General features: G+C 40.6%; 3 protein-coding genes, 1 non-coding gene and 1 pseudogene across 6 annotated transcripts in view; 3 read left to right on the top strand and 2 right to left on the bottom strand.

Moving 5' to 3' along the window:
• The window catches only part of PLCG2 (phospholipase C gamma 2), a 137,016-nt gene extending 132,325 nt beyond the window's left edge, over positions 1-4,691 (top strand). The window contains exons 32-33 of the mRNA XM_039888809.1: positions 2,252-2,436; positions 3,150-4,691. Of these exons, the coding sequence (XP_039744743.1) occupies positions 2,252-2,436; positions 3,150-3,192 (228 nt within the window). The 3' untranslated portion in view covers positions 3,193-4,691. The remainder of the gene's footprint in view (positions 1-2,251; positions 2,437-3,149) is intronic.
• A 4,497-nt stretch (positions 4,692-9,188) lies between these two features.
• On the top strand, positions 9,189-9,307 carry LOC120623136 (uncharacterized; annotated as a pseudogene).
• Positions 9,308-31,119: 21,812 nt separating this feature from the next.
• Positions 31,120-39,971, bottom strand: SDR42E1 (short chain dehydrogenase/reductase family 42E, member 1). Its single transcript, XM_039888515.1, is given in 7 exon segments — positions 31,120-31,243; positions 31,245-31,491; positions 31,494-31,762; positions 31,764-32,115; positions 32,118-32,227; positions 32,799-32,862; positions 39,737-39,971. Coding segments are annotated over 7 exon segments (1,401 nt in total).
• LOC120581011 (5S ribosomal RNA) lies at positions 34,616-34,734 on the bottom strand. The gene has a single exon (XR_005647136.1). It is a non-coding gene; the product is annotated as a 5S ribosomal RNA (ribosomal RNA).
• Positions 39,972-68,878: 28,907 nt separating the features above from the next.
• HSD17B2 (hydroxysteroid 17-beta dehydrogenase 2) lies at positions 68,879-118,930 on the top strand. 3 transcript variants are annotated; one of them, XM_039888806.1, is made up of 5 exons: positions 68,896-69,242; positions 93,926-94,138; positions 100,268-100,453; positions 114,523-114,660; positions 118,487-118,930. In XM_039888806.1, exons 1-5 carry the CDS (start codon positions 68,975-68,977, stop codon positions 118,846-118,848), a joined length of 1,167 nt encoding a protein of 388 aa, XP_039744740.1. In that variant the 5' UTR covers positions 68,896-68,974; the 3' UTR covers positions 118,849-118,930. The 3 variants fall into 3 exon arrangements, with proteins under 3 accessions (XP_039744741.1, XP_039744742.1, XP_039744740.1); XM_039888807.1 differs by lacking the exon at positions 114,523-114,660 and having other exon boundaries at positions 68,879-69,242; XM_039888808.1 differs by lacking the exon at positions 93,926-94,138 and having other exon boundaries at positions 68,892-69,242.
• The last annotated feature ends 25,249 nt before the right edge of the window (positions 118,931-144,179 follow it).

Raw genomic sequence — 144,179 nt, 5'->3', positions numbered from 1 at the left:
CACACTCAATCAGACTGGGGCAATGCAGACACACTCATTCACCTCACCTGCACATCTCTGGGATGTGGGAGGAAACCAGAGTACCTGGAGAAAAGCCTTGCAGACATGGGGAGAATGTGAAAACTCCACAGAGTGGCCCTGGTTGGAATCAATTTTTTCTTTTCTTAACGTTATAATGAAACATTGAATAAAACATTATTCAGGGACCTGCTGTATATGTTTACATACTTTTCTGAATGTTATATGTATTTTTTAATATATGATGTTTTATATATGTATGAAATACTAAGGACTAAATTACATAACATAGCTATAAATGCTTTGGGATTCAGAAAAAGAGATAAAGAGTTTTAATTATAGAAGCATTAGTAGAAAAGGTAGAATTTGACCTTAACCCGAATAAGAAATAGTCATTACATATATGAAAGCAACAGAAGTTTTCTTCTAGGTGGAGAGAAGGTGAAGAGACCATTTGCAGTACAGAGTTAAGACTTAAATGGGGTTTTGATTTTGCTTTGCTTTATTCATAATGAGAAGGAAAGCTGGTCTCCTTGAGGAAGGGCATAAATTTAAGGAAAGTCATTATTGATTCTTCCCAGCATCTTCCTCAATATATTGAATTAGTCACCAAGAACTGTCCATTTTACCTCCACTCCTTGTGTGAAGACAATGATCCTTTTACTCCTCTGCGGCTTTCCCAGTGGCCGGAATAACCTTCACCATTGCTCTCCCTACTCTCCAAAGTCAGAGTTCTACCCTTGATCCTGGGGGATGTCCATGATTGTTAAGGTGGGAAAATAATTTGCAGAGCAAGGTATGATCTCAATCCATTTTCGTAAAAAATAAATGACAAAAGAAGTTCATTTGTGTATATCAATGCACATATTTATAGCACGGGTGTCTCTCACTCGAACTGCTCCATCAGTAGTAGCAGCCAATAGACACGCCTCCCAAGCAGCCATTCTTAACAGAATAGTCAGCAGCCTTTTAAAAACAGCAGTGAGGTGACACATCCCTCTCCTCCTCTTATGCTAAAACCCAAATTCTTTACCCTGATAAGTTTTTTTAAGCATAATGGAGGGAATATTTTGTCTCAGACAACTGCAAAGTTTAGGGGTAGGACTTGTTTTCATCATGGCTGGATCCAGGTGCTCATCCATTGGTTCTGTTTCCCTATTTTGGCTTCATTCCCAACTTTCTTTGCATGATAGCAAAGGGGCCACTAATATCTGGAAATATTCGTCACTCTCTCAGCTGATCTCCAAGAAAAGAAACTATTTTTTCTTTTACCAAGACTATCAACCAAAGTTCCATGGATGCTTCTGATTGGCCTGGTTGGGTTGTGGGCCAGAGATGGTGATGTGGGAGAGCAAGACATCATTACTGGTTAGAACTGAGTCACATGCCCATCTCTGGGGACATAACCTGCGTTGTGTTGGCTTTTTTTGGGGTGGGGGTGGGGTAGTGGTTACAGCTTTATTGATATATAATATATATGCTCTACAATTCACCCAGTTAAAGCGTACAATTCAGTGGTTTTTAGTATATTCACAGAGTTTTTCCACCATCACGATTAATTTTAGAACATTTTCATCACCCCAGAAAGAAACTCTTGCTCATTAGCTGTCCCCACGCACTCTATCTTCACCACAGGCAACCACTAATCTATTTTCTGTCTCTATGAATTTGCCTGTTCTTGACATTTCATATAAATGGAATCATGGTATGTGGTCTTTTAGAATGGGCTTCTTTCCCCTAGCGTAATGTTTTCAAGGTTCATCCATGTTGTAGTATGTTACCATACCTTTCAAGGTCCTTGTAAGATCTTAAATGATCTGCTGGCTCCTGTTTACCTTTCTGTCCTCACATTAGGCTGCTCTCTCCCTCGCCTACTGTGTTCCACTTCATGCTTAGACCCTTTGCATCAGGATAAGGGCCCAAAGGTGATGCAGACCAGTGAAAAACTGGATTTAAGAATAGAATCAATGGGTAAGGTATTTGATATTCCAGTGTTTTACAGTAAATCCACCCTTTATTGTCAACGAGAGATTTTTAAACTCCTTGCTTTAAATGGAATAAATAATTGCCAGTTTTATCTTTGGTTAAAATAGGCCCTGGATTTTCTGGGATAATCCCAGTTGCAAAGCTTCTGCCCTGTGCTCCCTTCAGTCACACCCCTAAGATGCCATGGCTCACATTCTGGTTTGGAAGGCACTGTCGCCACATGGTTGTTCCTTTCTCTACTCTCCAGGAGAGTGAAGAGGAGCTGTACTCCTCCTGTCGCCAGCTGCGGAGGCGGCAAGAAGAGCTGAACAACCAGCTCTTTCTGTATGACACACACCAGAACTTGCGCAATGCCAACCGGGACGCCCTGGTGAAAGAATTCAACGTCAACGAGAACCAGCTCCAGCTGTACCAGGAGAAGTGCAACCGCAGGTGGGTCAGTCCCTTCCCCACCAGCAGATCCTCAGGTCTTGCTCCTTCAAGCACAGTGACCCTGGACACCTGGGGCCAGGCTTCGAGAAGGGGCCACCGTCTTTGGAAATTCTTTGATACCTTGACCTCCAGTTCTTTCTCTATAAATTAACTTACAGTGCTTTCTGAAGCATCTCCACCTTCTCTAAGTCAAATGTTAGCATTGGAAGGGCACTTCAATTATAATAGTGAAAATAAAAAATGACCTCTACCTTTTAAAGAGCCCCCATCGAGTTCCCAAGACTGGGCTAGTCTAGTGGTTCTAAATCAGTGCAGAATCCCTCTTATAAGGGATGCTTCTGATTGTGCTACGGGCATGTAATGGGGGGTTGGGCAGCCCACTGTCCTGCAGTGTGCCAGGACAAAGAACTATTATCCTCCGCCAAAAGACCGTAGCAGCCTCCACTGGGAAACAGTGTGCAGACTCCTGACCCATGTTATTCTTATTTCATCTTCGCTTCAGCCTGTAGAGTAGCGATGACCCCAATGCAATGACCACTGAGGGAACTGAGACTCGGCAAGGTTAAATGCCTTGCTGGGGGCGGTCACCTTGCTGACTCTCAGCCCTGTATCATCTGCCTGTGACCTGCAGATGTGTGAACAGAGAAATGTTACAGAGCACAAGGGCCTGTGTCTTAGCCCAATAGATAATGGTGAAATCTGTTTTATTTCAGGTTAAGAGAGAAGAGAGTCAGCAACAGCAAGTTTTACTCATAGAAGCCGGGGTACATGTGTAAAGGTGTCATATGTCCGCGTGTGTGTTTGCATATAGGAGAATGTGCTATATTTAGACCCTGAGAACATGCTAGTCTGTGACGTCATCCTCTCTTCAATCCTGCTATCAAGATGACATTTCTGAAGAAGATTCATTAGGCATGTGTTAGGGTGATTTACTGCTAGTTTTTCATCTTGGACAATTTCTTAACTTATAATTCTCTATAGAGGATCCTAAAATCACACTCCTAATTTTTGGCCTCTCATGTTCCAAACCTCATTGAATAAAAACAGTGAAAATCTTGAACAATTAAACCTTCTGTACATGACCTGCACACTGAGCAGGATTCTTTTTCCAGCCTCTAAAGACCCAAGTAATTGACTTCCACAGAAGATGAGCCCACAATGTAAGGAACCAATAAATTAGCTTCTGAAAAGGATTTTAACTAAAAGGCAAAGGATTCCACAATTAAGGCCACTGGATTTCACCAGGGTCCAAAGAGGCGCCTTGCCCGGGACTGCCACATTGGCCCAGCTTTCCTGCCCCCAGGTCAGTGGGCTCAGCTCAGTGTACTTTGACTACCACTGGTTGGCTAGCTGGCTAGACAGACCTCCTGCACAGACCTGCTACAGTACATGAATCCACAGAATCGCTGTTAAGACAATTTCTAGTTAATGGTAGAGACTTGCTCTGTAACTGGAGTTACTGGGGGTGGGAGTTGGAAGTCTTGGAGCCTCTTCTACTTAAAAAGCCTATTAGAAACCAGAGGCCCACTGAAGACACTGCCAGCTTCTTACCCCTGCTCTGCCCACTCATGAGCTGGTTGCACAACTGCTGGGGAGATTCTGAGTCTGTAGCTCCCACAGACAAGAGGTCACTTATTGATGAAATGAAGTGATGCAAATTAGGCTCCAAGGAGACATTTCTCTGGATTACCCAGTTTTCCAGAGCAGCAAGCTAAGCCGTATGGCTTAAGCATTAGAAAGCTACAGAAAATCTCAGATGCAGTCATCCCCATAGGGGCAAACCCACCTAAGACAAGATAGCACTCCCCTGCATCTTGAGATACAATTTAATGACTTATACAGTGTGATGATTTAACGAGGTTTTTTAAAGATGAAGATAGTGGTACGGGGAGTGGCCAGTAGAATCACGACTTAGAGTGGATTCAGAACTGACTTAAGAGAAAAGAGGTGTAACTGAAAAAGACTAGTGGGGAGGAACAAACCAGCAGTGGGCTGCTGGCTTTGCTTGGATGGAACTGGGTCCTGGAAACCCATTCAGCCCTCCACTAGTTATCCCGGGCTTAGCATACACGCACCGCTGAAGAATACATTAAAACCAAGCAGGCTCTTTCTGATCAAAAGACTTTATCCCTTCACTCCACAAAAGTTTTTTGAGCACCACCATATGCCAACAACTGTGCTACGGTATGGGGGGCACAATGCTGAAAAAAATTTTTTTAAGGAAATAAAAAGCTATGGTTGCTGGTATTATGAAACATATCCATGTGCTTCTAAAAGAAATGCATTTTATCTTCTATAAAGCCAAGGGTATAAGTAATAGCAGTCTGTCCAAGTTGGGACTGTCATCTTGTGACATTATTTTAGTTATTCATTGAATTGGGAGTTGCTATTTTATTTGGCAGTCTGCAACTGAGGGAAGAATATTCCTGGTGGAGGTAAATGTTCAAAGCAACTTTCAGGAAAGGTTGGATAAAAAAGGCACAAGTTGAAGGCTACAGGGAAGAAATTTTCACTCTGTAGCTAGTATCCCATTAGCCATTGGCCACTGGAGCCTCATTATTGCACCCTCAATCCTGCCCCCATACCACTAACAGCTCCATTATTACCTCTACACCAGGGGTCCCCAAACCTTGGGACCACGGACAGGTACCAGGCCTGTTAGGAACCGGGCCTCACAGCAGGAGGTGAGCAACTGGTGAATGAGCGAAGCTTCATCTGTATTTGCAGCCACTCCCCAGCATCACCACCTCAGCTCCACTTCAGATCATCAGGCATTAGATTCTCATGGGACTACCCGTCCTTGGTGCTGAAAAGGTTGGTGAACGTTGCTTTACAGAGTAGAGCTCAGATGTGGCTATCATTACCTCGGATTTCAGCTCACAGGTCAGGAAAAGACATAAACCTTCCCACTTCATTTTAAAGCCAAAAAGCTAAGGCCTGGATTCCCTTTCTATTTAAAATAGGTTTTTTCCTACTGTATCAGAGACAATGAGAAATGGTGGCATAGAAGGCAGAAGGCTAAGCATCTTTCACCTGCTACTGTGTAAAATCCATACCCAGCCACACCCATGCAGAGAAAGCAGGCAGGAAGTGGTGGGTGAGGGTTGGTTATACTATAAATGGTGCTGAGAAGAACCCTCTCCCTAAAACTGTCTCTTCCTCCTAAGTGCTATAATAACTTGAATCCATCATTAGAGAGTCTTTGGTTTGGCTCCTACAGTCTCTTACTAGAGTAACACATGAATCTGATTCTTGGTGGTGGAAGGATTCACTCAGGAAAGACACAGAAGGGAGAAGGGAAGGGCACAGATGACATCATCGTTCTTTCTACAGTCTGCCCGGGTGCCACAAAATCTAAGTCCTATAAAATATCTAGCTGAGACTGTGGTTTAGCAGTCATATGGTAAGCACAGTTAATTCAGGTCAATCAGAATAGTGACAAGAACATCCTGAAAGGTGACAGCCACACTGATGGATCAAAACCATGACTGTATATGTGTTAAATTGTTTTTGTTCATCATTTCCCTAAGGATATTATTTAATATGTAATTATATGGAAATTTAGGTTATGCAAAGTTTGGGAAATTTAGATTATGCAAAGTTAAATAATTCCTCTGTGAAACTTGGATATTCGAATGTTCACAGTTAAGAGGGGTTTAGAATATCACATTTCCCAAATTGGATTTCAGAACCGTTTCGCTGAAGAGTATCTCATGAGACTAGTGTACATTGGAACACATTTGAGGGTCTGCTGCTCTATTAAGAAGACAGGCAACATCTAATAATTTACAGTTGATTCTTGAACAACATGGGGGTTAGGGGTGCTGACCCCCTGTGCAGTTGAAAATCCGCCTATAACTTTTGACTCCCCCCAAATTTAACTACTAATAGACTACCACTGACCAGAAGACTTAACAATAACATAAATAGTTGATTAACACATAGTTTATATGTTATATGTATTATATAGTGCATTCCTAAAATAGGGTAAGCTAGAGAAAAGAAAATATTAAGAAAATAAGAGGAAACATTTATGGAATTTATTTTTTAAAAATCCATATCTTGGTGGACCCATGTAGTTGAAACCTGTGTTAAGGGTCAACTGTACATGCTTTGTGATCTAAATAAAATCTAAACTTAAGCCACCAAAGCCAATGATCTTTAAACTGGGTCAGACTTACCCCTAAGCTGTCTACTAGAGCTTTCCAAGGAGTGCACAGGCTCAAATAGTTTTACGGGATCAATTTTCAGATCCTCACCTTCCTATTGTCTACTTTCTTAAGACTCATCTGCCTGAAAAAATGTTTTCTCTCTTACAAAAGAAAACATATCTTTCCCCATCTTCAGTCTTACTATATAGTATAACTCAAGGGGTAAAATTCAAAGTTTGGGTGTTTAGACAGTGAATGCTTTTTAACAACAGGGTACAAATCCTTATGCAAGTCTGGTGGTTCCCGATTCTTTGCTTTCAACGAAACTGAAGGAGCACCCAAGATTTCTGAATATTTTAGCATGTAACTCCAAAGGCGGAAGAATTCAGTGATCCTGCTATCACAAAATTCCTTCTGTTCACATCTACTTATCTATGTGAAAAGGGATTATCAACACTTTCATACAGAAAATTTAAAAGGAGACTAGAATTGATGCTGTACCATTCTAACAAAGATAATATTAATCTATGGATAGATGAAATAATTGGGGTCAGAGGGAAAGCCTTCCTCGTCTCATTAAGTGATACACTGCCAATAAAATTTTACTATGATTAATAATTTATTAAAATTTTTACTATATTTATTGATCAAGCTCAATTCAGAATAAAAATTGAGATACAGAGAGCCTTATGACTATAGGATATTATATAATTTTCTTACAGATCTACCATTAAACAATAAAAAGTCCAAAAATAATTAGGTTAAATTTTGAGAGGTTGGGGGCGGGAGGGGGGAGATTAAAAATACGAATTCAAGGAGTAAAAGAAAAAATGTGGCATTTCCTACTATTAAAAATTGCTTTCTTCAGGTAATTTTTGAAAGGATGATAGTGCCTATCAAATAAGTATTGGATTTAGAGCCTCTGGGCTGAATTTAAAGAGGCATGTAACAGTTTTATTTAAAGATGCAACATCTACAATATGCCAGCACTTATATCCTTTGCAACTATTTATGATGAAAATTTTTAGACAAAAAATTCATTTAAGAAGTATCAGAGCATAAAATTGCAAGTTGTTCATTGAGGGTCACTAAATGATTAGTTGTATTTGGAAGCAAGAAGGATGGCTAAAAGGGGCCTTAATACTTTTAACTCTTAAAAGGAATATAACAACACTCAACTTGTATGACATTTAACTTTTTGGAAGCAACCCTAAAAGCCATATTCTAGCCAACAAAAAGTTAATAATTAGATTAAGAAATATGGAGAATTACAAAATTGGCATTTGAAAAATACTCAATGATTTGTCTTGGGTTTTTAATTTTCAAAATATTTCATCTTTAAGAGCCAGATTCCACAGTGATCTCGTCTCTTAGAAATTTCCACATTTCTTATTTTTCCTTAGACTTTAAAAAGCTGCATTTGTAAACTTGTGTTTCATTATTAAAGCTTAATTTATTTTATATATAAATAGTATGTCTAGTGTACATAGAAAATTATGTGTATGAGTCACAAATATTGGCTATTGTTAATGTGAAAATTAAATGGCTATATCACATTTAAAAAAATAAAAATTTGGTCTGAATGAATGAATGCAACAATCTGTCTAGATTTTTTTTTCTTTTTAAAAGCTATTATTTATGTTGCTCCTACATAAAACAACAAAGAAATACAGTTACATTTTTTAAAATGTGTTTTCTATCCTATTACACTTTCTCTAGGTTACAGGTCTATCTTTCAGCAAAAACTCATTCTATGTAGAAATCCATGTCTATAAAATTAATACATGACTGCTCTTTAATGTTTAGTGCTAGAGGAACAATGAGATTATAAGCGCCTGTGTTTCTCAAGTAGTGATAGAGCATGCTAGAACTGTCAATCACTGTATTTTCTTGACAACAATCCCTAGTGGACAGGAAGCCATGTTGTGGTACTATGACGGTCCTACCCCCAACCCTCAGGCACTGATGATTGGGTTAGTCACGCTGGTCCAAAACTTAAGAACAGCCTATGATAAACCTCTCCATTAGTAGATGAGCAGTGAGTGGTAAAAAGCAAAGAAGGAATTAGAACTGCTAAAAGATCATTTTTTAAAACAAAATTGTAATTCTCATAAAGATACAATACAAACAAGTCAAAAAATTTATTTAACTCAAAAGTACTAGTAGAATGTTATAACTGATTCAAAGGCCAGTTCTAAGAACAATACATATATAGGCTATCAGCTCTTCATTATCTGATTCCACACCTCTCCTTGTTTGAGTAATTCAGATGATTCTTGTCCATAGACATGCAAATCATGTCTAGTGGAGATTCAGTTGATCACTATTACCCCAGGATACTGACCAGTTTTGTCTTTACCAAGCAAATTTATTTCAGTATCACCAATGGACATGAAATATGATGTTTATGTTACACCACATACAAAAATCAAGTCCAGTTGGATTACAGATCAAAATGTAAAAGATAAAACAATAACATTTCTAGAAGGTATTCACAACCTTGGAGTAGGGAAAACTTGCTTAAAAGAAACAGCAAAGGAAGACTACTAAATTAGATTCCACTAAAGTTCATAACTGGTGTTTATCAAAAGATAAAGTGAAGTCTACAGCTATGCCACCCTGAACACGCCTGATCCCGGCTGATCTTGGAAGCTAAGCAGGGTCAGGCCTGGTTAGTACTTGGATGGGAGACCACCTAGGAAGACCAGGTGCTGTAGGTGTTAAAGAAAAAAATAAATGAAAATAAAGATATCTATCAGTAAAGGGAAAGGTAAGAGAAAAAAATTTAAAAAAAAAAGATACAAGTGAAAAGGCTAGCCGCAGGGTGGAAGAAGCTATTTGCAATCATATATCTGACAAAGAACCTCAATCAAATATGACTCCATCCCTTCAAGTCAATAAGAAAACGACAATTAGAAAATAGGCAAATTTCATGAATAAGCTCCTCACAAGAGTACATCCAAATGGCTGTAAGTATATGAAAAAATGTCATTTGTTATTCATAAGAGAAAATGCAAAACCACAATGAGATACTACTACACACTTATTAAAATGGCAAAAACTAAAGAGCCTAATAACACTACCAACTGTTGGCAAGAATGTAAAGCAACTGGAGCCCTGGTTGTGTGAACTGGTACAAAACTACATTGTAAAGATGTGTGACATTCTACTGAAGTTAATGATATGCATACCTAATGACCCAGCCATTCCACTTCTAAATATATACCTAATACAAATGCATACATGTACACACCAAGACATGTACAAGAGTGTCCACAACACTGTTATTCATAATAGGCAAAAATGGGAAATAGTCCTACTGCCCATTTACTGTAGAATTGGTAAATTGTGTGTTTACATAATGGAGCATATACAGCAATGACAAATGACTCAGCTGTAACAGCATGTAACAACATGGATGGATCTCACAAGTACAAGTTGAGCGAAAGAAGCTAGACACATAAAGGTAGCAAAGGAAAAAATGGAACAATATAAATTAGTAAAAGGACATAGAAAAGTATAGGATATTTGTAAGATGGAATGGCGTAGGGAGGAGAAACAGTATGGAGCGCAGCACGTACATGCATGCGCGTGCGCACACACGCGCACACACACACATATATACACATATATACATATGTGTGTATATATACATATATATACACACACACACACACAACATGGGTGCATTTAAACAAACTGAGAAAAGCAAAATGTAGAATGCATACCTGGTGATGCCATTTACACACATTTAAAAAACTACATGCAAAACAATATTGTTTATAACATATAGTTAGGTAAAAGTATATAAATAGACTGAAAGGCACATTTTGGTAAAGGTGATGTGACGGAGACAGGGAAAGGTAGTTTTAGCTCTTTTATGTTTTACTTCTTTTTTTAAATATTAGAAGTGTCACTGTGTTTGGCACAAACATAAAAGCCGGCTTGCTCTAACGAAAAGGGATATAGGCACATTCAAGCTTTCTGATTCACAAGTGAATATCTAAACAGAAGAATAAATAACGAAAAACAAGAAAGTGGGAGAGAGAGGGATGGGGTAATGTAGGGAGGAGGCAAGAGAATTAAAATGTTAATCAAGTCACATTCAGAGACTGCAATATGCTGATCAGCCCTGCAGCCAGGCCAGGAGGACACCTGCAGAACAAAGGAAGATTTCTGCTGGGATCGCTAACAACCCTTTCCCCACACCTGTGAAGGGGAAAGAGCAACCGAGAGTCATTCCCAATGGCTAAAACCCTGGGGAACCTAAGGATTAAAGGCTGAGAACTACCAGCAGGTCTTTCACTCTACATATTCTTCCCCTTCCTCACTGTAGGTTCATATCAAAGGCATGGGGACTACAGAATGAGATGTAAACTGAATTCCCTAAACACTTAGGGTCCCACTCAGTGCCTTTATTGGGTCTCTCTCTCACTGCCCCTCTCACTCTCTGCCTCTGAAAGGAGATCACACTCCGTGTGTGGCAGCCATTTCCTGCTCCAACAAGTTCGTTACTGACTGCCCTACCCCCACCTCAAGAAGTTCGTTACTGACTGCCCTACCCCCACCTCAAGAACTCTTCGGCTAACGTCAGTTTTCTCATAGCTTGCCAACCAATTAATATTCTTCCTTATCTCTGTAGCTGTGTAGAAATAACAAGACTGTATAAAACTGCCTGTTATGTTACAGTTGGGGCTCAGCCTTTGGATAAGAATCCACTGAGCTAGTGCTGGCATCAATAAACACTGCTTCCTGGTTATAGCCTCAGTGCCCTGTCTTTCTGATCGAGAATCCCGGATGGGGGCTCATCCGGGATCCAGAGACAGCAATTTTTGCCTCCCTTGTCTTCAGGGCCCAGCCCCCAGGATGCGGGAAGACATGGACTCTGCTTGGCATGCCAATGGCCCCTTGCCCATAAGAAGAGAAATGTCTCTTCCAGTGACCTTAGGCAGCCGCCCCAGAAGCACAACGGAACCCAGAGAGGTGCAGGAACCAGCCCAGGAGCACTGTCCGACTGAGTGGTAAGGACCTGGGTCCCAGGAACAGCCTGTCCGCTAGAGGACAGGAGCGGAGTCTGATCAACTCTCGAGGTGGTGTGTGATTGCGTGTGATTGAGATTTCACCTACCTACGAAGTGAGAGATGAGCCCCTATCCATGGTTCCGTGGTGAACCTCATACGGCTTAGGGTGGTGTCACTGGATCTCTGTGAGGAGTCTACTCCAGTGATCTGGGTTGGGGGGTTATACCAACCCATCAGTTGCTAAGAGGTGCCCGAGAGGTGCCCAAAAGGTGCCCACAAGGGGAGTGGCCGGAGATGGGCCAAGCGAATCTCTAAGTGCATGTGCGTCACCTATCATGGGTGGAAGGATGGGTGGACAACAGAGTAAACGCCTTTAGGTTGTATGCTTAAGAATTTCAAAAAGGGTTATTCAGGAGATTATGGAGTTGAACTCACCCCACAGTAACTCCGCACCTTTTGTGAGATTGACTGGCCCTCTATTGGCATTGGATGGCCAGCAGAAGGAGCTCTTGATAAGGAAATCATTGCAAAGGTCCCTCAAGTCATTACCATTCATCCTGGCCACCCAGACCAATTCCTTTATGTTGATTCTTGAGAAGCAATAGTTAGCACCCGACTCCCTTGGTTGAGAGTCTGTCTAGAGGAGAACTGTAGGGTCTTCCTAAACGGAGCTTTGGCACCCTCCCAAAGTCAATTAAAAGAAAAGAAGCCTGGGTTGCCAGCACTAGGCCAGACTGAGCTCCATTCTGCTAGGCCCCCCAGGAGCCTATGGTCCAAACGATGGTTGGGGACCAACCTATTGACGTTACGGTTGACACTGGAGCTGAACACTAAGTTGTAACTCGGCCTGTGGACCCCCTTTCTCAAAGACAAGCTACCATTATGGGAGCACCTAAAGCCTCAGCAATACAACCTAGATGGACAAGAAGTCGTCCATGAATTCCTATATCTGCCTGACTGCCCTGTGGCGCTGATGTGACAAGACCTTTTAGGAAAACTACAGACTCAAATCACCTTTGACACATGTGGCCAAGCAGCCCTAAACTGGGGGAGGCCAGAAGCAAGGATCATGTTGCTCACGGTTCCCCAAGGAGAAGAGTGGCACCTCTATAGTCTCATAGAAGGGTCCCAACAGAGATCCGAGCTCCCTTTCAAGGTGCCCAGAGTGTAGGCTGAAGACAACCCTCCAGGACTGGACTGACACATTCCTCCAGTAGTGATAGTTAAAATCACGAGCTTAGCCAGCCCGCCAAAAGCAGTATTTCAGTCCTCATTAGGCACAAGTGGGGATCCAAAAACATTTACAGACTTCTGAAGTATGGAATTCTTGGTCTCTGCCAATCATCCTGCTTCTCCTGCCAGTTCAGAATACCAGCTGGTCCAAGATTTATGAGCAGTCAACCAGGTGACTGTCACCCTGCACCCAGTTGTCCCCAACCCATATACCCTCCTAGGCCTCATTCCTGCTGAGGCAGTTTATTTCACCTGTCTGGACCTCAAGGACACCTTCTTTTGAATTCGCCTGGCTCCTCAGAGTCAACCAATCTTTGCCTTCCAATGGGAAAGCCCTAAAAGCAGAGACAAAGGCCAGTTGACCTGGATGAAACTGCCTCAGGGGTTCAAGAACTCCCCGACCATCTCTGGGACACCTCTAGCCTCAGATTTAAAGGCCTGCCCGGCAGACCAACAGAGCTGTACATGTTACTCCAGTATGGAGATGACCTCCTCTTAGCAGGAAAAACCTACGAGGAATGCATGGAAGAAACGCATCTATTCCTCAATCTCCTCTGGGAAGTGAGTTACAGGGTCTCTAAGAGGAAGGCTAAAATCTGCCAAGAAAGAGTCAAATACCTTGGCTTCCACCTGTCACAGGGACAATGCCAACTTGGCCCAGAAAGGAAACAAATGGTCTGCTCAAGTCCTGTCCCTACCACCCAGCAACAAGTCCATGAATTCTACGGAGTGGCTGGCTTCTGCAGAATCTGGATACCTAATTTCTCCATCCTGGCCAAACCCCTCTATAAAGCCACAAAGGAGGGAGAATGGGAGCCCCTATTCTGGGAATCTACACAACAAAAGGCCTCTGAAGAAATCAAACAGGCATTCACTAACACCCCTGGACTAGGACTCCCAGATTTAACCAAATCTTCTTTCTGTACGTACATGAGTGCACGGGTGTCGCATTAGGGGTCTTAACCCAACTGCTAGGATCTTGGCACCATCCCGTGGCTTCTCTCTCCAAACGGCTTGACTCTGTCACCCAGGGCAGGCCACTGCTTGCGAGTACTCGCAGCCACGGCCCTCCTTGTGTCAGAGGCCAACAAACTATGGGGCAAGAACTGACAGTTCGAGTACCACATTCAATAATAACATTACTGGAGTAGAAGGGACAATATTGGCTAACTAATGCGTGATAATCAGATACCAAGGAATGCTGTGCGAAAATCCACACATCCACCTAGAGGTAGTACGAAGTTTGAACCCAGCCACCTTGCTACCCGTTGGGCCCAGCCAGCCAGATCACAATTGCATTGAAGTCATGGATGAAGTGTTTTCCAGTCGACCTGACTTGACAGACCAGCCCCTCAAGGGCTCTGATGTAGAATATTGCACGGATGGTAGCAGCTTTGTGAAGGGAGGAGAACGCCTTGCAGGATATGCTGTGGTGACCCTACATTCCACCACTGAGGCAAAACCTTTGCCTAAGGGAACCTCAGCACAAAAGGCAGAGTTCATCGCCTTAACCCACGCCCTTCAGCTGGCAGCAGGAGTGTGTGCTAACATACACACTGACTAAGTATGCCTTCGCCACCCTCCATGTACCTGGAGCCCTATACAAAGAGAAGGGTCTAATCAATTCTGGGGGAAAAGACATAAAATACGGAAAAGAAGTTCTACAACTCTTAGATGCTGTTTGGGTCCCCAAGAAAGTAGCAGTAATGCATTGCAGAGGACATCAAGAAGGGGACACCATAAGAGCCCAAGGCGACCACAGGGCAGACCATATTGCCAAACTGGCAGCAGCCAAGGAAATAGCCAGCCCTACAGTCCCTTAGCCGAATGGGACCCCAAATACTCACCTCAAGAAGAAGCCTGGTTTAAGACTGAAGAGGGGAGCCTCCTCCCCGGTGGATGGTAGAAGTTCAAGGACAGGTAAATTGCAGTCCCTGGGACCCTAGCCCCAGCTTTTGTCAAGCAGTTTCACCAAAGGACTCACCTTGGTCGCAATGCCCTAGAAACCACTCTGGGCCAGTACTTCTATGTCCCCTGGCTCTCTAGCATCTCCCAAGTGGTGTGTGAATGGTGCAAAGTCTGGGCTTGCAATAACCCCAGGCAAGGGCCATGTGCCCCACTGAGGGTCCAAAGTGTCGGTGGCACCCCCATGAGGAACTTGAAGTAGACTTCACTGAAATGCCTTAATCACGGGGCCTCAAGTATCTCTTGGTCTTTGTATGCAACTATTCCGGCTGGGTAGAGGCTTATGTGACCCTTACTGAGAAGGCCTGAGAAGTAGCCAGACTGCTCCTCTGAGATATTGTTCCACGATTTGGCCTACTAATTACCATTGGCTCAGATAATGGGCCAGCCTTTGTAGCAGAAATAGTACAGCCAAGAATTTAAATATTAAATGGAAATTGCATACTGCCTATTGACCACAAAATTCAGGACAGGTGGAATGGATGAACAGGACCCTTAAGACTCATTTAGGAAAACTATGTCAGGAGAGACATCTACATTGGGACAAAGTTCTCCCCATGGCACTAATAAGAATCAGGTTAGCCCCAATGAGATCCTGTATGGCGGCCACCACCACTCATTAAAGGACTATGAGGAGACCTCAAGGAAATAGGTGAACTGACTCTGAGACAACAGCTTCAAGCCCTAGGGACCACCTTTCAGACTCTCAACCAATAGGTTAGAGAAAGGCTCCCTGTCAGCTTAACCACTGAAGTTCATTCCTTTAAGCCAGGAGACTGGGTGAAAGAGTGGAACATTCAGCCCCTAAACCCCCCGTGGAGAGGCCCCTTTACTGTCATTGTATCTACCCCCACTGCAGTTAAGATTGCTGAAATAATGCCCTGGATACATCACGGCAGACTTAAACCTGCAGCTGCAGAGTGGGAATGTGTTCCAGACTCTTCTGAGCCCCTCAAGGCAACCCTCAGAAGAAAACACCAGCTGCGCCGACAGACCAAGGGTAAGACCTCGGTCCTGCTTTGGTTGCACTGGAAGCTGACCCATCTATGCACGGCAGAAGCCTGAGGACGATGTTGCACCAAGATGGCACCCCTAAAGACCCTTTTCCTTCTCCTCCTACTCTGCCACATGTGTGGAGCCAGTCTCCCCACCTCTTCTTCCCCTTATACCCACTGTATGCAAAGGTACAGGATAGGGTCCAACATTGCCACCGGCTTCACTTCTGTAACCGGCCTACCCAAAGGGTGTGCCCTAAATGCCATGCTCTGCACTCATCGGGGATTTCAATATTGGATGGGGTACATAAAGGTTAAATCTGAGAGTGGCCAATCCTGCCAAGAGCCTGAAAAATTAGGGGAAATTTGAGCGTGTTGGCGATGGACCTCAAGCGGGGGAAAGGTCCATAACCATGCAGAGGGCCCAACAGTCAGAGGAATTGTCCAGTGGTCGCATAATCCAATCTCATCTAAGCCTATACTATCTCCTAGGCCTCAAAGCCCACGAATGTATTTTGGCAGCCTTGAACCAAAACCTAGGTAAGAATCTCTTTGTTTTGTTGACCTAGCTGAGAGGATAGCCCATGAACTTGGCGTCACTAAATGCTGGGTTTGTAGAGGAGTACACATGAGTGAATATGCCTTAGAAGGGAACTAGCCTAGATGCCTTTTACCTCCTCCAGTGGAGCCACACGGTGGCTTGCTGTGAAGAGGTTCGACCCCAGGGCTGGGTCCTCTCCTCAGAAGTGGTAGGGGAAGAATGTCTTGGCTGGATAGGTCCAGGATACACTCAGTGGGTTGGAAAAAACCTCATGTAAAAGAATGTTATTTTTAAATCACACAGACCTAAGCTGGTGGCCCAAGGCTCCTTCCTGGTATTGGGCCAGTAATACTGCAGCTAACTCCTCCTTGTGCCACTCTCTCAACCCAAACCCGACTGTCACAAACTGTACTGTAGAAAATGGCATGGTCTCTAACCCCTTCCACGCCATCTCAGCTATCGGCACGTTCTGGGAAAACCTTAATTCCACCAACCCCAAAAGCTGGAAAGCACCCGATGGACTCTTCTAGATTTGTGGAAAGTGGGCTTATACTCAGTTTCCAACGAACTGGAAGGGAAGTTGCACCGTTGATAGCATTTAGCCTGGTTTCTTCCTTCTACCTGACCAAGGAGGAAATGAGCTAGGTGTTCCCCCTATGTCAAGATTTAAAGGCCAGAACTAAGAGATCACTTGAAATAGGGAGACAACAAACATTGGGGGAAGATAAGATTATCCAATACCACGGCCCTGCAACTTGAGCCCAAGATGGGAGCTGGGGTTACCAGACCCCTATATACATGCTTAACTGGATCATTAGATTACAAGCCGTTCTTGAGTTCATAACCAATGAGACTTAGAGCTTCTAGCCAGACAATAATCCCAGATGCGGTCAGCTACCTACCAAAACTGCCTAGCCTTAGATTATCTATTAGCAGGAGGAGGAGGAATGTGAGGAAAGTTTAACCAGACTCATTGTTGCCTCAAAACAGATGACAATAGCAAAGCTGTGACTGCCATAGCTACCAATATTGGGAAAAAAGCTCATGTGCCCGTCCAAAGTTGGAAAAGATGGGACACTAGTAACCTCTTTGGAGGCTGGTTCTCTACTGTCGGTGGCTTTAAGACCTTAGTTGGGATAGTACTCCTCCTCCTCAGGACCTGCCTCCTCCTCCAATGCCTGTTGCCTCTTGTTATCTGGTCAACCCCTCCCCTCCCACCCCATAGAGGGTGTAGTACAAAGAAAAACTGTAGCAAAAGTCCGCATGCTATGGAGGTACCCATCTCTAAACCAAAAGTTAGAAGGAGATGACGCTCTTTGGCCTAGTCCTGGGTCCAAGCATCGAATGGGGGGAATGTGGCGGCCTGACCTCGCCTGCCCATTTCCTGCTCGAGTTCTTTCCTGACTGCCCTCCCCCCACCTCAAGGACTCTCTGGCTGATGTCAGGTTTTTCATAGCTTGCCAACCAATTAATGTTCTTCTTCATATCTGTAGCCGTGTAGGAACGACAAGACTGTATAAACCTGCCTGTTATGTTACAGTTGGGGCTCAGCCTTTGGATGAGAATCCACTGAGCTGGTACCGGCATCAATAAACACTGCTTTCTGCTTATAGCTTCGGTGCCCCGTCTCTCCGTTCCAGAATCCCGCAACAAGTGGAGTGTTATCCTTTTTCTGATAAACCTTCCTCTTGACTCTAACTTAGGCGTGTGTGTTGAATTCTTTCCATACTCTCCACCAAAGGACTCTTTTCTCTCGGAGCGGGGCTTGGTCTCCCCCCAACTCGGGGAAATTTGCCCTGCCTGCATCAGGAGGCAGTGAATCAGAGGGAGAGAGATTGAGACTAAAAGAAATAGTGTACAATGTTAGCAGCTAGTAATTATGGGTAGTGAGAAAATGCTATTATATTCTTTTCATTTTCTTTTTCAATTTTATTTTCAAAAAGAAGGAAAGAAGGAAAAATAAAGTATAAAAAAGGCATACCAGGTAAATTCTAATAAAAAGATAATTGGTACAGCATTAGTATCAGATAAATTATAATGTAAGGTAGGTACCACTAAGAAAGGTAATGTTTTACATTGAAAACAAGAACACTGCACCAACAAACTAACAAACACAAACCTTTATACTTTTCACAGTATAGTTTGGAAAAACAAAGCAGATCAAGAAAGAAAATCAACAACTTCACAACTATAGTTAGGGACTAAGAGTCCTCTCAAGAAAACTATAGTTTGAAACAGAATCATAAAATAATCGTAAAGGAGCCACTTTAAAATGGAGTTAGAGCTGCCATCCCAGAGGAACTGCCTTGAACATCTATACCTCAAACCTTTGGAATGTTAAAGCAGGGCAAAATAACCCTTGGGCTAGGCCTAAAACAACATTATGTCCCAAACGACTGCTTGCAAAGATAACAAAAAGCAAATATTGTGACTACTGGACTGATGGCTACTGGACTGAAAATTAAAAACATTGTTTAGAATTAAGATCCCTATGTTAATTTATCTGCACCGATAGAAATGCCTTCCTTTTCCTGGTGTCATTGTTCCCCTCCCCTTTCTCATAAATACCCTTTGTCTTTGTCTCCTACTTGGAACACTATTTGGGTTTCTGCCTGAATCAGTGCTTCCCTAATAGCTTTTCTTTTCTTCTTCTTTTTTTTAATCTCAAATAAATGCTTGTTGCCTGTTACTTTGGCCTTTTACTTTTAGGTTAACATATCCTAAAGACATAGATTCAGAATAATACAAGTTACAAATTCAGTCAAATGCACACATATGTTCCTGCTAACACTCACTGAACTTTGCAACCAGAGAATACATTTGGTTCAGGCACAGCACATTTACGAATATTGATTATACCAAGCCACGGAGATGGGGGTGGGGAGAAAAACTATTTTAATTGCTCTTATACAAGTCCAAATTCACTGCCACATGGAAGTCACAAAGATATCCCCGCAAAGTGCTTATACTTGAAAATTTTAAAACCTATTTCTAAATTATTGTTTAGGTTAAAAAGGGACAAAATTTCTGCTCAGAAAATTAAAGCTTTAAGTGAATTTATTCCAAAACAAGAAAAAGTTCAAATAAATGATCTGAACTTTTAACCTAGAGGCTAGGAAAAAAACCCTCAAACATAAAACAGGAAATTAACATAAAATAAATTCATGAAGCAGATAACTAAAATCTAATAAAATTCGATAAAACAGTTCTTTTAAAAAAAGACCGATAAAATAGATAAATTAAGAAAAAAAGAAAGCACAAAGGAACAGCACCAGGAGTTTTTTTAAATGAGCATTTATTACTATAGAGGAGATTGAAAAAGGAAAAGACTAAACTCTCCATTAAGACATTTGGGAGCACAGACAAATAGGCGATATTATATCAAAATTAAAATGACTAAATGTCCAGCAATTGCTAGAAATCTGACTAATCTAATTACAAAGAAACAGAAATAGCAGCCAAAGATTGTCCCCTAGGTGGCATCAACTCCAGATGACCTTATGGGCAACTTTTACCAAACATTCAAGAAAAAGAGAACAATGTGCACCAAACTAGAAAACTGAATAACAGAGAAATTTTTTTTAAAAAGTTTAACAGGAAAAAAACAAAGAGAACTTTTTTTTGTATTAAAAAAACACAAGATCTACCCTCTTAAATTTTTAAGTGTATAGTCCAGTATTGTTAACCATAAGTGGTGTTATATAGATTCCTAGAAATTTTTCATCATGCATGACTAAAACTTTATACCCACTGAACGACTCTCCATCTCCCCCTCCCCCAGCCCCCAGCAATCGCCACCCTACTTTCTGCTTCAGTGAGTATCATGCTCCCAGTGGTCCCATGTTACAAAGACCTAGACTGGGAGCCACCAAGCTCACATACTGAGGCTCCTTCCTTGCAGCCAGCCTGGCAGGTGTCCCCGTGGTGGGGAGCAGAAAGGCAGTCCAGGAGTTAGACCTCCCAGCTCACAGATCTCACCCTTGGAGGCAGCTGAGTCATGCTGGTGACTCTGGGAGATTGGCGGTGGGAGAGGTAGACGTAGCACCAACACAAGTTTGGAAAGTTCCAATGTGCACATAGAAACAGAGCTCTTCTCATTCCTAGGGAACTACAGGCATCTAGAGCAGCCCGGGGTGGGGTCAAGGCCAGCAGTTTCCACCTGCTCTGAACACCTCAGTCCCTAAGGGCTGGCCTGAGCAGGGTGTGTCTTAATGTTTCACAAATTTGAGGCAGTGTATTTCTAGGATAATCACATTATCAAGAAGGACAATAAATTGTTTGAAGCTATTATTGACTCCACTACTAATGAAGTGATGGCTGTTTATAAGGAGAATTATACTGGGGCAGAGCAGATGGCTTTTAAGGTTTTTAGAAAAACTTAAAGAGTAAAACATTTATGATGCAGTTTACGAATACTGTTGGACTTAGGTTACTATAGCTATTGAAATATCAAGTTCCATTTGAATTCATTGAAGTTTTCATTGTTGCTTGACTACTACAGTATGCTGTGAAAGAATTTATTTTACTGCATTCATAAGGTTGATATAGGAATTCTTTCAAGTGTATCATTGTGCTACATAACTGGTACCAATATTTACTGAAATATTTATTTTTCCACAAGCACAGTGGCTACTGACAGAGGAATGTATTCAAATGTTTTATTTTTGTTTGCTACATGGCTTTACCAATTTTTACTGGTATATGCTTTATTTAGCATGTACTATAAAGGAATTCCTTTGAATATCTTTTATGCCATGGATTTTTTCTGTTACCAGCATTCAATAAAATACAGTGCCAGTGTTTGCTTTCATACTACCACATGTCAGATTACCTTCTTTTCCACCAGATGTGTTTTGCTGCTAGTTACATAAAAGGATCACTGACAAACACGTATACATAAAATTTTCTTTAGCTAAGTCATTTTTACTGGCATTTCAGTGTTGGTAGATTATATTGCTGCATACTCAGAATTTAGGATGTCCTAATACATTCTACTATATATATATATACAAAATGATATTTCCCCCTCAAAACCACTTCACAATAACTTCTAATACATGTATTATGAGAAATACTTAATTCTTTATATAATTATAGTGTCTTATATAATAGGGTGACCATACAATTTATGCAAAATGGGACACATTAAAAAGGAGACACTATTAAAAAATTAAGATGAGACTACAGGCATAAAATTGGAATGGTCCTGGGCAAACTGGAACATATAGTCACCATATTTATATACCTTCATACCTATGTCAGCAAATGAGGAATACTAATATACAAATATCTACCTATATACTATTATCGGTAGATCGTCATGATGTCTATTTAGTGAGAAACACAAGTAGCAGAAGGAAATGTGGAGCAGCAGACAATAGTTTGGGGAAAAACAAACACTTCCACCTTATTTTCCACATAAATATATAAACAGAATTTGGGGCATGTGGGTAAAAGGGTTCTTTGGCCTTATTTGCAGTGTTTTAACTTTTTACAAGGAAAACGTATTCATGCAAACTATATAAATGTCAAAAAAATAAAACAACTTCCTTTGTTTTACTATAGCAAAAAAAACCTAAAGAGAAGTATTCTGAATGTATAGAATTAAGAACTTAACAGATATGTCGTTCTGAGTTGGCTTTTCAGCCCAATGTGGTTTAAAACCGACACACACCATTTTGAGTGTTTAAATACATCAAAATTTAAAGAGTGGAAAAGATTACCATTTTCTTTTTCAGCATGGTATAATCTACTCTGTAACTTGAAAAAAAAATTTTTTTTCAGTTTAGAGCTCAAAACATCATTGATTTGAGGTATTTAAAACCACAGTAAACAAATTAGTACCTGTTACATAGCAGTGAATCAATGAAATGTTTTCATTAGTACCATCACTATCTGAACACCCTGTTTTCAAATTCTAGTCCCACACTGCTAATTTCTTACTGAGCGTTCCACATGAATGCCTCTAACTCAACTGGCATGCCTCATATCTTTTCCCGCACACATTAGCTTCCCCTCCAAACCCTTCAGCCTCTCCCAGTGGAACCACTATTAATTAAGGATCTATGTGCATTAGTTCTTTGCAGGTTACAAAAGGGCCTCCATGCCATTTACCACACAGGCTCCCCTGTGAGATGAGGAGGGAATGTATTATGTCCACTTTACAGATGAGGGGAAAATATGCTGGAAGTTGAATTGCAAGAGACAGATCCTGCCTAAGGAAGTGCAAGCACACGCGAGTCCCTTGAGCATTGAGAGGTCACAGTCACCCACCACCGAAGAATTCATTTCCACTTGGACTAAAGGTCTAAGGTTTTCCTAGTGCTTAGAGAAACCTCAGAAGCATTTAAAAAATCTACCTTTCTGTAGGAGAATTTCTAAGGGTATCTACAAGTTGGACTTTGCATTTTTATTACTTTGGCAGATTTTTTTTTTTTTTTTAAATTAGGCCAGTGCTCTGTGCCCAGAATGAAGCAAGAAACTGCTGGAGAGGCAAATATCAATCAACTGAATAAAACATGGGCTCCGCTCTCAAGACTGTTTTAGAATGTCGACTTGGAGAGAGGAGATTAGGACATGTACAATATGACCAGTCAGTATATGATTAGGTACAAAAGCAAATCGACTGTTCTTGGAGGATGTCCTATGTGTTATTAGGGCTCTTACATTCCATTCTTACTTTGAGTCTAATTTTAGATTAACCTACATACATATGCGCGTGCCACACGCCGGCCCCATTACACTCGTTCACGTGGTAAACCAATGCTTTTCTTGTTACTGTAACCTATGAGGTTGCGCTGTAAAAACCACTATATACAGTTACATGTTTTTTTGCAACACATAATGTAAATAAACGTTTGTGGTTTTTTTTTCCCATTGTAAATGCAGTTTGGGTGACGTTTGGCATTGAATAGTATCAGGCTAAAACCATAAAGCCACCTCAGACGTGGTAGTCAAGAGTTTGATGTCTGGATTCCAATGGACCTAGCTCAAATCCAAGCTCTCCCACTCCCTAGTCGAGTGATTTTGGGTGACCTTGAGCAAGATTCTCTACCTCTCTAAACCTCCATTTCCTCACATGTAAACTGGAAAAACATGTACCTACTACTTAATGTCATCGAGAGAACTAAATGAGCTTAAGAAAATAGCCTTACATATAGTATGGAAACGCTCAAAAAATTGTAGCAACTATTAAGAATGATTGTTTTTGAGCAATTTAGTCAATGAAGTATATATCCATTGTTATCCCAATGTTGAACAGATCCAGAAGCAAAATACCACTGGCAGTTATTTGACCATAAATCAGTGGCGGATGTTGTAATTGCCCCAGCAACACAGCAAATCATTCTTCTTTAAAGCTGGGGAACATTTCAGACGCATATTCTCTAGTCAGGACACTCGGCTCTTAGGGATGCTTAAGTGCACAAGACGACTCATTCTCATAAAATTTTAAAATATATTTTGGTAATAAAGTATTTTACTTTTAGATCTGTAATAGGCTCCCCTGGAGGTCTAGGGGAAAAGACATCTAGAATATTTGCCAGGATTAAATTCCTACAAACACAGAATTTTTAGATTACTTGCATGCCTCAACCAGTTCTGTTAAAAATAAACATTGCAAATTACTTCATATAAACCCCTTGTTGGCTGAAAGCCACTTGCCCAGGTCACTTGGCTATATGTCATTTCTTGAGGTAGATTTTGCCTCAGTCATAATTACTTGAGTTCAATGACAAAGGTATCTTTCCTGGTGTGTATGAGTTCTAAAATACAAAAGAGTAATATCTAAATTTGCCCAGCCTAGAGATGCTGTGGTCTGGCTGACTCCATTTCAGGTGAGATTTTCAAAAGAAAATGGCTATTTAGTGCTAAATGATCAGGTAACCAGGCTGAGCTGGATGGGTCATAACAGGAGCCCTTTGGCCAAAAGAAAAAGGTTCTAGGAGTCTAGAGAAGTCAGCACTGAGATGTGGCACTGTTAATCAACAAACAACAACTGGGCCTGCAGAAAGGAGGAACAGGGAGGTCCTTTTGGAGGTCCCCTCTCCCCATGCATTCATTCAGCGAAGAATGCTGTGGGAAAGCACTGGGAAGGGGAGAGCAATAGAGAATTCAGGACCCTCTCACTTAGCTTGTTGCAAAGGGAACGCATGTTTGGTGTTTGGCAGCATTGCGTCTCCTTGTTGGGAGATAAGAAACACCGGGAGGACTCCCAACCCACACAAACCTTCCGAATCAGAACTGCCAGGGGAAGAGTTTAGAGTCTGCACACATATTTTTAAGGCAGTAAAGTAGACGTAACATTAAGAGTTCTGAAATTGTTGGTTCTGATCATTTCCTCCCTCCCAGTTTACTGGTTGTTCTGGTGAAAGGACTGGCCCCCAGAGCTGCCCACTCTGCTATTCTGCATGACATCTCCCCTCTGCACTCTATTTGCTTTTTAAAATAAAATTGTATATATTTAAGGTACAACATGATTTGATACACATATAGAAAGTGAAATGATTACTACAGTCAAGCTCATTAACATTTCTCTTCACACAGTTACCTCTTTTGTGATGAGAGCACCTAAAATAAATCTAGAAATCTAACGTGCAGCATGATGGCTGTAGATAACAATACGGTATTAAATAATGGTGTTTGTTTTCTTTTTTTTTTTAAACTTGGGTCTCCAGTATTCTTATTTTCAGGTAGGTCTGGGAGTTAGAGACTTAAAGGAAGGGATAACTGGGGGACATCAGAGTCATAAATTCAGATGAAAACACCTGGCTGGTAAATGCATTCGGCCAACCCACGAGCACTTACTGGGCAGATGAAGGGACTGTTCCGTGTTCTCTATGTATAGAAAGTGACAAAATAGACATGTCCTCACGGGATGCCAAAATTCTGGGGTAAGAAATCACTTTGTCAAGACATTTTCTTGTCATAGAACAGGAGAGTTTGAATCAGACTCTAAAAGGTGGGTCCAGCCCAATATATATGATTCTGGAAAAGGAGATGAGTTCAATTCTGGAAGAACTCCAGCAAATGTTCAGTTCCCCAGGGGCTAAAAGACGGCCCCTTTTGGAAGGAAGACAGCACACAGGTGAATGGAGAATGAGTGCCCTTGGAAACCACAGATTGTGATCACCTGTGCCAGGAGTGGACTGTGGAGACTAGAAGCAAAGACCTTTTCCAATTCATGGAGAAAAATCCAACTCAAAAGACTAAGCAGAAAAGAAAATGTATGAAGACTCACAGGACAAGGCGATCCAGGGTGAAGTTCGCCTTGGGCATGGCTGGGTGGCAGAGCCCCAATGATGTCTTCAAAGACCTTCTCTCTCTGTTTCTTGGTTCCGCTGTTCTTAATGCACGGCAGGAGGCCGGAGCCCAAACAACATTATCAGAGCTCGGTATGTCCTTCGCCATAGGAGAGCCTGCGGCAACCCCAAAGCCTAACCTCCCGAGGAAGCGACCACCACAGAAAGAACTTTCTCCACCCAGGCCCCGGAGAAAAGTTGAGGAGAGGACGCTGATTGGTCCACCTTGTCCCAATGACTGCGGTCAGAAGGACAGCAGTCGTCTGATTGGCCAGGCCTTGCCAATCAGAAGGTCAACCCCATGGAAGGTCTGGGAATGGGGTTCCCTCATCATAAAGGGGAATGGGGTGTCATTCTCTGAAGCAAGGGATGCTAGCAAACAGTGACAATTTTAAAAAGACACCAACTGCTGGTGTTGGCTGCCAACGCTAGCTAACAAGGGGGCCATTAGCCCCAGGGTACACAGCTGGGTGGAGTCTGGGGGTAGAATTTCGCAGGCTGCTTCTATTATCTGATCTCTGAGGCTAGGTGAGCTCCCGGGGATTTGGAAAGGAATTCAAGTCGGAGATGCCGCGACAATGTTAGTAAACATTAAATCTATGACAAAGCGATACAGGCTTTCTCATCATCACCAAGTTAGGTGATTGAGGGAAATAAAACCTTTTCTTGAAAAGAATTTTTAAGCTTATTCTGCAGGCTTGAGAAATATTATAACTTACGTAACGTGGTGCTAGAATTAGTTATTTGCCTATAGTAATGGCTACTTTTCCTAACGTTCCACCATCTGCCAACCTTGACCAGAAAAGCAGTAAAGAAACCAAATGTTTGAACAGGCCTGCTAGGCCCCTCTTTTTTTTTAAGGCATGGGCAGTTTGGGCATTACCTTTGTGCTCCACTACACGGCTCTTTGTCCAGTGATGTGATCCTTCATCGGGCTAATGGATAACTGCCCATCTTGGGGTGGCAGTGCTGGGTGGCTTATGTCCAGGTGTCTAGGGGTGTCCCCACATGCACAAGCACAAGCATTCATAATTTTATGCAGGTATGGGAATTCAATCCAAGCTTGATGGCAGGTGTGGGCAGCTGGGAACCCTAGAGCTAAGGAAATTCCTTAACAGCAATATCTCCTGGCCTTAGAAAGGAAGGGAGTTAGCTTTCAGAAAATAGACTGAGTTCCTTAAAGTGGTCAGTTTTCAGTTGAGATGTGGAGGGAGCAGAAATAACTTTCCACTCAATCCACATCCCTCCCCCTTCTCTGAACATCTTACAGCGTTTGATAACTCCACCATGTCACATGGAGAATGGCCTCATCTCATCTTGACTTAGTTTACACATAATTCTAGCACAATGGCTATTTTTTCCCCAGTCTTCAACAGATTAGAAAAAGTAAATTAGAAACCAAAAAAAAAAAAAAAATTTTTTTAAAGGGGGAAAATAGCATTCACTCAACAAATACTGAGCTCCTGTTTTGTGTTAGGCAGTAGGGATACAGTAGTAAGCAAGATGAAGCTCCTGCTTTCAGGGAGCTTACCAGCATTACACAAATAATTACTATTACAGCTTGTGATAAAGGCTATAAAAGAAAAGTAGTGTGCTATAAGAATTTGTAGCAGGAGGACCAAATCTAAATTGTTGCGATCATGGAAGGCCTCTGGAAAGAGATTTAAACTAAAACATGAAATAAACATTATACAGTTAAAAAAAAAAAGAGTGGGAGTCCTGAGGAACTTAGAACTCAGAAACCTGCAAGAAACTGGTGTAGTTTTGGCAAAGAAGTATGACTTGAGATGAGCATGGAGCAGTAGGCAGGGGCCTGATTCAGGTAAGGCCTCCTAGGTCACATCAAAGATTTTCAATCTGAACTCAAGGAGAGTTTTGAGCAGGGAAGTGACACAAATTTACATCTTTATAGCATCACTCTGCTTAGCATGTGGAGAATGGATTGAAGGGAGGCAAGAGTGGATGCAGGTGGAAGAGAAAAGAGGTTATTATTGGAGTTTAGGGGAGAGAGGTTAACACCTGTATACGGGGCAACTTTGAGCATTAGCAGAGTGTAGAATCAACGAGCTTAAAGGCAGGTTAGGTGTGTCAAGTTAAGAGGAGACAGAGATTAGATTATCCCTGATTTCTGGCATGAGAAATTCAATGATACAGGTGACATTTGCTAAGGAATGAAAGCCTGTAAGAATTTGATGGGACTGAATTCCATTTTGGATGCTGACTGAAAAGTACATGTGAAATATCCAGACGGAGATGCAGAGGTAGTTAGATGGGTCTGGAGTGCAGAAGAATGGTCTGGGCTAGAACTATAAATGTAGTGGTATATGTTTGGAATAGAGATGGAAATTAAAGCCAGGGGCTTAGACAAGATCACTTATGGAGAAAGTGTGGGGGCCTAGTTCTGAGCACTGAAGAAATCGACCATTTAAAGTGGGAGTGGAGGAGGTAAGAGAACCGAGGAGACGAAGGAGTGTGGTATCAGACTCCAACATGGCCTTTAATGATCCCCACCTCCTGGCATTCATGTCCTTGTGTGGTCTCCTCCCACACGGAATAGGTAATGTGTAGCTAATGTGCTATTGTAGAGATGACAGAGCATGCCTGAGGCTGTAACTATAAAACCATTTAAGACCTCAGAGAGACCTAAGGTGGTACCTCAGAGAGCTGTTTCGACAATAAGAATCTTAAGGGTATTGTCCCTCAGCAATCTGAGCAGAAGTCCAAGGTAGAGAAGGACTTACCTCAAAGAAATTCGTGGGTGTGAGTTTTACCTGATGAAGTGTGATAAGACTAACAGGGGATACATAAAGTACTCGAAATAATTATATTTACAAAGCAGTATCAGCTTGAACTGAAAGAGATACAGCACAATATGTAAAGAGGCTTTTGGGCCCCCCCAAATTCTACCTGGTAGAAGCAGGCTATATAGCTATAAATATGGGCTACCTTTCATGGAAAAGGAAAGATGATTTCAGAGGGTGGAGCCAGGAGCCCAGACTCCAAGATGGCCCCTAATGTTCCTTACATTCTGGTATCCACATCTTTGGGTAATTCCCTCCCACACTGAGTAGGATTGACCTGTGTAACCAGTATATTGTGGAGTGAGAGTGTGTACTTGAGTCTAAGTCATGAAAGACACTGCAGCTTCCACCTTGCTCTCTTGGATCACCTGCCCTGGGGAAAACCAGTTGCCACGTCAGGACATTCAAGCAGTCTTATAGAGATGCCCACATGGTGTGGACCTGAGGGTTCCTGCCAACAATTGTGTGGATGACCCATCTTGAAAGTAGATGCTCCAGTTTCATTCAAGCTCTCAGGTGACTGCAGTGCCAGCCAACACCAAGAGGTGACCGTCAAGAGAGATCCTAAGCAAAAGCTACCCAGTTAAACTGCACTCTGATACCTGACCCATAGAAACTAGGAGGCAATGTTTGTTGCTTTAAGATAATGTCTTGGGGTAATTTGTTATGTAACAATAGGTAATACAAAGAGAAAGGCCAGAAGAGTGTGAGTAAATGGACTATGTTTCAAGGAGAGAGTGGACGATTGTGTCAAACGTTGTAGAATGGCCAAATGTCTTGTACTTGGACGACAATAAAGCCCAGATATTGCTCCTGAATTTCACTGAAATATCTTGACTGTGGAAAACAAAACCAAAAATAAGCAAAACTCTACTATGCTCAGCATACTTGATTTGAGAAAACGGGGAAGTATCTATCATTCTTTTAAAGAACTTCATTAAAAACATATTTTGAAAGTCTGTGATACCTCTCAATGGCAATGGATGTTTTATTGTACTTATCTGGTCTATCAGTGACCTTCTCATATGGACACACCATGGCCTTACTAGACTGTAAGTCTGTAAAGGGCAGAGAAACCTGCCCCATAGCACCTGCAATGTTAGATATGCTATAGATGCTCATTCATGTTACCTCCAGACTAAAAAGCAAAAGCATCTTATAAGACTCCAAAAATATTTTACCCAAAACAATCACTACCACCACGTTTATGCTGCAATTTATATATTAAAAGTATTTTCACCCTACCACAACAAACCGTGTGAGGTGGGTAGGTGGGTTTATAGAGGGGGCAAATACAGTCGTTCCCATTTCCTAAATGAGGGAACTAAGGCATAAGAGGCTTCAGTTACTTGGTGAAGGCCACATAAAACATTCATGGTTGCATATCTTCTGGTATCAAGGTGAGCTCTTTTTCCAAAACATCCAAGCAACATTCACTCGGGACTGTTCATCTAGCATCCTCCTTCTACATACTCTCAGAACAACTGTAACATTACTTTCCACAGCAAGCTATAATGTTTTATAATGTTCTAATACTGTCCTTTTGGTAGCTGGAATCATGGAGGGGTGAAGGCTGTCTATCTTCTTTCCACTTTGGTTCCGGTCCAGCAGGACAACTTGAATGTCTTCCAAGGCAGGCCCCGAGGGTGGCTACTCAACACAGCCATTGTTCAAAACACTCCTCATTGGAAATTGCCTTTAGAGAACCAAAATTCTTCCCACTAAGAAAACCCGTCCATTAGTTTACAAATCCTTCATTTTTAATTGGAAATGGCATCATCAGCTTAATCATCTTCCTTAATCATCAGTTTTGTAGCTGTTTCCTAAACTTCAATCTATCCTCAGAGACCAAAACTTTATACTGAGTATACTCGAATACATTTGTTACAGACTTGGAGGGCATACCACAACGGCATTCCAGAAAGGTTAGCAGCAACAGCCCCCTCTATAAAGAACACCCCGAGGAAGAAAATCCTCATAAGGAACGTATAGTAACAATGTTAATAAAAATAATGGCTTAACTGTGTTGAATAGCACTTTATGTGCCATGTTTAATTTGATCCTCAAAAAAATCTTATGAGGTTAGATAAAGTCTATTTGTTTAAACATCAAACATTAGCATGTGGTCACACAGGTGTAATGCCCTATATCACAAAGGACAAAAACTAATTCCTAAACTTACGCAGTGAACAGCTGATGCCTCCCCTACAACAGTCACCATCTCCTCAGAGGGTTAGTCTGTAGGGACCTAGCTCAATTTGGTGTTTTTCACGCATTTTCATGCCTGTTAGTGTTTTGCCATTCCCATATCAGTGTGTGTTTTAGTCCATTCTAAGTAGACGCAGAGTCTGTGGAATGGAAGTAAGTATGTTTCTGGCTTCTGAGGAATTCAGGTTAAGACACTTCCAATTTAAGTAAATTTAGGCCTATAGCTCCAAAATGACTTCTACTGCACTCATCTAAAGGAGAACACAAGAAACAAAATTTCGAATTTATCTTTGCTTCTTTTTTCTCCCATCAGGATTAGTGCAAGGAGGTAAGAAATGAAGAAGTAATCCAAGAATCTATTCTTAAGTAGCAATTTGAGGAGCCAAAATTTGGCACCAGCTATCTGTAACTATCTATAGTTTAAAACTCACGTTTCATGAAAATTATCTCAGCAAGTGTGATCGGCTCTTTACTTTTCTCTCTTCCTCCATAGTGATAGAATCACAGAAGACAGCCATGTGAGAACTGCTATAACCAAGAGTAAGACTAACAGCCCATCCCAAACAAGACACTCAGAGTCACAACTCTTAGAAGTGACAATGGGCTTTAAATCATTCAACTACTTCCTGGAGGTCAAATGGCCAAGCCTCATAACCTAGCTCCTTCTTGGCCTTTTCTAGGCTAAAGTAATGTGTAATGTCAGTTTTGTAAACTTCAGTGCAGGTGAGGAAGAGCTGGAAGTTGTAGAGTCAACCCAAACTGATGTGGGCCATCTCTATTAGGAAAGCGAAGCAGTAGAGGAAGGTCAAGGGCAGATGAGTGAATGGGAACGGGTAGCCCTCAAAGGCCAGAAGTACTCAAAGTTGCTCCCGGGTATGCCATCTGAGATGAAGTAGGGCTGCCCAGAGGCAATGTGGCCCTTGTCAGCTTTCAGGGCCTCTGAGGCCAGAATGTGACCCTGCACCTGGTTATCCACATGGACAAATTCAACCAGGCTCCTGGGATCCCTGTACATAAATTTGAACAGGCCTCTCTCAATGTAGCTCACTAGCCTGGGTAGGTGCCTTTGTTCTCTAAGCCCATAAATGCCAGCTGGCCTCAAAGCACAAGTTCAAGATATCATCACTTCTTTCCAGCACTGTACCACTGGCCTCCAGCACCTTCTTCTCTGCAATAGATTTGGTCTGAGAGTAGTTATCCTGATGGAGGTGAAGAGATAAGTAAGGCAGAGACTCATCTCCATTTCTGAAAACTTGACCTCTAAAGATGACATTGAAAGTGCTAGTGTAAACCAATCTTGGCACCCCTCTCCTCTTGCGAGTCTGGAGGATGTTGTCTGTGCCCCCCACAATGACTTCTTCGATCAGGTTTCGATTCAGTTGCTCCTGCCCTGCTATACCATAAGAGGCAATATGGAACACACAAGTGACATCCACATCCTGGAAGGCTTTCTCTATATCAGGGAGTGGTGAATGTCTCCATATATAAACTTAATTCCTTCTGGAATGGTTTGAGCAGGGCTGCTGATGTCAAACAGAATCACATGGACCCCTTTCTGGTTCAGAGCACAGCCTAGGCTGAAATGAAAAAGAGTAAAAGTTAGATCAAATCACTATTAAGCTATGCCTAGGAGAAGTGTATAGATAATTTACTAAATCTCCTTGGCTTATCCTGTGTCTCTCACTTTACATGTTCATTGGGGGTAAGTCTTACCTATGCAAATATTAAAAAATGAGAATCCTCACATCTACTTAAATTACAATGAAAGAGGCTTTATCTTCAAAGATGGTAGCATCTACAAGTCACATTTTTTCCCCTCTGTTCTAGGATCCACCATACATTCTTTGGAATATTTATGGATGATAACATAACTGTGAAAGAATCACTATTATTTTAAATTGTTTCTGGTCATGTGAGTATCTCTCCTCTCCAAGTTAATGGCTTTATAAAGAATTTTTCTTAAGGTAGAATATATCTGCAGTTCTCAATTTCAGTATCTGAACAGTGGGCAAAATAGTCCTTTCCTGGCTTAACACTATACAAACAAGTAAAAGTCTACACTATATTAATGTCAGAGTTGAAAGCTATACTTTTTCCAGCAACTACCAGTAAAATAAGTCCAGGGACATATTTAATAACTGCACTGACCAGAAACCAAAATAGCCACCTCCTCCTGTAATGAGGACACCTTCCTTCGGAGATTTTTGGGAGTCTGTATGTGGCAGTCAAAAGATAACTGGATCTATAATAAAAGAATTATGCAACATTGTTACTGATCCAAATGCAAATGTGATTGTCTCCAATCCGGGGTTAACAAAAAGAAAAAGGCAGTATGCTCTAGTAGAAAGAAAAGCTAAGACCTAGGTTCTAGTCGTGGCTGTGTGAGGTTAGCCAACCACTCCTCCTTTTCACTTTTGGGCTTCAAATTTCTTCTTATGTAATATGAGGGCAGAAATATCTGCCTTGCCTGCCTGACAAGGTCACTGTAAAGGTTAAATTACATAATTACCGGGGAGTGCTTTGAAAACCACAAAGTGCTCTACAAATGTAAGGCATTATTCTTACATTTAATATCTGGGAAAAAAATTAGAGCCTTTTTGAAAAGAATTCATTCAAATTTGGTAGGGAGAGGCCTTTTCTCTCATGCACCAAAAAAAATCAAGAACAGAACTCTAAAGCAAATTTCCAACATCTTTTGCTTAAAATAGCATACTCCAGCATGGTTTGTTTAATACTGATGTTTTATTAATCCGATACTTAAAAAAAAAAAAATAGGGGTCAAAAATGTCCTTAATATAGCAAACCACATTTCCCAGCCCCAGGATATCTTGTAAGTACTGCATGTGCTCAATGCCTATGGGGGTCTCACTTCTCTCTCCCTCCTCTTCTGTGCCAAAATAATTATTGTTACAAATTATAGCTTATAAAAATATTTATAATATTTTCTCAAGGCTCCAAGAATCCATTCTCTCAAGAACACGACAACATAAGCAAAAAACTGGGCCGCTTAACTCTTTCCACTTAAAAAGAAATAGAACAGGGGGAATGCAGGTCCTCAAATGCACTGGGAACATACATGCTCACTCGCTCAAATTAGTGGAGATACTCAGAGGTGTGGTTAGGCAGGGAGATTGCAAGCAGTCTCTACTTGGACAAGTTAATCCCTCTGAGCCTGCTGCTGTATCTAAAAAGTAGAGCTGATAATAAACTCACAGGCTTATGAAGACTGAATGGGATAGTATATAAAAAAGGCTCAGCAAAATGCCTGGCATGGATGGGCGCTCCACGGATTTAATTTCTTGAATTCCATTTTCTTCAAGCTCTAGAGTTTAGGGATTCGATTATTCTATTACACTCCCACATACAATAATTAGTTCTCTCAAACACACAGGGTTACAAAAAGTTTGACAAGTTCTTCTGGATAAGTGTACTAAAGCAGACCAGATTGCCAGGAAAACTAATCAGATCATTCATGCAGAAATCAGTTTATGTGACAACTGAAGACAAGATTCGGCAAGTGACCGTCAGTGGCTTGAAGGTATACAGAAAAAGAGTGATAAATATTAGGAAAATTGAACAAATGATGTGATGGATGGCTGATGGATTCCAAAGGTTTGACTCAGCAATTCCATAGCTGTGCTTACGAGACAATGCGTAAAGAATGAACGGACCAGCATCCCTTTAATCTACCTAACGGTGTCCTTATAATTCTATTCTTTTCTGAGTACAGACCACTCCCATTTGGATTTGAAGTAGTCATAAAACTAAGTGTAGTCAATTCTAGTATTTAACATAATCACATGACTTTGTTACAGGTGCTATTTCTAGCTAAATACTATCCATAGATGTCAGTCACTGAGGTTTCTTTCTTTCTTGTTTTTTTTAGGCGAGGCAGCCCTTGGTTGACTTCACAGATTGCAAGGACCTTGTCAGCTTACAATCAATCCCTTTTTTTTTTTTTTTTTTGCCTACAGCACCTGGTCTTCCTAGGTGGTCTCCCATCCAAGTACTAACCAGGCCCAACCCTGCTTAGCTTCCAAGATCAGATGGGATTGGGCTTGTTCAGGGTAGCATGGCTGTAGACTCACTGAGGTTTCAATCCAGACTTCTTACCTTCACCTCCAGGACCTGGTGGTAATATCCCTCTCGGACTTCATCTCACACTCTTCCACCATTAGTACTCTACCCTCAATCACCTGGACTTTTTTCCCTTTCTTTAAAGATGCCAAGATCATTTGTGCCTTGAAGTCTACGCACACTTGTTTCACCTCAGTGTGAAATACTTCTGGACCAGATCATTGCCTGGTTGCATCTTTGTCAATGTTTAGGTCTGTTCAAGTGTCACTTACCCAATCGAGATTTCTCTGATCACTCTACCTAAAACAGCCCTCCCTTACTGTAAATGCTGCTTTGTTTTCTTCATGGCACATTTTACTATCTAAAATTACTGTTGATCTCCTTCCAATGGAACATGAGTGCCATGACAACTGAGTCCTTCGGCCTTTTTTACTGGTATATCCTTACCAGAATCTAGAACACAGTAGGTGTTCAACAAATATGTGCTGAATTTATGGATGACTTTAAACACTGTGAATGACATCTGATTTTGTAAGATTCTGATGGGCACGGATTATGCAGGGCCCTGCAGTGTCTAAGAGTCATTGTTATATATGCCAATTAACACTGCCATTTTGATTTAGCTTATCTCCTAAAAAGTTCTGCAATAAAAACGACATAAAGCCAAATGAGACAGATCTCCTGCATCCTGGAGCTTACAATGAAGGCGAGAGGCTTTTGCAAATATCTAAAGTTCAAGGCAAAAGGAGAAAACAAGATTACTGTAATAATGTCAGCGTAAACAAGGTGCTGTGGGGAGCACTGAGGTGGGGTGGGAGGAGAAATTGATCCTGTTCAGATCAGCGAAGACTTCATCAAAGAGTGAGCATTAGAGCTGAATGAAACAATGGGAAGAATTGAGTGGGCTCAGTTGAGGCAGAGGGTTACTACAGGCTGAGGGAGCATCATAAATGAATGAAATGGCAACAGGGAAGCCTGGTGTGAGTGACTAATATGGTAAGTCTGCTGTGGCCAGTGTGCAAACTGAAGACAAAGCACGTAGCTGGTGATTTAGGGCAGAGGATGGCCTGGGGTTAGGTTGGAGTCAGCTTTGAGTTCCCTTTAGGGGAGTCTGAATTCTATTCTGTAGACAATAGAAAGCCTTTTTAGGTTTACAGAATGGCACGCTCACTTGGTGCTTGGGAAAGACTAAGCTTTCCCTGCAGGAGGAAGCACCTGGAAACAGGTAACGGTCTAGGTAAGGAGTGATGAGGATATGGGCTACAGTGCTTTCGGTGAGGACAAAATGCCACTGTGCTCAGTTGAAATGAGGATGGGAGCTGGCAAGCAACCGAATGACGCAGCAGCAGAGAGTGTCCAGGTGAAGTTTGAGGGAGGTGTTGTCATTAACTGAAAAAGCACTCACAGGTTTTAGGAATGTTCTGTCTGGTTAGTAAAGTTTTCATTAGTAGGATACGAGATAACAAAGTTTAAGATATTCTTAATATCTCTACAAGCCTTCCACTGTAAGGGATTCAGACAATGGACAAGGCCTCAAAGAGTCCAATTAAGAAAATTCCAACCGAAATTCTCCCTAAGCTCTAATTAGTCTTCGTTTTTAAATCTGCACATTCCAGTCTAGGCTCAAGACCACACAGCTCATGTGCATATTACCCATGCTGGAGATGTACAAGTTCAAACTATTAATGGTTCAGAATACCCATCAGCTTATTTATGCTACTCCTCATTACCTTCCAACTAATTTCAGAATGATCTGAGGCAAGAACTTATATAACTGACCTGATCAGGAAGGTCAGAAGAGAAAGGTGGCAACCAGTAAGGAAAAATCAAGGATTTAGCAGGATAAACAGCAAGGAAAAGCTTCTACCAGGTCAGAAAAACCATCATAGATTGTAGATTACCAGCTATTAATGGTACCTCCCAGAAGCCACCTCCTCTCTTTCTGGCTCCCTACAATTGCACAGAAAAGCTGCAGTAAACACATTTTGCAGGAAACTACAAAAAATTTCCATAAACATTAAGCCAGAAGGATTTTAAAAAAAAGTATAGATTTTCTTCAATCAGCTGCTTGATTTTTATATACTTTATGGCTTCTGTTTTATTAATTCGTTTTCACCTGATTCCTTCTAGGGTGGGCACTCAGACCGGCATTTATAATTGCAATTGCTGTAAGGCTCTTTCAAAACGTGGCTTTGCTCAGTAATTGCTTTCCTCTGAATGAGAGTGTGGTGGGGGGGAAAGGTCACATTTGACCTGAGCAGTCATTTCAGTGGATACAGGTTAAAGTTAAATCCATGATCAAGAAAAAGGAATCTTAATTACAAACAGGAAAAAATGAAATTTTAAACCTGCCTGACCTCTTGAAAATACAAAGATAAAGTGAGGGTAATAAAGTTGACATCTCACAGGGAAGTTATGAGAAGAAACTCATAAAAATGACTAGGAGTGCTTTACATTTACAAAGACCTAATTAAATGCTAAGGATCAGTAATAAGAACCTTAGATTATGCACACAGTTCCTTCATCCCAAGAGTTCAAGATGATGATGTTACTAACCTTCTGGTATTATAATGCAATATACAAATCTAAGTGCCACTAGAGTATGAAATAGAACTGAAGACTGCTTTCATAAAAATAAAAATTACTGTATTTTCTTTAAGAAAGACAAAAATATCTCCAGGTATAGTTTAACCCTATGACGGCATGTTTCAAATGACCTGTCCAAGTACTGACTAGAGGCAAAAGGTAACTATATATTTACTGTACTGAGAGCAGGAAAACACATTGAAGGTAGAAGGCTTAGAAATGGTGCTGTTCAAATTCCATGCATGATCTGAAAATTATTTGTGTTTAATATAAAGCAGTCAAAGCAATAAAGATGAATAATTGTTAGAGATGATAAGGACAATAACCCTGATACAGGTAAAAGGGATGTGAGGTATAAAACCAAAACGGCCAAACACATTTGGGAAGAAACTTAATGAAGGGCATAACACCAAGTGGAAAGTCGATACTCGTAATGGATAATGGTATTTGTGCACACTGCTTTGAACGTAACTGAAGGTGGCAGGGCAGCTGTCTAACTCTCATCACCCTAATTAAGTGTGTCAAATCTTCTTGTCCAGCTACGCACTCAAATTCCTTTTACCCAAATATTGCAGAAAAGATCCTGGCAATTCTTCATGATGCTTATGGCAAAAGTAATTAAATAATTTTATAATTGGTATTTCCCATAGGCTTCCTAAACTACCACATAAACTCAATGCAAGCATAGGCCATTTCTCAGGAATATCTGCAGTGACAAAGAGTATCTGGCAGACTGTAGACCCAGTAAATCCAAATGGAATATGTACTCTGCAACCTTTTCAAATGCCCCTTTCGGCTGTATCTGCAAGAACTACACTGAACTTCCCTCTCGAGCTCAGCATGTCTGCCACTTCAACATATCCAAGTAGTATCAGCTGCCACTTATTAAACACAGTTACTGTGTGCCAGGCATTGTACTAAGCCCCTTCCAGGAAATTATTTCCCCTGGTGCTAACAACCCTCTGAGATGGGTACTAATTTGTTAATTCCAAATTTACTGACCTGAGTCCTGGGTGGGCTTTCACAGCTAACATATTTGCAATTTCATACAGGCCCCTCCAATACCCAGAGGGGCAGGGAGGAGGTGCCTCATCCCCTCCCATGAGGTAGGGGCAGTAGATATGCAAGGTTAAGCTTTCTAGGTTGGCAATCAGAAAATCAGGGTCTAGGCTTGGCTCTCCCACCAATTCCCTGTGTGACTGTGGGTCAGCCACTGAATCTCTCTGATCCTATTTCGTCCTCGCTAAAATGAAGTGAAATCACCATCTCAAAAAGATATCTGCACCCCATGTTCACTGCGCCATTATTTACAATAGCCAAGACATGGAAACAGCCTAAGTGTCCATCAACAGATAAACAAAATGTGGTATATATAAACAAGAGACCATTATTCAGCCATAAAAAGAATACTGCCATTGTGACAACACGAATAGACTTGATGGCATCATGCTAAGCGAAGTAAGTCAGACAGAGAAAGCCAAATACTGTATATCACTTACATGTGGAATCTATAAAAAGCTGAACTCATAGAAACAGTAGGATGATGGTTACCAGGGCTTGGGGGGAGGGGTAGTGGTGATGTGAGGATGGGGAGAGGTTGGTCAAAGGGTACGAACTTCCAGTTATAAGATAGAATAAGTTCTAGGAATCTACTATTCAACATGGTGACTACAGTTAACAATACATTATACGCTCGAAAGTTGCTAAAAGAGATCTTTAACGTTCTCACCACACACAAGAATTCTAATTATGCGAGGTGATGAGATGCTAACTAAGCTTATTGTGGTTATCATTCCACAGTATATACATGTATCAAATCATGTTGTACATCTTAAAATTACACAATGTTATATGCCAATCACATCTCGATAAAGCTGGAAGAAAGGAAAGAAGGAAGGAAACTGGCTCACAAATGGGGAAGGAAGGAAGGAAATGAAAGAAACTGGCTCACAAATGAAGCAGGTCATAAGTGGCTGAGTTAAACCCAGGACTTGAAGTAACGTCTATAGGACTCCCCAGCTCGGTTGGGACAATGCAGTGTTGTTCACTTACCATCTTCATAATTTCTGTCACAACTGGTACTGCTGGTTACCTATTATGTTTTACTTAAGTCTACTTACCTTTTTACTAGAAATACATCCATTTTAAATGGGAACTTTACATCGCCACTTTAAATGAGAAACCAGAATCATTTGTCATAATCTTTTCAAAACACTGAGATGAAAACAAAAGATGTGAATGCAAGCTGAGATCTCTGAGCTTGCGGCCTGCTATCTTTAAAAACCAACCCGGGGTGGGGGACGGGGGATAAGAAGAGAAGCAGGGGCTAGCCAGTGTTTCAGGCCTTGGGAACATTCTAGAAAACCAAGCTAGAAGGCCTGGCTCCGTAGCAGAGGGTTTTTCGCCAGCTGGGTCAGCCTTACCCACTACAGCGCTGCTTACCACCTGCCACTGGTTTTGTCTCACCTGGGCTGCCACCCCGCGCTGGTACAGAAAGGGGTCACTCTCACAGGCCTCGATGCCCGTTGGAGCCGCAGCCCTCCCGCCAGCTCCCACCGGGTGTCCGCTCAGGGCGGCCCTCTCCACCCTGGCCCAGGCACAGCAGCGGTAGACGACGGCCGCGACAGCGAACTGTGCGACACAGTGAGCCCCAGACATCAGTGCTCCGTACCACCTCCACTAGGCGCTTCCAGAGCCGTCTGACCCGCCCCCCGAAGCCACTTCCCGGCCTCTCTAGGAAGCCGGGAGTTCTTGGCATCTCTCTGATGTGCAGGTTTCTAATCCACCCTCACCTGTGCTGGGGACAGCAGGTTTGCTCCGTGAATCCCTCCCATGTGCTCACCCCACTGTTTTCCAGCTTCACGGGAGCCCTTACAGAGTCACGCCTACTGCTCTTTCCAAGTCCAATTTCTGCCTTTTCACTTCCACTACCGTCTTTGTGCACCCCCAATGCTGAGTACAGTGCCTCATAAAAAGGAGGGCTCAGCTCAGCCAGTATTGCTTGGATGGGAGGATGGATGGATGACGGATGAGGCTCCATGAGACTCCCATATATTTTAAGTTCTCCCTGTATCTTTTAAAGTCTATATTTAGCTCTAAGTTTCCACATTTATGTGTGTCCATATGTTTTCCTGTGTCCCTGATATTCACTGTTTTTTTTCCAGTTCCACTTTTTCTGGTCATTGAGCAGGCAATGAGGCCAGGACTAACTTTTGTTGCTAAAGGAACCAAATATTTAAAAGCCATGTAAAAAGGAAGATTGGCATCCTCGTTCAAAGGTGTCCTCGAGAGGCCCATCTTTTGTCTCCTCATTAGAAGTCTGGTTCTTTGGAGAGTTGCAGGCTCTGTGTACACACACACACACACGCACACACGAATTGACCCCTGGCTGGGGAGGATTTCATTTTGGTATCTCAAAGAGTAAAGATTTTGACTTCATCTGCTGCTCTTGCCACATTTAGACTCAAAGAGGCTCATATGAAATATATAATTTACTGCTAGGTTTCAACTAAGAACACAAAGTCGTAAGGACAACCTCAGGCACTGGGATATGAAAACTGAAGGCCAGGTGAAGGAAGCTAAGTCCTCAGCATTGGCCTTTCTGATCTTGTCTGTCTACCTTGTTCCGAACTGTGATCCAGCCACAAATCTTAGGAGACTGAGGTATGGTTGTACCAAGTAGTCTTAAGGAACAGTTTTGCGCTGGCTGCCCAGGACGTACAAAGATTAGAAGAGGGGAAGGGGAAAGTTAGTGAGGGGTTTGGGAGACCAGCCACCTGTCTTGGGACCAGTAGCCAAGGAAGAAAACACTCCTCTGAGGATGCAGTACAAAAGACAGATTTCCCTTAGAGATTTCAGATCCTCTGAGGGATGTCCAGATCTACCGCATGTTGATAGCTCATGAGAATAAGTATGACAAATTTAAATGTTAATATTCTTGTGCCACCCAGGACTTTTAAAATCTAAGCACTTCTATTTTAAAGGAAATTGCAAATTTTATAATTACTTCCTTAGTTTCCACTGCTATTTAATGGGATTTAGTAAATGTGATTTTGTAAAGGTCTGAACAAGAAATTGAAGATAGAAATGACCAGAGAAAGAAATTAACCTCAGTGTGGGTTGATATGTTAATGCCTGTTTAATTTCTTTGTCCTATTAATATATCCAGAGAGGGAGTATATTGCCTAAAATTCAATTTATAGTCATAATTACTCACAGGTGTATAACACTTTATACTTTACAAAGTACTTTCACACCTGCTTCCTGGATTCTCACAGAAATTTTATTCATAAGGATTTTGGGGCTTCACATAGTAGAAAGTAGCTCTAGCTAATTTAAGTGAAAAAAGCGACTTTTAGCATCTCAGAAAGAGTTGAGCAATTGATGTATTTACAGTAAGAAGTGCTAGCTTCTATAACAGAAGTCTGAAGTCTCAGTGGTTTAGTGCAATAAAAGTTTATTTCTCACTCTCATCATAGTCCAATTCGGTCTGGAGGGAAGGGGAGAGTGGCTCTCCTCCACATAATTGCACAGGGACCCAGTCTTGTTTCATTTGTTATGCTGTTGTCTTCAACATGTGGCCTCCAAGGTTCCTGCAAGAAGGGAAGCAAGAGCTTGGCTTCCCCCAATGCTCGTATTTAAACCAGGTCTCCTGCAACCTTTGAAATTCTGCAATTTCATCACAACACTTAGCCCATCTAAACTCGTCTTGTACATTGCTAGAGCGAAAGTGCCATGAGGGCAGAGATGTGCTTTATTGACGGGCGTATATCCACTGCCTACAATAGTATGTGACACAGAGGAAAAAAAAAATTTTAATTGCTGAATGAGCAAGTGAATAAATGTCATATCTCTTGCTATCTTTTTTTTTTTTTCAAAACCAGATTTGCAGGTGAGGTCTTTTGGCCTAATTTGGCTCAGAAATCACCTCTTCTGAAGTCATCTATGGCAAGTGGGTACAAGAACAGCTATTAATGACTCACTGCTATAAACTGGGGCAGTTTCCAGAGAAGAGAAATCACTGAGCGCCTGGAGGCTGCCCTAAAATCTTGCTACTCAAAAGCGTCAAGCAGCAACATTAATATCACCTGAGACCTTATCAGAAATGCAGATTTCAGGTCCCACTCCAAACCTGAAAAGCATCTACAAAATTACAGCAAAATTTGGAATTTCCCTGGGGAATTTCTATGCACAGTTAAGGCTGAGAGATATTGCCTTAAAAGATGTTCACCACTACAAACTCTCTGAGAATGGGTAAGGGATTCCTTGTAGTAGACCCATGCCAAAAGTCACAAAACTAGTAATTTACAGAGTTGAGATTAGAAGCCAAGGCTTCTGACTCCCATTTCCTCTACATTCCAAGTTCCTTCCACTGTGCTGCTCTATTTCTTGCATAAATCTATTTTCTTCTACTAAAAAAAAAGGGGGCGGGAAGGGGAGAAATAAATAGAAAAAAAAAAGAGTTACATTTATTTGGTGGTTAATAGTTTCAAGAATTGATTTGTTTTAGAAAGGGAAACTAGCATTTATCACTCATAGTGCATTTGCTAAAATGTTTTGCCCCATTACATGATAAAGAACTCTGAAGTAACAAAATGAATGTTTATATTTATTCATCAGTTAAGCATCTTAACATTTTTTATAAGCATTTTTAGCATTTATTCAGAATTATAAAGCGTCTTATTTGGGTCAATGGTTTTTCTTTTTCCTTTTAAAAACTTTTGAAATATCTCATTCTTATTACCCATGCTCTCACTGTACTGTTTAAATAGTGCTGATTAAAGCTAAATGTTGTTTTGAGTGTCTTGATCAAAGGCTCTCTGTTTAGGGCTCAGGCCTTTAGAGCTTTCTTAGAAGGACACAAAGGACCCCCCTGAGATGGTAAAGCTTACCTCTGCCACTTTTGTTTTTTGCTGTTTTCAGAGATCTAGGAGTGTGGATACAAACTATGTTAATCATTTATCTGTGGGTTGCATATCATAGAAATTCATCCTCATATAGGTAAATCAAAGGTAGGAATGATCGGCTTCTATAACTGGAAGCTCAAAAAGTGGTATTAGCTTCAGGGCCTCAAACATCATGAGAGCTCTGTCCCCCCATCTCTCAGCTTCCCTTGCTACTGTTAGCTGGTAATCTTCCTTTGTCAACTAGATGGGATTCATTGACCATCAAAGCCAATGACTTCCTAATACCTTGGATCCTTAAGGAAGACTTTTTTTCTGTTATTTCCTGCAGAAGTCCCAAGGAAGGCTCTGATTGGACAGTCATGGGTCATGAGATTATTTCTTAACCCGTCATTGTAACTGGAAGATGGTATATTCTAATTGACAGAGATTGGATTATTATTTACCCTACGATGGCATTTTAGTCTCCTATGGCTGCTGTAACAAATACCATAAGCTTGGTGGCTTAAAACCACAGACATTTATTCTCTTACAGTTCTAGAACCTATAAATCTGAAATCAGTTTCACTTAGTTGAAGTCAAGGTGTTAGCAGGTATGGTTCCTTCTGAAAGTGGTAGAGGAGAATTTGTTTTCTTGTCTTTTGCAGCTTATGAGTGAGCCACATACTTTTCATTCCTTTTCTCATGGCTCCTTCCTCCATCTTAAAAGTAACATAGCAACTTTGAATCTCTCTTTGCTTCCATTGCTATCATGTGGCCTTCTCTCTCTTCTATAGTTTAATCTTCCTTTGCCTCCCTCTCAAAAGGATACTTATAATTCCATTTAGAGCACACACAGATAATCCAGGATAATTTCCCTATCTCGAGATCCTTAACTTAATCACACTTGCAAAGTCCCCCTTTTTAAAATAATATTTTTTCTTTTTCAGTTATAGTTGGCATACGATATTATATTAGTTTCAGGTGTACAATTAATCTAGTGCCCCTCTGACACCATACATAGTTTTTACAATATTATTGGCTGTATTCCTTATGCCATGGGTCCCCAACCCCTGGGCTGCAGACTGGTACTAGTCTGTGGTCCATTAGGAACCGGGCTGCACAACAGGAGGTGAGCAGCCAGCAAGCAGGTGAAGCTTCATCTGTATTTGCAGCCGCTCCCCATCACTAGCATCTCTGCCTTAGCTCCACCTCAGATCATCGGGCCTTAGATTCTCATAGGAATACAGGCCTCTGGTGCCAAAAAGGTTGGGGACCGCTGCCTTATGCTATACTTTATATTTCCATGACTACTTTGTAATTACCAATTTGTACTTCCTAATCCCTTTCACTGATCCTCCCACACAAGTCCTCCACCCATCTGATAAACCTCAAATGTTCTCTGTATCTATGAGTTTGCTTGTTTTTTGTGTGTGTGTTTTACTTTGTTTTTTAGATTCCACATATATGTGAAATCATATGGCATTTGTCTTTCTCTATCTGATTTACTCCACTAAGCACAACACCCTCTAGGTCCATCATCAAATATCTTTTTCCATCCCTTTATTTTTCATGTGTGAGTCTTTTAATCTGAAGTGAGTTCTTTGTATGCAGCCTGTGTAAGGGTCTTGTTTTCTTATTCATTCAGCTACCCTATCTTTTGACTGGAGATTTAATTATTTTTCTTTTTTCTTTTCTTTTTTTCATTAATAATTTTTTTTCATTTGAAGTGCTTGTTGATAGAGATGTAGTTATTGCCATTCTTTATTTATATTTTCGATACATATTATTTTCTTCTTCTTAAAGAAGTCCCTCTGACATTTCCTGTAATACTGGTTTGGTGGTGATGAACTCCTTGAGCTTTTTCTTGTCTAGGAAGCTATCTGTCCTTCGATTCTAAATGACAGCTTTGCTGGGTAAAGTAATCTTGGTTGTAGGTTCTGGGTTTTCATCACATTGAATATTTTGTGTCAAGCCCTTCTGGCCTGCAGAGTTTCTCTTGAGAAATCATCTGTCAGTCTTATGGGAGATCCTTTGTACATTACTAACTAATTTTTTCTAGCTGCTTTTAAGATTCTCTCTTTGTATTTAAACTTTGGCATTTTAATATGATGTGTGTTGGTGTGAGACTCTGGGTTCATCTTGTTTGGGACTCTCTGAACTTCCTGGGGTTGTACATCCATTTCCTTCACCACGTCGGGGAAGTTTTTCGTCATTATTTCGTCAGATAGTTTTCAATTCCTTGCTCACTCTCTTCTCCTTCTGGTACCCCTATAATGCAAATGTTGTCATGCTTGATATTGTCCCAGAGGCTCCTTAAACTGTCTTCATTTTCTTGGATCCTTTTTTCTTTTTGTTCTTCTGATTGGGTGTCCTCCACTACTCCATCCTCCATGTCACTGATTTGATCCTCTGCTTCATCCATTCTGTTGATTCTCTCTAATGTACTCACCTCAGATATTGTATTCTTCATTTCTTATGGTTCTTTAATATGTTTTCTATCTCCATTTTTTAAGTTTTCTATCTCTTTGTTAAAGTTCTCACTGAGTTTATCTATTCTTCCCCTAAGTTCATTGTGTATCCTTATAACTCTGCATCTGTTAGATTGCTTATCTCCATTTGGTGAATTATTTTTCTGGAGTTTGTTCTGTTTTCTTTCATGTGGGACATGCTTCTTTGTCTCTCCATTTTGGCTGCCTCCCTATGTCTGTTTTTTTTTTGTATTATGTAGAGCTCCTAAGTCTCCCAGTCTTAGTTGAATGGCTTTACGTATTAAGTATGCTATGGGGCCCAGTGGCACAGTCCTGGGAGGGATCCAGCTGCAGGCCAAGTTCGACCCAGCCTGTGCACCTCTGAGGCCACCTGGTGAGAGTCACCAAGCAATCCACAGGTGGCTGCCACCTGTGCTGGGCTTATAGGTGCCTTGAGAGGCCAAGCCAGAAACTAAGGCTGGCTGCCACTGGTGTGGGGCTTGACACTGCTCAGTAAGAGGTGCAGGACACACTGAGGCCAGATGTTGCTTCTTTGGGTTTTGTAAGCCTTTGAGAGATTTTAAAGTCTGCATTAGGAGCCAAGACAGCCCATTTGTATGTAATAAATCACTGGAAGTGGCTTGCATGGGCCTACAAGTTGGGAGAAGTGGGAAATTCCCAGGGTGGAGTGACCTGTGTTATGCAGGTTGATGGTGACTCAGATACGTGGGGCCTATGTCCACAGGCTGGGAGTGGGGAAGGCTCAACAAAGGAACAATGGATACTGCCAGCACTTCTATCCAGGAGAAAGCTGCCCCTCCAGTCCTCTCCTTGAAGCTCAACTAATCAGTGCCTCCCCGTATGTCCCTGGTGCCCCTGAAGCAGCTGCCCCAGCATTAGATCTCAGAGCGAGTGAGTCGGTGAGTAAGGCTGGGCGTGGGCCCTTTAAGAGGAACGTCTGTGACTTGCAGTTCTCCATCTCACTCAACCACAATCTCCTCTGGCTTTCATAGCCAGAGGTTATGAGGACGCCTCTTCCTGGCACTGGAACCCTGGCTGGGGAGCCCAGTGTGAGCCCGGGACTCTTTTCTCATCAAGTGGGGGAGGGGGCTCTGCAGCTAAGACAGCTCTCTCAATTCTCGATTGCCACACGTGGTTGTGGAACCTAGCTGTTTCACATCTCTGCCCCTCCTACTGGTTTGAGGTCATCTGTTATTTTTGCCCCTAGTTGTAGGGCTTCTGTTCAGCCAGCCCTCAGGTGACTCCACCCGCTGGCTGCTCTGTAGTTTTGTTATAATTTTGGTGTGGTTGTGAGAGGAGGTGTGCACAGCCTCTACCTTCTACACCATCTTGACCTTTGCACAAAGTCCCTTTTGACATGGAAGGTAACATTCACAGGTTTCAAGGGTTAGGACATGGTTATTTTTGAGGCTATTATTCAGCCTACCACAGATGGAATTCAGTACCACTCAATCATTGGAGAGAAAGATTATTAAACATATCAGATGTGGTTTCCTCCAATGAATGGATTCTTGGCACATAACCAAAGTACATACTCACTACACCAACCAACAAAATCAATGTGTGCTTTGTGGAAGCCTGCTAGTTGTTATCCTAAAAAATCTGTTCCTTCTTTTATAATAATGGTTTTTATTAGCACATAAACATCCAAAATAAAAAATACATTTACCAGCCTCCCCTGAAGCTAGATGTGCCCATGTGGCTAAGTTTTTGCTAGTAAAGTGTGAGTGAAAATGATATGTGCAATTTCTGCATCACATGCCTAAAAGGAAAATTCTTGCCTATTTTTCTCTCCTCCCATGGACCGAAACTCAACTTGATCATTGACTTAGTTTCAACATTGTGTTGAGGATGGTACTCTATCAGATATTGAAGCAACAAGGTAGAAGGAACCTGGATCCCTGAAAGACCTTGTGGAGTAGAGCTGTTTCACTAGTCTCACCAATCTAGATTACCTGTACTGTTACATATCTATCATACTATATATTTTAATTGAATTTTTATTAAGAGAATTGTAGATTCATGTGTAACATTTGGCAAAACTATAGTATAATAAAATTGCAGCCAAGATATTGACATTGATGCAATCCACAGATCATATTCATATTTTCCCACTTTTACATGTACTGATTTTTATGTGTGTGATCTGTGTATTTAGTTCTTTTAGATTTTATCACAAGTGTAGGTTTGTGTATCAAGACACTATATAGTTTGAGGATTTGCTTTTTTACAGCAGCTTAGCCTGTATACCAATAAGACAGTAGATCAAACATGTGCCAAGAAAGAATGATGCATTCAAAGGCAGGAGATACTCAAATGTGTCTGAAATCAATTTCACTGACTAAAGTCAAGGTGTTGACAGGTCTGGTTCCTTCTGGAGAATTTATTTCTAGAGAAGAATTAATTTTCTTGTCTTATGCAGCTTATGAACCATATTCTTTGCATTTCTTGTTTGGTCTACAAAGATTATCTTTATTAAATGATAGTCAGAATGTATTGGACACTGGCTGTGTACCAAGCATCATGTCAGGTTTGGGGCAGAGAGGTAAGAGAGTCCTAGAAATGATAACCACATGGTTATATTTATCATCCAGCAGGAGTTTGTTCTATTGCCTGCTCTCTATTGCTGTGCAACAACCCGGATATAAAAGACATTAATTCTCACAATGACTGAGCCCTTCAGGAGACATCTTCTCCAGACCTGCTTCTTTTGAACCCCTTTCAGGAAATGAAAAACAAACCTCATTAATACTCCCTTCTTGTATGTGGGGCCTCCATTTAGGAGGGTGTTCTGTAACTCAGAACAGGCTTTGCAAGGAATTTTGATGATTAGATTGTGAGAGATATCCACTGTTTCCTAGTTTGAATTTCCTCAGAAACAGATCTTGAGGCCAGGAGTCAAGTGTAAGTACTTTATTTGGGAAGTGACCCCAGAAAATATGGGTGGGGAAGTGAGACACAGGAAGAAAGGAAATCAGCTTTCACCAGGATAACTGGGGCTTAATCCTTCTGGGGAAACCCTGGAAACCAGTGTAAACAGCTTTCTCAGAGTTATCCCACCTGGTGTGCAAGGCAGCTCACTATTTACCCACTAAAACCCCTCGATTATTGGTTAAGGGTGTGTTATGCTACCGGTATGTGGATATTTTTGTTTCCTATCACTTCTAGTCTCCCCATGACAGAGCAATGCAAAACAATGCAGATGCTAGCACTTGGAAGTTGGGCAGGCAAGCCCTGACGTGGCAGGTTTGAGGGGATGGCAGCGGGGCACCAGTAACATTAAAATCCTCTAATGCTGTGCCTTTTAAGGGTGCTCATAGTGAGGTTGCTATCAGTGTCTCTCTTATTCCAGTGGTTTCCTTAGGTATAGCTTCTGAAGTGTCTATTGAGGAAGTAGCTTATGTCGTGAATCCTAAAGAATGCGTACGAGTTAGCCTAGAGAGAGGAAAAGAGACATTCTGATGAAAGAAATAATGGGCAAAAGTACAGAGTCAAGACTGATCGCCACATGTCTGAGGAGTGAAGAGGCGCTGGCTACGTCTGTGCTGGGATTAAAAAAGAGATACCATTCTGTATACTGCTCAGATTAATTAATCCGAAGGGGAAGACCTTGTGCATGTGATGGGACTGTCTAGTAGACCGCAGCAAGATGAAAGAAGTCTACAGGAGGGAGAAGACATGATCCAGATGCCCATATCCCATCCTTTTTTTTGACATATCTTCTTTCTCAGAATAAACCTCTCGTTTGATTCTGAAACTTCTTTAGAACCCTGCTGTGGTTTCTGAGGAAATTCAAACTAGGATACGGTGGATATCTCTCACAATCTAATCATTCAGAGGAACCACAGCAGGCTTCCGACAGCCCTGTCCTGTACTTTGAGGAGCCTCTTTCTGGCCCTGGAGGTAGTTTCTCCAGGGAGCCACTTTATCAGAGGTGGTAGTTTCAAATAGAAGGTGTTATGATCAGCTAGGAGGTGTCATATCTAATGTCTTACTTTGGTATAATAGTTAACTTGAAGTAATGCCTGGTTTACCTTTCTAATCTTTAGTTTTAGAGGAAGTATGGCAAGGAGATTAGAAGAAGGACTTTGGATATGGAGCAATAAAGATTTTAACCCTGGTTCTACACATAGGGTTTCTGAAATAATGAAATAAGACGATGCCTGAACTCCCCACAGACACCTCGTAGGCAATGTTAGCTGCTCTTAGAGATCAAGTTCAAGATTATATGTGCAAAACTTGTACAAGGATGTTCACAGCAGCATTATTCATAATAGCTCCAAAGAAGAAACAACCCAAAAGTCCATCAATGAATGAACAGATAAATGAAATGTGATAAATCCATACAAGTGGGGTGTTATTCAGCCATAAAAAGCAACGAGGTACTGAGACATGCTACAATAATGAATGAGCCTAGAAAACAACATGCTCTTATTTTATTAGCCAGTTTCAGAAGCCAGTCACCAAAAAACCACATATCAATATGATTTCATTTATATGAAATATCAAGTATAGGCAAACGCATGGAAATGGAAAGCAGACTGGTTGTTGCCAGTGGCTGGGGTGTTTAGGGTGAAATGAGGAGTGGCTGCTAATGAATATAGCATTTCTCTTTGGGGTGACGAAATGTGGTGATGGTTGTACAATTCTGTGAATACTAAAATCCATTGATTTGTGTACTTTAAATGAGTGAATTGTATGATATGTGAATTATATCTCAATGAAACTGTTATTAAAAAAAAGAATACACCTACCTACAATGTCTTTGTAAGTTCAATGTTGTTCGAGTGGGAGAAGACAGAATGTCCTATCACTATGGACATGCCCACAAAAGTGCATGTCTGAGGTGGCCAAATCAATACGAATAAAAGTTTAGAAGCCCCTGCATTAGACAGACAAGCACAGTTCTCTTGCTTCACTATCTCGTTGTGATAGGTTTGCCTCTGGGACTCTCCTCTCACCTCCTCTTTCTCAGCCAAAGAAGAAAAAGGTACAAACCAGGAGAGAAAGTGCTTTTGAATAATAAGTAGTTTTCCATTAGCTGCATTGGAAATTGAGAGTTGACTTGTATTAATTTTCATGATCAAATTACTTCACTTTGTCTCCCCTCTAACTGAGAGGGTGATTTTATGCCAGGATTATTTCAGTCATTCTAATTATGCATGCATCGGTATTTAGTGGGTGTTTGCCTAGCCCCACAGTGTGCCCGTGTTTTCCTCCCTCAGAGACCATGGAAATGCATATAATATGAATAGGTAGTGCACGGTGCAGATATGAAGCTCCTTTTATTTCTCCATCCTTGTTTGTAAGAAACATTCAGGTGGTGGTTCTTGAAAAGCATTGTGTCTACTATTCAGATGCTTCTACAAAACTAAAAGCATCTTTGTGAATGTGATGACTTCGTTATATGGTACTAAGTGCAATTTTCTTGCACAGATGTTTCATTAGGGAATCGGTTATGTAAGACAAATTAAAACTTACCATTTGTTTACGGTAAGGAAAAACAGGACTTCATGTTTCAGTTTACATAAATGTAACAGTACCTTTATGGTAACTATTTCATTTTCCCTTTTGCAAAAGAACCTTTTTGCTCTGGTTGTAGGGTATTTGAATTTCTCTATCGCTGATAGGATGGCTTTTTTTTTTTTTTTTTAACTAGCACTCACCAACTTATGCTCTGCCGTCTCCTCCTTCTCTTTCTCTTTTTACTTCATCTCTTCTCTCCATTTTCTTTCATTCCCAGCTCCTAACTGGGTAAAACCCATGAGTCGACCTTCAGCCTTCTTTTCTTCTATTGTCTACATTCTTCGCCTAAAAGAACTTTAGTTCTCCTGGTTTCAGCTCTGAACCCTGAGCTAATCACTCCCAAACATATATATAAACTTGCCACTTTGTCTCAACCTAATTTCCAGAAGTGGATTCCTTACCTCCAGCAGTACCTGGCATTGGCTGTACAATTTTGACGCCTTCTTTCTTTTCCTTCATTCTCATATTAGTTTAATTTTGCCTGGCAAAGTCTCTATGACTCATTTTCTCTTTTTCTATTCCTTCTGCTTTCACTCTATTTTCTTGATGGCCTCCTAACTAGAGCAACGCTCCAGAGGGTCAGCAAATTAATCTTGAAAATCTGCAAGTTTTGATCATCTCTTAGATAATCCTTCCTGAGGCCAGGACTGCCTTCTTGCTCCCTTCTTCCACTCCAAGGGTCCAAAGAGGCGTCGCCCCTGCACCATTCCCCTAAGTCCTGTGGAATGAGATGAAGCTGAGAGAGAGCCTTAGGTAAGAGGACATGAAATGGGGCAATGCAGGGGAGGGTGTGGAGGTAAAAGGCACAATATGGACCAAGGGGGTCTTGGGAATGCGGAAGAAGACAGAGAGAAAATACCGGGAGAAAAGTTTGCTTTCTATCAGTGGGGTGGCTCTGTGGAGTGGCTGTTATTCTTTCACTCAGAGATATTTTTTTTAATTGGGCATACACAGAGTTGGGTAAATCAAAATAGTGTTAATTTCAACACAAATACAGTATTGTGGATGCAATATTTTTACTAAAAAATTTTTAATATTATCATGTGTCTTAAATATTTTAAAACAACTTCATAACTGAAGGTTTACCTCATTCAAGTTTGGAAAATATTCATATTTTCCAAGCCATTCCACATTGTCAAATCAATCAGCTAGCTCAAAGCATTTGACTTCTTTTTGAGTTATATGTTTTAAATTATATTTAATAGTCAGCTGTTAGAAAAAATATGACTTCATGTTTCAGTTTACATAAATGTAACAGTACCTTTATGGTAACTATTTCATTTTTGGTAGGTATATTGATTGATTAGTTGTGGAATTTATCGTTGCCATGAATTTGTTACTTAGATTATTTTTATGGGAAAAATTAGAGCATGTTAAAGGGGAAGGAAATGGGGGCAGTGTGCATTGAGCAGGAAACCTTTGAGCAAGGAATCGTAGGAGGCCAGGCAATTGGGCAAGTGGACAGAGTGTTCCAAGAGAAAAGCCAGGGCAGGTGTGTGCCCTATGTGTTTGAGGAGCAGCTAGGAGATCTTCGTAACTAGAAGGGAGTGAATGAGGTGATCCAAGTCTGAGATGTGGTCCAAGGCCAGATCATCTAGCCTTGGAGCCATTAAAGGCTTTGACTTTTACTCTGGGAAAGGAGCCTTTGCCAGGTTTTCAGCAAATGAATGATATGATAAGTCTAAGTTTATAAAAGGTTTTCTCTGGGTGCTGGGTTGATGGGACTGTAAGGCAACAATGGCGGAATCAGAGGGACCTAGTAGGAGATTGTTGCTGCCATCCAGGTAAGAGTTGATGGCTTAGACCAGATTAGTAGTGGTGGAGTGGTCAAGTCATGAATATATTTTGAAAGTAGAGCCAGCAAGATTTCTTAATGGATTGGATGTGTGTTGAGTCAAAGAACAGAGTCAAGGGGAGTCCAATGTCTGTACTCTGTGCTATTAGAAGAAAGAAGTTATCCTCACTGAGATGGAAAGGCTGTGGATAAAATAAGTTTGGACCATGTAAGTTGGGAAATAGGAGTTAGAGTGAGCAGTGAGCTGATAACTCTGTAGAATAGAGGGAAGGAAAGAGTCTATGGAACAATAAGGGAGGGAGAAAGGTGTGCGTGGGGGGTTGTTATAGAGAGAGTGAGAAAAGCTCAAAGAAGCATCTAAAAGGTTGGTGAAACTCCACAGTGGTGGTGGTGAGGAGACAAAGGACCTTGTAAGTAGAGATTTTTTTTTTTTTTTTTTTTTTTTTTTGTTATGTGCACTTTGGTGATCACATTAGCTTCCTAGTACTGCCACAACAAAATTACCAAAAAAATTGGTGGCCTAAACAACAGAAATCTATTATCTCACAGTTGTGGAGGCCAGAAGTCTGAAATTAGGGTATGGCAAGGTCATGATCCTTCTGAAGTTTCTGGGGGAGGATCTTTCCTTGCCTCTTCCAGCTTTTGGTGTCTCCAGGCATTCCCTGACTGTGTCATCATAATTCCAGTTTCTTCTTCCATTTTCACACGGCCTTTACCCCACGTTTTCCTCTGTCTGCTTCTCTTTTATTTCTTAAAGGATAACTGTCATTGGATTTAGGGTCCATCCTAATCCAGGATGATCTCATCTAAAGATACTTAAATTAATTACAGTGTCACAATGTCACATTCATAGGTTCATGGAATTGGGATATAGACATATCTCTTGGGGGCCACCATTCACCCACTACACTGATGTAAATGCTTTTTCCCTCGGCTCCGTTTCTTCCACCCCAATACCCAAACCAAAATGTAAGGAGAACTTTGATAAAGTTGACTTTACTGCTATAAATTTCATTTTGCAAACAGAAAAGAGAGGTTGAGTTTTACACTGAGGTCAGAATGAGAGACAGAAGTGGTGATGAACAAGAGGCAGAAGAATCTAAGATGGTAGGTCTCTAGGACCTTGAAGAAAACTTGGCCAAGCTTTGATGTTCCCAGGCCATGGGAATGGGAATTTGAGCCAATCTTATCTGATCCCAAAGTTTAGAAAGTTCCAACTCATATCTGGGTTATAATGACATATTATAATGTTCCATTTTATAACATGTTCTTCTTGCTCAAAAAATATTGCGAACACTTTTTCAAGTCATTAAATATTCTTCAACAACATGATTTTTAATGGTTGTATGGTAGTCCATCAAATGAAAGTACTGTAATTTATATAACAAATCCTTTGTGGTTAGCCATTTAGAATGTTTTCGTGTTTTATATATGATAAATAACACCAAAATAAACAACTTTCTCTATAAATCATGGTGTACATCTTTGATTATTTTCAAATGGGCTCATTTTAAATAACGATGAACAATTTTATGATAGCAATTTCTGCTCATTGTTTTCTTTATGAACTAAAAATTTTCCTTCAGGCAAAATAAAAAGTGGAAAAGTTTCTGGAACATCTGGCTTATGGTGCAATTTACTTTTGGTATTCAGCTGTGCTCCCAAATTTTGAAATGTCTTCTTTCTAATAAACTCATCCTACTTTTAATCTCCCTTCTGGAGATACAGATGCAAGTGTGTTTCCTTCTGTGAACCTTTGGCCCAGGAGCTATGACTGGAGGAGAGAAGCCATGCCAAATTGTGCATTGGTTGCCTTCAGCTCCTATTTCTCAGTTTGTAAGTCCCAAGAAATTGGGGCAAAAACTGAAAGAATTACATTGCAGGAGTTTTCATTGAGACCCAAAAGACTCTATGATAATGACAGCTGTTGAAAACTCTAATATGCTAGCTATTTACATAGATTATCTGTATCACCAATATGAGGTATGAATTATTATCTTCTTACCAGCAGACCGTGGCTTCAAGCAGAGACGGAAGCCAAGTAAGTAGCGAAGTTGAATTTTTAACCACGGTTTGTCTACTCAAATCCATCACGTTGCCTGTTAGTGGGGCTCCCATGTTTTTGAATTTTAAACACTGGTAAGATTTCAGACCAAAATTTGAGGAGATGTGTAGCTTGCCAACTTTTAATTTTGCAAGGTAAGGGCATCAAAACAGAAACAACTAAACTGTGATATTCTATCACTATTATTTCATACATGAAGATATTTTAATGCCAAAAAGAGAGAAAGATTATAATCTTCAAAGACAATCCTTTAAATTAAATTAATTCAGTCTGAAAATGCTATACATTGTCCTTATTGATGACCAACATCTCACACGGACCAGTATAAAGTGGGCACTATCTCGAGACCACATTTAAGAATTTCTTCCAAAGTTGTTATTACTGCCTTGATGGAATGGTTGCTCTGGCTTGGCTGTCAACGCAGACATAGCGACAATACAGACACATGTAAGAAAAAAGGCAAATTAATAGGAGCAATCCAAGTATTAGTAACATTTTTTTTTTATCACATCCTCCAGGCTTTGAACCAGTGTGTTAATAGGTTGCCTAGGCTTAGGGTTGGATCACTGAGGGCATTTACTTGAGTTTTTATGTGTTACTTGAATTGGGAAGTCTTCGTCTATGAGTAGGACACTCATTCCCTTATCTTCAGATGTTAATGGAGCCATGGCCTTGGGAATCTGGCCACGCTGCGTAAACTAGACACATTGGCCAGGGGAGGTGGTGCTTTTGGTGTGAGGAGCATAGGGGGAGGGATATGCCAGAACAGGACATACTTTCTCCCCTCTTTCAACAGTGTATGTACCAGTTTATGTATACAGTGCATCTCTATGGGCCCTGAATGCATTAAGACGATAGGGTCCCACTTGAGACTGAGCAGTTTCTCCCTACCCATGGGTGTGAGTTAACTGACCCATCTGGTGGAATGTCCCATTGCAGATCCCAGTAAATGGCCCCTGTTCCAGGGACATAGAGCTTGGTGCCCTCATTATTATAACCCATTGGTCCTTGGCAAACATCAGGGCTATTGCTGTGTCCTCTGTTTTCTACAACTTTACTGTATTGAATGCCTCAGTCTGAGTTCCTAAGTTGGCATATGGGATAATAGACCCCACAGATTGGTCATTTAAATGTATTAATGCTTGGGAAATATCTTTGTCCACCTGGCCAATGTAGGTTTTCCAGTTAGCAATTTTATTTATGGCTTAAGGACACCGTTTCTAAGTCTCACCAGCCCAGCCGTTTGTGAGTTATAAGGGAGGTAGAATCTCCATTCAATATCATGTTCTTTTGTCCACTCTTATATATCATGTCCTTTGAAATGGGACCCCAATCACTATCTATTTGATGGAGGTACCCAGACATATTATTTAGCTTGTCTAGTCCCTTACCAGTCAGGAGCTTTGGTGAATAGAGAGACTCAAACTAGGGCCTTTATTGACTTCAGAGCTGCTGCCTTTAGCTTAAAATCCAGCATCTCCTCTTTGACTCTCCTATGTTCTTTCCTACCCAGGCACTATGGTGCTCGCTTTTTTTCATGTACCTAATCTGCAGTGTCTATTGATGTATCAGTTGTGAAACAGATATTTTTTGCCAAGGCATCTGCTTTCAAATTACCTGGAGATGTAGACACCTTCTGGTCAGGGACTGGTATATAATGAGATATGCCTCAGGCTTTTGCAAGCGAGCCCAGTTATCTTTTCACATCTCTTGTCCCCATAAAGTTTTGCTCATGATCATTCGCCCTCCACATTCCATTGTCCAACCTACATAGTCAATCCTTTTAGAATGGCCCAACTGTCAGAACAGGGTCAGAGGCCAAGGTTTATGTGTGATTACCAATCAGACCACTCTTAATTCAGCCCATAGATACCGTGATTTATTCTTGTTTCCACCAAGATAGTATCAGTGGATGATTGAATGGCAACTCTTATCCAGGTAGGTGGATGTCCATGGTTAGAGCCATTGGTGGCTCTAGATGGCTAGAGCCATCAGGCTCCAGCCAGAGTTTCTCCTATTTCTTTTCTGGAGGTTGCAGGAGCCAACACAGGAATAGTAGCAGGAGCATTTGGAAGATAGTATTCCTCTCTTGTAAATAGGCATGCCATTGAGTCAATATAGGAGTCTAAGCTGCAGCAGAGGCCAGTGGGTAGAGCATGTTGTCTATCCGCCCCTTGATGGGAAGGGAAGTTCTTACTGTAACTGACTTTTTTTTTTTAGTTGAGAGTCTCCATCTGCAGGAGGGCTGTACACACTGCCAATAATTGCTCTTCTATTGGAGTGTATCTGATCTGCCCCCTCTGATAGTTGGGAGCAAAAGCCAATAGGCACTTGCTCCTTTTTTTTTATTTTTTTATTCCATAATGCCCAGCCCATACCTTCTGGGGTTACTGAAATGTCTAATTTAAATGGCAGTCCTACCTGGGAGATCTCAAGAGCTCTAATCTGTTTGAGCAGCATTTTTTTTTAATTAATTTTTTTGAGCAGCATTTTCAAAGGCAGGCTATTATTTGGCTCCCCAGTCCCATGTATAGCCCTTCTTAACTAGGTGATATAATGGGTATCTTAACTAGGCATTATGCTAAATGGGTATTAAAGTTCACCAATACCCCAGAATTCCCAGAAAAGCCTGTACTTCTTTTACGTTACTTGGTAAAAGGTAGGCTTGTACTTTGTCTGTGACAGTTTTATGACTCCCAAAAACTTTACTACAGTGACTGGACCTTGGATTTTTTGTAGCTTCACTGCCCATTTTCTCTGCCATACGTGGTCCAGTAAAGCCTGCAAGGTTTTCTGTAGCAGAGGCAAATCTTTGCAGGTTAGCATTACATCATCAATATAATGAGCCCATTTCACAGAGGTTGGGAAGGAAAACAGTGACAGGTCCTGAGCTACCATCACATGGTATATAGTGAGGCTAGGTAAATAGCCTTGAGGGAGCTCTTGGAAGGTATACTCTAAGTAGGAAACACATTTTCTAATGGGTTCTTTGTCACTATGAGTGCATCAGCCTTGAGACAAATAAATGTTTCAACCCATCCAGAAAATATACACACATCAACAAGAATGTATTGATAACCCATACTAAGGAGCAGTCGAATGAAGTCCAACTTAAATGCACTATGGTAAATGAAGGAATGCAAAAATGGAAAAACAAGGTTTGTTAGAGAGCCTAAAAGAACCATATTGGGTTTCCCATTGCCTCAATTACTTACTTAACTTACAACCGTAGTCTACACATCTTAATTCCTCTGATTCAGAAACAGACTGTTGCCATGTTATAAAGACACCAAGATGGTAAAAGTCTGACAATGAAGGGTTATTTCTGCAGATAGAGAATGGACTTTATCCACATATGGCATCATTTTAATGATGGAAATCTTATGTCAGGGCATCTCAGATTTCCAGGAATTTCACATTATTTTTGGAACACATAACATATACTTATACAAATATAACATAATGAAGACTCAATGTTATTTTATTTGACAATGTTCCCCATGTAATTTCAACACATGAGACAAGTCTAGTTAGTGTAATACTTCTCTTTTAGAAGGAAAGAAAATAAATCTTCTGAGGTATTCCAGGGCCCTCTGGAACAGCCTAAAGCCATTTCCAGGTCAAGAAAAAGACTATAATTTTGTATCAGCATACTTTTGATATTTAAATTCATGTACTTAATTAAATTCATTCCTGTCTTATTTAGCTTGACCACACAAAATTTCCTTTCTGAAGATACCTTTTCACAAAATGTTTACAACTTTCTTTCCACATTCAGATTTTGTCCTGTTTTTCCCTCTTTCCCATTCTGAAACAACCAACCTCACTTTAGGAAAAAACTACTTTCCTTCAAACAAAACAAAACAAAACAAAATACCATCTTCATACATTACACCTTTTTATTGAAACATATTATTTGATTGAATTTAAAGTTGTTCTCGTTATTATTTAATGAATTTAACTTGACTCATTTAACTTAACTTGGCAAAAGTTTCAGGTTTAAAGTTACCAAAAGATTTTGGGAAAACTATTTTTAAGTACATATATTAGGTCTATAATATACATACATAAACATACAAAAACACTGACAGAGATCAAATAGATTTTATTTTAGAATGCTAGCTTTTATATTTTAAGCAAAATAATAAAACGCTCAAGAGAAAAACTGGATCCAAAATATGTTTCTGGCATATGAACTAAGTTAAAGTTTTGTTCAGATAGCCAAAGCTTTGCATGTTGTATGAATTCCTTTAAAGTTGTTTTAAAAATCAGTTTATGGTTGGAGGGCTGGGTGAAAAGGGTGAAGGGATTAAGAAGTACAAATTGGCTGTTACAAAATAGTCATGGGGATGTAAAGTACAGCATAGGAAATATTGCCAATAATATTATAACTATGTATGGTGCCAGGTACATATTGGACTTATCAGGGGATCACTTCATAAGTTATCTAAGTGTCTAACCACTATGTTGTACACCTGGAACTAATATAATATTGAATGTCAACTGTAACTGAAACAATTTAAAAAATTATAATGAATCAAAGAATGCATTCTATTCTTTATGAGAGGTTTGAGATCCCCTCTTTTAAGGATTCCCTTTATGGTGGACTTGTTGACATACGCAAACAAAAGAAAATGGAAAGCAAGTGTTCATGATAAAGTTGGAAAGCTCAAAAAGTAAACAGAGCAGCCTCAGAAAGCCTGAATTTAAAAGGGTCAGATTTTCCTAGAGGAAAATGGTGCTGGAGGTGGAGCTTAAGCACAAGACGGTGGCTGCCACACCTCAGGAGATAAAGAAGCTGGGGAAGAGGAAGAAGGAGCCTCAGATGCCATTTCACTTCTTTCTGTTTTTATGTGCCTTGGTTAAAGACTTGAATACTTAAAAAGCTTTAAGGTACCACTTAAAACAAACAGATGAAACAGAAACCTTATGGCTTCCATAAAAGAAGATCTTTCCTACCCCTTTCCCCTTCATCAGCCAGTCCCAGAGTTGAGTTGTAGACATTCTATCATCTTTCTTCGTTTCAGCTCTTCCTCTAACTTTATAACCCTGACACCTGCATCTAACTGAATGTCAGTGGCCAGCGGAACCACCTTTAAGAGGGGCCACAGGCTTTTCCTTCCCTGCCACAGTACATAATGCGCATTACTTCAAACAAGTGCATAAGATCAGCCAGCTTTCTCAGGGCATCATCCGCATACTTACATGGTGGTACAAATAATTTAGCATACAGGCCATCCCTCCCCACATATATGTAGATAGCCAGCTTGGATTTCCTCTTTGGACACTTCTTTTTTAAAGTCCATTTTCCACTTTCCTGACTGGCTTGCCAATTGTTGGGAAAAATTTCCTGGGGCCAAGAGACCAAAGGAAGAGGCTGACAACTCTATTATTACATTTAGAGTTAAGAGAACTTACATTGTTGTAGCTGCCAGCCCCCGAAAGACACACGGGCCACCAGAAATCAGTGAGTTATAGGAAACATGCTCTTTATTCAGCCAGCTGGGTCTGCCAGGGGTACGCAGATCCCAAATTAAGCAGCCCCGAAATGTAGAGGTACAGGGTTTTTAAGCCCTAAATCCCATTCCTCATTCTGTCTTAAACACAAAGGTCTATTTTTCTCCTATTCACTACCTGTCAACCCACAGGTCGGTTGTGCAAGCGGGGGTACAGAAGCAGAAAGCTTATTGTTAGAATGTTATGTTCCCATGGGTGATAGCCTATGTTCCCAATGGCGATAGCCTATGTTCCCATGGGCGATAGCCAAGCAGTAATTTTCCAGCCAGCACAACATGAGGCACATCCTGGGTGGCATTGAGAAGCCAAGGCTATCCTCTGCACCATGCAGCAGGGACTAAGGGGTGGGACAAGGCAGGATAGTGGGGTGTAATCTGCCCCTGATAAGGGGAAAATGGCTATCATCCTTGCCTGGGGCAGGAAATAGCATGAACCAGGGAGCTAGGGGAGGGGTCAATCAGACAGTTTCTGAGAGGATTTAGGGGAAGGAAACTCTGTTCTACCTGGATCTAGCTAGAAGATCTGGCAGCGGTCCTGCCATGGGATAGTTTTTCCTCTACACAGAGGCAGAAGTATTTTTATACTCGTTGATTCCTTAATGTCTTCATGACAAGTAGAGTTATGTAGATGGAGAACCCTTGTAAATATACAAATGGATAAATCAAGCTGGCCCTTTACTAATACTATTGTTCTGATACACAATGTAAGGGAGGCAAAACAATAAGTTCATGAGTACACTTTACTCCCTCATTCACACTTAAATCCCTCAAGGACAAGAAAGGGTCTATACCTCCAATTACTGGCACTGAATGGACACAGTAAATAATTGATGAACCATGAAATGGACTAAAAGCCAATTATTAGGTCAATCTGCTACTGCTTAATTTCAGTAGATCACTCCACCCCATCCCCTTTGCTTCATTCTTGGATTTATGGTCATAAGTAGCTCATAAAAGCAAAAGTGGTTTGTATATGGTCTCCATGGATAGGTTGTAGGAAAGGTAATGAAAAACAGATTAGGATGATCTTCTGAGCTGCAAGTAAGATTAAGATTCCTGAAGTCAATCATTATTGAATGAAAACTCTGGACCTGACATTGCACTAAATACTTGACCAGCACTGAGCACACATAATCCCCCTAAGAACTCAACAAGGGAAATATTATCTCCAGTTTACTGACTACAGAGCCCAAGGAAATTTTTATCAGCAGGACTCAAGAGCTGTAATAGAGCAAAGATGGAACACACATCAGCCTTTCACATACACAATGCACACACACATACAAATACTCACACACAAACACATAGACACGTCCCATGCACACACGTGCAATCCCATATATACTCATACACCTATATACATGTGTGCATGCATGTAATCACATATATACACATGCATACGCACACACACCAGACACTAATACCCACACACACACGACAGTCATATGCATACACACCTTCATGCGTATACACATGTGCACTTGTACACTCATACACACATATACCCCCATAGACACATACTCTCTCTCTCTCTCTCCTGCACACCACACACACCCACCACACACACACACACACAGAGCAAGAGCCCAGATTATATACCAAATTCTGATGTACATTGTCCTATGACTCTGGTCAAGTATTGTCCCTTTTCTGTTGCACAGGTTCCTCACTGTAGGTTTAGATAAATCAATGATCGTCTGATCTTGGGGCTGGCTCAGCAACGATGGAAAAGCCCAGCACGATAGCTGCCTGCTCTCATCTCGGCTTCCGCCAAGACAGTTAAACTTTGCTTTGTTTCACCAGTTGCTATTTCACTTAATTATTTCATTTGCACAAAAGGGTCCATGGCTTAAAAAATTTGCAGACAAGCAGATTGCAGAGTTCTGGGGAGAGAGTCAGCCAGAGAAAGCTAGCCAGAGAAAGCTCTCCAGGGACAGGCAGGGCCCAAGGGTCTTGGTGAGCAATGATGGTGAGCAATCAATGCTCTTGGCATGCCTCGTACAGCCCACTTTATTGCCCACGCCCCTCAGCTTCCAGTAAAAGTCTGTTATACACAAGAGCCTTGTCTCACTGGTGCCACGGGAAACTGTGGGACAGGGCAGTTAAGGGAAGTGCAGCCTGTCTCGACTCATTCCTCTGCTGAAGCCAGTGTGGTTGTGGCTCTGTTGGGTGAAGAAAAGGTTCTGAGCTCAGCACTGGGCAGCAGCCTGAAAGGAACAGCTGGGCCCAGGGGAAATGAATTGCTGATAGGAACCAGACTTCTCTGGACCTGCTAGCAGCAGGAAAAGCTTTATGAGAAATGTAAATCCCCCCAAATCCTCAGAGATAATGTAGAGAGTTCTCTGGGAGGCATTAAGACTCCAGCCTTATAAGAGAAGGAAAGCCCCAGAAAGCCAGAGACTTGGGAATATTTGGGCCATTTATCTGTGTTGTACATAAAGCCATCAGGTTGTAGATTAATTTTTAAATATTTTTTTACTGATATTACAAACCTCCTTGATAGGACAAGAACTACCTTGTAATCTGTGCTTAAACATAATTATTAAATTTAAAGAAAGGTGTGTGTGTGCATGAGCGTGTGTGTGTGTTGTGTATGACTTTTTCCTCTTTGGTGTGGTTGTTGCTCCTTGCTGTGGTCAGTGCTGAGAATAGAAGGGGATGAAATATATATAAATATACATATATTATATTATAAATTATATTAAAATGATATAATAAATTATATTATAAATTATATATTATAGTAAATTATATAAATATATATATATATTTAATACTGTACTGAACAATTGTGCCCCATTCTGGGTCCAACCTTCCAGGCGAGATATAAATAATTGGATCTCATTCTAAGAAAGGCCAGGCTGCCAATGTCGACATAAAAACATCCAAACCTATAGAGAATCTTTATAAGTTTATTTGAGCTCAAACTGATGACAATTGCTGGGAAGCAAGATTTTGAATGCTCCTGAGAAGGATAGTTTGTAGTTTCTTTTAGGAATTAAGGAGGGAAGATAAGATTAGATGAAGGTAGGGGAAAGCAAGACATGGACTGGATTACGGGATAGTTAACAAGATTATGTGTTCTCTTGAGGGTGGTTAGGCTTATTTCAAAAGTATCTTAACCTAGATGCACAGAAACAATGGATGGGGCTTGCTTAAGACAAAGATAAACCTTTCACTAAAATGTTATATGCCTGGGCATGACTATTCACCATGACCTGCTCAGTTAGGAATTTATGATCAGATCACCCTATGAGGTTACTTTTCATAGAACTCCTTTTTTTGTCCACCCTAAAGATCTTTGAAACTCTATGTACAATAAGTGAGATCTGACCTATTTGGAATCTGACTCCATCTGATAATTGTGCAGTTTAAACGTCATTACCCGCACAATGTCTCAAAGACAGAAAAATGACTTGATCCAACCCTAACTTCTGGTTTTCTCCTGGCTCCCCTCATCCCACACTGTATGAAATAAGAATGACATATATAATATTTGCACAATTACAATTCAACATTTAAAACGTTAGTCATCACTTAAAACCTTGAAAACCATAACAAAACTTGCGTTGGCAGGAAGACCATCCTACTGTCCGTGAGACGGTCTGTTATTACTTGTATCACCCTGTCCATATCTTGAAGTTCGGGTCACCCTGACATCACTATATGGTTATTCTCTACTTGGTGAATTATGCCACAACCGTGCTACGCTCACCATAACAACATATCCTTTAATTATTGCAACAATATGATTTTTTAAATGTTCGAACTCTTAATTAAAAATGTGACTTACAAGCACTTAGCACCAGATAAACCATATTCTGCTGTATATATGGGTAGTCTAGAGAACCTAGGACCATCATCTTGGAGAAGGTAAGACATGATGACAGTCTTCAGGTAGCTGAAAGAAATGGGGACTGGATGTGGTCTGTGTGACTCCAAGTGGGAAGGAAAGGGCAAATGCCACAATGCTTTTTCTAATGAGAGCTTTCTAATACTCTAAGCTGTCCTAAACTGGAACTCAGGCGTACTGGCTGTAGACAAGATGACCCTTTGGTGGGGTGTTACAGAGAGAATCCCCATTTTTCCTGAGAAATTTCTTCTTCAAATTCTTTCTAAACTCAAGAGCCACTGACTCTAAGAAAGCGCATATTCTCAAGGTTGAGAAATCCTCTCTTTTGGGTAATATATCTTGTCTTCAGAAGGTGCCTTCGAAATGGAAATAAGCAGCACATTGACCCACAGGCATCATTAGCAAGAATGAGTCAATTCAATTGGCTCCTTTCTCTTTGGAATCTAAGAACAAGCTTGCCAGAAATGGGACACTGGCCAAGCATGGATGGCCTTAGGGATAGCTCTAGAACAAAATGATGGTAACAAAAAGGAGACACAATTGAGTTCAGTCAGATGGACAGAGTCTTCATTCAGAGGCAGAGCAGCTCTTAAATGGCCTAGGACTCTGAAGTCCTCATCAAAGGAATGCAAACATATGGGCTCAGAAGGGGTTGGGCTAATTCTCACCTGGGAACTCTTCAACTCCATCTGTTTCTAATTGGTAAAAAAAAAAAAAAAAAAAAACCTTCCTTTCCACTGCTCCTGTGGCAGTTAATCCTGAGAGCTCCCCAAGGTCAGGAACTGGATCCATATTATTCACTGCTGAATTCCCATTTGCCGGTAAGAACCTGCCTCCTAGAAGGTTCTCAGTACAGACCTTCTCCTTCTCATATTCATTTAACAAATATTAATTCAATGCACGCTATGTGCCAGGCACTAGGCTAGGCATTTTGGTGAATAGTGAATAAAAATACAACCATAAAACAGATAGGGACCACTGAAGTTTGTGGTCTAGTAGAGGAGATAGAAAAATTCTAAAAATGAACAAAGTACAGAATTATGAATTGAGCTAAGTGCAGCAAAGGAAATAGGGTGTGGTGATGAAAGTTATTTGGATTGGGTGGTGAGGGGGTGATATTTAAGCAGAATCTGAAAAATGATAAGGGGAAGAAGTGTGTGATGAATGGAATGAAGAAATAAATGAGTGAGAAGGAAGCTGGCAAGAATCTCTACCTCTGCCCAGGATATAAAGACCTTAGTCCTCTTAAGGCAGTGAGTGCTCCCAACAATGAGAAAAGTGGCTCTTGTCCTGTCAGTGCCAGAAACAATGCAAGAATTATGTGGTTCACCTTTAAAGACAACACTAGGGAGCTGGGTTTCCTTTACGGAGAGGCGGAAACTGACTCTCAGGAAGGGCAGGTAACTTGCCCAATGCCTCACAGCTAGTAAAATGGCAAAGTCAGGATTCGAACTCAGTTCTGTGAGGCTTTAAAGCCCACATTCTTAACTGTGCATCTCCTTCAACATCAGAGGGCAAGAATCATCCTCACCTAGACTTCCACTTCATGACAGCTGTCACCCACTCCTTTGGAGCCCCAGAACTGAGCAGCTGAGAAGCCACATGGGGTGCCACCAGGAGATTTGCTTCATCTCCAGTGCATGGGACCATCAGGAAACCCACGTAGATGTTTGACCCCAGCCCCAGTGTAGGTGTCACTGACAAAGTATCGAGGCCCCCAGAAAAGAGCCATAACCACCCTGTAGCATCACCTGGAAAGCGATCTGACACCAGGGCTGGTTTGTCTGAATCTTCCTGGCTGGTGAGGCCAAGAGGCCTGTGAGAGGTACCTGCGTCTAGGATGGGTGTGCCCACAGCTAATATGAGTAAACAGGGTGTGTGGAGGGAGGGAGATCTCAGGGCTAGCCAAAGGGAATTTCAGATTCTTCCCTCTAAGCTTCCCGGCCTGGAGCTGGCAAAGTCTCCTCACCTCAGATGTCCATGGGGCTGGGAGGGCAGACAAGAGGTGCCATGGCCCCGTGAGAGAACTCCTAAATGACTTTGTCATCACTCCTTGCAGTCTCACAGAACAAGATGGTTCACACCTGGTCTTCCTTGGGTCTAGAGATAGCCCTGAACCCAGGTAGGCTCCCTTACAGCTGAGCTGGCCAGGGACAGTGACTCACCAAAGACTCACCTGAAGCCAGAGCCAGCTTCCCCGACTCCCTGTCCAAAGTGCTATTAAACTTCTTACATGGTGGGTACATCCCCTCCACAGCCCTGCCTCCCCCAGGTTGTCTGTAATTGGAGTCCTCCCCGCTCCTCCTCCCTGCCCCTCAACTCATGCTAACTTCAGCCATGTCTTAGGACAAGTCGACATTCCATTGGGCACTTAATTGTACTCTTCTTGTTCTTCCTGTGAAGGGAAGCAAAGTTTGCCATGCCAAAATATGCTTTCTGAGATATTGATTATTTTAAATTTGTCATTTTTGAGAAACAAATAACTCAGGAAAAACCCTTGACCTTTGTCTTAAGCACTTAAAAAAATTTAGATAGAGGACTTGCTCAAGGAAGGGCACCCTTATCATAGGTAACTATAGTTAAATATGAACTAGTGTGTGACAGACAAGGAGAAACCCAAAGTCCTTTCGGTGTGCCTTTGTTAAAGATGGTCCAGCAAACATTTATTTACCTAACATTTGCTTTTCCATCTCCACGTGATTTTCTTTCCTCCCTTTTGAAGTTTCAAACCACAATCCCCCTTTTCTCCTTAGCTCAAGATGACGTTTAAGCCTTAGCTACCTGATCTGTCCTGAAGTCTCATGTTTTTATAGAACCCCCACATATATATACATAATAAATTTGGTTATTTTCTCCTGTTAATCTGTCTCATGTTAATTTGACTAGTCCAGGCAGAACACCTTAGAAAGGTAGGAGGAAATTTTGTTTTTCCTCTCTCCAAACTGCCCTGATTAAAAAAATACAAATTGCTGGCATTTATGAAGCTCCTTCTGGTGTTCCAGGCCGGATGTGTTAAGTGCTTTACCTTGGTATTTTTATTATTTGATAGCTGAGGGGATGGGTGTCTGTCTAGGGAGGTGAAGTCACTCACCCAAGATGACCTAGTTAGTAAATGGCAGAGCCAAGATTGGATTTGAATATAAATAATCTGACCTCAAAGTGAGAACTTTCCTTGTCAATCCTGCATTCCTCCCTGCCAGGTGCCTGCAACACACAGGGCACACTATAAGTCCCAGTGGCTCAGTCACCTCTTGGGGCAGTCAGCACTGTCACTGGTGGTCACAGCTATAATATAAGGTATCACAGCTCTGAGTGCTGGCTTTGACCCAGTAAGTCATGAGTGTGGGTCCAAATCCACTACTTACCCTCTCCCAGCCTCTGTTTTCCTCTTTCTAAAGAGAGTGTTGTAATATCTACCTTGAAATGTTTCCTAAGGTTTAAATGAAGGTAAGGTATGCGTTAGTATATAACATACTGATTGTCTTTTATTTTTTTGCCTAAGACAGGCATTAAAGTGGTTAAGAGCATAAAGCTGTGAAACAAGGCTGCTTGACTGCACTGTTATGTGATCTTGGGCAAGTCTTTTAACCTCTCTGTGACTCGCGTTCTCAACCTATAAAATTACTATAATAATAGAAGCTACCGTCATAAGGATATTGTACTCAAAGAGACTGAGCATATTGACTGATGAGTGTCAATTTGGTTAGAGATTGGCAGAGAATGGGGTCTCAATAGAGAGCATGAATGGATGAGTAGCTATAAATGGCACAAATAAGTACAAATAGATGTGGGCCATTATTAGTTGTATTATCATTGTTATTATCTCATCCTGGCATATCTCCCCTCTGGCAAAACCAAAGCACTTTTCATCTGCCATGAGTCTCTTCCTCTAGTTCTTTATTCCTTCTCCATCCACCCTTCAGTCTGACTCAGGTGGGAGATGGTGGGAGTCCTGCAGATATGGACAAAATCAGTGATGCCTTCCCCTTCTAGAATCTTCCAAACCTCATTTGTTGCCTGAATTTACAAACACACAGACAGACACACAGACAGACACACAGACAGACACACACACACACGTCAGAAAAAAGACCAGACAGACAGACATACCACAGATGCCTAAGGAGAAAGCGTGTTTTCCTGTAAGTTAGAGGTTTTGGAATTCACAGTTCAGATTCAATTCTGTCAATAATTATCCAATTAGTTAGCTCTCCAGAGGTCATTAAAAAACTAATGAATGTTTGTTGTGGGCGAGAATGCATGTGTGTCATGTGCGGTTGTGGGGAGAGCAATCAAATAGGAAGAGCTGTGGTATTCATATCAAACTGCACGCTGGTTTAAATTACCCACTAGGAAATATGTGCCTGTATGTGTATGATTAATCCAGGCTCATTCAAAGTGTGCTGGGGCTGCTTTCCTCCCCCTCCCCCACCCACCCCTACTTGCCTCTCTGTTCACATACACCAGGCTGCCTCCAGCCAGCATTTGCCCACTTGCCCTGAGGACAAAAAAGTGCAGCGGAGTCTCTGAGAATGAACACTTTCTTCTCTGAGATGGTGTATCTCTGCCTGGCTGTCACCGCAGTGCTGGGAGGACTAGTCCTTTGCAAACTCAAGAAGAGCCCAGGGCAGGTGGGGAGAAAGGTGATCTGCCTGGTAGGCTTCTTGGGAGGACTTTGCCTGCTCAGCCTGTCTCTCTTCTGGAGCTCGATCCTCTTTTCCCTGTCATGTTTCCTCATGTATATTTACTTATCTTGTCAAGAGCTGTTACCTGTGGATCAAAAGGCGGTGCTAATCACAGGTAAGCGGACGGCTCTGCGACTCTCACTCAGGGCAGGATCTGGTCCTTGCTTTGTCTTAGTGGGACTTTTTCAAATGTGGCTTAAAAATCAAACACTTGGCATGAAGTAAATGAAACCACATCCCCAAGTGGATTTCACTGCATTCCTTTGGTTTGCTTTCTTCAGGAGGTGCGCGTGAGAGGGACGGGGAAGATGAAGTGCATCTAAACCATGGTTTTGTTAATTTCCCGGGATAAATATTAATAAGCAAACCTGCAGTATTTCATTTGTTTCATTGTATCCAGGAAAGTCTTCTAGGTTTCTTTAGGCTTAAACGAAATTTCGTTGAGTTTAATGTTTGGTTGTGTTCTAGACTTTGGCTCTTATTCCTTAGATGTGCAAAGAAGCTGACAAAGCCAGGTTATTTTTGTACTCCGCTGTGTGTGCATATTGAAAGGGCTCACCAGGGCTGAAAACTTTTCAGTTTGCCTTGTTGTTGTAAAAAACCATGTGTCTCATCTGAACCTTTGTCTTCATATCTGTAACGAGACTGGTAATGTTTCTTATTTGGATCAAGCTGGCAGTGTGCCCTAAGCTGCCACCTTTTTCCTTCTTTCGTGTTTCTTTTTTCACTGCAAGTGTGAGGCCAAATTAAATTCCATGGATTCTAAAACTGGTTTGTTTGGTTGTGTGAAGTTTGGGCTTAGATAGGGCTTTAATTAGGATTACCTAGAATTATCCTAACCTAGAAGATCCTGCCAAAGTTAAGGACATCAGCTGCAGAATCATTTGCCAGCATGTCATCACCCCACGTCCACTCCATCACTCCAAACCTGCTGAGGGTGAAGGCAAACATGGGGCATGGATTGAAACAAATGAGTTTTCCCAATTCCCAGAGAAATGGAATATAAAGTGACTAGTCTATTTTGCCTCTTTAATTCAACGATGAAATTCTTCCCTCTTAAAATAAAATGCAAGTTGGCACTTGTTGGAGTTCAGAAAAGCTGTGGAAAATAAGCTCTTTCTCTCTTACACACACGCGCACGCACACACACAAAACCAACAAAAACAAACAGTTCAAAGGTAGAAAACCCAGCTGATCAATGGGATGTTTACCTATATACATGTCTGGTATCACCTGGAACTATGCAGCTGTAAGACTGAATGGGTTTTCTACTGATTCACTAGAATTCTTTGGGCAGGCTGGGTGAAAAATGTAACAGCAGTCTAAATCTTTCTGTTCTCTGTATACTAGCAAGTACCCATGGTCTTCAGAATAATTCCAGGTTGAATTTATTTTTTGTACTTTTCCACTTGTGCGAAAAAAGACAAGACAATTAAGCATGTTAAAAAAAATAGCAATGCTGTGGTTGACACCAATAAGAAAGACATGATCTCCTGGAGGTTCAAATATTCTGGAAATCAATTTCAAGGAGCAGTACTTCTAAAGCTAATAAGAATACTAACCTTTGGAAGGCAAACTTCAAGGTAACTGAGAAAACAAGAATCCTCTATTGCTTGTTTATCTTGTCAGTGTTCTTTGTCCTCTATTTTTTTGCAGCTGCAGGCAAGCAGAAATGCTTACAAAATACATACCTCCATCAGTTAGCCCACATCAGCCATCGAAATGTCCTGAGTTATGTTTAGTGGCATGTAAAATGACTGATTAAATTAGGCAACTCTAGCCCGCTGACTAATCCTTCAATGAAATGCTTAGCAATTAGAAAGCTGAGAATTAAGAAAGGAACTACATACAGTTTTAAAGTGACTAAAATGTACTTTTCAGGTTCTTTGTAATTTTAATGAGGAATGCCATAAGTTCAGTATGATTCTGGAGAAGGTTTCAAGGCCTTTGTACTAAATGGAGAAATTTTAAATGAATTTATTTAGTTAGATCAAAACTCATTAAAAAATAATAAGGCACCATGACTTGGATTAATCTTTTTGTCAGGTGGACTTGTATTATAAATTGTTACACATTTTAGTGTACGGAGGTGGGGGGGTGGGGAGAGCACTGGGAGAAATGTGACAATGTACGTCAAAAGCCATAAATATTATTCCTTTATCAATAATTCAGGATTTGGAAATTTCTCTTAAAGAAATAATCTGAAATAAGGGACAAGGGTTCATGTCAAACAAAATGGCATATTCACAAAGTTGTTCAGCACACTCTTATTTAAAATAATGAAATATCAAAAGCAATCAAAATAGTGACAAATTGCAGTACATCCTCTGAGTGGAACAAAGGGCAACCATTAAGAATGAAAACCACAGGATCTTGTTACACCATGCAAAACTGCTCTAAAGGAAAATATGCGGGAGATTCAGGTGTTTGAGCAAGATGTAACCATGTCATACAATTAAAAAAACAAAAACAAAAACACTGGAAGGGAATAGTTTGTGAAGGGTTAAATTGGGGCACTTGAATGTTTTCCCCCTAGACGTTTCCCCTAGAATTTATCTAATGGAGTCATATTACTTACACAATAAAAATATTTTTAAAAGGGATCACGTTAAAGGGTAAAGTTCATTTTAGTGTCTATTTAATTATGGACCCAGGTGTAGGACAATTACGAGGACAAGTTCAAAAAAGTAACTTATTTTCTTTGAGTCATTTATTTGATTTTGCTAAGATATGCAAAGGTCTTTTGTCTCAGAGACATATAATTATAGTAAGAAGAAATAAGCAAGCACAGAGCATCTGAACACCTATTTGTCTTCAAGTTACCCAAAGCTTCCGGGGTTTTTGAAATGACTAAAATTAATGAAGAGCAGGCCTGCATGACTGCAGTAGAATCTCAAGCAGGACATGGTGGAAAAAACTTTGAAGTCTGACAGGCTTGGGTTTGAATGCTGCATTTACCTTGCCTTAGGCTAGGTTCTCCAGAGGCAGGGCTTGAAATGAGGATTTGTGTTTGTGGGAGAGGAAGAAATTTTCCTCTACCCTTCAATGTTCTTTCAGCTGGTCTAATAATCAAATCTATATGAGACAGATTTACAAGAGAAAATAACCAAATTTAATTACATGAGTACATATGGGAACCCCACATACATGAGCGAGTTGAAGACCCCAAATACATTAAGAGATTTAGGGACAGAAAATTAAATTAAGTATATATGGGATTCTGAGCTAAGGGTGTGGTAAAATACCTTGGGGGCTTCAGAGGGGAGGAAGGTCATTTAAGGACGATAAGAAGAGCAGATGTTCAGTAATTAGTAGCTTTCCCTGCCCTATATATAGGTCATAAAAAGTTATTTCTGGTGACAACTCTTATTATGTATTGCTAAGTCCCCCAATTTAAATTCTTTAAGGGAGAGGCAAATATTTGTCATGAGCCTGCAGGGTCTTGATCACCTTCAGCTCAAAATAATGCACATTGCCAAAGTGACACATTTTGAAGAGGGCTGTTCTGAACCCCTACAGTGAGAAAGGGATTTATTAGGAAGCCTTCCATGGAACACTGGTCCTGGAGTAAGAAAGGTGGACAAGGAAAGGGAGGAGGCCACACTGGGTGCAGCATCAAGGGAAGTCTGAGAGGATCATATTGGCTTAATCACTGAGGCAGATCTGGAGGCATTTACAGATCATACATGAGAGCTGTCTCCATTGCAAGCCAGGGAGCTGTAGTCCTTCTGCCCACACTCCTGTCAATCATTAGTTAAGAGCTGTTGGTCCCATGCCTCTTAGTGGTGGGGAGGAGGGGAGGCTTAAACTTCAGGCACTCTGGCTCTCCTAGGCCACTGGCAAAATGAGCTCTAGCATCCTGGGGCAACCTTCGGACAAAGTCGCAGGGGCTGGCTGCTGGGAGTGAAGCACACTATGGCTTAGAACACACAGAAATGGCTAAGGGATCTGGGGCAGTATGATATTATCTGTTACAACCTCTTCCTAGCTGTGTGATCTTTGACCTAGTTTCGGGCTTTTGAATTTTTGTTTTCTCCTCTGTAAACTGAAAATGATAACACACATACACACTCTTATACATGAAGTTCGTGGATGAGAGACAGGGAGAGAGAGAAGAAGAAAGAGAGGGAGAGAAAGAGAGGATGTAATTTTTGCGTATGGGAGGATGAGAGAAAAGGATGAGGGGTGAGGTTAAGTCAGACAAAAAGGGAAGAACAAAAGGTTGACAAAGAAACGAATAGAAGCATTCGTTTATTCATTCTACAGCTATTTATTGAGTCTTCAGTATGTGCCATGTATTATACAGAAGCAATGAGGGAAAAAAATAAAAAACCACGCAACTGTTATGTTGTCGTGCGACAGGATCGAAGTTTCTCATTTTCCTTGACCTTAGACCCACATTCACTGGGGAAGGGCGTTGTACTTCTCTGCCAACCCTTTGAACTTGGTAGAAGATGCAAAGGTCACTTTGATTTGCCTCCCTAAGCCCCTCCAGTCTTTCTTGTACCTCAAGTATTCACTACTGATTTGGTGACCACTGAGAACAAGGCCTACACCTGAAGGGCATCGCAGTCCAATGGGAGAGCTACAGCCATACCTAACAATAGCCATGCAATGGGGTACAGAGGCTCCTCCAGGGGGATTCCCAAAGTGCCATGGAGCTCAGAGTGTGGGGGGGCTGGGAAAAGCTTGACAAAGGAGGGGCCTCCTTAAATTAAAAAGTAGCTTTCTAGAGGAAAAATAAGAAGGTCTTCCAGGCTAATTGGTTAAGCAGCTCCTATACACACAGCTAGCACTCATTAAAACTTGTTGAGCTGGATAATTTTTAATTGGAAATTTCAAAACTGGGTACAACAGAGGATGAATCAAGGAGGGAAAGAGGGATCTATTTTATGTGGAAGTCTTTATTGTATGATCTAAACAAAGGGTCCGAGGTGGGTGGTGACCCCTTCTGGGACTTATTAAATAGTCCAATTAGGGTTCTAAAATTGAATACTATTGGCATCAGCTTGGGATTTGGTCTCTTTTGGATTTAATACTAGATTATTGAAGTGGATGAACACTGAGAGTGGACTACAGGACTAAGAGAAATAATATCTCTATGCTCAGAGCTTTATATGCATTTTATATTTGATTCTCACAGTCCTAATAACTTACGTCTTGTGAATGAGGGAACTATGTGTCCAAGGTCACTGAGCTACCAAGTAGCACAGATGGGATTAAACCCAGATCAAACCCAGGCCATGCTCTTAACCACTATTATAGTCATGGTTACTAATAGCCTATAAATGTGGCTAGGATATAAAATGCGTTCATTCAGTTGGCAAGTAAATTTTGAACATCTATTACATACACAAGACTCTGCTTGACACAGAACTTGGTAATTGACTATAGATGCGAGGGACGCAGGTGAGAGAAGATAAAATGAAGGTACTGTGGACAAGGATAGGGATGTTTGAAAAGGGTGATGATTTAGGTTTGAGTTTAAGGGCAGTGCAGATTGAAAGTCATTGGCAGGTGGAAATAGAGAACTAGACCTTGGTTAGTCTGGAGAAAAGGACTGGAGAAACACCAACAACAAAGTGATGGTTAATGGTGCAATGAATCAATACAATCCGCAGTGAGCCTATAATCCAGTCGATCTGAATTTTTTATATGAATACATATCCTCTTTTATCATTCAGCTTAAGCTTTACCTTAGCCCTCCACAGAGAAGCATAAAATGGTCTTGTTAACTCCAGTATTTTCATAAAAGTTTGAATGGTGATTTCATTAGGCATTCTAGATGGGGTGTTTCGGTTGGAGGAAGTTCTCATGGAATGAAAGCTACCACCACCTTCCCTATATATTGTAAGCTGTTTGAAGGCAGAGACCAGGTCTTTTGTATGATCACGTCCCCCTTCTCAGTCTCTGAGCTCATTAGACCCAATATTGTGTTAACGAATGAATGAGCCATGAGTAAACGAACCAAGCTGGTGACATGTCTTCCCCTTTTTGTGGTCATTGGCTGAACATAATGGGATTGTCCCAATTTGCCCACTTGCTTAAGTACTTATCTCTGCCTGTTCTTTTTGCTGGGGTCATCTGTGTCGAAAGGACAGACTGACATGGCTGAGCTGTGGAGGCCCCGTTGTTCTGTCATGACTTAATTGTTGGCTTGCTCCGAACAGGGCTCTGTGATGGCTTGGTTCTAAGTGTGCTTCTGCTTACCCAGGATATGAAACAAACGGAACATCTTATGGCTCCCAGCAGGCTGCTGAAACTGCTCTCCCAAGGGTCACTGGTGCCCTTGTAGTCACCAGTTTGACTTCCAACCCAGCACTGCTGATGGAGTTTTTCTTCCCGACGCAGCCTCCTTTGCCTTCCATGCTTTTCTCCTACTGCTCTGTCCCTTGACCCTCTAGGTTTTTCTTCCTACCCTTCCCCTGAGGCTTTGTGGTTACCCTCTTATCTTGCCACACTATCATTTAAGTCCCACCTGCTCCTGTGGTCTCTATGTGAGGATCGCAAATCTGTAATTTTCTATACCTTACACTCTTTTGACCTGACTCGTATTTCCAGGATTTTAGATGGACTTTAAGCGTGGCATTTTCTAAAACAAACTTATCCCATTTCCTAATCCTTTGATTCCCCCTTAACGTCTCTTGTTCCCATCCTTCCCCAATTTTGTCTATTCCACTTTCCCGTTTTTACTTCCACTTCTTTTGTCAGCCACTTTCTACAGGTTCTTTTTATCCTTTACTGATGATTTCTTTGTAGGTTCATCTTCCTCTGTCTACCCCTGCTAAGTACCAGCGTTCACTCTAACCCCAAATTTCCCGTGCTTTCCTTTAGGATCCATTTACATTTCTCATGCTCTCCTGCAGTGCTCTCATTTCCATGGATGGCTTCTGCCATCTATATCCTGGTGATGGTCAATCTCTACACTCTGCCTAGACTTGTTTTCTGGACTCCGGATCACATATCTACTGTTTCCTGAATGTCCCAGGGTCCACATGTCCCAGACTGCACCCTCTAACTTTCCCCTAAATCCTGCCATCTGTCCAGTACTCCCTACTCTGTTGATGGCACTAACACCAGCCACCCCATCTGCCCGAATCAGAGATTTCATAGTCATCTTTGAATCCTCCTCTCAATTAGCCAAAATTAAAAACCTGAGTTATCCTTGACTCTTTCTTCTCTTTCACTGCCTCATCCAACCAGCCATTTGAGATAAAGGGAGTCACTTCCTCAGACTCCTCCCACCCGACATCCACATTTTTTCCCACTTAAAGATTCTTGAGTAAGCCATAGGAAGTGTGTGTTCACACACAGATAAACCAATTAGTCTTCTTAGGAGAACAATGCAGGGGTTGGGGTTTCACCACATCCTGTTCCCCAGGGAGGGTCGGGGTACACGCAAGAGGTCTCTCCTGGCTCACTCCACTTATCATGTTGGAGGGAAAAAGTGGCGAGGGGTGAAGAACATCTCATTCTGCCACTTTATATAACTCATAGGTGAACTTTCTTTCAACCAACCATCTCTCAGTGCCTGAATACCCTTTTCAGGATCAACTGTTTCACCTGGTTGTTTGAATAACTCCAGCGATGGAAAGCTCAGAACCTATTAAGGGAAAATATCCTACTTTTATACAATGCTAATAGTTGTAAATATTTTCCCTACGATGAACTAAAATATGTGCTCCTGGAATATCCATTGGTGTATTAATTCTGCCCTTAGAAGTCTCATAATCTAATTAAAGCACTTTTTCGCATGATAGTCATTGAAAAATGTGAAGACTGTATCACATGATAGCCAAATCTGCTTCACACTAAATCTTCTCGTTCCTTTTACTATTCCTCCCATGGCCTGGTTTCCGGAACTGTCACCATTCTACTCAGTGTCCTTTGCACCATTTTTAGTTTCTTGACATTCCTTAGAGATATTGACTCAGATTTAACATCATGTTCCATCTTGGTATGAGCAATACAAACCTGACTGGAACTAATAAAGTGAAATTAAATCAGAAGACATTAACAGTACCAAAGGATTGTGGTAATTGGTGAAGTAAAAGGCTGTTTTCTAAAGCAGGGGTCCCCAACCCCTGGGACAGAGACCAGTACTGGTTCGTGGCCTGTTAGGAACTGGGCCACATGACAAGAGATGAGCAGCGGGGGGTGAGCCAGTGAAGCTTCATCTGTATTTGCAGCCACTTCCCAGCGCTGGCATCACTGCCTCAGCTCCACCTTTGATCATCAGGCATTAGATTCTCATAGGAGCACCTGTCCCTGGTGCCCAAAAGGTTGGAGACCACTGGTCTAAGGGCTAAAGAAAAAGTAGAAGCCATGCGTGCCTCAGCTTTTATTCTAGTTAGTATACAGTACTAATATGCAAAGCTATTGGTTAAAAAGGCAATTTACTTGCATAGCGAATCTTCAATGGTTTGTGGTGCTAGTTATAGTTGGTTATAGGGTAGTTATAAGAATAAAATGAAATAAGGAATGCCAAATGCTTAACATCGTGCCTGGCTGCATAGCATACAATTGGTGAATGGTACTGGTAGAAACTGGAGAAGACTAAAGACGTTAAAGTAATCAGAGGGAATATCATACTGAAAATAATACCAGCTATTTTCTGAGCTGGAACAGGTACTCTCCATTAAGAGCTGTTATTTCTTTGTTCCTGCCAAGTTATATTAGATCTCTCTTTCTATGTCCCTTTCATCAACTTTATCAACCTTTATGAGTATTTGTTTAATGTTTTCTTCCTCCTAAAGTGGTAGTTCTTGACCAAGGGGAACTTTGCTTCTCAGGGGACTTTTTAGCCATGTCTAAAGACATTTTTGGTTGTTTAAGTGGGGAGCATAGAACATGCTACTGGTATCTAATGGGTAGAAGCCAAGAGTGCTGCTAAACATCCTACAGTGCACAGAAGAGCCCCCAAAATAATTACCTTATCTCAAATGTCAGTAGTGCTGCGATTGAGATACCCTGTCCCAGAGTATGAGCTCCCTAGATCAGGGGCTGTATCGCCCTTATTGATCATTGTATCCCCAAGTGCCAGGTACAAAACAGGTCACATGGTGGGTGCCCAATAATAATAAAAGAAAATGGGGATTCAACTGGATCTTAAAGAATAGACCAGGTCTGAATGTATTCTCTTCCGCTTTGAGGACACAGAGGCAGAGGGCGGTGCTGAGAGTCATCTGGAAAGAAAGTTCACAAAGGTGGTTGGTTGCAAATATTCTATCCTCAGAGGGAGAGAGGAGATGGAGCAGCCCTGGGGCTTCACCAGGAGACTGATATTGCGCTAAACAAGGGCGTTTCAGAACAAAAGATCTGGAACTGCAAGTAACACAAAAGCACCCAAGACTATGAGCAGTTCATTGTTTTGACAGATAGAATTCAGCCAACCACTGAAAAAGCAGAGACAGAGTTTTAAATAGACCTGAACTAGAGAGAATTCCTTTGGAATGCACGAAGGTGAGGCTTCTCAGCCCACTGTGGGCTGCCATGAACACAGAGGTCTCCACTTTGGGGCAGCACCTCAAGTCTGGTGGATGTCAACAAATCAACTATTGCTATGCATTAGAATCACCTATGGAGCTTTTAAAACATACTGATGCTTGGGCACCCACTCCCAGAGTTTGGGTTTATCTGACCTAAGCCATGTGACGTGGGTATTGGTGTTTCTTTAGAGATCTCCATTCCCAGGTGAAGCTAATGCATAGCTGTGCATTGTGAATGCACCACAGCTCAAGGCCTTTCATCAGCAATTCCCCTCTCCGAACACTATGCACCTGGTTCCACTGGCTGTCTCAGACTTTACATGTCTGAATCTGCACTCTTGACATGGGACCCCCTCCTACCTGGCACTCTGTGGAGACCAAAATCCTGAGTTGCCTTAATCCCTTCGTTTCTCCTTCTCCCGCATGTGTTGCAACTGCTACTTACAGAATGCGTCTTGACACAACCACTGCTCTCCTCTACTGCCTCTGCTCTAGTCAAAGCTACTGTCGTTTCTTCCTGGGCTGCTCTTGGCCTCTGGGATTTCGCTCTTGACACTCTAACCCATTCTCTGTATGGTAGCCAGTGCGCTCCTCTTTGGTTTAAGACCCTTCAAAGGCTTTCCACTGTAGAGAATAGAAACCCAGATTTTTGCCCTGCAAGATCTCGTTCTCAACTTACACCTTTTTTTCTTGGCATGGTAGCCTTAGCATATGCCGTTCTTTTCACCTTGAATGCTTGGAGGCAGGTAGAACCCCTTTACAGGACAGGTTTCTTTTTCACCTTTATATCTATCTTGGCCTAAATCAGGGGTTCTCGATCTTGGCACCATTAACATTTAGGAAAGAAAATCCTTTGTCATTGGGGTTGTTCGTAGGATGTTTAACAGCAAATATGACCTCTACTCACTAGATACATACAGCACGCCACTCCCCAGCTGTGACAACCAAAAAGTGTACAGGCATTGCCAAATGTCCTGTGGTGACAACATCGTCGGCCAGTTGAAACACTACTGGTTTAAATATTACCTTCTTGAGTAGGCGGTCCCTGGTGTCCAGGTTTTAAATCTCCAGCTGTCATTCTTAATCTCCTTATCTTATTTATTACTTTCATAGCACTTTCTTCACCTTGAAATTAAGTATACATTTATTTATCTGGTAAGCATCTGTATCTCCCCACAACCCCCAATAGAATACCTGGTCTATTTCACTCAGTTCTGTATTACCAGCATCTAACACAGCCGTTAGCATGCAGTAGGTACTCAGTGAACATGTACTGAACAGTCACATGCGTGCATGAATAAATGCATGAGCAAACTGGGACTGTGGGGCATGCGGTGTCATCTCAGAGGGTGAGAGATGATTTAGCACAGCAGAAAGAGTATGGACTTTGGCGTCAGTGAGTTCTGGCTTCCTAGCTCTCTGTGGTCTGGGCCAGCTTAATTAGCATCTCAGAGCATCAATTTAGTTATCTGAAAAATAGGGATTCTATCCTTGAGTGTATGATTAGCTATGTAGTCCTCCCTGCTCTGTTCCCAGGTGATTGTGATACTCCTTCTTGTGCCCTTGCATTGGTGCAGCTCACCATCACCAAGGACAAGAATCAACACTGAACTTTCAGTTCCTTATTTGGTGCCAAGCAAATTAGAGATGCTCAGCTGTGCAGTATGAGCAGGGGCCAAGTTGTATCTGTGCTTTAATGATAGTGCCATGGCCAGTTGGCTAAGATTGTTCTTGTGGGGCTTGTCTCTGGGAAAAATGACCCATCTCAGGTCCCTCCTTAGTGGATTATGGGACTGGGGAGGCGGTGCCCCTCTCTGTGGTGGGCCAACATTCAGGTGGGAATTCTGGCTTCTTGCAGAAAATGGGAAAACTAGGCCAAGGTCTCTTACCTCTCTGTTTTCTCCTTCTTCCCCGGGCTTGGAAAATAATAAATTTGAGGATGATATTGTCCAAGTGTCCCCTCTGGGAATTGAATACAGGCAGGAATGCTCTCCTCTTTCTGCTTCACCAGAAAAGGGAACCTTCATGTCTCTAAAATGGTTCTAGCAAAGAATTCTCATGAGCAGGGTTGCAAATAGGCTCCAGTTTGCTCACAGCACCAGTTTCCTCAGGAGGCACCTGTCTTACCTGCTCAGAAAACCTCAGGAGGAGGCTAGCCTCCATCCCAGTCTCACTAGGTCAGCAAGCGGCAAAGCTGGGATCTGACTCCAGGTCTTGACCATCTCTGCATTTTCATGCTCAAAACCCACATTGCAGGGGAAAAGAGTCCTTTTCCTCGAGCCTGGGCAGGTTTGGCAGTCCAACCAAACCACAAGGGCCAGGAAAGGGATGGGCTCCTCTCTGGTGTCCTGACACTGCTGTAACAAAGCACCAAAAGCTGGTGGCTTAAAACAATACAACAATTATTTTAAGTTGTTTTATAGTTCTGAAGCCAGAAGTCCAAAATCAAGTTGTCAGCTGGAACTCACTCCCTCCGAAGCTTCTAGGGGAGAATCCTTCCTTCCTCTTTCAGCTTCTGGTGGCCTCGGTGATCCTTGGCTTGTGGAAGCATAGCTCTAATCTCTGCCTCCACCTTCACATGGCTGTCTTCCCAACGTGTCTGAGTTCAAATTTCCCTCTTCTTATAAGGACACCAGTCATTTGGATGAAGGACCCTATTTCAGTTTGAACACATCTTAACTAATTCCATCTGCAGCAACCCCATAAGGTCACATTCTAAGGCACTGGGGTTAGGACTTCAACATATCTTTTTTGGGGGGGAGACACAATTCAACTCATAATATTTCCCCAAACCTAAGCAGGGTCCCATTACCAGAAGAAGAAGAGATGAATGTTGAGCAGATGTGTTGGCTATAGATACATCAACCCTGTATCCACCTTTCTCCATCCATCTTCCCCACTCTGCTCTCTCTCCTGGAGGCTGACCTTAGCCAGTGGGGGGCATGGGTCAGAGATTGTAGGAAGGGAGAATCGGGAAATCAGATTACTCCCCCTGCCACCCTCCCTGGAGGTCACTGTGGACTGCCTAACTCCCTTGCCTGAAGACCATAGTTTATTCTCTCCAGATTCCAGTAACAAATCCCTTCCCTTGCCCCTTCAGGACTAAGAAAGGAGATCTCAAATTTTACGTGCTCAGGGATACTCCACTCTCCCTTGACTCTTCCTACACCCTTTATTGAATTTTCTTCCAATCAGCCAATCTGCCATTTCTTTACTGTAGAAAATCCTGCCTCATACAGTAGCAAAAACAGATGTCCCTTAGACTTCAAAGAAATGTTCATTCCATTGTTATTTTCCAATTAACTAAACTTTTTGCTTAATGACAGCTCCTGGTCATGACTTCGGGTTCTCGGTGTTCCTCTGGTTTTGAATCTAGTGGTAACACATTAACTGAAAGTGCTTTCTAAGAATTTCTTTTCCTTCCAGCTCAGGCTTTGGCTGCGTGGCTTGTGCAGAAGTCAGTAGAATGAGCCTATGACACCCATTCAGATCAGGGAGTTAGTGACCCGGACAGTACAGAAAAGAAGCCAAACCAAAAAGCACTGAGAGCACGGGAGGTTTGGAAGAGGCACATGTTTCAGACAGGCTAAAGTTATTACAGCACTTGTGCAGAGTCTACAGAAGAGATAAGAGATCATCGACATCATAACCACTTTTCATTTGAAAATAGCAACAGAGACTGCACACCAAGACAACAAATACCAGCATAACAAATGATAAATTTAGTGAGATGGAAAAGTCCAAGTGCCAGCCATGGACTCTGAGTTCCCCCACCAGACTGTAAGCCCCCTGAAAGCAAAAACTGGGTCCACTTCAGTCACCATTCTACCCTGAGAACTCAGCTCAGTACAGGACAGAGAAGCTGAGGAAACTAATGAATGAGGCACCTTGGTTGGGGCTGGCTTCTAAAGATATTCTAAATTAACTCTGAGATGGTGCACAGAGAAAACTTGACCTTGTGTGCTATTGCCCCTGAAGAGGAAGCTTCATCTCAGGTTGTTGCTGGGGAACCAACACACAGCTAGACATGGAGACTGCCCAATATGTAATAAAATATCAGGTAATGGTAGGAACAATGAAGAAAAATACCAGGACGTCTTAGGTAAGGTATTTAGTACATTGTCTCAGCTGTAAATGGTAGCCTTTTTATATCACTTTTATTATGCAAATTATAATTTACTACACAGTATCTAAAGTGATCCTTTTAAATCTGTCAGGTCATGTCACTCCTTTGTTTAAAACTTTCTAATGACATCACGCTTAGAATAAAAGCCACAGTCTTCGCCATGGTTTAAAGCAAGATTTCTCACCTTTGGCACTGTTGACAGTGAGACCAGATACCACCCTGTCGTGGTGCTGTCCTGTGCATTATAGGATGTTAAACAGCATCTTTGGACTCTATGCACTAGATGCCAGTAGCATTATCCAACTCATGACAACCAAAAGTGTCTCTAGACCTTGTTACATGTCTCCAAGAGGACAAACTACCTCAGTTGAGAACCACACTGGCTTAAAGGCCCTACATGAAGTGGCCTTGAACTACTGCTCTGATTTACCCCCTATTGCTCTCTTCCTCATTTACTCTGCTCTAGTCAAAATGGCCTCCTTGTTCTTCCTCTAACAATTATGTCCCTATCTGAGAGCCTTCACACCTGCTCTTTCTTACGCCTAATGCAGCCCTCCCTGGAATATCTGTTCAGCTGCTCCCTGCTCAGTGTTGCCTTCCCAGACCTCCATACAGAACATGGCGCCTTCCACCCCATCACTATTCTGCTTCATAACTCTCATCACCACTTGACACCATGTATATTTGTTTGTTTGTTGAGTGTATCTCGTCTCTCTCTACAACATAAATGCCACCAGACAGGGACTTGGGTGGTTTTATGTACTGCCGTATCTTCATGATAAAAGACTGCATAGCACATAGTAGGTACTTCATAGTTAACTGTTGAAAGAATGAATTAATGAATAAATGTATGATTATTAGAGGGATAGGCAGGAACAAACAGGATGGAAAAAGCAGGACGTGTGTGAGGTAATGAAGAAATTAGCCTGACTGGAATAAAAAGTAAGTCCTGAAGTTGGGGTTAGTTGGGTGTGAACAAATTATAGAGATTACTGAAACCGATGAAGGGCACTTCATCCATTACTCATCAGAAAAATGAAAGCTAGAGTACGTTCATTAGTGGGGGAGAGACATTGTGAGGACTGGGTAGAAATTAGAAGCCTGAATCTAACTAGAAAACAATGCAATAAAAGCCTGGATTCAACCAGAAAATAACACAGTGTTTTGTGTGTGAGCAGGACAGCAAATAAGTTTCCTCTCTTGTGCCATCTCTGGCTGGTTAGGAATGTTGGGGCAAGTAGGTTCTAAGGGAAAAAGTGCTCTGATTGAACAATGTCCATGGTAGTGGCATCAAAAGGGTGTGGTGGCAGGCGTGTTAAGGATTTGCCTGTTGAAAGGACTAGGTCAGTGACTATTAATGAAATAGAAAAATAGAAAACTTCTGTAAATCAGAGATCTCTTGGATTTCTGGGCAATATTTTCGTCAAATTTGACAGGAAACATGAACCATTACACGTTAGAAGCAGCCGAATGAGGTTTTGGCTATGTGTTGGCAAGAATGACATCCTGTCAGTCAGGAACCACCTTTCCTGCGAAAAAGACCCACAGAGACATTATTAAGGCAGCTCTTTGTAGATAAAACTGTAGATAGTGACGAGGAGGAGGAACCAAGGCACCTTGGGATAAGGAGAAATTTAGTTACATTTCTGGGTGGTTTTCCCATCTCTGTGTTACGATAATCTTAAGTAAATTTACTTTTTATATAGTAGTGCGCTCTTTTTTATGCAGTTGCTTAACATGTTTTTACAAGCGTTACTTTGCTTATAACATTTCTTGTGAAATATGTGGTTGGAAGCTTTAAAAAAAAATTACACTAATCAAACCCCAAGAAAACATAAGAGAGTGATCAAAAGAATCCGGCCTCGAAAAGGACTAATATATGATTTCATCTATTTAAAATAAAAATCAGGCACAACTGATTTATGGTGTTAGAAGTCAAGATAGTAGTCATCTGTGGGGTAGGGATGACTGGAAGAAAGCACAAGGAAGATTTTTGGTAAGCTGGTAATGCTGTGTCTTGATCTGGGTGCTAGTTGCATGCATGGCTTTGCTGTGAAAATTCATTAAAGTGTACACTATAATAAATTTAAAAAACCCTAATTTTTCTGTAATGTACATAGCAGATTAATTAGTCTCAAAACTGTTGTTGCCTTAAATAACCACCAGGTGAAATATATAGTAGTTGTTGATTTACAAAGATCGACTATATTCAGATGCAATATGGTGAATAGGGAAAAACCCCAACAAACCCAAAGGTGTGCTTTAGAATCCTATAATTCTAACTGTGCCTCTCCTCTTGTTAGCTGAATGATGGTAGAAGCTTTTATATTTTTTTGAAGCTTGGTTTCCTCATCTGTAAACAGGAATAAAAAGATGCACTACTTTCATAGGAACCAACTGGAAGAGCTTCAAATGGCCAACACTGCAACAATTTGAGCAATAAAATAAAGTAGTATTGAATTATAACCCCAAAATTAAAATTAATATCCATGAGTCTGTAATGATATAAATGATTGAATAAATTAATAAATGAGGGAGAAGAGACAATGCTCTCATGCAGAAGAATTCTAAATAATTCATTCTAAAGGAGACTTTAACTCCTTACTCCTTAAGTATGAGCTATGCATATAGACTTTTTTCTGAAGAGTACAGTATGGTAGGGGGTGTGGGGTGAGAAGAAATTTATCATGGGGAAACTTGACAACATTACTTCATCCAGGTGATCAAGAGCAACACCAACAATCATAAATCATGTTGATAGTATGTACTTTTAATATGATGTGATGAAAATGGCACTGGCATACCTCTGTGAGCTCCTTCCCCAAACACATAACCTCAGTCTAATCATAAGAACAAAATTAGACAAATTCCAATAGAGGGGTATCCTACAATACACCTGAACAATACTCTTGAAAATCAGCAAAGATATCAAAAACAAGGAAAATTCTGAGAAACCGTCAAAACCAAGAGGAATCTAAGGAGACATGGCAACTAAACATAGTGTGGTATCCTGGAAGGAATCCTGGAACAGAAAAAGCACATTAATTAAAAAGTAAGAGAATATAGAATTTGGTTAATGATAATGTGTCAATATTGGTTCATTAATTGTAGCAAATGCAGCATACTAATGTAAGATGTTAATAAAAGGGGAAACTGTGGGGCATATGGAAACTCGCTATACTTACTGTCTTAATTTTTCTGTAAATCTAAAACTGCTCTAAAAATTAAAATCTATTAAAAAAAAAACCACACCCACTTTACCTTGAGATCTCAGGTGTGAAATGAAGGTACAGATAAGAATATTACACTCTGAAACTTTTGGGACCTAGTTACCTTATGTGGGACAAAATTCATTAAAGCCTACCTACTCCACCCATTCCCACAGCAGCTTTGTGTTGGTTGCCATGTACCCTAAGGGCAATGTAGATTTTCATGGGAACTGGCTCTGAGCAGAATGCTGAATGAATTAGTCATCTATGTACTCTAGTTTCATTTGTGAATACAAAACTTGAGAAACCTTTAATAAGTTAGGAGAATATAAAAAATGAATGGATGAACGTGGTCATTAAAAAAAATCTGAATTTTACTTGTTTGTGGCCCATCAGTGCACCATTGACTATACTTAAAATTTTTATTTATTTAAAAAATTTATTGAATACCCATTACAAGTCAAACACTGTGATAGCATAGGATATAAGAAGGAACAGTCTCTGTGCATAAATCATTATTTATATTCTACTAGGGAAATAAGAAAAAAAGCAATTTGATCAACAAATACAACATTTCTTGACTTGAAACAACCAAAAGTCTGAGATAAAGACAAATGAGGTATAATATTTGGGATGGGGAGCGGTGTAGGTTGAGTCCGGTGGGAAACGGATTCTGAGGCAGAGTTGAGCGTGCAAGGTATTGATTAAGGAGGGCCCTGGGATATGCACCTATGGAAGACAAAAAAAGAAGCAGGATGGCTAGTCCTGTGGGGAGCTCTAGAACTGGAATGACCCTTCTGATTTCTCCTCAGTTGGGCTGAAATAGTGAGGACTTTGTGCTTCTGCACTGATCAATTACTGGATGTGGACCACTTTTGGGAAGGCGGCTCTCTAACTGAGACAATCCCCGGAGGAGCTGTCTTCTGAAGAATGTCTGCTGACAGCATTCACAGCAGCTGGGGCGAGCGCTTCCTTGGAGGCAGCCTGGGTGATATATCACAGGGGTGTCTGCCATGGGAGGTAGGGGTCATCTACTTTAAAAACAATGATCAGGAAGTTCTCTTCGAGGTGGTGACATTTAAGCTAAGGCTTGGAGGATGAGAATGAGCTAGCAAGGCAAAGAAAAGATGAAGCATTATATGTACAAAAGTCCTGAGGTAGGAAAAAATGTAGTACTGATGCCACTGATATGAGACACCGGGCACATTCCATGCCCCGAGAATAATATTCTTTTTCCTTTCTGAGGTGTGTTTTTCTGATAACTAACTGTATGTTTCCTCACACTACTGTGCGTTTCCAGTGGTGTGCTGGAGTCAGCTTGTACAGGCTCTAGAGAGTCAATTGCAAAATATTCAGGAATTTTGGGAGCGAATTGTGAAACCACTGGCACATTAAAAGCTGTCTTAGCTCAGGCTGTTATAACAAAATACCATGAGCTTGGCAGCTTATAAACAACAGAAATTTATTCCTCACAGTTCTGGTGCCAGCGTGGTCCAGTTCTGGTGAAAGCCTTCCTTCCAGGTTGCTGACTGTAGACTTCTCTTGTATCCTCAGGACAGGAAGAGAGCAGGCCTCTCTGGCTGCTTTTTCTAAGAGCACTTAATCCCAGTTGTGAGGCCCTGCTCTCAAGACCTCATTACCTTCTGAAGGCCCCAGCTCTTAATGCCATCCATGGGGATTAAGGTTTCAATATAAGAATTTGGGGGATTGTCATTGCTTTTTAGGGGACAGAACTAGGGAATATGTGATGTTTAAAAAGAAAACAATAAATCATAAATTCACACTGATACTTTCAGTTCAAATTTAAATGACAGGACTTTTTACTTCTTTGATTTTAGACTTGTACCTTTTTTCTTGATGCTGAAACATCTTGGTTCCTATAATATGAACATAATACTTCATTTGCTTTATTCTTGATATACATGTGACAGTTCAAAATAATAATTATAATGACAATATAACTACTAATAAGGTTAATGAATGTAGTTTAAATTTTTTGTCAGTCTTTACAATTTTAGCTAATAGATGCAAAAAATGACAAGGTAGAAAAATTATTCCTTTTAAATCTTGAATGAAATATGTATGGAGACAACAATCATTAATGTCATTAATGTAGGCTCAATCTCATGAGAAAGGTTGATGGGGAACTTCATATCGAATACACTGATGAACTGGCAACACTAACATGAGGCATGACTTAGTCTTGTCTCTCCTGGTGTGATGCAGCAGGAGGTACCCAGCACTGCCTACCACGCAGTCTCCCCCTACCCCCTCCCCAAAATTAAATCTATCTAAGCCTCTAGATCTAACTTTACTGGAAATACAGAGGACAGAGGAGCAGGTTGACAGCACAAGGAAACAATTTGCCAAATTCAGGATGTGACATAACTAAAGCAGAGGTCCCCAAACCCCAGGCTGCAGACTGGTACTTGTTCGTGGCCTGTTAGGAACAGGCCGCACGCACAGCAGGAGGTGAGCAGCGGGTGAGCGAGTGAAGCTTTGTCTGTATTTGAGCGGTTGCAAATACATCACCTCCTCAGCTCCACCTCAGATCATCAGGCACTAGATTCTCATAGGAGCACCCGTCCAAAAAGATTGCCAAAAAGGTTGGGGACCGCTTATCTAAAGGATATCTAAATGTCTTGTTGTCTTCAACAAATAAATGGCACAAACAAGGGGGAGAAAATAATTATATGGAATAAATGAGGCTTAAGAGACATGAAAACCAAATGTTATGTGTGAACCTTGTTTGTATCTTGAGTCAAACCGACTCTTAAGAAAACACTTTTAAAATAAGCAGGGAAATTTGACTACATCTTGGGTATCCAATGACATTAAAGAAGAATTGTTCATCTTATCAGCTTAGTAATGACAATATAGTTAGGTTTAAAATGTCCTCGTTTCTTAGTGGTATATACTGATGTATTTACAGATTTATGAATAACATGAAAATAGGTATGAGATTTGCTTTAAAATATAAGAAAAAGAGAGAAAGTGTGTGGGGAGGAAATAGAAGAAACAAAATGTTGGTAATCCCCATAGATGGAAGATGGACACATCGTCCATGATACAATTCTCTGCTCTTCTGTAGAAAATCGTTTTTGAAAAATTAAAATTGTAAGCAATGGCGAAAGGGACATGAGTGAGGATTCTAGGCAGGAAGTCCGATGTGATCAAAGATGTGGGTAAGAAATCCCAAAGGAAGTTTTGGGTTTGGTGATGTTTGGCATTCAGGATACAAGTAGAAGCACAATAGGGAATACACCTGGAAATGTAGATTAGAATCAGATCATACAGCTTTGATGCCAGACTTAAGAACTTGAATTTTATTCTACAGTCAGTGAAAACCTCTGAGGCTGTGGAGTAGAGGAAAAGTAGATGCCCTTGAGATGCAGAATCAGGCCCTGTGGGCCAGACAGACGGCAGGGCAGGGCAGGCAGGCTCGAGGAGGGCGACAGTGAGTCCAGGAAACCAGTACAGTGCAAGATAACAGGGAAGATCATGGTGCCTGGACTCTGACACTTCCATTGAATCAGCTGATCGTTTTATCATTCAGCAAGTATTTACTGAGCAACTACAATGTGCCCAGAACTGTTTTAGGCACAGGGGATAGAACAATGAACTAGATAACCTGATAGAGTCCTTGCCCTGATGAAGGTGGCTTAGTTCCCTCTCTTTCCTGCCTGTATTCTTCCTCAAGGAGTGCTCACTAACAGAGCGACCTTGAGTACTTTGTAAGCAAAAAATGACCCCTAGTTTTTAGAACTTTTCTATTTATAATACTCCTCACTTTCTATTGTAATGCTTTACCTAATATCTGTCATTTCCCTACACCACCAGGTTTGCTCAATCTCAGGGTTGCTCCAACTATGGCCATTTAAGGCAAGATAACTCTTTGTGGTGGGAGCTACCTTGTGTACTATAAGATGTTGAGGAACATCCCTGGCATCTAGCTCCTGAATGCCAATAACAGTCTCAGTGTTGTGACAACCCAAAATGTCTCCAAACATTGCCAAATATTCTGGGGGGCAAAGTCATCCCTGGTTGAGATCCCTGCCTTAGGTCAGTGTTTCTCAACCTTGGCTACACATTGGAATCATCCCCAAAAGCATACTGGAGAGCTTTAGAAACTGTCGCCGGTACTTGGCTCCATCCGGACCAACTAAATAAGACTCTCTGGGAGTGGGGTCTGGGCAGATATTTTTTCAGTGTCTCAAGGATTCTGGTGGGACTCAAGATTGAGAACCTGTTATTATAGGCAGTAAGCTTCGTGAAGGTGGGGAGATGTCTCTCTTTTATGGTGATATTTCTAGGACTTAACACAGTGATCTCTGAAGTATGAATAAATGAGTGAATGAATGTGAAGAGAGGCAGAAAGCAGTATTAGAAGTTAAAAGTGACATTGAGGGGAAGCCAGAGCACCACCTTTTGTTATGGTCATGGTTACCAACTATTGGATAGGTTCTTCTTATTTTCTGTTTGAGGAGGTGGGCATTTAATAGATGAAAAAAAAAAAAAGTTTTCCCTGAGTCTCTACAAAGACACCTTTGTAGAGAAAATGAGGCTGGGAAGCTTTTGCCGAGTCCCCTAAGTTCTGCCAAAAGAAAGATGTTCCACCCTTGTCTGGATATTTAACTCCTTCTAATGGCCTCTGGTTTTGGTTGAGGATTTCTGAAATTCTGGCCATTTAGGTTGACTGCACAGCATTCCCATCAGCATCAATTTCAGGATGTTGGTATTGAGAGTCATGTCCAGCGGTTCTTAACTGGAATATTCTTAACAGATGCAGTATGAAAATTGGGACAACTATGATATCATTTTCTGCTGCCCCTGAGAATGTATATCCCCAACTTGGTGGCAATCTGATGCCAGGCTGAGCTGAGTTGAGCTAGCTTCTTTGCCATGAGTTGCAGAAATGGAAATACGGAGATAGATGTCAGAATCTTGGGATGAAAAAAAAGGGTACTGAATGGAAGTGGGGACTAGGAGAGAAGGCACTGGTCCTGGGTAACTGGAAGGAGGGTAGCGCCATTCAGGAGAATAAGCAGTTCCAGAAGATGAAGCAATCGGGGGCAATTGGTGATGAATTCCACTTGAGTTGGGAGTGGGGCCGGCAGGTAGAGTTCAAGAGAGTCATAGGACTGGACCATGGTCTGGGAATCCAGCCACTTGATCAAACCCAGCAGGGCTACATTGATTGGTTGCTTATTTTGCAGCAAGGCTAGGAGTTGTTTCCTCATGCACCAATGAGAAAAAAAACTATTACATTTCCCCTTCTGGAAAAGCAGCTGTAAGTAGTTTGTGCTGTTGCACGGGTGATGCGAGTCCATCCTCTGTGAAGGGAGCTGGCACCAGTTATGGGGACCCCTCTCTGGCAGATATCTCCCATCACTGCTGTTTCTACTTTGTGCATCCCCTCTCCCCCTACCCTGTGCTCAAGGAGACAGTGAATCAGTAAAAGAATATGCTTTAGAAAAAAACAAATCTGGATTTAAGAGCTGATCCTAGCACATCGTAGCTGTGTAGCCTGGAAGAAATATTTAATATCTCAGCATCTCAGTTGCCTATCTTCATATAGGAATAACAATGGCATGGGAGGATTATTTGTAAAGGTTATATTCCAGGAAAAATGAATTTATTTCCATTAAAAAATAGATATGAAAGCTCTAGTTATTTCCTTTACCACCTAACAGTTACCATCCTTTTAGAGTGCCATGGGCAAGAGGAATGGGGTATTGGTGGTACAATTGCTCTTCCTGGATTTGGAGCTGAGCTTTGCATGGCTCTCAGAGAAGTCTTAAATGCACCAGTTTTGTTTACCTACCATTTTATAATACCTTAATCTATTTTATCGAGAACAGGCAGTGTCAACACAAGGGTGGCAATCTGATGGATTGCTTAAATCTTAAACAGGGAGGGAAGAGCTCCTCTCCTTAGTTTTCCACAGGTTTCCAGATAAACAGCTTTTGACCCAGAGGACATGTGTAAATGGGACTAAGTATGTCAAGGGTCTTGGGCTCAAAGGTTACAGAAGTAGGGCAGGTAACATCAATAAAGAATGCTAGCAGTGGAGATGTACGTGCACATGACTGAGCATGGAGCCTTGTTTTAACTGAGAAAATGGCCTGTATAAGGGATCGGCCACTGGTAGCCTCAGCTTCAGCTTATGGGTTCTTTGCAGAAATGCAGGCCTGGAGTCGGTCCATTTCCTGGTTAATCGAGAGAAAATAGTGACCAGGATTTCCAGGTGAAATCGCCCTATTTGAAATATTAAAGTTTTACAAAATTTAATATTAGCCAAACACATATTTAGACCATGTACTCTTAGTGATACATAGTAGGACCTTGTGAGATAAAAACTGAACTGAAAATTCTTTTGGTTCCGGGAACTAAAAGTAGCCAATGAAAGAAGTTTTTGAAAGTTGCCATTTACTTAAACACCTGTATAGCAACTGCCATGTGCCATGCCCTGTTCCAATTACTTTAATAGATCAAATCATTTAATCCTCTAACAACCCTATGAGGCAGGTTTTAGTATCACTCCACTTTATAGATGAGGAAACTGAGACAGAGAGGTCAAGCGATTACCCAAAGTCACACAGCTAAGTGGAAGAGTCAGGATTTGAACCCAAGTGTCCTGGCTCCAGAATCCAGGCTCTCACCACTTTTCTCTGCTGCATTTTAATAGGGAGAATTTTATCTGGTAATGAAAAATTAGGGTTTATGGTTTCGAAGATTATGTAGAACATACAAAACCGGTTTATATAATACTAATTTAAAAATTAATTATCAAAATATGTGTGCTATAGCTATAATTATTTAAAAACTATAGAAAAAAGGCTGAAAAAACAAGAAAATTATTAAAGCTATACTAGATTGGTGAAGTTATAAATAATTTTTTTTATTCATTGCTGATCTTAAAACTTTTTTTTTCCTTTTACGTTTTAATAATGACTAGACATCATTTACAGGCATGCATTTTTCTCTTCATCCCTCTTTTCAAATGTAGCTTCCAGCTTGTGTCCAAGAACACATGCAATCTTATCTTTATAGGATGGGTGTGTTTTATTTAAAGAGCTGGCCCCAAATCAATCCTGAACTCAATCCACAACTTGCCTAATTCAAGACTCCACCCAACATACTCTGGGATAGATTTCTGTTCATCAGCTAATACAGCGCCACCATGTGGCAACAGCGTAAATCTACTTACAATTAGGCCACCAGTTTTGAAACCACGATTCTTAATTCTTTTTCCATTTTGTACATAATTTGAAACTATATTAATACTTTTAGACGAATCATTATTTAAAATTCACTCCAATCTTGACAAGTCCTCTAGTCCTTGCTTACTCCAAGTGGATGGATTTCCAGGCCACAGACAGAATGATCTATCTCAAAGGGCATAGCTTAAAACCAACCCTAGCATTTCCCCCACCCCGCTATGGGAGTAGGCATCCAACTCAGCAAATGTTTGCTGAGTACTTATTTTGAGTCAGTTACTCTCAACACTGATCAGGGTTGCACAGGTAGGGATGGTGAGGCCAGGCTTATACTCAGGCCTCTATGCTGCCTTTCCTCACCGGTAAGTACAAGCAGATGGCCTCCTGTGAACTTTGGCTTTATTAATTCATTGTCAAATTAAAAAGAAAAACAAATCCAGATTTAGTAAGGAGAGATTTTATTCCCTCCCAGGTTCCTTGGCCACCAGCCACTCCTAGACAATCCCGTCGGTGTTTCTTCTTCCATGTGTGGCTTCATCCCAAATTTTCACTCATTACCCTTTTTTTATACAGAGAAATTTGTCTGTTTTGACTTCTCTGTCCATTTCCCACTTAGCAAATAAAGAAGTTTCCTCAAGACCCACTTTCTCCTGAGAATGTGGACCATCAAAAATAGCATTCTGTGTTTCCTTATTAAATGATTTCTTTTGCCCCCCTAGTTGGAGCCCACTTTGTCTTGCCTTGACCCCTTGCAGGTAGTGATTCCGGATTTGGTCATGCTTTGTCCAAGTATCTGGACAAGCTGGGCTTCACAGTGTTTGCCGGAGTTCAGAATGAAAAGGGATCAGGAGCGGAGGAATTGCGAAGAACCTGCTCTAAGCGCCTCTCTGTGCTCCAGCTGGATGTCACCAACCCGCAGCAGATAAAAGACGCCTACAGCAAAGTGGTGGAAAAGGTGCAGAACAGAGGTACTGCCTTCAGCCACCTGTGCCCGCGATTGTCTTCCACCTCCTTGCAAATGCCATCGTGGGTTCCAGCCTCTAATTCCCACTGCCCTCTCACCCATTCTGGCTGCTGATCATACCTGAACACCTGTACGGTGCACCTGCCACATTCCAGGGCCTCTCACAGACGTGAAGACCTTAGGAATGAGTCAGGCATGATCTGTTCTCACAGAACTTACAGAATTCTTTATCCCATTCACCATCACCCCCACCCCCCTCCTCATTTCTTTTCTCCCTCCAATATTAACATTCATTAGACTTGAAAAAAAAAACCTAGTAATCACGGTCTTTTTTTAATCACTGCCCTTTCTCTTCCCCTTCCTTTGTGGCCAAGCTCCGGAACCCTATTGCCTGCCCTCTGTTTTTACTTCTTTACATTCAATCTGACATTGGCTCTCACCATGCATTTCCAGCTGGTCTGGCCAAGCTAATCAGTATAATAATCCTAAACACCTAGCTCTTAACTTCTCTGTAGTATTTAAATGTATCAATCACCCTCCCCTGCCTTGCCTTTGGGGTTGCCAGCCCACTATTGCCTTCTTAGTTCTCCAATCATTCTGTCTGCTTCCCCTGTACGAACCTCTTCCTCCACCCCCGTCCCTGCCCATGAATGTGAATGTTACCGACGGCTCCATCCCCAAATTTTCTACTCCACATTTTTTGGGCTATACTGTTCTCTCTCTATACCAGGCATTTCAACTGGGAAGTCTTTGAAAATATCCATGCTTGGGTCCAGAATGGGCTACATAAGTTGGGAGGCTCAGTGCAAAATAAAAATTGTGTGGGGCTCCTTGTTAAAAAAAATGATTAAGACTTTAAGATAGTGCCAGCCGAGAATTCAACCAAACACGAGGCCATTCTGAAACTCCAAACCCTGATACCAACCCATCCTGGGCATCCCTTCCCGAACCAAATACATCAGAATCTACCTACAGCAACTCAGTTAATCCTTCAGCAGTGAGGCTGGTACTGTTGCTTTCCTTTTGCTGGGAATGTCAGCTGTAAAGAAGATCCTCTTTGGGGGTCCCAGGTATCAATATGTTTTAAAGCTCCCCAGACAATGCTAATGTTCTGCAAGAGTTGAGAAACAGTGAGATTTAAGCAGCTGGGATTTAAGTAGCTTCCAAATGTGTATGACCAAACCTAGCCCTCTCCTTAACATCCTGAATTATATGTATATAAAACTGTCTATCAGATACCTCACTTCGATTTGTCAAAAAATGACCTCATTTTATTTTCCTTTGCTGCCAGTCTGCAAATCAGTTTACCCTCTGGCACCTCGTGGTGTAGATGCTAATACTGCCACCTCATCAGTCATTCAAGCAGGCAACCTGGAGGGTCACTTAGATCTGCAGCTACCCTTGATCCCTGCATCATTTTGGTCCCAAGTCCTGTCAATTCTACCTCTTAGATCTTTATCAACCCAGCCCCTTCCTACCATCTCCAGGCAACTGTGGCTCAATCCAGGTCCTCATCTCCCACGTGGGCTCCTGCAATGATCTATCTCCGTGCATCTGGGGTTTACCTTCTCCATTACTTTCCAAATGGAGAATAATCTTTACAATGAATGTGCACATCTTACAATGTCATCCATCTCCTAACAACCCTTTGACATGCAGAGCCTTCATGTCTTGGGTTCCTCTCATGGGCCAGGCCTGTGTAGGTGTTTTGCTTTGTCTCATTAAATGGTTCAGTGGTTCTCCACCCATCACCAAATAAAATCTGAACTCTTTAACAAGGATTTGAAGGGCTTTCAGGACAATGCCCCTGCCAAACATTTAATCTGCAATACCTGCCGGTCCACTCAGTAAATTCTGAATGGTTTCCAGGATAGAATGTGCTAGTTCATATCTTTGCATATCCAGCTTCTTCTTGCCAAAATTTCCTTCTTGCCTCACTCCCTTTCTCTAAGACTCTTGCCGGCAGACACTACTCCCACAGGAGACCTGGCTCAAACATAGCGTCTCTTGCAGGATCTTTTCATTCACTCCCTCTTCTGGACCCTCACTTGTACCTTGGACACACCTGTATTACTGTGTTATTATAACTATCTGTTTATCTCCCACTCCTCAGCATTAGGTTCCTTGAGAACCAGAACCATATTTCCATTAGGATTCTTTTAGACACAAGTGACACGACCCAATTCAAAGTTGCTAAAGCAGGAAGGGAACGTATTTGCTCATGTAACTGAAAAGGCCAGTTGGCTTCAGGTATGTCTGGATCCAGGCACTTAAGCAATGTCATCAAGAACCGGTCTGTTTCTTAGCTCTACTTTCTCTTGCGCTGGTTTCATTATGGGGGATTTTCATGGAAGCCTCCGGCACTTCCAACAACTTTTTTGTTCTTTTACAAAAAAAAAAGAGAGTAATGTTATTTGGCTTCATTTAGTAGTTGAAAAAGCAGTTATTACACAGAGAGCAATTAGAAGAGTTTCTGGCATGAGACAAGTCTCCAGTAAGGGCTCCTGTTTTCCATTCATTCAACATTAAGCACAGTCCCTGACACAATAAATAGTCAATAAATATCTAAGAAATGAAAGGAGAAAAAAATCGATTGTTGGTTATTAGGAATCAACTTTCAGCAAATTTAGTAATGTATAGTCGTTTTCTAGAAAGGTAGTTTTCCTAGTGTGGTCTTTTGCTATCTGATTGGATTGAGCTTGTTTCTCTGATGAGTTTGATTTCATGGTATTTTATTCAAGGAGATATTCACACATACCCCTCTAGTGAGACCCAGAGGGGTGGTATTGACCGTATTAAACAATAAGGCAGGGAGTTCTAGATATGGAAATACCATGCCAGAGCCCAGGAATGAAGAGGTGTGGTGAACACACTTTCAAAGGTGTGAGCCCATGCTGTTTTGGAGTCAGCATTCTGGAGAGCAATCCTCTTCTGACACATGATTGCCAGTACACATTCTGCCTGCTGTCCTTGAAGTCTCTTAACTCCAGCCTCCCGAATCAAAGAGAATGTAGAGCAGTGAAACAGAGGGCTTTACGATCACCAAGAAGGATGTTTGCTAAAAGACCATCTGGTACCTGTAGATAAACTAGAAAACCTCAGCTCCTGGAAGAGGGCCAGCAACTGTGTTGTGTTCCTACACAGCATATCTCTATATTAGTATTAATATATTGTTAATTATTAATTAATATTATTTTGAAACTGTTATTAAGTCTTATAGGTATAATGAGCTGATTGGCCAGCTTAGAATTCTGTGGCAGGAGTTGGCCTTGCATTTTTTTATCATTTCATTTTGAAATAATTGTAGATCAAGTTGCAAAGAAATGTACAGGGAGATCATGTGCATCTTTTGCCAAGCCTCCCCCAGTATTAACATCTTGCATAACTATAGCACAATAGCAAAACCAGGAAGCTGGCATTGATACAATCCAAAGTTTACTCATATTTCACCAGCTATACATGCCAAGTGTGTATGTGCATGTGTGTATAGCTCTGCAATTTGGTAACGTGTAGCTTTGTGCAAAAATCACCACAATCAAGTTACAGAACTGTTTCATCACTATCAGCCTTTCTCATTCTACCTTTTTAGAGCCATATTCGCATCCCTAACCCCTGGCAATCACTAATCTGTTCTCTAACTCTTTGTCATTTAAAGATTATTATATAGCTCTGCCACCTGTTTTTGTATACAGCCTGTGAGCTAAGGATATTTTTTATATTTTTAAATGTTTTTTAAAAAATCAGAATTTTTTTGACACATGTAAAATTATATGGAATTCAAACGTCAATACCCATACATCAAGTTTCATTAGTGCATGACCAGGTCCATTTATTTACAGATAATCCGGCTTCTCTCACATGATAATGGCAGAGTTGAGATAGTAGGACCTGCAATGCTAATGCTATTATGTTTATTATCTGACCTTTTGTAGAAAAAGGTTGCCAACCCCTGTTCTAGGGCATTCTTAAGCTACTGTCTGTGTGTTGACTGGTCAAAGGTGTGCATCAGGCTGAGTGAATTAAAACCCTCACTTGGAGATGCTAGTGGAGGCATCTCTTCACCCATCACCATGCTCAATAATAGGCGTTGAGCTCTTACTACCTATGAGGCATCCGGTCCTCGGATGCTCCCAATAATTATTGTGCATAAATGTCAGACCACCACCTTGGGTGTGAAAGAAATGTAACTTTACTTTATATATTTGAATTCAGTTTCTATTTTGAGCCATTTTTCTGCCATGTGGCAAAATCAATTTCTGTCATTTTGAGCTTCATCTCATTTTCCTCAGGATAGGACATTTAGTCTTGGATTGCCAACACATCATGTGGATATGCCCCTGTGGATATGTCTAGCTCTGTCCAGTACTCACATAAGTTAGCTGCTACATACTTCCTTGATGCCATCAGAAAGGCACCATTAGGGCTGGTGCCTCCTGCCATTTCTGTGCCTCTGCCAGCACCAAGGCTCGTTCCTTTCCTGTACATACCACAGATTCTCATACTTGAGCATGCATCAGGATTGCCTGGAGGGCAGGTTGTACCAGATGCTGAGCTTTAACAATTTCTGATCACCAGTCTCTGATCTAGCAGGTCGGAGGTGGGGTCCCAGAACTGGCATTTCTAAAAAGTTCCCAGTCGATGAGGATTCTGCTGGCTCTAGACTATGCCTTGAGAACCAATGTTCTAAATCATGCTGAGGGGGAACGCAGAGAATCTACTTCAGGCCCGTCTAGCTAAATACACCCCAGGTCCTGTCACCTCTGTTCCTCCCAGATAAAGAAGACCCAGATCACTCACCAAAGCTCCAGATCCCTCAGCCCCCAAAACATCTGGAGTTTTTGTTACCTCTTTCTACTATTTGAGGCAATGGTTTCCAAGCTTGCTTGTACATTGCAATCACCTGGAGAATTTTAAAAACTACTAATGCCTAGGTAAAAACTACTAATCCCTCTCTACCCTACCCCAGTATCAGCACTGAGCTGATTGAGAAGGGAAGGTTCGATGATGAAATGCCCAGTTGGAAGAATGCACAAAAGGCCGACCTGAGAATGAAACGGCACCAACTTTTTGGTGCTGAGCGCAGTTCTGTTGAGGGAAGTGCAGTGTTGCGCGCACTTCTCCTGCTCCCCTTCTTGTGCTCTCCTTCAGCTCCCCAGGGGACCGCATGGCTCCACACATAGCAGAGTACAATAGTGGCATTTAGCCACACATGCGCGATATAGTAAGCTGAATTATATTTGGATATTTTAGGCACAGGCGCCCTACTACACTAATGTAACATTCTAAATCTGGGGTTCTATTCCTAGCTGCAAGCCTGAGTCACAGCCAGATCTGGGACCCACCAGTTCTGGGACCCACACCCAGAGTTCCTGATCTAATTGAATATAGTTTGGGCATTAGGATTTTAAAAAGCTCTCCCCACCCCACCCAGTGATCTTAATGAACACTCAAGGTTGAAAACCACTATTTGTGGACAGTGGTTCTTCAAGTGTGGTGCAGGCCTGGGAACTTATTAGAAATGCATATTGTCAGGCCCCACTCAGGACATCCCAAATCAGACTCTCTGAAGGAGGGGCTAGCAATCTGTGTTTGAATAAGCCCTCCTGGTGATTCTGATCAAGGGGATCAGACTGGTTAGAGAAAATAATAGGGCTCTGGGACTCTGCAATCTTCTTAGTTCTTGGCACCTGCACTCTAGTTTTCCTGTTTCTCTGGACTAGGAAATCTAGCCTAAGGAAAAGAGAAAAGAGGCTCTTACATCATCCTGCATTGTCCTAGAGCTGTTATCCTGTCTCTACACACTCCTTGGAGGGAGAAACATGAAGTAGACTTATACTCTTCACCTTGCTGTGCCATCCCTTCCCCGACATAACAAATATCTAGCTGCCTGGATGTAGGAAAGGGCTTTGAGATAAAACACCTCCAAAAAATAACATTGTTTGATATTTCACAAATTTACTCCCCACACAGTCCCTCAGTGTAAGTGGTTGTAGGTATTCAATAAGACTTGAGATTTGAGAGTTTGAGTGATCTTCCTAGATCCTAAATCTCAAAGAGGCCCCTTTGACCCCAGAACTTGAAGTGTTAAAAATCGTCCTTCTCTTCAGTCTCACCCATTCCTTTCTATTCTCAGGACTGTGGGCTGTGGTCAACAATGCTGGGATCCTTGGTTTGCCCATTGATGGGGAGCTCATTCCCATGACTGACTACAAAAACTGCATGGCTGTGAATTTCTTTGGGGCTGTGGAAGTCACGAAGTCATTTTTGCCTCTTCTTAGGAAATCCAAGGGAAGGCTGGTGAACATCAGCAGCATGGCAGGTGAGTTGACCCTTCTCCGCAAGTTTATGTGGTGGACCATTGTGCAAGAGGAGGCTTGCTGAGTTCTTTGTGGGCTGAACAAGAAAGCAGGACATGTTCATGCAGGGCTGGGTCAAGGTCGGTCAAACTGTATGTTTACTGTTGATCTAAATACAATAAAACGTTTCTCTCCTTTTCAAATCTTTTCATGTATAAACTCTTCTAACTCATCTATTCATTATTGGGAGTTTGGAGTTGTGGCAAATCTTCACAAAGTGACTTCCACTGTACAAGCTTCCTAGTCTGGACAGGAAATCCCACATATGGTTAATGTCAACATTACAGCTAATCTGTTTTTAACTCTCCCTAAACTTGCCACAATCTTTTGTTCACTGTGAGATGAGTAGGTAAATGTCTTCACACTGTTGACACTGTCAGAACTCCATGTGTTTTTCATAAGATCATTCTTATCATTTTGCAATCTAAGGCAACTGGGTCAGGGCATGACATTTGATGATTTACCTCTCTCCACTTGAAAGAACAGAGTCAACAACTTGAATCAAGGGTTTAACAATCTTCCTTTCATAAGCAATGCCCATCTATGTGACATCACATACGTGTGATAAAAGATATCCTCTAGTGTTGTAGCCACCAGCCCCCAAAAGACACACGGATCACCAAGAATTAGTGAGTCATAGGAATCACACTCTTTATTCAGCCAGCTGGGTCTGCCAGGGGTACGCAGACCCCAAATTAAGCAGCCCTGAAATGTAGAGGTACAGGGTTTTTAAGCCCTAAATCCCATTCCTCATTCTGTCTTAAACACAAAGGTCTATTTTTCTCCTATTCACTACCTGTCAACCCACAGGTCGGTTGTGCAAGCGGGGGTACAGAAGCAGAAAGCTTATTGTTAGAATGTTATGTTCCCATGGGTGATAGCCTATGTTCCCATGGGCGATAGCCTATGTTCCCATGGGTGATAGCCAAGCAGTAATTTTCCAGCCAGCACACTAGGGGTGCTTGGAATACCCTGGGCAGAGTCAGCCTTGGTATGAACAGCCAGTTCCTGGGTATTAAGACCAGCCCACACAGTAGGTATTTTCAATGTGTGTGAGAATGGGGATTGGGGGGAGGATGGCAGCCAGGGAGGATGGGTAGAGGCACCATCAACCCAGGTGTATTACTTTACTATTGCTGCTTTGGCAAATAACCACAAATTTGGCAAATAACCACAAATTTAGTGCCTAAACAATAAAAATTTATCTTACAGTTCTTAAGATCAGAGGTCTCACTCGGCTAGAATCAAGGTATTAGGAGAGCTGCGTTCTTTCTGGAGTCTCTAAAAATCAGTTCCTTGACTTTTCTAGCTTCTGTAAACCACCTACAGTCCTTAGCTCATGGCACCTTCTTCCATCTTCCAAGCTCTCCTTGACTCTTATCCTCCTGCCTCACTCTTATAAGGATTGGGGTAGGGGAGAAACATTATTTCTTTAAATTATTCTGTAGGAGATGCATGAAAGAATCAATCAAATTATTAATACATTCTTCCCTCCCACATCTCTCATTCCTAAAGAAAGGAACAAGAAACAGAAAGAGAGAGACATCATGTAGCTATATAGTTAGAATCAGGTTTCAAACAGGAGAGAAGGCCAGTAAAGTGGAGCGGAGACAAATTGCCTAGGTTTTGATCCACCGACAATTGAGTGACCTAGGACAAAGTCCTGAACCTCTGGGTTGCAGCGTCCTCGTTAACCATGGGGATAATTGCTTCTTCTTAGGGATGTGGTGAGATGAGATGAAATGACACATGTTCAGCATCAGCCACATCTGATATGTAGTGAGTTAGAGACCTAAAAGCCATCTACCATGACATCTGGGGAAGAGGCTGGCTGTATTGTCCACTTGTGGGTTTTTTTTATCCTACCAGCTGCTGGCATCACCACCCAATTGTGACCACTCCTGCTGCTCCCTGTCACACACTAGCCCCTAACAGGTAACCACTTTTAGATTTGACCATATCTACTCTAGTAGAATTTTATCTCCTGTAATCATGTTTATCATCCCTCCCACATAAATAGAATAGCTCTTAAACTGAAATCCTGGCATGGCAGTTAGATAAATATTTAACTAAGGATCAGAGGAATTGGGAGGCAACTTTTTGATTGTAGAAAGGGCGACTGAAAAATGTTTGAGAGGTCTAAAAGCCTTTTCTGGACAGTTTTCCTCTTAAGAAATCAGAGAGTAAAATCTGTGTACAGTTGCAAGCTTGGCTTGAACAAGAATGGTTGAAAACAAACCTTATAAAACAACTCAGGACTCAGGGATTTTGAGCCAGTTGTGGTTTGAATACTGCTCTTCTATTACTAGCTGGACAATCTATGTCTATTTTATCACCTTACTTGTTTATGTGTCCACTTTATCATGTTAATGGTTGGGTGACCAAGCAACTGGGTCTAGGCAGTGTTTCACAATCTCAGCTATATAGATATTTGCGGGGAGGCTAACTTTTTCTGTGGAGCAGCTGTCTGATGCATTGTAAGATGTTTAGCAGCATCTATGTTCTTAACCCACTAAATATAAGTAGCATCAAGCACCAGGGGGACGAATCTTCAGACATTGCTACATGTTCACTTTGGCTAGAGGGTTTCATGCAAAATCATCTCTAGTTGAGAACCTCTGGTCTTGGTTTTAGATATAAATACATTATGCATTCTGAGTACGGGTACTAGTTAAAACAGATTAAAATTACTTTACAACAAAGTAAGTAGCCTTGGAGATTGTTACAAGTCTACAAATTAGAGGTATCCAGCAGAGTTCATGGTTTCAGGTTTGTGCCTGGTCTTAGTTTAAATAAGTTGACTGGGAGATCATTTCTGGACATTTTCTTGCTGAGCTGGCTGCCTGAAAGGAATCATCTGGCTAATCATTCAGCCAGCACCTCAGCTGTTCCATGATATAAAGAAGCCAAAGCTGAGAGTTCTTTCCCTGAAACTCTCACATAATAGCAAGGCTAGTGTTAAGGAAAAGGGAAGAGAGTAGAATAAGACCGAGGAAACTTCTTTGCGCTAAGTTGTATTAGATGCCGGAAGTCACTTAATTTGAAGGTCTGCAGGATGTGGGTATTGATTCCTTTTCTATGTCAAGGACCCTCGAGTCCAGATAAATCCAGCTAGTAAGCACTGGAGTCAGGGTTGGTAACCAACCTGGTGTGTCTGTTTTACTCTAAGTTCTGTGTTGTCCTCACTTTTCCAGACTATCAAACAAAGACATGTGAGGAAAACGGGGGACAAAAAACAGACTCTACTCTAGTGTGTTTAAATGAGTGGGGAGGTGTTAACAATTTAAGCCTGTCTCTTATACAAATGCTTCTCAAACACTGTATGATCACCTGGGATCTCTGTTAAAATGTAGATTTTGACTGAGTTGGTATGAGGGGAAACTGAAGAGTCTGCATTTCTATAACTAGTTCTTAAGTAGATACTACTCATCTCTGGACAGCTTTATCAAACTTCGGATGTTTTAGAATCACCAGGAGGGCTACTTAAAAAACAACTACAGGAAGTCAAAACTACAATGAGATAACATTTCACGCCCACTAAAACGGCTTAATCAAAAAACCTGAAAACAACACTTGATGGCAAAGGTGTGGAGAAATTGGAACTCTCCTGAATTGCTGGTAAGAATGTAAAATGGTGTAGCCTCTGAGGAAAACATTTGGTGGTTCCTCAATAAGTTAAACAGTTAATTGTGGCCCAGCAATCCCACCTCTAAGTATATATACAAGAGAACAGAAAATCGGTGTTCAAACAACTTGCACATGGATGTTTATAGTATCTTTATTCATAATAGCCAGAGGTGGAAATGACTCAAAGATCCATCAACTGGTGAATTGATAAAAATGTGGTCTATCCATACTGGAATAGTATTAATCCACAAATAGGAGTGAAGCACTGATACATGGTATAGAGTGGATGGACCTTGTAAAGATTATGGTAAGTGATGGAAGCCAAACACAAAAGGCCACATATTGGGCTCATTGATATGAAATGTCTAAATTAGGCATACTCATAGAGATAGGAAGCATATTAGGGGTTGAAAGGAGACGGTATGAGAAGTGATTGCTTAATGGGTATGGGATTTCCTTCTGGGGCACTGAAATTATTATGGAACTAGACAGTGGTGATGGTTGCACAACATTGTGAATGTACTAAATGCTACTGAATTGTATATCTTAAAATGATTAAATGGTGAATTTTATGTTATATGTATTTTACTTCAATAAGAAAAAATTCTGCATCCACCCCCAGAATTTCTGATTCAATTAGGTCTGGAGTGGAACCCGACGATTCATACTTCCAATGGATTCCCAACTGCTGCTATAGTTCTCAATCACGCTTTGAGTAACAAGGTCCCATATTTTGATACTCAATACTTTGTCCCATTCCCAGAGATTATTGGATTACAAAAGAATCATCAGATGCAATTAGTCTCAAATTTCTGCTGGTCATGTCTAAAGATGAACAAACCTGTATACTCAAAGCTATGAAAGGCCCAAACTCAAAATGTCAGAATTTGAAGGAAGGAAAAGTTTATTGATTGGGAAGGAGCCAACCAAGAAGATGGGTGACCTAATTCTTAAATCCATCCTAACAAAGTATAGAGTTCAGTCTTCTTTTACGTCAAGAGGAGGGGCTGTTTTCGTAAAGCTCAAGCTGCAAGCAGAATTCCTCTAATGATTAGCATGTCTATATGCAAGACAAAGCAAGCGCTATTAGCCTGAAGACCATGGAACAACACAGGCTTGAACAAGAGGGAGTCAGAGAGACAAAGCATTTCACTGTTATGATTCTCCCCTTTTTTGTTAATTCCTCAATCTTGGGGACATAGGGCAATTGGGTTCAGGTGCAGTTAAGAGGCGGGCATTCTGGGTGTTCAATTTACAAGCAGAGAGAGCAATGGTAGATGTAGCAGCAGGCCAGGACACCTGTATCCTAATATGAGACAAAAATAAAAGAGTAACTTTTGTTATTATGTCTCCCAGGGCCTAAAGCATGATGAGTTTGGCTACTGCACAAACACTTCTTTGTTCACCTAATCTGTAATCTAAAGCAATACTTTTGTCTAAGGACACACGTGCTAAGGACTCTAAGTGTTGAAGTCTTAGAGCTTGAGCAGAATGGGCTAAATGGCCGACTTTATGGTTAAATTCCATAACATCAGTATTTGATAAGATTTATGAAAATAAAAAAAAGAAGGTTAATGATCAGAGCAAATTATAAACCAGTTGCTGAGTCTGGAAAGCTGTCTCAAGTTCATATCATATCATCTAGCTGCAGTTTGTAATAGCAAGGCTCAGGGAAAAAGTTTCAGTTCTCAACAATTCCAAGGCAAAAGATGGGAGAAAATGGAATATTAGATTGGAGGGTTATAGCCAAATATTTAAGAAAACCGTAAGAATTCAGGATCCAGTTGTTTACAGGTGAAAAATAAAACTTTAAAGATAGTCAACTGAACTAGAATCTAACATCCACAACTGTGTATTTTAGTTTCTATAGAAACATAATTTTTCTCTCTAAAATCACCCTTGTTTTTATCAAAAATAGCCAAATTAAGACTATTTTATCTACTGCATAAGTCCAGTTTCAATCAATTTGGTCCGATTATTTGCATAAATACAATAAGAATAGCAATTGATCATATCCATATTAAACTTAATTAGCCTCTCAAGGCTAAGAAGCCAAGCCACATCCTTGTCATCAGACTTTGCCTGCAATACTTACAGATTTGAATGAATTCCTCAGGTTCTGAGGTCCCTCAAAATGTCTTGAGGTTCTGTTTTCGTATCGCCCAGAAAAGCAACCAGGAAAGACTACTGTGAATCATGTAAGCAGGGTACCAAGCTGTTTTTCAAGGAGCTTTTATTGCCTTGCAAAGTCAGTCTTAAGTCCTGAAAGATTTCTGGTCACATCCGAGTCTATGCATGTCTCTCTCAAACATGACATTCCACGTTTTCCATGACTTAGTAATAAAAACAAGTTTCCAATTGTATCCTGTTATAAAGAGAACAGATTCTTACTAAATTTATGCAGACAACCATATTGCCATGAAAAAAATAATACTCATTCAGAGTCTTCAATTTTGGAGGAATCAGGTAGAGAGAAAAATATAAATGTTTTAATACTGCTTACAAAGGTATAATTTACCAAATTGCTCTAAGTCATAGGTAATCAATGAAAAACAAGTTTTCTTATATCTGGAAAACAAAGATTTTTAAAAAACAGCAATATTTCAAATAAAAAGTTATTAAAAAATTAATTATTCCTAGTTTATTCAGTCCCATGTAATTAATTCTCGTTTATCCTGATCATTTGCCAGTATTTTATGAATCCAGTTATTCCTTAGGGTTCTATAAATCTTCATCCAGTTTAAAGGTATGATCTGAAAATTTATTCTCAGAAACATGTATTTTAGAATAAGTCAGAGTCCTCTCTATGGATCATTCTTAAGATTAAACATATTTGCAAAAGCATCAGAGTAAAACAATGACTGTTCGTAAATGTCAAAACGAACAAACAAATTTTAAAAACCCTTAAAATGACATGGTTATTGATCCAATTATAAATCAATTAACAAAGGAATTTACTTTTCTCTGTAACATAACATTTTAAGATACCAAATGAAAATATTACATTAGGACATTGTAGACTCTTGGAGGTTATGATCTCTAGAACATTCATTTAGTAATGAGAATATATGCATATAAATGCAACATAATTGTATCTTTATTTGAAAAAACTTCTCATGTGATTTTTAACCCACCAAAAATAAGCCAAATTAGTTTAATATTTCTCTCTTGCAAGGAGAGAAAACAAATCTTTCAAGGTGTTCCAGGGGCCCATTGGAACAACCCAAAGCCATTTCCAGGTTAAGAAAAAAAACTCCTTTTAATATTTGAACCCTGGGAAGGCTGTCAAACATACTTGACCAAAAAGATCATATATCATTACGAAACAATATCAAATTATTTATTTACCCATAATGAGAAAAGAAAATTTCAAACACTGAAGCTTACATAATTATTAGAAAAACTTAGTTCTTACTATTGAAGACACTTAGTTTTCCTAAGAAGCCAAGAACTTGATTAAGACAACATGAAACACAGAAAATCATTTTGATAAAGCACAGAATCTTTGTTTTCTAGGCAGAAAACTTTTTCATAATATCTGTAGCAGATGAATAGTCCAAGAAACTGTTTCCTTATTAGCAGAGAGAGAAAATCTAACCCTGATTTTGCATCAGCTTACTTTTAATATTTAATTTCACTTGATTAAATTTATTTTAATCTTAATAAGCTTGACCACACATAAAACTTCCTTCTTCAGGGTTCTTATTTGGTAATGACTTAGCCATTCAATGAATATCCCATTTAATTTAGCTAACAAAACTTTAAAGTTCCAAGTTATCGAAGAGATTTTAAAACCCATTTAAGTCTAAACACAACTTTTTATCTTACTTACATTTAACTTACTTGCTCCTAACAGTTGTTTAGATTACTCATGAAAGTTTTATCATACCAAGTTATTTTTCTTGATGAAATTTTGCAACAGAAATAACATGACCCATTTAACCAAACCAAACTCAAAACCAGTTTTATAGTAAATATTTTCCTACATCACACAATTCCAAAAAGCATTTGGGTTAGTTTCTGTTATATTTGTGAGAATTCTTATATAAGCACTCGTTTAAGACAATTTAACATTACAAATTAGCAATACCATTCAGTGGTAAAAATATGCCATATATAAAACTTACATAGACATACATAAAAATACAAGATAAACATTGACAGAGATCTCATAGCTTTCATTTTAAAATGCTAGCTTTTATGTCTCAGGTACAAGGCAAAACTCAGAAGTATTTTGCTCAGATGACCACAGCTTTGCATGCTTTGATAAGAATTCCTTTAAAGCAGCTTTAAAATTAACTTTTAATCAAAGAGTGCATTCCATTGTCTATGAGAAGCCAGTGAGGTGCCCTGTAAGGTGGATTTTTTGACAAACACAAAAAACAGAAGTAAGTGTCCAAAATAAAACTGAAAAGCTTAGAGAGTAAAAAGAGCAGCTTCAGATCTCCTGAATTTAAAGTGGCAAATTTTCCTAGAGGAAGATGGTGCCAGGAATGGAGTCTGAGCACAAGATGGTGGCTGCCACATGTCTGGAGGATGAGGGATTAGAGAAAACTCAGATCGACACACAAATGACACACAAGACAATAAATGGAGTACTCTCCTAAAAAAGACTCAGATACACTAGGCAAGTTACAATTTCAAATTTAAAAAGCCAAACAAGTGCAACTGAAACAGTTTACAAATCAGGTACAAGTCCTAAAACCAGTCCCCTCTCCAACAGAGTACCCTAACAAATGTAAAACAAATTGGCTTATCCCATGGGAAAAGTCCAAATGGAGGGGAAGAGAGTTTCTGGTTGTACATGGGAGGGCGACTCATCCTACTTCCAAACTGAGCTCGTAGGCTCACAGAGAGAGACAACAAACAAATGGGCACAGTCCGACAATCCTGCCTATTCTCAGACGGAGGTCCCAAGAGTGCAGATGGCTTTGCCCCAGAGACAAAGTGCACATAGAGAAGGATTCCCAGCTGCTCACACCAGAGCAACTTACCCCACAAGCAAAACAGACGGTAGACTGAAGTCAAAGATTTCTCCTTCTTCCACATGATCCTTGTACCAAGGACAGCCAGAGCCTGCTAAAGAAAGTCCCTCCAGATCTTTCGTGGCAAAACAGTGTTGGCAGCTGCTTCCGACTCACAGAGGGGAACCCTAGCCTGGGCCAGTCTGCCATGGGCACTACCTCCTGGCTGGCTAGCCAAATCGTTATCAGTCCAAATTTCATGTGCCCGATTCTTTGAAAGGCCCAAACTCAAAATGTCAGAGTTTGGAGGAAAGAAAGGCTTATTGATTGAGAGGGAGCCAACCAAGAAGATGGGCGACCTAATTCTTAAATCCATCTTAAGAAAATATAGAGTTTAGGCTTTTTTTTTAATGTCAAGAGGAGGGACTGTTTTTGTAAAGCTCAAGCTGCAAGCAGAATTTTTCTAATGATTAGCATGTCTATATGCAAGACAAAGCAAGCGCTATTAGCCTGAAGACCATGGAACAACACAGGCTTAAACAAGATGGAGTCAGAGAGACTGAGCATTTTGCTTTGTTATACTACTTCTCTGGGCATGTGGTTGGTCTGTGTGCTTCAGCTTGGAAACGTGCAATAAAGGAATGGACTTTGTTACCTGAGTTTGTTACCGGAGAGTGGGGTCCTCTCCTGGCACATTATCCAGGTTCTTGATATCTCAAACAAAGAATTGAGCAAGACAAGTTGACTCCAGATGACCTTGGAGGAGACTGAAACTAGCTGGGAATCCTCATTACATCCTCTTGAGACAAGCTCATTCAGGACAAGGCTTGTGAAGGTATTAGAGAACGAGAAAGCTGCTGTGGGTATGGTACCCTGATACCCCTATATAAAAGTGTTTTGCATCTAATTCCAATGTAGGGAGGGGGCGGTTCCCTCACACCAACAAACAAAGCTCAGAAACTAGCAGGGCATCTTACAATTCATCTCAATTCTGATATCTACTTGGAAATAGCATCGGATCTCACAGGTTAAGGGCTCAGTCCTACAAGACTATTCCACCACCCCCACTTCAGATGCTAGTTGCTAGTTGCAAGCCCAGGTTATCTACCACCTGTCTATTTTTGGTAATAGATCTCAAATCACCAGCCTCTCTCCCCTCCCAGGAGGTTGGAGGGAGAAAGGATTGAAAGCTTCAACCCTCTAATCACATGGTTGACTCCCTAGCTACCAGCCCCCATCCTACAGTAAATTCTGAGTCACCTCATTGACATAACAAAAGACACCTTTGTTGCTCTCAGCACTTAGGAAATTCCAAGTTTTAGGAGCTCTGCGCCAGAACCGGGAAAAAGACAGAATATATATTTATTATAAATCAAAATATCACACCCTACTTATACACCTATAGAGCCTCAAGATGAAAAGTTGCACTATATCTGCCCCCTGCTGTGTTAACAGTGTATTCACTTAGAGAACACTTCCGTAATTCCTATGTTAGCTTTATATTAGGAAAAAGAAAGATTTCCAAGTAGGTGTTGATCTTTGAGACTAGAAGTTTTTGAGGGCTTGTGTTACCTTAAAGGACATCAAGAACATTTGGCTGGTAGAACCTTAGGAAATGTTTCTAACTTATTTCTTATGCCACACCAAGAGAGTCAGGCAAAGACCAAGTCTGAGCTCACTGCAGGGGTCAGGGTGAGGAGGAGAGGCAGAGAAGGGTGGGGGTAGGGTAGAGGGTCTCCACCATTTTTCCGTAAGCTCCAAAATTGTAATTTCAAGTCTCCCTCAGTTTTAGCCATGACCAACAGTATACCATAACATCAAAAGAAAGACAGTGACCACCAGAGTGATCAACAACATGAATGCTGAGCGTATTCACTTGCCAGCGCACAGTCACCGAGTAGCTCTCCAGATAGAAAAGCTGGGTGGGGGACTCTGGTATCTTCTAGATGCTACATTCATGGTAATTACGCTAAGTAAGGATAGACAATTTGTAGTCAGGAATGGTGGAAAGAGTCTAGAGGTCTGTACGTGGTTGGTTAAAACAAGTCCTATTGTTGACTGGGTATTCTGTTAAGTCATCTACTAACAACAGGTGACCTCAAGTTCTGAATTGTTTATCAACGATAGATACTTATTTAGGGGAGACCAAGAATTCAGTTTTAATATCTCCTAAGCAAGTACTGCTCTAATGTAATGGTTTAAGGTTTAGTATTCAAAAGAATTGGATTGATTTTCAATGTAGATTCTGATCCAGTAGGTCTAGGGTAGGTCCTAGTAATCCACATAATAAACAATTATTATGGGAGATCCTGAACAGGTGCACTTATTATTTTAAGAAACATGGAACATGTGGATCCCTTTGGAGTATTGAGATATTATTGTAAAAACCTTGAGAAGCACTAATAATAAGAAGCTCTTATATGAAGTTTACTTTGTGCCAGGTACTATTCTAATATATTAATCCTTTAAACTTTCACAACAACCCTATGATGCATGTATTATCATTATTCCTAATTTAAAGATTAAAAACAAAAGCACATGAACATGAAATGATTTTCCTATTTTTAATTTATTTTACTCATCAATCGCAGAGCTAAGACTTGAATATAGGCAGTGCTGGCTTCAGAATTAGCTGTTAACACCTGGCCCTTGTTAACCTGCCTCCTAGCTCGCCAGCTCACCACATCTGTTAAAACTGTGAAGTGAGAACGATATAACCCCACAAACTGGGTTGCAACTTTGAACAAGTTGCTATGACTTCTTTGGCCTTTCTCACCAGTGAAAGGAAAGAGTTGCATTTGCAACTTTAAGATTTTGTAAAACTAAAAATCACTTAAATAAGAATCAGCTGGTCATCTGCGGAAGAGCTTAAAAGTTTGATGTGAGATGCTATATTTATATTTCATCAACTAAATCTCAGGACTGTTTCTTTTAAGTGACAGGTAAACCTCCAACTAGGTTAAACAAAAAAAGGAAAAAGGAATTTATTAGTTTACCAACTGTCTGGAACCAAGTTTTAAGACATTATTGCAACCCTCCCCCATCTCCACTTTCCGGTTCCCTCCTCAGCCGGCACCTCCCACTCTCTGCTCTCTCTTTGCTGCTCTGTTTTCCTTTGCTGACCTTCTCCTGTGTGGTAGCAAAAGTGGCCCCTGGTGGTTCTGTCAGGACTCCTTCCCACTACTATATCAGGACTCTGGCTCAATTCAGGTCACATGCACAGCACCAACCCAATCTCCATCCCCAGGGGATGAGGTATTGTAATTGGCCAGTCTGCCTCTCTTAACAAGGACAGAACCGTTCACTGACAGCCTTCCTATAAAAACAGGGAGGTAAGAATCAGTACAGGCATACCTAGTTTTATAGTGCTTTGCTTTATTGTGCTTCACAAATGTGGTTTTTTTTTCTCTCACAAGTTGAAAGCAAGGCCTTTTCCAGCAAAAAGATTACAACCCATTTTATTGCTGATATTATGGGAACCAAACCCATAATATCTCTGAGGTGTGCCTGTATTTCTCAAAAGGAAATGATGTAAGCCAGACCAAAGATTTAATAATAATGTAAGAAAAATGATGATAATTGACATTAACTATTTCAGATATCTCTAGTTCAACACCTATGCTCTTCCCCACCTGACCCACCCAATTTTATTGTGATATAATTGACATATAACGTTGTATTAGTTTAAGGTGTACAACATATATATTATGAAATGATTACAACATTAGGTTAGTTAACATGCATTACTTCATGTAGTTACAAATTCTTTTTTCTTGTGATGAGAATTTTTAAGACTTGCTCTCCTAGCAACTCTCAAATATACTATATAGTATTAACTATAGTCACTGTGCAATACAGCAGGTCTGGGAATAATGTTTTGTTCAATATAGTTTCGTTAAAATGTTAATGAGATGCCATAGGAACTTATCTATTGTTTATATTAATTAGCCTCTGGTAAAATTGGTTTTGTTATATGTGGTTTCCTTAAAGTTGCAGACCTATCGATGATTTAAGTGAGGAGTTACTGTATATTACACTTCCAGAATTTATTTATGTTATAACTGGAAGTTTATACCCTTTGACTACCTTCACCCATTTCACTGACCACCCCCGCCCTCACCCACCACCTCTGGTAACCACCAATCTATTCTCTGTATCTGTGAGTTTGGTTTTTTAGATTCCACATACAAGTGAGATCACATGGTATTTGTCTTTCTCTGTTTGACTTATTTCACTTTATGTAATTCCCTCGAGACCCTCAAAGTCCATTTGTGTTGTTGAAAATAGTATGATTTCCTTGTTGTTTTTTTTTTGTGGCTAAATAATATTCCTTTGCACATATTATACCACATTTTCTTTCTCTATTAATCTGTTGAGAAACACTTCAGTTGTTTCCATGTCTTGGCTATTGTAAATAATGTTACAATGAACGTGGGAGTGCAGATACTTTGTTCTTTTTTAAAATTGAAAATTTTATTAAGATCATTGTAGATTTACTAAAGTAGTAAGAAAGAGTAGGTGAGATCTTCTGTCTGAAGGCTCTAAGGGAGAACACCTTCTTGATCTTTCAGCTTCTGGTGGCTCTAGGCATTCCTTGGCTTGTGGCAGCATCATTTCATTCTCTGCCTCCGTCTCTACATGGTCTTTCCCCCTGTTTCTCTGTGTTTCTTCTGCTTTATCATCTCTTACAAGGACACTCATCACTGGGTTTAGGGCATAGCTCATCTTAAGATCTGTACCTTAATTACATCTGCAACGAGGCATTTATTCCATATAAGGTTACTTCACTTTATTCGACTTATTTCACTTTATTGGCTTCCTTTGCTTCTGCCTTTCATAGCTCCTCCCTCATAGCTGGTCCATTGATAGATCCTGTTTAAGGCTCAATCTCACTTAGCTTCTAAACTAAATGTGATTTAGGTAGGATAAAGAACATCTTCCCCCACCCAACCTTAGCTAGCCCTCCTAGAATAAGTCCTTTCTCATGATTCCCATGGGGTGTGTAACTCCTTGTTGCAGCAAGCATTAAAACGAATTTGTTCAACTACAGGTGTTGTAATGGGCTGAACAGTGTCTTCCTCCTGCCCCACCCAAAGATATGTCTACCCAGAACCTCAGAATGTAGTTGGCCGAACAGAAAAGTCAGAGGCTGGGGCAGGTGCTCTTTATGCCACCTAAATCACATTTAGCTTAGAAGCTGGGAGAGATTGAACCATACACTTGGTTTGTCACTGGACTATCTGTGATAAAGCAGCCATGAAGGCAGAAACAAAGGAAGCCAGACAAATAATTGTGACCAAGAATATGCACAGAAGGCCCCTCTCTGCCTTAGTCACCACTCATACCAATTCTTGGCATGCGGTGGGTGCTTTTTAAATACTTAGTGGATGAACAACTAAAAATATCAGACCTGATTTTTTTTTCTCCCATTATTTTAATAGGAAGTGTCCCAATGGTAAAGTTGGCAGCCTATGGCTCATCCAAGGCGGCTCTGAGCATGTTTTCAGCAGTTATGAGACAAGAACTTGCAGAATGGGGAATTAAAGTCTCTGTCATCCAGCCTGGAGGCTTCAAAACAAGTAGGTATCTAAGCCTAAGAGACTTGCAATGTTTGTCCTAGAAGGAATGTTAAAAGTCCTTCGTTCTGCTTGAACTGAACCTCTCAGAGGTCACCCAAGGAGGGGCTGAGATGACTGGGTCTCTTTTAAGAATAGAGGGGCAAGGGCCAGGTTCTTCAATTGTTGGTTGCTCACCTGCATCCTTCCACAAAGTACTTAAGTTTAATGTCATATATTTTTCAAACACTACCTCCTCCCCTTTGAAGAATATGACCTACCTCCCTTCTACCTCTGAAGAGATGGCCATCCCCTCCTCTCCCATCCCTGAATTTCTGAACTTTGGGCAGATGTAGACTCACCTCTATGGCTCAGTCCTTGGTTCTAGACCATCAATCAATTAATTGTGATTTTAGTGAAGATGTAAAAGAGCCTGTCTAATAAAAGGCCACATATTAAGAAGGATTTTTAACACACTAAAGAACAAACCCTAGAGGTTTGAATGTTAACCAGGAGGAACAAGATTGGGTGAAAGGCCTATTCTATGAGGGTAATAGAAAAAGACCTGGGCCACTCGAGTTGAGAGGCTAGACTATGGCAATAAGAATGGATAGAGGGAAGATGAAGTCTTGAGAAAGGTTACGACCTTAGGGACTCCCTGGGCAGGGAAGAGAATTGAGTGAGTCAAAGATAAGGCCAAATGTGACAGACTGAGAGACTGGGATGGAAGACACAGAGAGAAGAAAGCTGACTAACAGCTAGTATAAGGGGGAAAATGATAAATTTGATTTTGAACTTGGCAGGAGGATTGAGGGTTTGGTGACACAGCCAAAGAAAACTTCCAACACAGAGATGTGACTCCATTTGGACCAGAGAGCAACCCTGTAGTTACAGTTTCAAGAATTCACCAAAATTGTTATAGCTAACATTTCGGGGGAGCTACTCTTCTCAGACACTAGCTACCTTCCATATATTCTTTTCTGATGTTGTTGATCTTATTTATTTTTTTAATTGAGAAATATATCATATATACACATAGTTTAATAACATAAAAACTCGTGTATTTAACATCCAGGTAAAAAAAATAAAACATCTCTAGCGCCCAGAAACCTTCATATGGTCCTCTTCAGTCATAGCTCTCTCCTATCTTCAACATGTGACTACTCTCTTACTTTTTGTAATAATCACTTATTTGCTATTCTTTACTGTGTTACATTCATACATGTATCCCCAAACAATAGAGTTTGGCTATACTGATTTTTGACATGTTTGCATTCTTTTTCATCTGTTTTCTTTCACTGAACATTATGTTTCCACAATTCATCTATATTGTGTATGGCTGTGGTTCATTCTTTTTCATTGCTGTATAGTATTCTGTGAATATGCCACGATTTTTCTACAGTTATTTGGGTTATTTGGGTCACTTTTGGACAACTATGAAGAATTCAGCTATGAACTTTCTGGCACACGTATATGTACATAATTTTTCCTACGACACATATCCAGGAGTGGAATGACTGGATCATAGAGTTAGTTATCTTCAACTTTACCGAATAATACCAAACCATTTTCTAAAATATTGTTCCAACTTATACTCCCAACCTTTTCATATGTGTCTTAATTGGTATAATTTACCAGGTGAGGACGTTGAGGTGTGGTGGGTAATATATACCCCAGTTTGGGTATTTGGCACACTGTGATGGTGGGAAATTTGAAACTAGATCCCTAGATTCAGTGTCCAGATTCTTTCTTTTATATCACACTGCCCTAAGCTTCAAGCTGATATTCGATGGCCAATCTGAAGGCAAGAGGCTAGACAATGGAGGGCTAAGGACTCAAATTTGGAGAATGATGCCTGAATGGGGAGCAAAAGGAAACTTCAGAGACATAAAGAGCTTCTGAAGACTTTCAAGGAGTCATACCAGATTTTGTAGTGCCCTGCAATAAGAATAGCTAAAACATATTGCATGCTTAGCAGGTTTTAAGCACTTTACATGCACAATCTCACTTGATCCTTACCTATAAGGTAGGCGTTGTAATTCCATTTTGTAGAGAGAAAACTGAGGCTTAGAGAAGTTAAGGAATTTCCCAAGCCACGGGGCTGGTATGAAGCAATACGAGACAGAAATGGGATTTGGATGCAGGTAGTCTTAACAATTTCATTGTGTGTAGCCCCAGAGAAGCAGGGGATTGGTGCGTGCGTGCGTGTGTGTGTGTGTGTGTGTGTGTGCACGCACACATATGTGTGTGTGTGTGAGTGGCATATGAAGAGCTGGTGGCTTGTCCCCAATAAGGAGCTTTAGAGACTCTAGACAGGATACCCACAAAGAGTGGTTAGAAAGTCCATGAGGTGTTTAAAGAGGAGGTGGAGAGGGAAAGGAATCCTCCAGCCGGTGAAAGCAGAGACTAGGGGAGAGGTAGTTGGAGGAACAATAGTTCATACAAACCTGTTTTTCATGACCCAGAAGCCTCCAGAGTAATTGCCAGGGTAATCATTTCTTTAAATATGATTTGTGCCTTCATGAAAAGAAATCAACAATTGAAACTCCATTTGCATTCCCATGAGTATAATTGGATTTCTCTGGCTTACATTTCACAGCAAGGATCCCCTGCAGTCCTGATTCAGGAGAATCACCCAAGCTCACAAACAAAGGCAATCCTCACAGCAATCTCCCAGCTATCACATACTTTGCAGGAGGGAGCATGGGTTGCTGCAATCTTCCTGGAATGTAGCAGTAGCTAATAAAATTCAAAATGAGTGTGCCTTTTGACCAGGTAGCAGCATTTTGGGGGCATAAGTAAATGCCGAAATACAACAGGATAAATTGTGTAAGGTGATTTATGGCAGAGCCACCTAAAATGGTGAAACCTAATAACTGTGGGGAAGTCCTTTGATAGATGAGTGGTTGACTAAAAGCCGTTCAGTGGAAAATTCTGCTACTCTGGTTTAAATCTGTAGCTATGGACCAGGTGGCCGGTTTGTGATTTGTTACTAAACAAAAACAAACAAACAAACAAACAAACAAATAAGAAAGCAAATTCCTGGAAAATGTGTATAGTATGATCCTTTTTGTTTTTTGTTTGTTACTGGTAATTTAGTATGAAACCAAAGCCTTCTATGTGTGTATATGTTGGTATGAACAAGGAGAAAATGTAAAAAGACACACAAAACTATAAGTTACCTCAAAGGAGATTAATTTTAAAACATATACACCTCTTTATTATTTACTTATTATTCACAATATGTTTATACATAATTTATATATAATATATATTATAGTATATACATTACATTTTATATTGTATATAATAATCACGAAAGGATATGTACTGCGATGTTTGTGACAGCATGATTTCTAAGAGTCCCAAATTGAAAACAACCCAAATGCCCATGACAGTATAATGAATAAATAATTTGTGGCATATTTACACAATGGAAAACTATGCAGCTATGAGAATGACTACACAGTAACATGGATGACTCTCTCAACATAATGTATGATTCCATTCAAATAACGTCCAAAGCCAGGCAAAACTACTCTATTCTGTTCATTGGGACAGTGGCTCTTGGAAAGGGCGCTGAGACTGAGGACTCGGAGGCAGGTTTATCCTTCATCTGGTTACTGCTTACCTGGGCTACTCAGTTTGTGGAAACCTAGTCATCTGTGTACACTTCTGTTAAAAAAATATAATAAGTACTATTATAAAGCACATGTTTTAAAAGGTGTTTGGGAATGCCTCTCCTGCCCAACAAAAGCCAATCACAAAGAGCCTGCGTCTCCGTTAGGGAGTGGCTGTGCTTGTCTGGGCCTTCCTAGCATCTGAACCTCCCTTTTCTCTTGCCTCCCAGATATCGTGGGCACAAATGAAATGTGGGACAAGCTGGAGAAGGACATCTTAGATCACCTCACCCCTGATGTGCTGGAGGACTATGGCCAGGACTATATCCTTATGCAACGAAATTATTTCAACTTAATCAACAAGTACGGCCATACGGACTTGACCCCTGTGCTCCTGAACATCCAGCATGCTATCTCTGCTAAGAGACCCTTTACCTTTTACACACCGGGGTCAGGCGCTTACCTGTGGATCTACTTTGTTTCCTTTAGCCCAACAATCATATTTGATTATTTCAACAAAAAATTTAATTTCTTTGTAAGTAGTATGCCTAGAGCCCTAAGAATGCCTAACTGGAAGAATAAAGCCATGTAGACAAATAAGTGGGAAATGTTTTAGTCTTGGAATGAAAAGGAAATCTGAGCTTCCCATTAAAGTTGTGGTTTCATACCTTGCATTTCCTGTGAACTCTGTTGGCTGAATGGGACTTAGTGATGAGAAGCCTGGAGAGTAGAAATTGCCACTGTGGAGAGCATCGATTGAGTGCCTGCTCTACGCCAGATATATTTCAGATATTCTCTCATCTAGTTCTCATCAGAGAACTGAGATAGGTATATTCACCCCCACTTAATGAGCAAGGAAATTTAGGATCAGAGAGGTTAACCTCCTAGTTCCTTGCCACAGAGCTAGCAAAAGGCAGAGCTGGAATTGGAATCAAAGTGGGACTCCAATGTTTGCCGGGATAGAAAAAAATAAAAGAGAGATGAAGAGAAAAAGAAGAGAAAGGGAAGAGAGAAGAGGGGGAGGAAATGGCAAGGATCACAGTTAAATTGACTCTTTCTCACTGTGCGCTGACATCCCGCAGTAACTACTGCATCCAAGGTATTGGATTTATTGTACATACTCAGTGCTCTGTGCACCTCCTCTCTCTTCCTCTACCAGGAGCCCTGGAGATAGTAGGATGAGATCCCCCATCTCAAGCAAGGCCCCAGAGGCCTTTTGGCAGGCCCAGGACATGTGACTGGCTGGTTTGGTGTCCATAGTAACCATCACTGTCACCTCCATCTGAGCATCCCAGATTGGAAAGCCAACATTATTACCTGGAGAAACATGGCTAAAGGGAGCAATGTCAGATACTAAGAGGTGTTGCCAAGTTCACCTGGGGAAGGCGAAAGGGAAGGAGGAGCTGGTGAACAGAGATATTTAAAAGGAATTAGGAAAAATATCAGGCTGACATAAAGGAAGCAGAGGTTTAGACATCTTGCTCATTGCAAACCTCCCTTGGTCTTATTTCCCTTCTGGAACGTGCAGGTTCTTATTTTATTTTCCAACCTCATGGAGATTTTGGGTCAGTAGATAAACTGAGAGTGCTCTGAAATTTTCTCCAAAAGAAAATAATAAATCAGAATATAGTGAGATAATAGTTGGGAAGTTATTAATACAATACATTTTTAATGGCCTGTCATGCCAACTGCCTATTGGATCTCTACCATTGCTTTAGGGCAGAAAAGAAAGAAAAAAAAATCAGGTTAAGCATTGATTTCCAAAATAGGCACTTTTTGGAGGTAATAGTTGTCAAAACCAACACTTCTATTTGCACAATTCAGACACTGAGAGGGCAAACAGTGTGTATAACCTGCAGTCCAGGGTTTGGAGGAGGACTAAATATTTTGTTATTCACTATAAGCCAGTGATTCTCAAAGTGTGGTTCCTGCACCTGCAGCATCAGCATCACCCGAGAACCTATTAGAAATGCAGGTTCTCATGAGCCAATCCAATTTCATTTCAGGTTCCTATGGCTCTTAACACGTTACCAACAAATCAGCAGCTTAAAACAACATAACACTCATTATTTTACAGCTCTGGAGTTCAGAATTCTGAAATGGGTCTCACTTGGCTAAAATCAAGTTAGCAGAACTGTGTTCCTTCTGAAGGCTCTAGGGGAGAATTCCTGTTTTGCCTTTTCCAGATTCCAAAGTCCTCTTGAATTCCTTTGCTTATGGCTGCATCACTCTGACTTCTGCTTCTATCATCTCATCTCCTTCTCTGACTCTGATTCTCCTCCCTCCTTTTTATAAGAACCCTTGTGATGACACTGGGCCACCCAGATAATCCAGGATAATGTCCTCACCTCAAATCATTAATTTAATCACATCTACAATGTCCCTTTTACCATTTGAGTACGTATTCACAGGTTCTTGGGACTTGTGTGCCATTATCATTACTAGGGACTATTATTCTACCGACTTTACCTAATGAGTCAGAAATTCTGGGGATGGATCCAGCAACTTGTGTCATAATGAACCCTCCGGGTGATGCACAGTCAAATTTGAGAACCATTGCTCTAAGGCAGAGAGTAAGCAGGCTGCAGGGTATATGGTCAGGCCACAGGAAGAGTGGGGAAGCTCTTTGAGGACAGTGGGAGGGAGCTGGAGACATCAAGTTGAGACCCGAATGTGGGGCTTACTTTCTGTCCTGCAGCTTGTAGGAGTTTAAAACTCTGTGAGGCATGGAGAGCAGGTGCTGAATGGGTCTGTGAATTTCATATCAGAAAAGCAGCTAAATGGTTTCCTGAAGGAATGCTTCCACACTATCTTTGGGTTACCTCAGAGGAAAAAAAAACCACAGGGTGGCCTATTTTAACCAAAGAAAGACTGACAACCTCTCACTGTCACTCCTATCATGACTCTCTTGGGTTTGGGTGGGAGTGGGGAGGTATGGAAAAGTCAATGAGTCTCCTGGAAAGAGCAAGGATAAGTGCAGGGAATGAAAAATCCAGGCGCCTGTGGGGTGGGCGAGAGAATGCTCTTGCAGAGACCATCGGGTGGGCTGCCTTGAGCTGGGGGATGAGAAATCCAACTGGAGGCCAGTGAAGATGAGACAGTGATGTTTTCCTGGTGCTGGGGAAATACACCAGGCCCTAGGAACTCAGATTCTGAGGCAAAGGGAAAGGAAAAGAGAAGGTAGGCGGGGATCTTGAATTCCACTGCACAGTCATCTGGAAGACCCTGTTTTAAACCTGTAGACACTAAGTTACCTGAATGTATTAATAAGCATTCAAATATATTTAATTTTTAGAACAATACCTATAGATTTTCAGAAAGCAAGAGACAAGTATGACATACAAAACACCTCCATGCCCTGACTGTGTCTGCACAGTAATTGATATCCCTGGTTTAGAAACTAGTAAGAACTAAAGGCAGAGGGAAGCCTGCAATATGTTCACAGTTCCTTGAACTCTTGAGGGAAGTCGTGATGAGCGGGTGATTCAGCAGCAGGACTCCTGGCAAAAAGTATTTCATTCTCCCCAGTTCTGCTCTTCTGCTCAAGCACAAGGTGTAAGGTACATTTAATATCTGGCCACATAGTATCACATGCAAATCTCATGCAAAACCCTACCCAGTCAATCCTCTTTATTTCTTCCTTTCTTGTATTTTCCCACTGTTGGCAACAGGAAAGTAGACCATCCTTACAATAGACCCAAGACAAAAGGGAAAAATTAATCAGCAATCCAGCGAAAAGCAATCAGCGAAAACATGATTTCTTTTATTACATAGGAAGCTGATAAAGGCCTACAAATATACTTTACTATTTTATTTGAATGGAACATTAAATTTCATCAGACTCATTATACTGGGGATAAATACCATGTTTTGGAATGCCATTCTGGATGGTGTAATTCTGAAGAAGAGTAATTTCATACAAACAGTTCTGATGGGATGGTGGTACCTCTTGCCCAGTAATAGTCCCTAGTCCAGCTCATGCATAGTGGTCCACTGAGGGGCTTAGGACTCCTGGACACCTGCCCTGGAGTGGCTCACAATAAAGTGTTTCTCTACTGATTTGTTGTGTAAGCCAAAATTTTATTCTGGGATCTTGGGTGTATGAGTGGCCATGGCAGGACTAGATGGATATTTCTGAATCCCAGCTCGATGCCAGCTCAGAATTCTATATCAAGAAATGAGATACAACAGGAAGAAAGAGAGACTGGGAACTAATTTGAAGGTTGAAGGTAGGGAAACCTCAATAGGTTTGTAGTTTGAAGTTGCTTACTTTTTTGCCTGCCCAGCATGCCTTTTTGGGGGGGATTTTGGTGAGATTGTCATTCAAAGCCCCCCACTTCCCCACCATAGGGGTGAGTATGTGACCCAGGCTAGCTAATCAATCTATACCCTTGGCTCCAATGATTGGTTCAGGTGTGGGCACACAACCCAAGAAGAGCCAATTATGACTCTCGATGGTGGGAGGATTGTAATGGGCACTGGGAAAAAAGGGCTATCCATTTCTGCTGTAATGTCCATGTTAAACCGAAGCTTCTAGAGCCCATCAAGAGGAGAGTCTGGTAGAGAATGAAGCCAGGACAGAGGAAAGTAGAGTAGAATGATGAGGAAAAATCAAAGTTTGATGACGTATTTTGAGCCCCTCAAAATATGCTATGCTTGCAGATCTACCATTTAGATTGATTTCCAAGTTGCGTGAGTCAATACTTTTCCTTTAAACTATTTCAAGTTGGGTTTATATCTTTTACAATAGAATTAATTCTTGACAAATATACACTCTAGAGAAGAGTTCAGTAAAAAATGAGCCATAAAATAATGCTTGACAGAAAAAATAGGCAAGGCAGTAATGTCCTAGGAGAGAAAGAAAGAGATGAAATTAAAGAAAAAAGATTAGGGTGGGTAATATTATTATTCAGTAGACCTCTCCAGTAGAAAAACAATTTTTCAATTAAAATTTCTTTTGAGGTTTTATCCCCAAAGTCTATGAGCATGGTCCCTCTGGAATAAGGTGAAACAAATCCTTGCTGAGCCCCATGGTGGAAATCAAAGATTTCAACTGGTTGCTGGCAATTCTAGACTATTGGAATCATGCTTGACTAGGATAACAGTGTAAATAAAGTACACTGCATCTAGCATGATATACTATCTCGTCCTGGATCAACACAAAACTTATTTACCATATTGCAAAATGTGGAGATGAGTAATGTGAGAATCCTGGCCATGGGAAACAGGAAGATCAAAAGACAAATTGAAGGCTTTTGTTCTGAATTATTTGTTCTCGGGTCATTTTATCCCTATGTGGGGGTTCTGGCCACCACATAATTGCCCTGGGAATTTTACCACAGAGTTATTTTTGTTTAGTTCCACTTTCTGTTCTTCCTCCTATTTTGATAATAGGCAATGATTTACTGATGGATAATGATTTACTGCCGATTTACTGTCTTTTTTGGCATTGCCTTTTGCTTTCTCTTCTGACCATCCAAGATAAACTGATTCTATACAGAGAAAGTCCTAACTTGAAACATGCTATTCTTCGGTTTGGGTGTGATTTTCAGGTAAGACTTAAACGTTTGCACAAGAAATTATCATTGATGAACACAAAAACCACACTTTCATCTTGAATACTCATTGTGAAAAGCAAAACAGGAAATCATAACGGGGCCAAACCAATACATGTAATTGCCATTGTAATGCTGAATTTTGGGGTGTATGTGTGTGTGTGTGGGGGGGGCAGGTGCTATTCAGCCTCCATTTACCTTTCTGTTTGGAAGTCATTCCCAGGTGTGAAATCTTGGTGGAAAGAAATGCTTTTCCTCCAACTACAGAAGCCAGAGATCTAAATCCTGACTCTTTCAGCATCTTAGCCTCTAGAAGTTGGGCATCATGAGCAAATGTATGACCTACCTAGAATATGGAATGTTGATTGAGGGATATAAAAAGTATTTTGTTAAAAAACTGTCAGTACTCAGTTTCTGCTTCTTGCAACCACAAGCATTCTAATTTATATCATAATCATCACCACAGTGTTTTCAAGGGCCCACTCACAATACACAGCCCTACATTTTTGTGAGTCCTTAGGGTAAATGGCTCTAAGAAGGATGCACTCTCTGCAAAGAGGGATGGCATGTGCATTTCCCCTTGTGCACCATTCCAGTAACTCTCTCCTCCTCTTTGCTGTCTAGGACTCTGCCCCACCTGTAGGGACGAAGTAGGATGGGGCCCTAGGCGGGCTCTGGATTCCTATCTCTTCTTTCTGATTTCTATTGAGAAAATCTTCATAACCCCAGATCCTGAAGTGGCTTTCCCCAGAGAGAGGGCTGTGGGCTATACTGAAAGGGGTAAGATTAAGAATTGACCTGAGCTGGTAGAGTGAGATGAAAGAAAGAAGGTTATTCAAGGGAACACTTTTCTGGGGAGACTTATAAATAGAACGGGGGCGGGGGGCTCTATTAGTCTCTCCCTGCTTTAAGATCAAAGGACTGATCTTCCCTCCCCTTGTACAGTGGTTTGTTTTTGTGTTTCAAATTCTGGTTAATATCGCTCCAAACATGTCACATCCTTTGTGGCAGAGTAGTAAGGTGGTATGATATGGGCATTTGGGAGTTACACAGTATGATGGACTGAATGTGCCCCCCTCCCAAACTCATGTGTTGAAATCCTAACCCTCAGTGTGAGGGTATTAGGAGGTGGGAACTTTAGGAGGTGATTAGGTCATGAAGATGGAGCCCTCATGATGGGATTGGTGCCCCTATAAGAAGAGAAATGAGAGAGCTTGCTTTTCTCTCTCTTCCATGTGAGGATACAATGAAAAGATGGCCATCTACAAACCAGGAAGCAGACACCAGATCTGCCAGCACCTCGTTCTTGGATTTCTAAACTCCAGTACTGCGAGAAATAAATGTTATGATTTAAGCCACCCAGTCTATGGTAATTTGTTATTGTAGCTGGAACTCAGACACGTAAACTTAGATTCAAATCTTGAGTCTGCCATTCAACAGTTGGGTGATCTTAAGCAAGCGTTTTAACTTCTCTGAATCTTAGGGGTTTTTTTCTTTCTACTCTAAAAACAGGGGCTGTGGTAATGCTAATCTCATAAAGTTGTTGCGAATGAAATAGGATAATAATGCAAGGGTTTAGTAATAATGCCTGGCATTGAATAAGGCCCCTATAAATATAGGAAGAATAATTGTTTTCTTCTTCTTTGTATCTGAGCACATTTGCTGTGGAGACGAGATCATATTGATGTGTCCTTTCTAGATTGAGGTTCGATGGGGAAAGGCCAGTGTGGCTCTGAATCTTTGCAGGGAATGCCCTGATGCAAATGGGAGCTTTCACTGCCAACTGGCTAATGCTTCTCCCACTCAGGAGCACAAGGGGGTCTTTCACGGACTAATGATGAAGTTCATGTCTCCTACTTATCTTGATAATAATCCCTATTGCTTTTTTATTTTAAGCTAACAATCATTTATGGTGTCCTATGTGCCTGAAACTCTGCTGGGCAATTTACTTGGATTAATCAATTCAATCTTTATAGCAACCTCATGATGTAGTTACTTTCATTATTTCCACTTTTAGATGAGAAACCAGGCTTAGCAAGTTTTTTTTTTTAAATTGAGGTAAAATATACATACCATAAAATTTACAATTTTAACCAGTTTTAAGTGTATAATTCAGTGGCATTAGTATATTCACAATGTTATGCAATCATCGCCACTCTCCATTTCCAGAACTTTTTCATCATCCCAAGAGCTGAGCTTTTTAAGCTGAGTTTAACTTCTAATTTGTGAAAGGAACAATTATACGGTGGTTAAGAGCATAAATTCTTTCAGCGTTCAAATCTCAGTTCTGCCATTGATGAGTTATGAGATCTCGGGGAACTTACTTGTGCCTAGTGCCTCAGTCCTTTCATCTGTAAATGGTGAGGATGATGATGAATGGTGCCTCTCTTGCAATAACTTAACCTATAATAAATGCTGAGAACTTACCTGGTAAATAGTAGGCACACAGTAAACCTTAGTTACTATTACTCCATACTGCTAATAAAACTATAAGTTTTATTCAAGCTGATTTCTTTGAGATGGACTTGAAATGATATATCACTTTCTTACATAACATTGGTGGGATTTCATTAGGTCACTAAAACCTCCTCTCATGTTGAAAAGCAACATGATCTCTCTCATAACTAGAGAACTAGATGGCCCAGCAGTCCATTGATAATGCATATGAACACTCTACTGACAGAGCTGGCAGATGGAGAGCCTGGGATGAGCTACAGACTGCAAGCCTGTGCAGGCAACATCCTCAAACCCCTCCTCTTCCCTGGACTCCAGGCCAGGACACAAAACTCATGACTTCCATTCCACCTCCCTTTTTCTTCCACATGTCAAGGAATAATTTTCAGAAGATGTTAAAAACTCAAACAAACATACAATGAACCTCCATTAAAGTTTTATTTAACTCATTAATGACAGAACCAACAGGATGGCAAAGCTGGCCTCAGAGAGGATATGAGAAGCTGATATATAATATAATGATCTTAAACTAATAAAAGGATGCTAGAATTAAATTGCTAAATTAGATGCAAACTGGTTAAGAGTCCACAGAGCAATACACTCATAATCTTTGGGTCTATAGTCTCTATTGGATAAAAATAATTTGCACTCTATTAGTTTTCTCCAAATTAACATCTACTTTTACAGAGCTGGGTCCCCAGACAATATGTAGGTTGTAAATCAAGAAAAGTCATATTTCCCTAGAGTCAGGTGGCCCTGAGGGAACTTTCAGACAATGCTCTGGCATGATACTAAAGACCACAAATATCTTTTTGCCTTATTTCCAAGTTCTAGATGATTTTTTTTTCTATCTAACTAACCAAGGTATGGATTGATAAAGAATCAGAAATTCTTTTCCACCAAGCCTACATAAGGCCTCAGATGCCTTTTCTGCACTGTGATCCACATAGACATTACCACATGCTGAGAGCTGGTGTGAAAGAGGAAACTGACATGCAGTCCTCCATGACAACCATGGCTTGTTTTAGAAGTTCCAGACAGCTTATCCCATGGCTGGCTGATGCTATTCCAGTGACTCAGTCAAAGCTCTGGCTCAGCCATGAAGAAAAACCTGAAGAAATATCATCTCTCCCTGAAGTAAGGCGAGAAGTCAAAAAAAATGGGAAGTCAAAGAAAGTTATACTTTTTCCATCCTAGCAAAGGATGCTCTTCCTAAGTCAGGATTTCACAGACAAGTTTCATGGCTTCAGAGGCTTTTATCTCACGCCAATGGATTGTTTTGATTGTATCAAGTATAGAGACTTGTGTGTTAAATAAGTGAGGCGTTTGCAGTGGGAAGATTAGTTCTTAGTTGTGTTGGGTGCCGCTAGTGACCTTATAGAGTGTATGTTCCCTCCATTTAGTACATGGACCTGTTGTAATCAAAAGAAATGGGAAGATCAGAACCCAAGTGGAGAAGCAATCATCTTTTACTCATTCTAAGGCATCTATTGGTACCTGTTACGCGCCAAGCTGTATTGAAGTCCATTGGAAGCTGTTGGACAGTCTCTCCCTTAGAAGGATCATGAGACTTTCTAGTACTACTCTAGAATGAGTTTCCTAAGTAAGCTATGCCTATGTGCCTCTTTCCATAAAGGCATGTCCATCTGCACTCAGAAAGAAGACTTAACACTGTGTCGATGTCTTTTGCTGAAATGTTATTTCTTGTAATTATGCAGTGTTCAAATTGTCAACAAAATATCCTGCTTGAAAATTACACTTGACATTTATATTTCTATGCAAAATTGGGAACTAGATGGTTCATCACTTTCAAATAAAGTAAAAGAACACTAATTCAGTGTCAACATTATTTTTTAATTTCTGTTCTGAGTGAAATGACAACAGGGGACAGACATTTTCCTTCTCGAGACAACTGTGAATGGACAGTTGAAGAAAAGCACAAGGAGGCAGAGGCTAGAAGCTGAGTGGATAACACCTGGCATCGTGATTTGTATACAATAAAGGGAGAACAGAACATGTGACACATCAATGTATTGATATCCTGTGACTTCTGCTTCATTGTTACTTAAGAGTGAAATTACTCACTGTGTAGTAGACAGGAATATACTAAGACTTATCTCAGATTTGAGGGTCAGTCTCCACAAAGACATTGAAAACGAGAGCATGTCAACAAGAGAAACATCCTAAGATTGACGGTAAGAAGACAAAAAAAGAGATACCAAGCAAATACTAGTTAAAAGTAAGTGCCAGACAAAGTAGAGTTTAAGGAAAGAAGCATTTCATATATTATATTGCTTGCACACCCCAACTGAAGCCCAAATGTCTCTGCTTTGTGATTCCTGGCCACTCTGCCTTCCCTGATCTGCTCTGGGAGTACAAATGCCAAGCCAGATCATGGCTGTCCACTTTGCCCACATCATTCAAAGGAGGGAGTCTTGTTTCAACCCCAGACTTTAGGTTTTCTCTTTCATCTCTCACCCACCAACTCCTTCTCCCACTCAGCAGGTTTTTCTGGAGCTCCTTCCTTATGGCAGGCATGGTGCTAGGCCCTGAGGCACATTTGGGGACAAAACAGAGAGATTCTTGTTCTCCTGGAAATTGATAGTATAATGAGGAAGACAAACATGCAGCAACCAAATAAATTATTGCTTGATGTAAACATGTGATCAGTGCTATTAAGTTTGAGCGCCCAGAGAGCTCGATACACCTATCAGAAGGGGTTCCTGGTTTTAGTTGTTTTATCAGGGCTCCAATCATTAAGCCAACCACCACTGGCTCTTCCAAAAAGAACCGGTAAATGATGAAACTCTTGAAAACTAGCCCTAGGAGATATAAAAAAGGATAACAGTTCTCCTCTGAGTAACTGCTCGATATGCCAGGGTGTTCAACTCACTCTAACTCAGACATGTGCTGCTCCTAGACTCTTGAGAAGTGACTCCAATCTCCATCTAACACCTGTGGGGGATGCATGGTTCTGCCCTGGCCTGATTGTAAAGTGTGTCCCAAAGTAGGGGCTCAGCACCCAGGTCCGCAGGCCCTGGACCACAAGGAGGAGACTGTGTTCTGGTCTGAGGTGACAAGGGGCAGAATCTATTTGATCTGGTAATTGGTTTTGAAACATCTGGGCACAGGCCTGGTGGTAGAGGCCCAAGAGGGAGTGAGGGCATCTCTGGCCAAAGCTGAGTGGATGGAAGCAACTTGCTGGGCAGGGGCTGTGGATAATTTTAGTACATTATTTATCTCTTTGAACATCAGATAACAGGCTTCATTGAAAACTGGCTCATGTCTTTAGGCTGCTTTCTTTTAGACCTGCTCAGAGATATCTTTAAAACAAGGCCATTTTGCCCTTGCATTCCAGGATCTTGAGGCCTTGAATGCTGCAGAAATTCTGAATCCAGTCAATGCCAGTGTCCCTTCCTGTCTCCTCCAGGCTACAGTTTAGCATAGATACTAGTCTCTATGGTACCTTTTGGAAATTAGTAAACAATTTCACTAATCTTTGCTAGATAGACACAGTCCCAAGGGTGAATGGCTTTGTAAGAGGACTGAAGGCTGGATTTTAGGCCCCTCTGTCTCCCTTAGCAGGATATACTTTGAAATGTACAACCTGTGCAACCAGGCATGTCAGCCTTGCTGAACTTTTAAGATTCTCAAGGACAGTGCCTGTCATCCTCTCCTTAGAATGCATCCTGTAAGACCTGAGTTAGCATCAAATTCAAGGGGATGAGCAAGTAGCAACTGGAGAAAAAGGTAGTAATTCAGCTTTGATTCCAACTCCTTGCAAGGCCTTCTGCTCTAGGGGCACCAGAAAGGACTTTGGATGGATCTTAAGCACCAATTCCTCAGGTGCTGAATAACCACACAGAGTCTTATAGGACACCCAGAAGGCAGGGCAAGTTTGGGGTCCTAAATTTCAAACTAACAACCGGGAGTGGTTACTATTACCTCTTACCATGCTGTCTTCAACGTCTTGCAGGATGTTGCCTGGCAAGCATTTCCAGTAGGAAGATGAGGAGATTGGGATAGGAGGTAAGGAGATGATGGGTGGAGCAAGGTGCTGGAGGTGGTGGGAATAGGGCAAACATATAGGGGAAGGGGCTCAATGAGGAAAGAAGAGCCAGAGAGTACGGGGATGGAGGCAGGTTGTGGAGCAGCAGGGATGAGGAATCTTGTCTGGATAACGTTTCACCTCATTCAAGTTGAACTCAGTACAACCGGAATGCTGAAGGTGCTGATAGTCTAAAGTAGTTATGGAGAACCTTTCTGAAGAGATAACATTTAGGCTGAGAACAAAGGTTGTGGAGGAATTAGACATAATCATTTCTAATAAAGATTTTAAAAACTGAGTATTATTATATATACAATATACACACACCTTAAGCATATGACTCAATGAGTTTTGAGAAATGTATATATACCTGTGTAGCCCACACTGGTGGAATTAGAGATTTTTCCATATGGATATCCAGTTGTCCTTGAACCATTTGACGAAAAGACTTGATCTGCTCACAGAATTACCTTTGTAAAAAAAAAAAACGACTGACCACATAGATATGGGTCTTTTTTTGGACTCTTTTCTTTTCCATATGTCTGTTTGTCTATCCTATGCCAACATCATATGATTCTTGTTTATTTCTCTTCTCTTTTTCTGTCTCTTATTGGATGAGTTCAATTTTTTATTTTGACCTTTTATCTTTAACTTGACTGCATTCTATTTCAATTCCTTTAATGGTTTTTAACATGTGCACTTAATGTTATATTTTTAAAAACAATATCCACATAAATTTGTATTTATAGTCTCTTCTGGAATAAGATGAGAACCTTAGCACAATCTAACTTCCCTCAAAATGTTCCCTTCCAATCTTCCATGTTATTTTTTCTTGTATCGTTTTTAAAACCAGATAAATTGACTATGATCAATGCATATATTTTCCAACCAATTTTTGCTGATTTCTGTCCTCATTACTTCTCTCATGACACACATTGTTTTAATTTTCCTAAGTCCATTCTTTGGTACTTCTTCCAGGGAAGGATAATAGCTCTTAATATCTGAATTGTACAAACAAATTTCAGTACAGAATTCTATATTCAAGTTAACTATCATCAAGTATAATTCCATTTTTAAATACGAGTTCAAGATCTATCTCCCAAAGGATTTATCTTGTCTAGATTCACACACGAACCACACAATTTTTTTAAGACAATTTTTTAGAGCAGTTTTAGGTTCACGGCAAAATTGAGGGGAAAGTGCAGAGATTTCCCATATATCTTTTGTACCCACATATACATAGCCGCCCTAACTATCAACATTCCACACCACAGTAGCATCTTTGTTACAACTGATGAATTACACTGACACATCATAAACAAAGCCCGCAGTTTACCTCAGGGTTCACTCTTGGTTTCATACATTCTATGGGTTTGGACGAATGTATAATGACATGTATCCATCCTTGTAGTATCATACAGAGTGTTTTTGCTGCCCTAAAAATCCCCTGTGCTCCATTTATTCTTCTTTCTTTCTCATTCTCCCCATCCCCTGGAAACCACTGATTTATTTACTGTCTCCATAATTTTGCCTTTTCCAGAATGTCACATAGTTGGAATCATACAGTATGTAGCTGCTTCACATTGGCTTCTTTCACTCAGTAATATGCATTTAAGTTTCCTCCATGTCTTTTTATGGCTTGATAGCTTTTTTTTTTTTAAAGCACAAATACTATTCCATTGTCTGGATGGACCACAGTTTATTTATCCATTCACCTACTGAAGGACATCTTGCTTGCTTCCAAGTTTTGGCAACTATGATTAAAGCTGCTATAAACATCCATGTGCAGATTTTCATGTGGACATAAGTTTTCAGCTCCTTTGGGTAAATATCAAGGAGCGTGATTGCTGGATCATATGGTAAAAGTATGTTTAATTTTGTAAGAAACTGCCAAACTGTCTTCCAAAGTGGCTGTACCATTTATGCTCCCAGGCCAGACAGTTTTGATTACTGCTTATTACTGTAGCTAAGTTCCCTTGGTGGCCGCTGGAACATTATACCTCTTGTTTTTAGTTTTGGCTATACATTTTTAAACTTGGGAGGAGTGTGCATCTCTTTAGTCCTCCATCTTGAGCAGACATATTTAGAGTCAGGAACAAGCACTACCCGGGCAGAGAAAATAGCACGTTGCATAAATCCCTCTGTGGTGAAAGGTTTGGAGAGAAGGCCCTGTGATTGTAGTGTCCTAAGGGATAGGGAGAGCTTATAAGGTGAGACGCAAAGGCAGGTCCAGATTACACACAGCCAGGGTAAGGAGTTTGGAGTTTATTCTCAGTGTAATGGAAAACCAAAGAAACATTTTAAGCAAAGTGACATGATCAATTTCCAGATTTAAAAAATAATTTGGCGTTCACTGCTGGCTTTCTCATTCTCTTTACTTATCCAGCTTCTGAGAGCCCCTTATTTTACTTTCATATACATATGTCCGTTTTCACAGCCTTAAAGCATTTACATTTTGAGAATGCCTCCTACAATATAAATAAAAGTTTCCCACATTAGTCTGCAGAGAAGAAGAAATGTCAAAGCACTGGCTTAACCCTGGGTTATAAATTGCATGACTCATACGAAGCAAAAATGTAATTTGCATTAGATTTAGCTATGTTTTATTAAACTAAAATATCAAGTAATTATTCAACAAATACATTGCAAGAAAGAGAATGATGGAGTAGGGAACCTATAGATTAAAAGATACTTAAAGAAATATCACCCAATCATAATGTAGAGACATTTGGATTTAAACAACAAACTAAAAAAATGGTATTTATTAGATAATTGGAAAATTTAACACTGATTGGATATTTTATGATATTAAGAAATTGTTAATTATTTTACATGTGATAATAGTTATTTTAAAAACCTTATCTTTTAGACATACATGTTAAAATATTTTTTTAGATGAAATGGTGTGACATCTGGGATTTGATTCAAAATAATACAGAGTGGGGTAACTGGGTGGAAGTATAAATGTAACAAGATAGCTATAAATAAATAATTGTTGAAGTCTGGAAAATGGGTACATAGATATTTATGATACTACTTTATCTACATTCGTAAAGCTTTGGCATTTTCCACAATAAAAATCTTTGAAATAAATTAAAAGCAATTTGTAATTTTTAAACATTCAGTAAAATAAAATGAATTTAATCAATACAAATTTTCCAGATAAAAATGCCTGTGATCCTTCTCCTTTCCAATGATTCTTTTCTTAATTTTATGTATTAACTATCCATCCAACCATCCTTTCATCTATCTGCCTATCTATCATCTATCTATCATCTACCTATCCTCCATCTGTCTGCCTATTGTCTATCTATTCTTACATCGTCAATAAAAATTGTTCAAATGCCTAATTCCAAGTTTCTATCTTAATTTGACTTCCCCAGAAGCAGACCCTGAATTGAGGATTCAAGTGTAGGCAGTTTATTGTGGAGGTGCAGGAAAAACTTGGAGAGTAGTGAGGAGAAAGTAAAGTATCCAATAAGCTACCTTATCCAGCAAGTCAGCACTGAGGGGAACTGGAACTAAATTCCTGGGAAAATTCTCTGAAATAATGTTACACATACACACTTCCTAGTCTTTCCTGAGTGGTGATGGGTGTTTTGAGACCAATTCTGATCAGTGATTGGTTGAGAGCTGCTTCCAGAAGTCTCTGGCACTTCCCATGTGCTGCGCTCAGGCAGAATACTCTCTCACAAATTTGGAAAAAGGCTTTGGCACAGAGATGTGCATTCTGGCAGCTGGAAGTTGGCTGGAGCACACTGAATGGTAAGACCTAAGGAAAATTGGAAGGTCACCAAAAACATCCGCTATAGTCTGCCACTTACACTATTCAGACCTACTTGTGTTCCACATTAATTCCTTCCATCCTGTCAGTGCTTCTTCAATGTGGTGGTCAGTCACAATGTCAAAAATAAAATCTTGTAATAGGAGGATTAGTGAGACAAGTTACAGTCCTTGCTGCTGCAGTTGGGTCTGACATTACAATGAATACTCATTATTTCTCTCCTTTTCCATCCATTCTAGATTCCCCTCTTGGCAACACTTCTGGTTGTCTAGGTTGCTTGTTCAGTGTGGTAACTCAGAGCTTTGTCTCTGAAAATTGGGTGTCTCTGGTTACCATGCTCCTGTTAGGTGGTAGTACATGCAAATTCCCTTTTATTGTTTTCCTGGACTTAGAAGTACCAGGAGGAGCCCCAGTAAACTCCTGGAGTACTATACCTACTCCTCTCTGCCCTCATTATGTTGCAGTAACCTTATCTTCTCACGGGATAATTCATGTGAATTTCTCCTGCTGGTATAGTAACTCTTTTCTTTGACTACTGGTCTATGGGCACGATGAGCTCAAAAAGATCAGCAGCTGTTACTTTAGGCTTAGTGAACCACTTACTGTGACCTCTAGTAGAAGTGTTTCACCTGAGAACCAGAACTTCTAGCCCAGTAAAGCCTAATGTTGAAGGATAGGAGACACAAGTTCTTTAAGCAGGTCACTAGAAGAAAGGAAGGGACTCTCCTTCATTCTTGGATCCATGAGCATTAGTTAGGTTCTCTAGAAGCCAGGCCTAAGATAGGGGTTCCTGTGCAAGTGATTTATTGAAGGAGTGCTCTGTACGGAAGCCTGTAGGAGAGTGAGGGAATTAGGATAGGGCAGGGAAAGATTCTAGACAAAGATAGGTTTTAGTAAACATAAATGGATTAATTCTGCAGGTTCAGAGGTTTCACGGGTACTGGTGCATTTCTTTCTTTTCCTTTATTTTTCTGTTTTTTTTTTTTTTTTTCTAGCAAGAAAATAAAGAGTAAAGTAGGCTATGTTAGTTTTTTGAACTAAGAGTGATTTAGCATAAATCACTCAGTTCTAAAGAGTGTATGAATTTTAACACTTTAAGTTGTAAATGCAACTGGTTGTTCTCAAGTACATCCACTCAGATATTCCCATCTCACTTTCTCCTTATCATGGCCTAATTTTGATATAGGAGATTTACTGAGATCGTGAGTCAAGTATGTCCATGTTATTCTCAGTCAGGTCTTGGACCCAAATTTCAGCGCAATATGCTATTCTTTTCAAAACAAATTCCACAGGATTGTGAAGCAGCTATTTGTAGTGGTTAAAAGCATAGACCTTGGGGTCAAAATATGTGAACTCATACCCCAGTTCTGCTACTTTCCCAGATATTTATTGCAGGATAACAAACTATCCCAAACCTTAGAGCATACAACAGTAAGAAATACGTAGTATTTCTTATGATTCTGTGGATCAGATAGAGCATAGAAGGAATAAGACCTCTTCTTTTCTCTTGATGGCTCCCTCCCTCCCTCCCTCCCTTCCTCCTTTCCTCCTTTCCTCCTTTCCTTCTATTGTGCCATATCTTCCCTTCCCTTCTCTTTCTTTAATTTAATACCTATTCTCCTAAAATTAATTTAATTTAATTTAATACCTATTCTCCTAAAACTATTCCAAAAAATTGAAGAGGCAATACTTCCTAATGTATTTTATGAGGCCAATATTACCCTGATACCAAAACATGCTAAAGATAACACACAAAAATAAAACTATAGACCAATATCTCTCATGAACACACATGCAAAAATCTTAAATAAGATATTAGTGAACTGAATACAGCAACATATTCAAAAGATTATTTTGAAGCCCATAATCAGGTGGGCTTCAATCCAGGGGCACATAGATGGTTCAACATATGCAAATTGATTCATATGATACACCATATAAACAAATTAAAAAATAAGAATCATATCAATAGATGCAGAAAAAGCCTTTGACAAGATACAGCATCCATTTATGATCAAAACACTTAACAAAATCGGTACAGAAGAAAAGTACTTTAACATAATAAAAGTCATATGTGACAAATCTTCAGTCAACATAATACTTAATGGTGAAAAACTAAAAACCTACCCTCTAAGATCAGGAACAAAGCAAGGCTGTCCACTATCGCCATTGCTATTCAATATAACATTGGAGGTCCTAGCAAGTGCAATCAAGCAAGAGAAAGATATAAAAGGCATCCAAATAGGAAGCGAAGAAGTCAGACTGTCACTGTTTGTGGATGGCATGATTCTCTATAAAGAAAACCCTAAAGACACCACAAGAACACTAATAGAAACAATAAGCAAATATTGGATACAAAATCAATGTTCAAAAATTCATAGCATTCCTATACTTTAATAATGAAGCATTAGAAAAAGAAGCGGAAAAAATAATTCCATTTGCAATTGCAACAAAAAGAATAAAATACCTAGGAATAAATCTAACAAAGCATGTGAAGGACCTATATAATGAGAACTATAAGACCCTATTAAAAGAAATTGAAGAAGGTACAAAGCAATAAAAAGATATTCCATGTTCTTGGATTGGAAGAACTAACATAGCTAAAATGACCTTATTACCTAAAGCATTATACAGATTTAATGCAATCCTGATCTAAATCCCATCAGCATTCTTTAAAGAAACAGAACAAAAAAATCATCAGATTTGTATGGAAGCACGAAAGACTCCGAATTGCCAAAGCCATCCTGAAAAAAAGAACTGAGACTGTAGGCATCACTCTGCCTGACTTCAAATTATACTACAAAGCAACAATAATGGAAATGGCATGGTATTGGCAGAAAAACAGACACACAGACCAATGGAACAGAATTGAGAGTCCAGAAGTAAACCCTTGTTTATATGGGCAAATAATTTTTGACCAAAGAGCCAAAAACATATAGTGGAGAAAGGAAAGCCTCTTCAATAAGTGGTGCTGGGAAAACTGGAAAGCTACCTGCAAAAGAATGAAACTAGATGGTTGTCTATCACTATACAGCAAAATTAACTCAAAATGGATTAAGGACCTGAATATTAGGCCTGAAACAATAAAATTCATAGAAGAAACCATAGGAACTAAACTCATGGACCTTGGACTTAAAGAGGATTTTATGAATTTGACCTCAAAGTCAAGGGAAGTAAAAGCAAAAATTAATGAATGAGCTACATCAAACTAAAAAGTTTCTGCACAGCAAAAGAAACCACCAATAAGGTAAAGAAACGACCATCAGAATGGGAAAATATATTTGCAAGCAATGTCTCCGAATAGGGCCTACCATCCAAAATATACCAAGAACATCATACAACTCAATAACAACAAAAAGCTAAATGATCCAGTTAAAGAATGGGCAGAGGACCTGATCAGACACTTCTCCCTAGAGGACATACAAGTGGCCAACAAAAACATGAAAAGATGCTCACCATCGTTAGCTATTAGGGAAATGTAAATCAAAACCACAATGAGACACTATCTCACACCTGTTAGAGTAGCTATAATCAACAGGACAAGTAATAACAAATGCTGGAGAGGATGCGGAGAAAGAGGAACCCTCATACACTGCTGGTCGAACTACAAATTGGTACAGCCACTATGGAAAACAGTATGGAGGTTCCTCAAAAAACTAAGAATTGATCTACCATGTGATCCAGCAATCCCTCTATTGGGTATTTACCCCCAAAACTTGAAAACTCATGTCCAAAAAGATATTTGCACACTGATGTTCATAGCAGCATTACTCATGGTGGCCAGGACTTGGAAGCAACTGAAGTGTCCTACGTTAGATGATTGGCTAAAGAAGCTGTGGTACATATATACAATGGAATATTACTCAGCCATAAGAAGAGATGAAATACTGCCCTTGGGACAACATGGATGGACCTCGAGATAATCATGCTAAGCGAAATAAGCCAGACCGAAAAAGTTGAAAACCACATGATATCACTTATCTGTGGAATATAAACCTAAAAGCAACAAACGAACAGGACAAACAAGCAGAGACTTATGGACATGGACAATAGACTATTGGTTACCAGAGAGGAGGGTGGAGACGGGAGGTAGACGGGATAAAAGGGGTCAAATATGTGGTGACAGAAAGAAATCTAACTATGACCAGTGAACACACAATGCAATATATATATATATATTACTTTCTGTTGATTTGTACACCTGAAACTTACTGGATTTCATTAACCAATGTCACCACAATAAAAAAAAAAAGCAGAAAATAAAAGAGTGTAAAATGGTCTACTCACTTTGGGAAAACAGTCTGTTTCTTATAAAAAGAAGCACACACCGTAAAATCCAGCAATTGCACTTCTAGGTATGAATCCATGATAAATTAAAATATATTTTCACAATAATTTATACACAAATATTTATATTTATGATAGAACAAAACCAGAGACAGCCACGAGACCATCAACAGATGAACGAATAAAATAAATTTTGGCATAGTCATAGTATGAAATACCAGTCAGCAATCAAAAGAATCGAACTACTGTAACATGTAACAACATGGATAAATCTCAAAACATTATGCTGAGCAAAAGAACCTGGGTACAAAAAATATGTACTGTAAGATTCTATTTAAAGAAAATTTTAGAACAAGCAAAACTAATGTAACGTGATAGAAACAGATCAGTGGTTGCCAAATACAGGAGGTCGGGAGAGGCAGAAGGGAATTTCTAGGATGGATGGAAATATTTCATACCTTAGCTGTGGTAATGGTTACCCAGGTGAATACATCTGTCAAAATTTATGAAACCATAGACTTAAAATGGGTACATCTATCACATGTAAGTTATACTTCAATAATTCATTTTACCAGTTGATAGACAAAATAAAAGAGACCTATACTTGGTCCCGACCTTTTAAAAGTTACTTCTAAAAACCTTCAAATTGAAGCTGATCTCTTTCTTGTCTTCTCAGGGAAGTTCAGTAGACAGTTTTTTTATTTTTCTTCCCGATTTTCTGTTTTAAGAACGAAAGTATTTATTCTTCATCAAGGAAATGAAGAGTAGCTTATATTCAAATTTTTATGTTAAGTTGATTTAATATGAACTAGAATTTTTGGAATAAGACAATATTAATTCTAACACTTTAAGTATTAAAGCCAAGCTTGCGATGTGAATAATTCACATTTGCAAGAGAGCCTCTCTTAGCTTCTTCTCACCTTTGAAATCACTGACATCTTTTTAGTGGCCTTGTTTTTTGTAATCTTTTATCTATGAGAGGTAAATTCAGAGGAACTTCAGGCATTTCTTTGGAGCTCTTCTGCTCCCAGGCATAAACATTGGAAACATCCAATTTCTAATTTGAAAACTGCGCACTGCCAATCCATGGGAGCTGCAGGGTGTGTTGAAGCCCTCGGTCATCACCCAACTGTTTCTGCCTCAGTATGAGCATAGACAGGTGCAGCCTCATTTTCTTTTAACCAGGGAGGCTTTTGACCCAGTGGTTTCTTGTTCCATTTCTGCTGGAGGCTCTAGGGGCTTCTGCCGCTTTGCTAGAGATGAAAAGAGCAACCCCAGAATTGTACATTTGGCCATTTGAATTGTAATTTCTAAAAATCCAGATGCCAGCGTTCCTGAAATCAAAGGGATAGAGGCCATAATCTGTGGAACAAGTCTCTTGAAATCAGCCTAATAGTCCTGTGTGAAGGATGAACAAACCAGCGACCTAATATTCTGGGATTATTTTCTTCCCTTGAAATGTCTCTCCAGTAATATCTGCGCTGTAGTTTGTCTCATATAGTTGATTTCTCCTGGCTAATTCAGAAAAACTTTTAAAAAACTATTCCAAACCTTGTCATTCAATTTACAGGCGATTCACAGGGATTCACAAAAAAGCTTCTCAAGCTCACTAGCAGCTAGGAAAATGCAAATGAAAGAAACATGGAGATGCTACACCTTGTAGGATTGGCAAACATTTTAAAGTTAGTGTTTCAGTTACATAATACTATGTAACAAACTACCCCCAAAGATTCTTGGAATTTCTCTTATATAACGAAGAGTCGAGGAGACACACCCTTAAATCTTTCTGATATCTCAGAATGAGAAAATGGTCTAATAGCTGTATTCTTGATTTTGAGGTAAATCCTCAAAATTTACCTGAGATCAAATTTTATTGACAACATTCCAGACTTGATCTTTGCATGTTCTTACTTTGAGAAACTTTTGCTTGCTAAATCACCCTGGGCCTTCAAATTTTCTCTGGATTCTGCTATAAAACTAAACAGTTCTTTCAGTAGTTTGTCTCTCTGTCTTTAGTTTTTACCATAGGCAGCCAGAAGAAGCCATTGATCACTTTTAACCTTCTGCCTGGGAATTTCCCCAGCCAGATTTACCAGATGCAGCAGGTCCTGAAGTTAATTTCCGGAAAGAATTAGTCTTAAATGCTTTGCATCTTCCACTTGACAAAAGAGAATAAAATCAGGTACCTAGATTAAATTAGAAGAAAGCAGTACATCCTAAACTAAGAATTTCACAATTCCGATTTCCTAGGGAAAATACTATTATACTCCGTTACTCTTCAGCCATGAACAACTGAAGATTTTGAGTTTGTGAATATATGCTTGCAGATAAAATTATCTTGCAAAACAGTAAAGTATGCAAAAGTTTTGAGGCATGCAATATTTATTATACAAATTTACAGAAGAGAGTCACTAAAAACATTTATATGAGGTTGGGTTATAGAAAAAATTTTTTATTCATTCACTATTATCCATTAAACAACTTTTTACAAAGCTCTGCATGAGGAACTTGGGGTTGGAACCAGACAAGAAAGATGGAGGCATAATCACTGCTTTTGAATTGGATATTTTATAGATATGACCTATATGAATATGTGATAACATATGGTTATAAACCAAGTGAGCACTCATCAAATAATTGTTTTCTCAATTTTTTTGTACCATAGATTTGCATGTACAATATTTCTTAATAGGGGCTTACTAAGAATATCTATTTACAATATTAATCATTTGTGTCAAAACTGATTGCTAATGTGAATTTAACCCATACAATATGTAAAAAGATTTATAAAAAAGGCAGTATTGAAAGATGCCAGGTAGTATAATACGATTCTGAAAGATTCTGTTTGGAAAAAATTAGGGTCTTATGGGGCTAGGCTATTTTGTACCTGTTTCCCAATTCTACTCTTTTGCTTTCTTATACAGTGTGACAAGAGAAAGAGCATAGAATTTGAGTTCAGTAGATCTGGGTTCAGATCCTGGTTTTATCATTTAACAGCTGTGTGACATTAGAAACTGAATGTCTCTGTGACTCAGTTTCTTCATGGGTAAAATAGAAATAATACTTTACACCCTAACCCCATAATTCAGTGCCTGACAAATGAATTATGTCAGAAATCTTCCTGATACATGGTTGACATTTAATGACAGATCTCCTTCATACAACTATCATAGTGGTTACTCTTTGTGGGGAATCATCCATCAGAGCTACTGCTTCTACTTTGCTTTATTTTCTTCCAGGTAACAGCTTAGTCCCACCATTATCAGCTCCCTTCTAGATTAAATACCTGACAATCTCTGATGGTCAAGTGTAGGTTTGTGCTGTACACTCCTGACTTAGGTTAGATTTTGTTTTACTGTAGGCTCCAGAAAGTTTGAACTGCAGACTATATTATTTCCCATTTTTGACTGGCCATCTTAATTCATTTGCCAGGCATTAAGGTTAAATGAGAATCTAAGGTGGGAACAGAGAAGTGTCAGGTTCTAGGATAGAATCCATTTGACATGGGTGTTATGTGCTCCATGACCATCAGGAACAATGATCAGGGCAGAGGCCAGAGAGGGAGATGTGGGTGTGAGAGCTTGCTGTGAGTGGGAGAGGATGGAGAGAAGTCACTAGAAATAACAGCCTGTCAATATTTGTCAGATTTTCATCTTTATTACCTGGTCTTGTTTGATCTTGTTTCAATTTTTCAACAACAAAGGAAGGCAGAATTTTCTCACAGGAAGGCAGATTTTCTCACATCCAGGGCTGATGGAAGAGATATTAGCAAGAGATACCATCCAGATTAAATATGCCTTAAGAAGAACAGTGCGAATTTGTACAAAGGAATCCAGAGGCTCCTGCCTTACAATGAATATCTGAAACCAAGGGCATTTTTTTCCCCCTTGGGGCAAGAGAAAACACAGGACCACATGGAAAACAAGCAAAATATGTTGAAAGGAAACTCCAGGATATAAAGTTGAGCTGTTGGTTTGGAAGGTGGTATTCTTTCTATGCAAATGAGTTCTTTGTCCAAAAAGAACTGAACAGGGTACATTTGTGGGTTAATGATTTCATGATTAAAATTAAAATTAGAACTATCTGTGTAGTGAGAAATTTATATTTTATAAGAACTTACAGAGCCACCAAACAATTTTAATAAACTGCTCATGTAAGGATATTCCTACAGGGAGAAGGCATGTCAGACCACAGACTCTTTAAGAACTCAAATGATAAGGTGTTCTGATGCCAGGACTGGGAAAATGATTTTCAGCAGGCAAGTGGGGGAAACTATCTTCATAAAGGACATTAAAAAGTGGAAGTTCTCTAGGGATTTTCATGAAACTACTATTATAGCTATATCTTCATTTCCTCTCCAAATAGCCTACTTTGATAAAGTTCATCATTCAACAGGAATGTCAGTGAATGGATGGTTGTATATCTATTGAATGAAATGATGATCTGTTAAATTGTATATCCATCAGCCAATGGTATTGTTTTCCTTCCCAAGATCTGGGATAGTAAAAGGTTTCAATTGCCTGATTTGATGGCTTCGTCTCTGCAGCACTAAGTGCTGGTGTCTGCCTTCAGCCTAGGCAGCTCCACTAGTGGCTGGAGCCACAAACATCCCTGATCCCACTGCTAGCGTCTTCTTAAATTGAGTGCATGTTTCCACAGAGACATGACCAGTTGTATTTTATAGTGTGATTAGAAATAAACTTGAGCATTGAGACTGAATATACAAACAATGGCCAGACCATATGTAAAAATAGAAATCTGACCCATAACCTGCAGCAACCTGCCCAAGAAGCCAACCCCTTATCTTCAACCAACTCAGGAAACCAGCTTGTTCTAAGTCAGATTTGCAAGAAGCCAGATTATCTAGTGACAATCCAGGAAGCTACACAATAGCTCCTGTAACAAGTGGCCCCCAAATGGTAAAGAGTTGAATAAAAACCGACAGTTTCTTAATGTTTGTCCCTACTTCCAATTTAGGATCAACCAGAGAAAGTCAAATATGTATCTCTAACCAATCACATGGATACCCTGCTTCCAGTTGGCCAACTACGGTTCACCATGCCAACAGCCTCTAATCAGGTCACATCTGAAGCCTTCCCTTCTTTTCAGTAAGGCTTTCTCACCCCTCTGCCTGCCTTTGAGTCTCTGCCAAAATACAAATGATGGTCACTGACTCCCCTGCTCTATAGCATATACTGAATAGTCTTTGTTTTCTCATTTTATTGGTCTTTATTATTACGAACCTGTGGTTTAAATAGGCTTTGTAGGCCATTTGGTTTCAAAGTCATTTATCATTCCTTCACTGAAAAAACACTTACTGAAAGCTTTAATGTGGGTCATATTCTTTGCTAGGCACAGGGGCAAAAGAAAAGATATAGGCCTTACCACAAAGGATAGTAGCTTGACAACTAAGATGAACATGGAGAATGCAGCAACCAAGTCAATGGTTGTTACTATGCTGGGGCAGTGTTTTCCAAAATGTGGTATACTAACTACTGCTTACATCAGATGACTTCCAGGAAGTTGTAAATGGCCGAACATTTTTACTTTAATAGCTATAAACTTAAATGCAGATTAGAAAAAGAAGCATTTCAAGCCCATGAACCATGATTTCACACATGCTTTGGGATGAGTCTGTATCAGTCAAAATCTAGTGAGGAGATAAAAGCCACCCTTATTTCAACAGAGGAAATTAAATATAAAGACTTGTTAATTAGGTATTAAAGAACACAAGAGCAAAAAGATTTAAGGTATCATGCAAGAAGGTCACTCTTATGTAAGAGCTTCAAATTGTT

The sequence above is a fragment of the Pteropus medius genome, unplaced genomic scaffold, assembly GCF_902729225.1.
Source record: "Pteropus medius unplaced genomic scaffold, Ma_sr-lr_union100, whole genome shotgun sequence".
NCBI lineage: Eukaryota > Metazoa > Chordata > Mammalia > Chiroptera > Pteropodidae > Pteropus > Pteropus medius.
The sequence above is the reverse complement of the archived record's forward strand: the minus strand, read 5'-3'. Positions and strand labels throughout refer to the sequence as shown.

Coding starts and splice junctions, on each gene's coding strand:
- HSD17B2 (XM_039888806.1), top strand. CDS start 68,975: ATGAACACTTTCTTCTCTGAGATGGTGTATCTCTGCCTGGCTGTCACC. Junction 69,243..93,925: donor AAAGGCGGTGCTAATCACAG/GTAAGCGGACGG, acceptor GACCCCTTGCAG/GTAGTGATTCCGGATTTGGT. Junction 94,139..100,267: donor GGAAAAGGTGCAGAACAGAG/GTACTGCCTTCA, acceptor TTCTATTCTCAG/GACTGTGGGCTGTGGTCAAC.